The sequence below is a fragment of the Cricetulus griseus genome, chromosome 7, assembly GCF_003668045.3.
Source record: "Cricetulus griseus strain 17A/GY chromosome 7, alternate assembly CriGri-PICRH-1.0, whole genome shotgun sequence".
Taxonomy (NCBI): domain Eukaryota; kingdom Metazoa; phylum Chordata; class Mammalia; order Rodentia; family Cricetidae; genus Cricetulus; species Cricetulus griseus.
The window spans coordinates 108,100,896-108,222,703 of NC_048600.1; the positions used below are offsets into that span (position 1 = coordinate 108,100,896).

At 51.6% G+C, this 121,808-nt stretch overlaps 6 protein-coding genes across 10 annotated transcripts; 4 read left to right on the plus strand and 2 right to left on the minus strand.

Moving 5' to 3' along the window:
* The first annotated feature begins 18,781 nt into the window (after positions 1 to 18,781).
* On the plus strand, positions 18,782 to 34,153 carry Col1a1 (collagen type I alpha 1 chain). The gene is made up of 51 exons (XM_027424295.2): positions 18,782 to 18,980; positions 20,407 to 20,601; positions 20,724 to 20,755; positions 20,875 to 20,910; positions 21,000 to 21,101; positions 21,828 to 21,896; positions 22,129 to 22,173; positions 22,298 to 22,351; positions 22,512 to 22,565; positions 23,041 to 23,094; positions 23,199 to 23,252; positions 23,579 to 23,632; positions 23,716 to 23,760; positions 23,881 to 23,934; positions 24,048 to 24,092; positions 24,232 to 24,285; positions 24,500 to 24,598; positions 24,687 to 24,731; positions 24,824 to 24,922; positions 25,053 to 25,106; positions 25,271 to 25,378; positions 25,479 to 25,532; positions 25,795 to 25,893; positions 26,016 to 26,069; positions 26,160 to 26,258; positions 26,727 to 26,780; positions 26,966 to 27,019; positions 27,120 to 27,173; positions 27,269 to 27,322; positions 27,703 to 27,747; positions 27,839 to 27,937; positions 28,155 to 28,262; positions 28,632 to 28,739; positions 28,930 to 28,983; positions 29,214 to 29,267; positions 29,507 to 29,614; positions 29,703 to 29,756; positions 29,866 to 29,919; positions 30,002 to 30,163; positions 30,259 to 30,366; positions 30,532 to 30,639; positions 30,744 to 30,797; positions 30,914 to 31,021; positions 31,396 to 31,449; positions 31,566 to 31,673; positions 31,967 to 32,020; positions 32,338 to 32,445; positions 32,534 to 32,816; positions 32,973 to 33,163; positions 33,413 to 33,655; positions 33,786 to 34,153. Exons 1-51 carry the CDS (start codon positions 18,905 to 18,907, stop codon positions 33,930 to 33,932), a joined length of 4,362 nt encoding a protein of 1,453 aa, XP_027280096.1. The 5' UTR covers positions 18,782 to 18,904; the 3' UTR covers positions 33,933 to 34,153.
* Positions 34,154 to 42,795: 8,642 nt separating this feature from the next.
* Positions 42,796 to 68,781, minus strand: Sgca (sarcoglycan alpha). Of its 4 annotated transcripts, XM_035447205.1 has the most exons (13): positions 68,647 to 68,781; positions 67,875 to 67,943; positions 66,940 to 67,175; positions 66,727 to 66,755; positions 52,537 to 52,656; positions 52,301 to 52,455; positions 52,056 to 52,128; positions 51,473 to 51,671; positions 50,885 to 51,047; positions 49,824 to 50,032; positions 49,528 to 49,554; positions 43,219 to 43,411; positions 42,796 to 42,976 (listed from the first exon to the last, which is right to left on the minus strand). In XM_035447205.1, the coding sequence occupies exons 3-12, from the start codon at positions 66,969 to 66,971 to the stop codon at positions 43,231 to 43,233; spliced, it is 1,188 nt and encodes a 395-aa protein (XP_035303096.1). In that variant the 5' UTR covers positions 66,972 to 67,175; positions 67,875 to 67,943; positions 68,647 to 68,781; the 3' UTR covers positions 42,796 to 42,976; positions 43,219 to 43,230. The 4 variants fall into 4 exon arrangements, with proteins under 4 accessions (XP_035303096.1, XP_035303095.1, XP_035303094.1 ...); XM_035447204.1 differs by having other exon boundaries at positions 67,875 to 68,759; XM_035447203.1 differs by having other exon boundaries at positions 66,940 to 68,759.
* On the plus strand, positions 45,921 to 48,858 carry LOC107978355 (spermatid-specific linker histone H1-like protein). The gene is made up of 2 exons (XM_035447577.1): positions 45,921 to 46,000; positions 48,180 to 48,858. Exons 1-2 carry the CDS (start codon positions 45,921 to 45,923, stop codon positions 48,856 to 48,858), a joined length of 759 nt encoding a protein of 252 aa, XP_035303468.1.
* A 1,674-nt stretch (positions 68,782 to 70,455) lies between the features above and the next one.
* LOC100761853 (neurabin-2) lies at positions 70,456 to 88,501 on the plus strand. The gene is made up of 10 exons (XM_027424289.2): positions 70,456 to 71,944; positions 75,620 to 75,752; positions 77,122 to 77,242; positions 80,578 to 80,682; positions 81,618 to 81,753; positions 82,220 to 82,372; positions 82,454 to 82,507; positions 85,119 to 85,348; positions 85,600 to 85,696; positions 85,874 to 88,501. Exons 1-10 carry the CDS (start codon positions 70,574 to 70,576, stop codon positions 85,925 to 85,927), a joined length of 2,454 nt encoding a protein of 817 aa, XP_027280090.1. The 5' UTR covers positions 70,456 to 70,573; the 3' UTR covers positions 85,928 to 88,501.
* Positions 88,502 to 90,841: 2,340 nt separating this feature from the next.
* LOC100759232 (sterile alpha motif domain-containing protein 14) lies at positions 90,842 to 106,400 on the plus strand. The gene is made up of 10 exons (XM_035447206.1): positions 90,842 to 91,170; positions 94,451 to 94,505; positions 100,083 to 100,255; positions 100,663 to 100,951; positions 101,786 to 101,873; positions 101,969 to 102,043; positions 102,124 to 102,283; positions 103,590 to 103,709; positions 103,790 to 103,945; positions 104,813 to 106,400. Exons 2-10 carry the CDS (start codon positions 94,463 to 94,465, stop codon positions 104,966 to 104,968), a joined length of 1,260 nt encoding a protein of 419 aa, XP_035303097.1. The 5' UTR covers positions 90,842 to 91,170; positions 94,451 to 94,462; the 3' UTR covers positions 104,969 to 106,400.
* Positions 106,401 to 106,611: 211 nt separating this feature from the next.
* Positions 106,612 to 121,208, minus strand: Pdk2 (pyruvate dehydrogenase kinase 2). Of its 2 annotated transcripts, none has more exons than XM_027424291.2 (11): positions 120,947 to 121,208; positions 119,171 to 119,312; positions 111,998 to 112,069; positions 111,425 to 111,609; positions 110,646 to 110,735; positions 110,364 to 110,441; positions 109,317 to 109,393; positions 109,121 to 109,219; positions 108,916 to 109,023; positions 108,106 to 108,219; positions 106,612 to 107,715 (listed from the first exon to the last, which is right to left on the minus strand). In XM_027424291.2, the coding sequence occupies exons 1-11, from the start codon at positions 121,062 to 121,064 to the stop codon at positions 107,575 to 107,577; spliced, it is 1,224 nt and encodes a 407-aa protein (XP_027280092.1). In that variant the 5' UTR covers positions 121,065 to 121,208; the 3' UTR covers positions 106,612 to 107,574. The 2 variants fall into 2 exon arrangements, with proteins under 2 accessions (XP_027280092.1, XP_027280093.1); XM_027424292.2 differs by having other exon boundaries at positions 120,930 to 121,177.
* Positions 121,209 to 121,808: the final 600 nt, after the last annotated feature.

Here is a 121,808-nt window from a genome sequence, read left to right on the forward strand (position 1 = left end):
AATGGTGCTAAGCAATAGTGGGAGGGAACCGGACAGGGATGCCAGGCGCCCCTGCCTATAAGACCCTGAAAGCCACACTTTATAGATTACTTCCCATTGGCCACATAGTCAGATGGCCACATTCAGTTGAAACTGAGGATGGGAAATGTAGTTTTTATAATTCTAGGTCATCATCTATTCTAATTTTATGGCAAGAAGGGGAGAGGAGGTCTTGGGGGACACTGGCTTACACTAACAGATGCTGAAAAAGCAGTCAGGAAACAGATACAAACTGATTTTTATGGGTGGTCTCTTTCATCCCTGGAGGAATGACCTTCCTGAGGACAAATGTCACTGGTCCTCCCTAGGCCATGATCTCCAAAGCATTTTATCAACTCGTATCATGATGCAAAAGAATAAACAGCAAGCAAAGATTCCGTTTGTTCCAGAAGCATGGTGCTAGAACGGAAAGCTACCAAACACTCTCCTCACACACATGCCGAGTGTGTCTGGACTCTGCACTCCACTGATTGTTAGCCAACTTCAAGCGTGGTCCCACATGAGTTGTTTAAAAAAAAAAGGTGAGCCACAACTATTTGTTCATTCAGGCATGATGACGCATGCCTTTAATCCCAGCTCTTAGATAAAGGCAGGATTGTGAGTGCCTGGCCATCCTGGGCTACATAATGAAACACTTGTGTGTGTTGGGGGGGGGGGTGTTTTGTTTTGTTTTTGAGGCTGGGTCTTTCTTTGTAGCCCTGGCTAACCAGGTTTTAAGACTGCTTTTAAGACCTTAAACACTAGCCAAGACCACTAACTATGCAGACTAAGGTAGCCTTAAACTCACCGAGATCTACTTGCCTCTGCCTCCAGAGTGCTGGGTTTGTTAGAAATAAGTTAAGGCTCATGAAGGAAGAGACAGCCATTCCAATCGAAAGTATACCGACAAGCAAACTTTACTCTTGATTGAGAGGGTGTGCTGGGAGATAAACAGGAGGTGCACTTGATTTTTATGCTAACTCAGGTGGTAGCTGTGTCTTTCCCCATTGGCGGGGGTTCAACCTCACAGTTTTATTCACTTGGCTAATCTGAAAAGAATTGAGTCACAGGGTTACTACTCCAAGGAAAAAGGATCACTGCTCCGTGCCATTAAATTCCTAGAATAGAGCAGTAGGCCTTTGTGTAAACAAAGGTTTTACTGGGTGGAGAGAATTAAAACATTTACATAAAAGTCCTTCAAAGTGGGGGAGAAAAAAATTTTCTAAATATAAGTTTTATAGTATTTGATAGAAAACACTCATATTTGATATTTCTTACAGCATTAAAGACATCGCCACCACACCTGACAAGGGAGCCTGTCTAAACAACAACAAAAAGTCTTAATTAGGTTGCTAGAGACAGTTTAGGCAGGAGACAAGACATTGAATACCTGTGATAGTCCAAACTTGACAGGAACAAAGATTTACAAGTTTGTGTTAAAGCCTAAGGTCTCCACCTTTATTTTATTTATTTACCTTTTTATTTATTTAGGCTTTTTGAGACAGGGTTTCTCTGTGTAACAGCTTTGGCTGTCCTGGAACTTACTTCATAGACCAGGCTGGTCTTGAACTCACAGAGATTCATCTACCTCTGCCTCCCGAGGGCTGGGATTAAAGGTGTACGCCATCACTGCCCAGCTAATCTGAAAAGATTTTTATAATATTTTGTAGGTGTGTGTATGCTCATGCCAGGGCATGTGTGTTAAGATAAAAGCACAAATTATGGAAGTTGATTGTCTCTTTATACCATGTGTGTCCTAGGAATTGAATTTACAAGAATTTGGCCACAAGCATCTTCACCTGCTGAGCTATGTCACTGCCTCCTTAATTATTTTTTGTTTTGTTTTTATTTTGACACAAGGTCTTACCATATAGCCTGGAACCCACTATGTAGATCAGGCTGGCTTTGAAATCACAGAGATCTACCTGCCTCTGCCTCCCAAGTGTTGGGATTAAAGAAGTACGCTACCACACTTAGTATCTTTTTTTTTTTTTTTTTTTTTGAGTCAGAATCCCTTATCAATTAGCCTAGGCCAGCTGGTCAGTGAGCTCCAGGGATTCACCTGTGTGCCATCCTCCCCCACTCCTGCCCCCACAAAGCAGGGTTTATAGGTGCTTACAGCCATGCTCAGCTTTACACAGTTCTGGGGATCTGAACTCAGGTCATCCTGTCTGCACTTCAGGCACTTGACTGGCTGAGCCATCTCCTCAGCCAAAATTTACAAGTTTTAATAAGCATATGAGATAGCAAGAGTTGCTGGGTGATGGTGCCAAATGCCCAGAGGCCGGCAAATCTGAGTTCAAAACCAGCCTGGTGTGCAGAGTGAGTTCCCTGACAGCCAGGGAACTCAGAGAAACACAGACAAACCCTGTCTTAAAAAAAAAAAAAAAAAGATAGCGAGTTATACAAATTAAACTAACTTCTGATTCCTTTTCATGGTATCCAAAAGTTGGCTTCCGAGCTCTCATGTGTGTGGTGGTGGACACATCTGGGCCCAAGTTTTGAGGAGCGCATTACTTCAGTATCTGTTTGACTGAGAGGATGTCATTTTCACCCGAGCCTCTGGAGTTTGTTTTTCTTCCTGCCTCTGGGGGCGGGGGTGGTGAAAAAAATCCATTAATTTTGTCCTGGAAAGTTTATTTTGCTTTTGTTCTGGAAGAGAGAGAAAAAGAGGGAAAGAGAGATGGGTCCAATGGCTCACCAGAAAGATCGTTGTGCTGTGTTTGAAAATGATGTGAGAATCTTGGTGGCTCTCTGCCACGACTTGACGAAGTTTCATAACATACAGCACACAGGGGACTCAGATGGCAGGGATCACCCTTCCAGGGAGCCCAGCTCTCAGATGTTCAGCACCCCACTCCCTGTTTGTCTTCTGCTGCTGCCTGTGTGAAACCACCCAGCTTGTCCCAGTTCTTAGCAACTGGCTTTGTGGGGAACTGGGTTTTTTTGTTTTGTTTATTTTTTTGAGACAGGGCTTTATTGTGGAATATTAGTTTGACTATGTAAAGGTGTGCTGCATTTTGTGTGGGTGTGTGTGTGTGTTGCAGAATAATTGTTTAACTATGTAAAGATGCTACATTTGTTAAATTAAAGATGCATTGCTTTGTTGTGCTACATTTGTTTAACTACGTAAAGATGCTTTACTGTTTCACTTTGAGGGCCTAAGGCACCTGACTGGTCTAATAAAAAAAGCTGAACAGCTAATAGCTAGGCAGAGGAGGAATAGGTAGGACTGGTGGGCAGAAAGAAAAGGGGAGCAGAGTGGTGGTGGGGTGGGGATGGTGGTGGTACCCAGCCAGACATGGAGGAAGCAGGAAAGCAGAATGGGCAGTACATAGATGAGGTAAACGAGCCTTAGGGCATCACATAGATTAATAGAGATGGGTTAATTTGTTTTAAAAAAAATAAGCCTAAACTAAGGCTGAACATCATAATTAATAATAAGTCTCCATGTCATGATTTGGAGGCTGATGGTCTAAGGAAGTCTATCACAGGGTTTCTCTGTAGCTCTAACTGCCCTGGAGCTCACTCTGTGGACCAGGCTGACTTTGAACCCACAAAGATCTGCCTGCCTCTAGAGTGCTGGGATTAAAGGTGTGTGCCATCACCAGGCTGGGAACTGGATTCTTGTTCAGGGTTTACTAGTACTCCTCTCAGTCCTAGATCTTGAATAACTCCCCTGTCCCAAGTCTTAATGAACCACTTCTGAGTCACTGGCTCATTATTTAGATGGAGGAGAGTCTGCCTCCCAAAAGTGATCACTCAAACCCCGTGAGTTACAGGAAAATATACTGCCTGAGACAATCTGCCAAGATAAAGCAATTGAGGGCTGGAGAAATGACTCAGAGGTTAAGAGCACTGACCACTCTTCCAGAGGTCCTGAGTTCAATTCCCAGCAACTACATGGTGGCTCACAACCATCTGTTATGAGATCTGGTGAGCAGATATACATGGAAGCATAATGTTGAATACATAATAAATAAATAAAATCTTAAAAAAAAAAGATAGAGCAGTGGGGCATTGGTGGCCCACACCTTTAATCACAGCACTCGGGAGGCAGAGGTATGCTGATCTCTGTGAGTTCGAGGCCAGCCTGATCTCTAGAGCAAGTGCCAGGATAGGCTCCAAAGCTAGACAGAGAAAGCCTGTCTCGGGAAAAAAAAAAAAAAAAAAAGATAGAGCAATTGAATCCAAATCAGCACCTATGCACTGGGTGCACTGTTAAAGGACATTATTTAAAACTTAGTGGGATTGCTCCAAAACCTTCATGAATATTGCCTTTCAGGTTTATAAATGGTATGCTATTCATGTCTTCCTTGGAGACATCTAATACCTGTGGGCCTCTTGTAGACTTTGAGGGATGCCCTGCCCCAATGGTATATAGATGCAACTTTAGAAAAAGTCTATGTTTATTAAGTTTGCTGTCTACATCATGAGATGGGGCTGTCAAGGGGGAATTTTCCTTTTACCCTGCTCTCTGGCCACTTACAGCTAGAGGCATGTATTATTGGCTAAGTGACTCGCTAAAGGGGGGGGGAGACATTAACAGACATTAACAGACTTAGCAGAGCGAGCATCCAAGAGAGACAGACCTAGGACAACAACAGTGACCAGCTGTGTGCAGGGTCTGTCAGAACCCAGTTCATGGTATACAGCTCTGGCAACAGGGCCACCTGATGTCCCCTGGTGTTTTGACTCTGCCAGGACCTTGTAGCAAGCAAGAAACTGTCTTATATAATCTAATGGAGATAACCTTCCCTTTGGGGACGACATTGTGACTCTCCTACTTATGTATTAAAGTTGTTTTATTTTTTTCCTCACTATGTAGTTCAATCTAGCCTTGAACTCAATACCCTCCTGTATCTATTTTCTGAGTGCTGGCATTACAGGTATTTTTTTTTTTATCCACAAATACAAACCTCTCATACTGCAGGATCTGCAGGATGCATGGCCCAAGTGTCAGGGCCATTCTACCATGCCTGAAAGACTTGCAGAACACCTTTCTCCTCTGGCTGTCACTCAAATCAATTGTGTCACCTGTAAATATACAGTGTAGAACATACTTGCCCCAGAGCTAGAAAAAAACTAGGCAGAGGCATTTTCTTGTTTGTGGAGAGAAACACAATGAAATAATTTCTTCTTTTCTTTGGGTGGAATATCAGGCATACCACAGACTACTAAAGATTTCACAAACCTTATGAGCTTCTAAATATTTGTAGTTTTTTTTTCCTCCATACATTTTGGAAAGCACATGGCAAGGTTCCTGCGGCCTCTTGCTCTTCTGATCCAATTGACATGCAGATTAACCCAGGGCTGGTGGTAGAAACACACCTGAAGCAGAGGCAGGAGGCTTCCCACAAGTCTGATCACAGCAAGGTATTCATAGTGAGAGAAATGCTGCCTCTAAAAAAGTAGAGCAAATGGTTGGGGATATGGCTCAGAGGATAAATCGAAACATGAGGACCTGACTTTGGATTCCCAGCACCCACATAAAAAGCTGGTCCTGGTGGCTATGTCTCGGTGCTGGGAGACAAAGACAAGAGGATTCTGGGTGCTTGCTGGCCAGTGATCTACTCAATCAGTGAATTCCAGGTTCAGTGAGAGACCCTGCCTCCAAGACAAGATGGTAAGTAATTGAGAAAGACACCCAATATTGACCTCTAGTCTTCACACACTCATACTCGGGCAAGTGACACCTCACACAAACCCTGGACATTGTATATACAACACACACACACACAACCATGAGACAATGGGTCAGGTCGATCGTGCCTTCATAACTGTCAATCTAGAGATATGTTTCTGAAGATAACATATGACCTTCCAGGTAAAGTGAGCACCTTTTTTGAGAGTGATGTTTGTGGAGGGGTGGAGACCTAGCTGATTGGGAGTCTTAGCCCTACCGGGGGTGGTGGTGGGGGCTGGCTAGCATATAACTTCCTGTAACTGAACCTGGGGAGAAGACTCCACACACCAGGGCTTCCTCTAAAGTAGTGAAGACCCTGTCCTGGGGATGTGTTCGAGTCTTTGTCGTGATGACCTTTACAAAAAAATCAGCCTCTGAGACGAGTTTGTCCCAAACTCGTTAGGGGTTTCTAGAAATCAGGCATTCCATGGAGGTCTAATGGGGGAGGTTGAGGACCCAATGGCTTCACACCTTTCCCATCACTTCCATGCCCAGGATAATGCTGCTTTTATCTTTTGGAAGGTCTTGTTTGAGGAAAGTTTGTCAAAGTCACCATGGAGCATTCCGCAGAACATATGATCCATTTTCCTCAAAACTGTCAAAGTCACAAAGAAAACTCCAAGACTGAAACATGGTCACGAGCAAAGAGTACATAAGAATGTGACATAGGATCCTGGAACAGAAAATGGAGACCAGGAGAAACATGAGTGTAGTTGGAGTGAGGCCTGAAGTCTTGCTCACAGTAATGTCCCAGTGCTGGTACCCTCGCTTTGTACAAACCACCACTCTGAAGGAGGGTGCTAACCTCAAGTCTAAGGGATACACAGGAATGTTCTGTCCCCTCCTTACACCTTATCTGTAAATCTAAATTGTTCCATATAGGGAGACACTGTAGCCCCTCCTCCTAGTAGCCAGGACAGGTGTGCCGGGACACACCCGTGAGGGTGTGGTGAGGGGAAGTCTAAGGTGACTCGGGAACGGTTCTTAAGGGACCATACACGAGTGGAGACCCTCTTCTCCCTTCTCCCTTCTCTCTGGCCTGGCTGCCCTGCTGCCCCTGGCCCACTTTGGCTTGCGCTTGGCTGGTGTTATCTGAATAAAGAAAACCTTAGCGTTACGGACTGTGGATTAATCTCTCTCTTCAATTCCAAAATAAGAAGGGTTTTTGAAGACTACCATTAGGAAAGCATCAGATAGACAAGGGCTAAGCATCCGGAGCCAAGGAGAGAGGAGGCCTTCAAGCTTCTGGAATGAGAACCAGGATGTTGGGACACTGTCTTGGACTTCCAGTACCCTGTGCTTACTGCCATTATCCCCATTTGTCCCACTGAAGTAATACTGTATCTGGAAAAATGGGGGGGAGGGCAGGACCAAAGAGGTCTTTGGGAGGGTGGCTCACTGGAGTGAGAAGAGAATAAACTCATTGGAGTGAGCAGAGAACTCAGTCTGGGAGAAAGAAGGGCATCAGTCAGAGGACAAGGGGCTCATGGGGGAGGGGGAACAAATTAGAACAAAATATGACATATATGTATTAACCTTCAAACATTAGGACTCAGGGGCAGGGGCTCTGCTCTTGGGACCAACCTAGACCTCTCCCCACCCCCAAGGAGTGGGCTCCACTCAAACATGGATATCTATTCTGATTGTGGGTAGCCAAACTTCCAATCTGCTGTTCCACAGGGGCAAAAAGAAGCTGGTAAGTGATGAGGGTATCCAGGAAGGCAAGAGGCAGACAAGACAGAAGGACATAAGCAAAAGGACAGGTATGAAGAGACAGTCTAAGATTGGACTGTGTTCACCAGACTTCAATTACCAGAGACAGTTTTGGCTCATGGTTTCACCCCATGTCAACAGCTCCATCACTACAGGTCTGGGGTGACAGGGAACACTGTGATGGCAGAAGAGTCAGCAGAGACAGAACGTCTGCTATATTGGGCTTCCTCCTACTTTTCTCCTTTTAGTTCATCCATGCTCCCAGCCCATGGGAAGGTGTTGCCTACTTTCAGAAGAAGTATCCCACCCTACCCCCCCACACACACACTACCCACCCACCCACCCCACCCCACCCCCACCCCCGCTGTCCCCCAGATGATCTTCTTTGGAAATACCCTCCCAGACATGCCCAGAAATAAGCTATGCTACTAACCCCTGGGGAATCTCTGGATCCATCAAACTGACAATCAAGATTAACTACACAGAAGCTGGAGAGATGGCTCAGCGGTTAAGGACAGTGGCCGCTCTTGTAGAAGACATGAGTTTTGTTTCCAACCCCCATGTCAGGCAGCTCACAACCAGCTGCACTTGCAGCTCCTAAGAACTTGGTGCCCTTTTGACTTCCACAGACATCATCACAGATAGATACGGAATAGATGACAGCATAAAATCAAAATGGAGCCAGAAGCCACCAGGTGTTGGTGAATGCTTTTAATCCCAACATTTGGGAGGCAGAGGCAGGCAGATCTCTGTGAGTTCAAGACCAGGCTGGTCTACAGAGCGAGTTCCAGGACAGCCAGGTCTACACAGTGAAACCCTCTCTCAAACACCCTCCCCAATGGAGCCAGAAACAGAAATGTTCCCCTGCTCCCCTACCCCAACCCTGATCCCTAGATGCTCACCCCATTGCATTTCCTGGTCCCCAAGCTCCATGTTCAGCTACCACTTCAGCAAGTCCCCTCACTAGGTGTCAAATTTTTGGGAGCCAAGACCTATAGGTCCTAGTGTGCTCAGGAGGAAGACTCACTGGGAAAGGAGGGTAAGAGCAAGCCCATCCCATCCACTGAGAAGTGTATTAGGAATGAGCAGACAGAGAAAGAGAGGGACACCCTATGCCTCCCTCTCCTCTGCATGCCTAACCCAGGACATGGCAAAGCAGTCAGTAATTGCAGACTCTGTAAATACCCTATCAACGTCCAAGAACCAGATGTAATAACATGCTGCTTAGTGCTATGCTCTGGTCTCAGCTCTGCAGCTTCCCAGCTATGTGACCTTGAACTCATTGCTCCTCCAAGACTCCCTTCACCTGTAAAATGACTATTAAAAAATACAACTGGAACCTACACCAGAGGATTGCTATGACCATTCAATGGCCTGACGATGGTACCGGTCACACAGAAAACACTCAAGAATCTTTAGGTTGGATGCCTATGTGGGGTATGCAGCCAGGGTTTTCTAGGCTAGCTAATAGCAAAGAGAGAAGAGTGTCCACCACTTCCTGTCTGGAGAGACCCCAGCAAGGGGCTTTTGGTCATGTATAAAGCAGGTCTAAGACCATCCTGGGGCCACAGTCTTCAGTGAGAAGGAAGAATGTGCTGCTTGCACCCGGGCTACAAGCTACCAGTCTCCCCTGGGGTACATGATCTGCTGCAGGAACCTTATGGATGTGCATGGGACCATGGCCAAAAGTGGCCATGACTGTATCCTGCTGCAGTCAACCTTTAGTTCTAGAAAAGGGGGCCTTAAGCAACACCTAAGTCCTGTTAGGTTTCAGTCTCTCTATGTGTGAAACAGAGGTATTAGTGCCACATGAAGGTACATCAGGGCTTGTGAGGATCACTGAGAAGCCATGAGGATGTGTAGTTTTTACAGCGGTCCTCAGTGATGGGAGGGAGGCAGACTGTTGTGGTCTTCCAGTTGCTGTGCACCCTCCATTTCTAACCATTCTACCTTGCGATCTCCCTGGGTGATCCTGTCTGAGTACGCAGCAGTCTCTTCCAACTAGGTTCCATGGTGTCCTTTGCAATCTATACTGGGTCTGTGGGACCTGCCAGAGTAGCAGTTATGCATGAGGGTTCTGGAGCCAGGCTGGCTGAGTTCGAATTCTGACCCTCGGCTTTGTGACCTGGGGCAGCTGACTTAGCCTCTCTGTGTCTTTCTCTCCTCTGAAATTGCAGACAGCAAGCACACCCGCCCTAGGGACTTTGTGTGAGTACAAACAGGAGTATAAATGTGTGAGGTGCTTGCAGCTCAGCCTGGTACAGATGTTTGTTGTTAGTTATGCTGGCCTCCTAATTCCCACGCCTTTCTGGGCCAGCGGATATCTCATCCCCTGGAACGTCCCTTCTGAGAGCTGACTGGCTCCCTGAGGCAGAAGTTCCTAGAAGGGTGCAGCTTTAGGCAGCAGCCAAGGCAAGCTGCTCTTGTGGTCACTTAAGATGAAGTCCCAGGATGTAAAGGGGACAGGTTTTTCTACTAATGGCATACAGGGAAGAAAAGTGAGGGGCATTGCTTTGAAGGGCCCCAGTAGGTAGGAAAGAGTGGTCTTTCTCTCTCTTATCCCTGCAAACCCCAGAGGGGCCTGAAGGCTCTTGAAGCCAGGGAGTGGTCCTGGCCAGGATCTGGCACTGAGGCTCAAATCTCAAAACCTGTCTTTCCTTGCCCTTATCAGTGGTCTGCCTGTAACCCAGGGGAGGAGATCGTAAAGGGATGGGAGAAGGTGATTGAAATGGAAGGGGTTGTCAGAGGTAGAAACAGACATTTTGAGGACTGTGAACGGGGATGACAAACCAAGGTGTGTCTGACTCTTTTTTTTTTTTTTTTTTTTTTTGCAGTGTTTGTTTGTTTGTTTGTTTGAGACAGGGCCTCACCATGGAGCCCTGGCTGTCCTGGAACTCACTCTATAGACCAGGCTGGCCTAGATAGAACTCACAGAAATCTGCCTGCCTCTGCCTCCCCGAGTGCTGGGATTAAAGGTATGCACCACTATGCCTGCCTGGTGTCTGATTCTGTAATCACAGTCCTACTTGAGGGGAGGAGCTTTTCTGTTCAGCCTCTGTATTCACATTTTACAGGGAAGTGAACCCCCTTCCCCCAGTTACCAGGTCAGTCTAATGAGGGTGACAGCTAGAGAGTCAGCTGATCCAGGGCTGTGATTGGGAGTGTGGAGGGGAGGGAAGGTCCTGGGATCAGGAATTCCCCCAAGCCCAACCTCTCCTCCCTGAGCTGCTCCAACTAGATCTCTTGTAGGCTGCATGAAGAGGGCAGGACTCCCTTGCTGGGAAGACCCAAAGTTCCTGCCCTTCTGTACCTGCCCCTCTTCAGTTTCCCCACCTGGGATGTAAAAGTCATGAAGCATTGTCATTAGGAAGCGACTGTCCCCTTGAGAGGCCAAGCCCTCTAGCTCACTTTGTGACTAGTGGCAAGCAAAGCTTCCCTCCCCTGTCAAACAAGAGGGAAAAGGGTCTCTGGCTAAGGATTGGGAGCTACAGGCAGAGCAGACATTCCGGGATGACTCACAAGCCTGGAACTCGGTTGTTGTGGGCCAGTGGGGACAGCCTCCTGGCCAGTCAGGGTCAACTAGAGACCACTCTGGAACAGGGAGGCCAGGGAAAAGCAGTGGCCAGAGGTAGAGAACCCTGCCCAGGGACTCAGGATAAGATCCCTGAAGTGTGGAGGGAGAGGAGGCAGTCTCTGTGGCAGACTGACAAATTGCAGCCTAAAGCAGCAGGAGGGAGAGAGCCTAGATTTCACAAAGGATTTCAAACCTTCTGGGAACTTCCTTTCTTATGAATAGTTTGACAAAAGAAGGAAAACCCCACCCCTGCTTCTGCCTCTTCTGGAGAGCAATACTCTCTCCAGGCCTGAGAGGCTGAGGGATGGCTGGGATGACCTACAGGGACCTCCCCCTCAACCCCCACCCCTTGATTCTTGTTTGCCAGCTCTAACCTACTTCACACCTTGCTCCCTGTAACCCCAGTCATCTCCATTCACTGGATCTCATATTTGGGGAGGGGAAACTGAGGCTCAGAGTGATCACAGCTTCCCTCCTCAGTTCTGCCTGTCTGAGCAAGTTTCTGGGCTAAGGGTGCCTCCTGGGTCCTCTTCCAGCTACCCCTATGGAGAACACTGCTGAGGCTTCAGCCTACGTGGCAGGCAGTTGAGGGGGGCTGCACGGGAGGGAGCTGGAAATGAGGTCAGCGGGTTGGATGAGCCTGGCCGGCTGTAGAGGCATCTGGACTGCAGCAGTCTGGAAGGTGGGGGCCTCCAGCAGCCACTCCCAGCCCAGAGCTGTCAGTTGCCCGCCCACTGTGGCCTCTGGCCCATCTTGCCCCGCCCTCCCTGCAACCCACACTCCCAGAGCCCCACCCCAGCCAGCTGGTTCCCATCAAGCCTTTCCAGGTGGCAGTTCCTCCCTGCCCACCAAGCTCCCTCCCCCTCTGGCCACAGGGCCCAGCTGAGAGCCTGGAGCTGTGGTCTGGGACTGTCCAGGGCTCCCCAGCTTGGGCTGGAATGATATGGTGGTCTTGTATCATGCCTGCCTCTCTCGTCTCTACTGCTCCCCTAGACTGACAGTTCCCAAGTGAATGTAGAAGGGTGTGAAAAAGACAACAAGAGATGTTATTCACAAAAGGCACTGGGTCCCAGCTATGTGGCCTCAGGCAGTCACTTGCCTTCTCTGGATCTCAGAGTTCTCCCCTGTCAAGAGGGGAGAGCAAAATGAGTACAAAACTTTCTTCCAACAGAGTGTCTCTCTTTGATACTTCAGCCTCCAGACCCTAAAAATTCTGGAGCTCTGCAGAGGGTGGACAGTAACTTTGCAGGGGTCAACTCCTTCATCGTGGCCACTCTCCTGCCATCTTCCTGTGAATCCCACACCCACATTCCCACTTGGTTTCCTCACAAACTCAAGGGCGCCAGCTTTTTATTTGTGTCTTTGTGATGTCACTGAGGTCAAAGTGCTTTGGACAAGTCTTTGTCAAAAGTCATAGCCATGCCCTGCTCAGAAGTGGTCACCGACTCTTTAAGATGCTGGGACTGAGACCCCAGAGTTCCAGACCTCTGGAAATTGGCTCCAGCTGACTCCTCCAGCCTTGTTTTGTATGATTCCTCTGCCCAAGCCCTTGTCTGCTTGTCGTCATTCACACCCCCACCCCCCTCCCTTTCTGAACTTGCTGTATCTTCTTCTCCAAATTGAGCCCTGCATTCAGCACCATTGCCTGCACTCCCAGGCTGGCTCCAAAGCCCCCTCCTCACTGTCTCTCTGGAGGCTTCCATTTACTGTGCAAGACATAGGCCAGTCAGCAAAGTGGCATTATTACCCCATTTTACAGATCAGGGAGATAAAGTTCTGAGACGTGAAGCAATTTACAATCCACAGTCAGTGTGTCTTGGCCAAACTTGCTTTTGTTTGCATTTCACGCACGGACTTCCCTGATCCCTTTTTCTAAGGGTACAAGCTGTTGCTCTCTCTCCCTGCACAGGGCTGGTCCCAGAGGCCTGCAGAATTAGATAGAATCAATTAGAGTGTCTGCCACAGAGTCTTCGTTTCCAGCCTGTTCCTACCCAGCCAAGCCCAGGAGCCTGTTATTCCCACCACTCATCACCCAACCCCACATCCACTAACACCTGTAAGTTCTCCTCCACAAGGTTCACAAATCCATCAACCTCTGTTTTGTGTCCATTCTCATCAACCTGGTACATGCCTCCTCACTGGGACCATGCTGGTACCTCTCAGCCACTCCTCCATTGTCCCTACTTGGAACACTTCTGCACACAGCACCTACTCCATCCAGGGACCATGGTGACCTTTCACAGATGCAGACTTGATGGAGATCCTTCCTGCTTCATACCCTCTACAGGGGATTACATCAAAGGTGTGCTGAACGCATGTGCCTGCCCGATCTACTTGCCATGCTCAGTCACAGCACGAACCTTCTGGAGACTTCCCAAGCATATAGAACCTGCTTGCACCAAAACCTTTGCATATATTGCTGCACCTGTCACCTCAACTCCCCACCTGCATCTGCTCCTTACCTAAGCCATCTCCACTCAGCCATCTGCCTGTCCTGGGTCCCAAGACTAGGGCAGACCCCCTCCCCCATGGTACGACCTGGTCTGTTGCATGTTTGTGATTATGAGATTTCATTCATGTCTGCCTCATTACCAGATATAAGCTGCATGAGGGCAGCCACGGGGTCTCTGCAGCTCACTCTATTCCAAGATGATCAATCCTTGATGTTTAAGCACTGTGGAGTGACTACACCAGAAAGTGGGCCCAGGAAAGTTAGGGGGAGGCTGTGGGGAAGAAAGAGAGGTTATCTAATCCTTTTCTGCTACAAGCCAGGTTCTGTTCCATTGGGTTCTCTGCACAGTGCTGACTCAGGAAGTAGACTGATTTCTTCTCTTACCCCTACCATGGCTCCTCACCTGAAAAACTCCAGACTCCTAGGAAGGGAGCACTGGAGGCTGGTGCAGATGTGGAAGACTGAGATGTCTATGGCTGAAGCTTTCATGGGGAGCAGATGAGGGAAGGGAGACAGTGTCTGGATAGGAGCCCCAGACTAAGACATTATCCCCTTCCCCAGCTCTACACACTCTCTAAAACATTAAAATCAAGCTGCATTGGAATCTTCGAATGTACAGCCCTGTACTTCAAACTGGAATCTGGTGGTGATCCAAGACCCTTAGATCTCCTCCTCTCCCTGAAGGTACCAGGGCATCCTTGTGCAGCCAAGGAAGAGCACTTCCCCCAAAGATAGGATGCAGGTACTGCAGAACTAGAGACTTGGCAACAGAGAGAGATGCCTAAAGAGAAGATGAAGAAGAAAAAAACCATGTGAGTGGAGGGGTGGGCAATGGGTGGAGGCGGAGGGAAAGAAAGGGAAACCAAGAAAATGCATGAAAAGGCCAAGAAGTTGAGGGAGAGGAATGGAGGGCAGGAGAGAAGAGAGGGAAGAAAGAAGAAGCAAGCACAGAATGAGTAACCCAGGAGGAAGTGAAAACCCAGTCACATGATACCTCCTAAAGAGATCCCCCTCTGCTTTCAAACTCCCTCGGAGGCCTGAGATGCCTGAGGGCCTGGGACTCACCTTTGTCAGGAAGAAAGAGTCTGACTTCTCCTAAAGAGGAGGAAAGGTGGACAGAGGGAGTTCCCCTTCTGAACCTTGCCTCAGTCCACCTGAGGTCCCGGCATCCCCTCTCCGTGGCTGAAGTCTCCTTCTCCTGCCCCACCACCCCACCAAAGCAGCTTTCTCCCAGAATCAATCATCACCAACCACCACATGGCTGGTGGGGGGACTGGTTAACTCTGGGCCACAGGGGTAGTTCTCTTTGGAGCATCTACTTCTTCCTCCTTCCAGAACACTCCATCCCCCTTCCTTACCTTCTTTCTCATTGGGCCACTCTTGTCCTATCTCCTGTGTGGTATCTTCTACCCAATCCTTCACCCTGAAGGTGATAGAGGCCTTCAGCCCTCAGTTCACCTCCCTCCACACACACACACACACACAGAGAGAGAGAGAGAGAGAGAGAGAGAGAGAGAGAGAGAGAGAGAGAGGAGCTTCAGTCACTGTGTTCCTGGGGTCCCTGCCCCGCCTATTGTCTCTCCTATAAAATTTAGAATATAGAAGCTAAGGATTTCTTTTTTTCTTTTCTTTTTCCTTCTTTTTTTTCAGGGGTCGGGGGACAGACAGGGTTTCCCTGTGTAGTCCTGGCTGTCATGGAACTTACCCTGTACACCAGGCTGGCCTCGAACTCGGAGATCTGCCTGCCTCTGCCTCCCGAGTTCTGAGATTAAAGGGACCACCACCAAGGATTTATTTTTCCTTTCTTTTGTAATTTAGATTTTATGTGCAGTGATATTTTGGCTGTGGGTATGTTTGTGTGAGAGTGTCAGATTTTGGAGTTACAGACAGTTGTGAGCAGCCATGTGGGTGCTGGGAATTGAACTCAGGACCGCTGGAAGAACAGACAGTGCCCTTAACTGCTGAGCCATCTCTCCAGCCTCAAGGATTTCTTAAACACTTCTGACTGGAGGGCTCACAGGCATCAAACACTCAACATAAGGAGACCCAAATTCGTTGGCTTTCCCCCTAAACTGGCCAGGAAAAGAGGGATGGTGGGAGGAAGGGGATGCTCAGAAGGGATGAGCAGGGTTGGAGGTGAACTGGGAACCTAACAGAGGGCTCAGTGTAGTGCAGAAGAAAGGGAAGAAGAAAGGCACCCACTAGGCTCCACCCACGGATTTTGCTCTGGGTATGTCCAGCTGGACTATAGGGCTCTGTGATGGCAGCTGGGCCATGCTTCATGCCCATGGCCTTTACTACAGACCTAGATGCCCACCCCACACACACACAGCTGCTCTCTCCTTGCCCTTCTCCCAGGAGACCAGCTCTCCAACACTGGTCTGTAGCCAAGGCTGGGGGCAGAGGAACTTTCTGGAGTATTTGAGCAGGGGAGAGGGGGGCGCAGACAGAAGAATTTCATGTAGGGACTAGAACCCCTGGGAAGTGTGTGAGAGGAGACAGCAGCGTGTGCCCTACCAGGTGCATTTATACCAGGGTTACTGCCACTCCTGTGCCATGCCATGGAGTCCAGAGGAGTCTGTCTGCTCCCTCCCTCTTGGGGGGGGGGGAGCAAGCATTTGGGAAAATTTGGAGAGAGCCAGAACTCAGAGCTCAGCACTTTCCTCTTTCTGTTTTTCTTCTTGAGGAATTTTTTTCCCCACTGCTGATGACTTTACCATTCTTGGGGGTGGGGGGTGGAGATCCTGGCTTTTGCTCCCCCTACACTTCAAGTGCCGGACAAAGCCCTACATTCCACAAGAAGCCAGAGCTTCAGAGTTTCCTAAAGATGAGGTGGCGTGGCGTCTCCTCCCTTCCCAGCTCCGACTCCCCCTCCCCCAGTCTCCAGCCCTCAGCCTGGCCAGGGAGGCCCCGCCAGGCTGGGAGGAGACCCCAAGCACATTCTTCCCCTCACTGTCATACTGCAGAAATTAAAGACACATCTTCGAGCTGGGTACCCGCCAACCGTTTCAAGTTGAAAAGTGGTAGAGGAGGCCCTGAGCCTCAGCTCCATGCCACGTGTAAAGGAAGCTTGGAACCCATTTGCCTACAACCCCTGGGGCAAAGACCTGGAATCAGATATTGGGATAATGTCTGTCACATAACACATACACACCAAGCCCCCCCCCCACTCCAGTGGTCTCCAAGTCTTCATCAGAACCCCAGACCCTTGATGTAGTGGTCACCATTCCACACCTGTGAGGTACCATCTCTTCTTCCAGGTGAGCCTGGAGGAGGCTAGGTCAGGAGCAGGGAAAGGAGCTTCCTGATACAAAACAGTCAGTGCTTTCCTGATACAAAACTCAATAAAAGGTCAGGTAGTACCTAGACAACTTCCTCAAATGACTGTTTCCTCTTAGGTACAGGGTCCTGGCCAATGTTGGGGAGTGGGGGCACCCTTTGGAACTGACCACAGTGGAAGGCAAAATTTTAGTGGGTTTCCGGAACTAGCATCTCAGCATCTCAACCCCCAGTCTTGCCCTGCAGGCACTGGCACTAGGCGGGGGCAGATCCTGGGCCACAAGTTACTGCCACATGGTTGGGATAATTGATGAAGTCCTGTCCTTCCATTGCTGTCTCCAGCCCTGCCTCTCTGGAAACTCTATATTTTCCCTTTAATTATAGTCCCCTGCAGTCTCCCTCCGCCACCCCACCCGCACTGCTCAGCCTAGCTGCCCACGGCCAGCGACGTGGCTCCCTCCCCTTCTGTTCCCTTGGTCTTTTTTTTTTTTCCTTTGCCTTCGTTGCACAAAACTAGCTCGGGGAGGGCGTGAAGGGGGGAGCAATGGAATCTTGGATGGTTTGGAGGAGGCGGGACTCCCTGCTTCCACGTTTGCAGCTCTAAGAAGCAGATGGGGGAAGTGACAAGAAGTCTATGAGGCCCTGCATGGAGACCCCAGTGCCTTCCCTCACCACCCATATTTTGGCAAGATGATGGTCCTAAATAGATTGGGGGTCAGGCAGAGCACTTTGAGGGGTGATGGGACATAGGGGAAGAAAGGACACTGTCTTCTAGAGACATCTTCTCTAAATATAACCTGCTGTTCTGGGGGAGCGGGGCTACAAATGACCCTTTCCTGAATGTAGAGGTGGAGAGTAATGGCCAGGGTTTCCAGCAAAGAAACCTGTGGAGAGTAAACTTAAAGTCACTCAGCTACCAGGCACAAGTTCCCTCCACACACTGAATTCACCTAGGTGTCCCCAGACCAAGTACAGGTACAATAAGAAAAATGAACTCTGCTGCTTTGAGAACAGCTCTCCATGCTGAAAAGCCTTCTATGCATTCTCTCTGAATTGACACTGCTACATGATGGGCCCGGGGAGACCTCTAACCAATCCCTGGCTATAGCACTGCTGATACAAGACCCTTTTCTAAGATATCCATGGTCACAGGCCTCCCCCTAACAAACTCACTTCCCACTTCGCTCAGTTCACTCGGGGATAGATGAGTTCAGGGAATGAATTGATATAACAAACCCCAGTCCATAGCTTTAAGGCCCCCACAGATCCCCCAGCCTACCCTGCTCCCTATCACTTAATGCCTAAGCCTCCTTCTGGAAGGACAAGGGTGTCAAGCTTCTCCCCAAGCCTCAGCCTCAGAGCTGTCTCCCTCAGTCACACCTGGAGTTGGTCTGTCTTGGAGCCACAGTCATGGCAGAACAGACAACTATTCCCCCCCCTCCCTCTTTTCAAGCAGTCACATATCTGATTCTTGGTGTCTATGAAGAGATATCTAACTTGTTCACAAATATTCCTATCCTCCATACCTGGGCCACACCAAGAGATGACCCCCGCCCTGCCTGAAACAGGCACCTCTGTTTAGCTACTTGGTTCCTCTGATTTGGAAAGGTGCATGTCCAGTGTATTCCTTATTCCTTCCCAAGGATGTCAGAAAGATTAAAAAGCAAGGCCAGTTTTCCCAGTTATGCCTGACCTTGACCCTTCTATAATGTTGCCCCACTCAAATCCCCAGTTTCACATCCTTCTGATTTGAGGTCCCAGAAAGAAAGTGCAAGGGGCATCCCCTACCCACAAATCAGTGTACCAAGGGCCCAGTCATACTCCAGTATCTCTGGCCTGGGTAGGTCTGGGGGGCAGGGGCAGCAGAGTTGCAAAGTGGGGGGGGGGGGCTGGGTGGACTCCTTCCCTTTCTTTCCCTCCTCCCACCTCTTCGTTCCAAATTGGGGGCCGGGCCAGGCAGTTCTGATTGGCTGGGGGCCGGGCTGCAAGCTCCCCCTCTCCAAGAGGCAGGGTTCCTCCCAGCTCTCCTCAGGATGGTATAAAAGGGGCCCAGGCCAGTCGTCGGAGCAGACCGGAGTTTCTCCTCAGGACGGAGCAGGAGGCACGCGGAGTGAGGCCACGCATGAGCCGAAGCTAACCCCCCACCCCAGCCGCAAAGAGTCTACATGTCTAGGGTCTAGACATGTTCAGCTTTGTGGACCTCCGGCTCCTGCTCCTCTTAGGGGCCACTGCCCTCCTGACGCACGGCCAAGGAGACAGTAAGTTCCAAACTTTGGGGAGTTCACGGCTTCTTGGTATCGCGTTCTGCACTGGGTCCTGACAATTGAGACTTAAACGGATGCTTCAGTCGGAGGTGGGGAAGGTGATGGGGAGGAACTGGGAGGAGAGAGGCCACCCTGGGGTGCAGATGAGGATGAGCGGTTCTCAGAAGTGGAACGTGGGGTGAAGTGGCTCAGGAGTAAGTTCCAAGCACCCATAAGTAGCACAACAGGAAAAGTGGGAATCTGGGCACGGGTTGGGACAGAGTACGTCGAAGGTGGAATAAGGCGGCTGGAATAGAGATTCGGAGCCCAAGATGTAAAAGCTATCAAAGAGGCTGCGGGGTGATTCATAAGGAAAGATTGTTTGCCTTCTCTGCAGGCTAGACAGTGTTGCTGGGGCCGCCGGGGTGCTGGGCTCAGGGGGAGGGAACGCACGGAGTGGGAGGGTTGCTGGATGAGAAAGTTTGGCTCGGACTTGACAGGGCGCGGTCCCTGCGCCCCCTGCTGGTCAGCCTTGAGCACTACGCGTCCTGGTACTGCACTTTATAGCGCGCGGGCTAAAGAGGGAAGATCTGGGTTATTGCCGGGCTTGGACCCCCATCTCCAGACGGGGAAAATAAAACCAGGCATGGGGTAGCCCCAGTCTTTAAAAGAAATGGCTCAGGCTGGGTAAAATTGGTTCCGCTCAGTCCGTTGCTTAGTGTTGCCCGCCACCTAGTGGTTGCCTTGAACCGTTACTAGAGCGGTGGGCGTGGTTTACTAATCATCACTATTTGTAGACTTGAGTTCTTTTTAGTTAAGGAGAGACGCCAAAGCACTGGCTGGCTCGTCTCGAAAGCGAGGTTTTAAGATTCCTGGGGAGGGAAAAGATTCCTGGGAGCATGGGGGTTAAGATGTATCCAACTTTAGGACCGGACTCCACGGAGATCAGCCACTCCACATTTTAGCCCCTCCCACTCCATCCCACCTGCCCAGGGAATGGGGGTGGGACCAGGGCTGGAACTCCCCTTCTCTCCTCCCACCCCCGCCTCTTATTTGCGCTCAAACCACATCCCACGGGCCCCGTTCTACTGTATAGGATCCCTCCTACTCTCCCGCAGAAGGCTTTTTATTTCACTTGGTTCCCGCGCGCGTGGGCTGAAGTTGAGTTTGGAAGCAACCCCAGTCTAAAGCTTTGTTTAAGTTCCTGAGAGCTGGGAAGTTATAGCTGTCCTGGCCAGGCGCCCCGAGCTGTCACTGAACGCCGCTTTGGAGCAGACCAGCATTTAAGGGTTTTAGGGAAGAAAATGGGGAGTGGGGGATGCGGGAGGCGGGAAGTGGAAAACCTACGTGCGCCTCTAAGACAGAGGAAAGGGCGAATAGGGCTGGGATCCCTGGTGCCCCGAAGTGGGGACTTAGAGCCGCTCTTTCCCTATTTGCGCAGTCCCTGAAATCACCTGCATACACAATGGCGTAAAGATCCCTAATGGTGAGACGTGGAAAGCCGATACCTGCTTGATCTGTATCTGCCACAATGGCACAGCCGTGTGCGATGCCGTGGTGTGCCAGGAAAAGATGGATTGTGTCAACCCCCAAAAACGTGAAGGGGAGTGCTGTCCTGTCTGCCCAGAAGAGTTTGGTACGTTCTGGGCCTACAGTTAGGGGAGGTCAGAGTCCCGTCGTTGCCTGTGTCTTGAAAGCCTCTAACACCTCAGGTACCTTAGCAAATTTACTTCTAACTTCACATCTTTTCCCCCACAGTATCACCAGACCAAGAACTCATAGGAGTCGAGGTAATACTCTACTCCCTGTTTTCACTCACCCGTCCATGACTCCTACTGTCCCTCCTATGGACTCCAATTTTCCTCATTTCTCTAACCGGCCTCTTGTTTCTTCACCCTCAAACCCACAGGGACCCAAGGGAGACCGCGGCCCTCAAGGCCCAAGGGTAAGCATTGCATTCTAAGTGAGCTGGGAAACTGGAGGGGGCGTGGCTCTGGTTTGTGCTCATAGCAGCCCCGCCCTTTCTTGGTGCAGGGACCCGCTGGCCCCCCTGGAAAAGATGGCATCCCTGGACAGCCTGGGCTTCCTGGTCCTCCTGGTCCTCCTGGTCTCCCCGGCCCTGCTGGCCTCGGAGGAGTAAGTAGAGCTTGGAGACCTCAGCCCTGTGTGACTCCCGGTTTTTGCTTTGATTTGATTTGATTTCTGCAGATATAACTTTATATTTTTAAATAATCATAAGCTTACAGAAAAGTTGCAATAGTGCCCAGAACTTCCATTCATCCTTCATCACAACTCCTTCACCACCGAGTACACAGTTATCTCCTGTCTGTGTGTGTGTGTGTGTGTGTGTGTGTGTGTGTGTGTGTGTGTGTGTGAAATTACCAAGAACATGCCCATGCCCTATGCTCCAAAGCACGTACGTGCATTTCCTTAACAGGGGACCATAGTACCAAATTTAAAGTTCCTCTAGCACTATTGCCTAATATACAACCCACTTTCAGATTTCCTTTATAGCATCTTTTTTTTTCCTTCTTGTCCAAGACCACCATTTTCATTTTGTTATCTCATCTCTTTGAGCCCCACAAATGTTGACTGTTTCTGAGACTCTTTGTCATCCTTGGCACAGCAAGGGTTTGAAGAGTCTGGTTGATGGGCAGAGGCAGTTATTTTATAGATTGTTCTGCAGTTTGGGATTGTCTGGTTAGAAGGTTCCATTGAGGTGTCTGGCACAGGCAGCGCTGCTGTCTCTCTTAAACACATCCGCAAGCCCATGTCAGTTTGTCCCATTACTGGCAACGCCTCCTGCCCTTCACTGTACCATCCTGAGCCCAATTTCTCATGCGTTCTCTCTTGTTTTTCTAGAACTTTGCTTCCCAGATGTCCTATGGCTATGACGAGAAATCCGCTGGAGTTTCCGTGCCTGGCCCTATGGTGAGCCACCAGGGGGAGCAGTGATAACAAAGGGAATGAGGATCTGGAAGAGAAAGGCCAATGACGGTCCTGCTAGAGGGGGTGGTAGGGAGGTAAAGGCCACCTTTGGGACTTCAGACCCAGAGAACATGCAGGACAGACAACTGTGATCCCACAGGAAGCAGTAAAAACAGATGTCTCCCATACTGCTTTCACCCACAGATATTACATGCCCCCCTTTTTCCTTTTGTAGGGTCCTTCTGGTCCTCGTGGTCTCCCTGGCCCCCCTGGTGCACCTGTAAGTCCTCAGGAATCTTCATGTATCACCTTGTGCATGGGAGATGTGGAGGGAGAAAGATTCGGGGAGAGCAGGAGGCTGGTAGAACCTGCCTTTCTGAGCCTGTATTTCTTTCATTCTCCAGGGTCCTCAGGGTTTCCAAGGCCCCCCTGGTGAACCTGGCGAGCCTGGCGCTTCAGTAAGTCAGTCCTCCATGTACATACACCTTCCTCTCCATAAATTCTCTTGTGGAAGATCACCCACACTGAGTGGGGAGTGACTTGTCGCCTCCCCACCCCATTCTTCCTCTTCTTTGTCTCTCATCTTGGGGTTCTAACTGCCTCTCCTGTCTCCTCTAGGGTCCAATGGGTCCCCGTGGCCCCCCTGGCCCTCCTGGCAAGAACGGAGATGATGTAAGTAGCCCCAGGGGAAGATCCTAGCTCATCCTGTGGCCTTCTCTGTGTGGGTCCTAAAATCCTCCCAACAGGGTCTCATCAGCCTTGGGGGCAATAACCAGGGGAAGAAGACGAAAGTTCTCCCTGGTGCCCAGACAGCCTTTAGCAGTGACCTTTTCACTGAGTAGAATGTTTTAGTGAGCCCGTCCCCACCCCCATGCCCACCCCCGCGCCCATTCCTTGGAGTAATCCAGGTTTAAGATCTCTGGGTGTTCAGATGTGGGAATGAATGCACGGTGACAGAAATTCCTTTGAAGGTACTCAAATGTCACCAGAAGTTTTCTTGGAGATCTAAACTTAGCTTTAGGTTCACGATTAGATTCCGGGCCCCTAAACGAAACCCACCCTTCAATAACCCCCAATAAACATGAGCCCTTCTACCCTTTCCTAGTTGGAAGCGACACAGTCGTGATGGCCGTTTTTCTCTCTGCAGGGGGAACCTGGTAAACCTGGCCGTACTGGTGATCGTGGACCTCCTGGGCCCCAGGTGAGCAAGTGTGAGGATGGGCCTTGGATCTTCCTGCACTGGGGATGCAATGTTCACAGAGCTCTCCCGACACCTTTCCATGTCCTTATTGCCTTTCTCTCCAGGGTGCTCGGGGATTGCCTGGAACAGCTGGCCTCCCTGGAATGAAGGGACACAGAGTAAGTCTCTTGAGTTGATGAAGCTCTCCAAGTCCCAAGTCACCATCCTAGCCACCTCCCCCAAGAGATCCTGTTGTGTATCGTGTTAGATAGTAGCTGCAGCTGTTTCAAAGGTCATAGGTTAGACATCCAAAAGAGCTTCCTTTCGTGGGAAAGAAGTCCCAGTGAAACGACTGGATAGGACAATGGGTGAATTCAGGTCTAGTCTAGCTCGGGGACAGAGAGATGGCTGGAATGATCTTCCAAAACTCCCCAAATCTGTGTGACTGTCAAAAAGTGGCATACTCCCTCCACAGGGTCTCACCTCATCCTCGTTCCTCTCTTAGGGTTTCAGTGGTCTGGATGGTGCCAAAGGAGATGCTGGTCCCGCTGGTCCTAAGGTAAGAGATGTCAAAGGGCCCTGCACACAGCACCCCAACAGTCCTACAGTACATGAATCCCTCACCTTGTTCTCTGTCCCTAGGGAGAGCCTGGAAGCCCCGGTGAAAATGGAGCTCCCGGCCAGATGGTGAGTATGCTAGCTTTGAGGGGTGGGGGTGCTTCAAGAGGGAGGGGTGGAGTGAAGGGTGGATAGCGGGCTGGGAGAGCTGTCTCCATCACACTTGACCTCTCTTGATTTGGTTATCAGGGTCCCCGAGGTCTGCCTGGTGAGAGAGGTCGCCCTGGAGCCCCTGGCCCTGCTGTAAGTACTCCTAGCCCCTTGGGATGTCCCTGGACTCTAGTTGGGGTTCCTCGGGGACTCTGGGAACTGTCCAGTGCTCAGAGACATAATTGGGCCTCTCCTCTGTCTTGCAGGGTGCTCGTGGAAATGATGGTGCTACTGGTGCAGCTGGGCCCCCTGTAAGGATGGCTTTGACTTTGAGTTTGGGAGTGGGATGAGGTGTCAGGGTCAGCTCTTGGGGCTGACATCAGCTGTTGAAAGTTAGGAGCTCTTAGCCTCCATCTAGGCCTTGTAGTTAAACCTCCATTTTGTTCCCAGGGTCCCACTGGCCCCACTGGACCTCCTGGATTCCCTGGTGCTGTTGGTGCTAAGGTGAGACCCGTTCTTTCTTTGAATATGACTGTTACAGGCCAAAGGCTGGATATCACCCCAGATCAGAGAAGCCCAGAGTGGCAAGAATGGATCGCATTCCTCAACACCCTTATCCTGGGGTCCCCTCTCTAGCTCTCAAAGTCCTCACCCTTGCTCTTCTGCCCTCACCCCCCAACACACACCTGACATCCATTTGTCTTCTCCTCTAATACAGGGTGAAGCTGGTCCCCAAGGAGCCCGAGGCTCTGAAGGTCCCCAGGGTGTTCGTGGTGAACCCGGACCCCCTGGCCCTGCTGGTGCTGCCGGCCCTGCTGTAAGTGTCCCCCTGCAACTGTCCCCTGTGCTACTTGTTAGCGTCAGAGTTCTTGCCTGTCACTCACCCTCCTTTCTCTGTGTGGCAGGGAAACCCCGGTGCTGATGGACAACCTGGTGCTAAAGGTGCTAATGTAAGTCACTACCAGCCCTCCTCCCATGCCCACATGCCTCCTGTCCCCTGCCCTCCAGCCCTGGGATAAAATGTCTGTCCTGCCTCCTGCAGGGTGCTCCTGGTATTGCTGGTGCTCCTGGCTTCCCTGGTGCTCGAGGCCCCTCTGGACCCCAGGGCCCCAGTGGCGCTCCAGGTCCCAAGGGTAACAGCGTAAGTACAAAACTTTCCCTTCTGCCCAATTCATGCACTAGCTCCAGTGCGCCCCCTTCTGGGGAAAGCATACATTTGTGAACCAACAGAGTAACACCAACTCTCATTCTCTCCTGCTCCCCCAACACAGGGTGAACCTGGTGCTCCTGGCAACAAAGGAGACACTGGTGCCAAAGGAGAGCCCGTAAGTCCCATGTCACCCCTCCTTCTCCTCAGCCCCTTGGGCCTGGGAGCCTCTCCAGGGAAACCCAAGGAGGAAGGGAGCCCCCACCCCTGCTAGAGGTCAGCCTTGTAGGCTCCTGGGTCTTGTGCCCCTCACGTAGGCCACTCTCTCTCTGCCCACTCCAGGGCCCTGCTGGTGTTCAAGGTCCCCCTGGCCCTGCTGGGGAAGAAGGAAAACGAGGAGCCCGTGGTGAACCTGGACCGACTGGCCTGCCCGGACCTCCTGGCGAGCGTGTAAGTCCCCTGCTCTTCTCCCTCTTCTCTCTGCCCTCAGTGCTTGCCCAGTGTCTAGGGTGGTGATTAAGCTCACTGGCCTCTTCTTTTCTCCCTGCAGGGTGGACCTGGTAGCCGTGGTTTCCCTGGTGCTGATGGTGTTGCTGGCCCCAAGGTAACCTTTCTTCCTGGCAGTGAAACTGACCCCCCAAGCTGACAGGACTGTTCACACCTCCCTACACTCATGCTCCCAACAATGCTCCCAGCTACCCATGCCCATATTTGTGTATCCCTCCTCCTAATATTTGGCCTCACTTTGGCATCCCCACCGATGCCCCTCAAAGTCCTGAACCTTCTCCTAGCATGAAGAAGATGCTAGCCATGGTGATGAGGCCAAGGCTGTGACCCTGATGTGTCTGTGACTTCTATCCACTTAGGGTCCTGCTGGTGAACGTGGTTCTCCCGGGCCTGCTGGTCCTAAAGGTTCTCCTGGTGAAGCTGGTCGTCCTGGTGAAGCTGGTCTCCCTGGTGCCAAGGTGAGAGCCAAGACCCTCTGTCCTGTGTGAGACTGGGACAGCCTGTAATTGGTGCTCCAGACTCCACACACACACACCGTCCCCCTCCCCCTTCCTTTGTTCATGCTTCTGCCTCTCCACAGGGTCTCACTGGCAGTCCTGGCAGCCCTGGTCCTGATGGCAAAACCGGCCCCCCTGTAAGTATGCTTCCTCTCTCACTCTTCACCCCTACCCCACTGTATACATAACTTTGTCCTTACGGCAACTCTTCTGCCTCTCGTCCTCAGGGTCCCGCTGGTCAAGATGGTCGCCCTGGACCCCCAGGTCCTCCTGGAGCCCGTGGCCAGGCTGGTGTGATGGGATTCCCTGGACCTAAGGGTACTGCTGTAAGTACCCAATGAGGAACAAAGCAGAACCAGGGACAGCTGTACTAACTCCACTGACTTGCTCCATGACCTCAGGCCCCTTAATAACCCTATATGGACCCATTGGTAAAATAAGAGACTCTTGGCTCCATGATCATTGCTTTGTCCCCAACAAATAAGTATTGGGCTTTCTATCCAAGAGTCACCCCTAAGTTTGGTAGGGAAGGGAGAACGCTGAGGAAATAAAAAGCCATTGCAGGTGTGAGTCAGGGAAAAGGAGGGGGAGAGGGTGACTAGGAAGGAGCCTTGGGCAACATCTGCTTTGGGTGCAGGCAGAGAGGCCAAGCATTAGATGCCAGCAAGGCCTCCCCTAGAGGCTGCAGCCTTCTTGAACAGAAAGCCCCCTAGGAACACTCACTGTAATGAGGGGGTCCTTGACTGCAACGGTCTCCTGCCGTGACCCTCAACCCTGCCTCCCTTTCTACATAGGGAGAACCCGGAAAGGCTGGAGAGCGGGGCGTTCCTGGACCCCCTGGCCCTGTTGTAAGTATCTCTTTTGAGTCTCTGTCACCCTTCTGTCCCTGCTGTGACACATACCATCCTCAGAGTGCAGCCACTGTGAGAACATTGGAAGCCACTGGTGGGCTCTGCTTTGTCCCAGAGGTTCAGGCCTTACCTGCTGCTGTTATCTGCCTCACCACACTGAGTTTATCACCTTCTCCCTACAGGGTCCTGCTGGCAAAGATGGAGAAGCTGGAGCTCAGGGAGCCCCCGGCCCTGCTGTAAGTGTCTCTGTCTGGGAGGCCTGGGGAGCAGGGAAGGGGGCACTCTGCCTCCCTTCTCCTTGGACTATTCATGACCACAGCCTCTTCTCTGTGACAGGGTCCTGCTGGTGAGAGAGGTGAACAAGGCCCCGCTGGCTCCCCTGGATTCCAGGTAAGGTCTGGTGACAGGTTTCTAGAGAGTTCAGGATGTTCCTTTGTTAACTCTTACAGATTTTAAGCCCTTCCCCTCCATCTCCCACCTTACAGGGTCTCCCCGGCCCTGCTGGTCCTCCTGGTGAAGCAGGCAAGCCCGGTGAACAGGTAAGACATAGCAGCTGGGCAGAGGGCAGGAGCATGCAGGAAATAAAAAAGTAACAAACCACTCACTGTCCCTAGCTGGTCAGGAAGGCAGCAGCTAGAAAGAGAGGTTAGACACAGGGGAGGACTGTGGTTACACTAAAAAGAACATGGGAGCTACATATGATCTGGAAATGGTTGTGTGGGTTCTAGGCAAGGTGACTTCTTTATACAGAATAACTCTGGCTTTACCTCAAGCCTTCCTACTGTTAAAAAGAGATTCCAATTCTCAGCCGAAAATGTGTCCATCTCTAAATGTGGGCCCCAAGGACCAGCTCACAGCAAGAGGGGCAGAGGCTCAAGGGGAGTTTGGTCTCACTGTTGTTTCTCCTTCCCACCCTCAGGGTGTTCCTGGAGACCTTGGTGCCCCTGGACCCTCTGGAGCAAGAGTAAGTGGGCCCTCTCATGCCATTTCCATCACTATGTCCTGGGCTTGGCCCTGTTGGAGCAGCCATCATGTGCCCTCTCCTTCCTTTGTAGGGCGAGAGAGGTTTCCCTGGTGAGCGTGGTGTACAAGGTCCCCCAGGTCCTGCTGGTCCCCGTGGAAACAATGGTGCTCCTGGCAATGATGGTGCCAAGGTGAGGGCATCATGGAAAGGGTATGATGGCTATGAGACTCAAACCATAGAGGTGTGGAGGGTTGGGGGACAAGACCAGAGTGGGGGCCTATGGAACCTGAGGTCAGATCTGTGAGTTTGTTCTTTTAGCTGGAACCTTGACCTTGGACCCACACATAGGGGCTCTGAGACATTTCCTGGGACTCCATGTCTCACTCATCTTTTTGTTTACCAAACAGGGTGATACTGGTGCCCCCGGAGCTCCCGGTAGCCAGGGCGCTCCCGGTCTTCAGGGAATGCCTGGTGAACGTGGTGCAGCTGGTCTTCCAGGTCCTAAGGGTGACAGAGTAAGTCAACCTTCCCCTCCTATGAGCTCTTGGTGGTTCTCACCCATCTCCTTGCTTTGCTGGGTAATTTTATGCCTGTGATTCAGGCCCTTCTCCTGATGTTACCATGGTAATGAGAGCTGGGGCTTTCCCCTAATGGAGGCGCCCTTATTTATTGTCCTGTTGACCTCAGGGGCCTCTTAACCCAGGTTCCACGTAAATCCTCAAGTAGGCACCTTTACCCCTGAAAGGATCTTGTATCCTTGGCACCGTGTCTGAGAAACATCTGCAGAATGCTGTACCTGAAGAAGGACCCTGAGAAATATTTGCAGAACTCTGTAGCTCAACTCCTGGCCCCACACTGGAAGTCTGACTTTACCCTGTCTTTAGGGTGATGCTGGACCCAAAGGTGCCGATGGCTCTCCTGGCAAAGATGGCGTCCGTGGTCTGACTGGTCCCATTGGTCCTCCTGGCCCTGCTGGTGCCCCTGGTGACAAGGTGAGTGGCTGCTTTGTCACTGATTTCCTAACACATAACTGCCTCAGCAAGCCCAGGTGGGGCTCTGCAGGGAAGGCATGTCCTGCCATATAAAGCTGGTGACCCAGGAAGTTTGAGGGACCAGAAGGGTGGGGAGGTGTTATTGGTTCATCTTGCAGGAGAGTTTAGAGTTGTTGTCTCTCCCTCATAGGGTGAAACTGGTCCCAGTGGTCCTGCTGGTCCCACCGGAGCCCGTGGTGCCCCCGTAAGTACAGAAGACCCCTGCTAAGATCTGTGGTCTGCCCTTCTCTCCTATTTGCTTTCACACACGCACACACACACACACACACACACACACACACACACCACACCACCACACCACCACCACCACCACCACCACCACCACCACCACCGCCTTTATCCCTTTACATCATCTGTTTCTCTCCTTCCCCAATGTTGTGATATCTCTCCAAAGTCATCATCCTCTTCTTTTAGGGAGACCGTGGTGAGCCTGGCCCCCCTGGCCCTGCTGGTTTCGCTGGCCCCCCTGTGAGTACCAAGACTCTCTTTCTGTCACCTGCTGAAATATGAGGCATGGGACCTTAGGTGATGGAATGAGAACAGAAGTGCTACCCTGAGTCAGAGGAGAAGGATGGGGAGGGACTGGTTGTCGCTGAGTGTCTCTGCAACTCCAAGTTTCTAGCTGTGACTCCCCCTCCAGCCCAGAGACCCTCTGCTCCCGGGCTGACTAGCCCAATCCTCCACTTTCCATTTTCCCTCTTGCCCAGGGTGCTGATGGCCAACCTGGTGCTAAAGGTGAACCTGGTGAAACTGGTACTAAAGGTGACTCTGGTCCTCCTGGACCTGCCGGACCTGCTGGACCCCCTGGCCCCATTGTGAGTATCTCATCCTCTACAACCTGAGTTTTTGTTAGCCTTAGGCTTGGGGCCAGCCTGTGTCTCATATGGCCATACTCTCTTACAGGGTAACGTTGGTGCTCCTGGACCCAAAGGTGCTCGTGGTGCTGCTGGTCCCCCTGTGAGTACCATCCGCATCTCTGTGAAGTCTCCAAGGCCAGAGATTGGAGGGAATTAGGCCGGGTGAGATGACTGTTCACTTCTGACCACCCTGTGTTCTCTCCTGCCAGGGTGCTACTGGTTTCCCTGGTGCTGCTGGCCGTGTTGGTCCCCCTGGCCCCTCTGTGAGTATCTGTCGTTTGGGATTGGAGTGGGGCACACACTTTGGAAGTTTGGATTCTGACAGTCTCTCTTATGCCCATCTAGGGAAATGCTGGACCCCCTGGCCCTCCCGGTCCTGTTGGCAAAGAAGGAGGCAAAGGTCCCCGTGGTGAGACTGGTCCCGCAGGACGTCCTGGTGAAGTTGGTCCCCCAGGTCCTCCTGGCCCTGCTGGTGAGAAAGGAGCCCCTGGTGCTGATGGACCTGCTGTAAGTGCTAGCTCTGGTTTCTATAGTTCTGGAGAGTTCCAGAGTTGTGAATGTTCTCATTGTGAGCTCTTCTCACCCCTGTCTGCCTCCCACAGGGCTCTCCTGGTACTCCTGGACCTCAGGGTATTGCTGGACAGCGTGGTGTGGTTGGTCTTCCTGGTCAGAGAGGAGAAAGAGGCTTCCCTGGTCTTCCTGGCCCCTCTGTGAGTGCTCCTTCATCTTAGGGTCTCCAAGATGAATCATCCCAGGACTTGGAAAAGGCAGGGTAGCAGTGGGGGAGACAAGGAGAGCAAATATGACAGAAGTAGCCTCATGGCTTGAGCCCCTACATCTGGCCTCCAGCCTTACTCTCTCTTCTTCTTCTTCAGGGTGAACCTGGCAAACAAGGTCCTTCTGGATCAAGTGGTGAACGTGGTCCCCCTGGCCCCATGGGCCCCCCTGGATTGGCTGGGCCCCCTGGTGAATCTGGACGTGAGGTAAGCAGCCTCCACCCCCTAGCCAGTGCCTGTGCAGGGCCACTAGCCCGGTGTCTGACCTCTTCTCTGGGATGGTTTCTCACTTTCTCCCACTCTCCCTACAGGGATCTCCTGGTGCCGAAGGCTCCCCCGGAAGAGATGGTGCTCCTGGCCCCAAGGTAAAAGATCAGGCCACACACCTGGACTCTTGGTTGGACTCTGGTTTGCCCCAACCCCTCCCCAACTTCAACACTCCATCTGAGCCTGACCCATAACCTCTACCCTCTGCTCCCAGGGTGACCGTGGTGAGACTGGCCCCGCTGGCCCCCCTGGTGCCCCTGGTGCTCCTGGTGCTCCTGGCCCTGTTGGACCTGCTGGCAAGAGTGGCGATCGTGGTGAGACTGTAAGTATCTGGGCCTTTGCTTCAGGAATGCCCAAAGGCCTGGGAATGGGTGAATTACCTCATCTAGCTGCAGGAGAAGAGAGAGTCTTCGGATATGTCTGGGCTCTTGGCCTTTCTGGAAAAATTGAGCCGTAATTTGGCCTTGAGGCCCTTCTTCTAGACAGAACTCCATCTCCCCTCTCCCCCAGGCATGGAGTTTGCCCCAGCTCATCACATGAAGCTTGGCTCTGGGAAGGCTTGACTAGGAGTCAGGAGAGGTGGCCACAGCATGAGAGATGTGGGCTAGGAGTGGTCTGGCCAAGGGGAAGGCTCATCCTGTAGCCCCCAGCCTTGGCCTCCCCTAGTCAGGCTCTAACACACTATTTTCTCCCCAGGGTCCTGCTGGTCCTGCTGGTCCCATTGGCCCTGCTGGTGCCCGTGGCCCTGCTGTAAGTGTCCCATGTCAACCTCACGTCCTGTGAACACTGTGGCCCAGATGTGAACAGTGTCCCACTCAACACCAGGAGAACTTTCACCTGACAGCCTGCCTCCTCCTTTCTTTTAGGGGCCCCAAGGTCCCCGTGGTGACAAGGGTGAGACAGGTGAACAAGGTGATAGAGGCATAAAGGGTCATCGTGGCTTCTCCGGTCTCCAGGGTCCTCCTGGCTCTCCTGTGAGTACACACAGTTTCCAGGCTCTGGCTACCATCGGGCTTTTCCCACCATCCCCGGGTGCTTGCTGCTTAGTGGGAAGAGGAACACTCGCTTAGTTTCTTCTCTAGATAGACACCCTGATTCCTTCCTTGTGGGGGAGAGGGGCAGAAGATTTCTGGGCATTTCTCACAGAGAGGTACCCAGAGAGGGACTGTGGGAGTGGTCTTAGCACATGAACAACTTGGAGCTAGATATCTAGAATGGGGGGCTTGTTACCCCCACTGCCCCTGAACTGCCTTTCTCTGTCCTTCAGGGCTCTCCTGGTGAACAAGGTCCCTCTGGAGCTTCTGGCCCTGCAGGTCCCCGGGTAAGTTGCGCCTTCCTGATTCCCCTGTCTCAGGTACCTTGAGGACCCCTGGTTACCCGTCATGCATCCCTCTGTTCTCCAGAGAAAAGTTCAGAGGCCAGACAGGGGGCGGGGAGAAAAAGAACCTTGGTTTTATACAGCCTTTGGCCTTCCAATCCTGGCTCCTTCCAGACTAGCCACAGTAACTAGGTGAGGGCACCCTTTAAGGCAGAAGAGTGGACTAGACAGAGGCAGCTGTGGGGAGGGTGCGCCTCAGTCAGATTTGGGGCTGCGTTGGGTTTCTGGCCAACTTTCTCCAATCATCTCTCTACCAACAGGGTCCTCCTGGCTCTGCTGGTGCTCCTGGCAAAGATGGACTCAACGGTCTCCCTGGCCCCATTGGTCCCCCTGGTCCTCGAGGTCGCACTGGTGATAGCGGTCCTGCTGTACGTAGCGCCACACCCTCTGCCTCATGACCCTTCATCCCCAAGAAGACTTGAATACCAATAAACCTGACCTCCTCTCTTTGCACAGGGTCCCCCCGGCCCCCCTGGTCCTCCTGGCCCTCCTGGCCCTCCCAGTGGCGGTTACGACTTCAGCTTCCTGCCTCAGCCACCTCAAGAGAAGTCTCATGATGGTGGCCGCTACTACCGGGCTGATGATGCCAATGTGGTCCGTGACCGTGACCTTGAGGTGGACACCACCCTCAAGAGCCTGAGCCAGCAGATTGAGAACATCCGAAGCCCCGAAGGCACCCGCAAGAACCCGGCCCGCACTTGCCGTGACCTCAAGATGTGCCACTCTGACTGGAAGAGCGGTAAGGACTAACCCCAGCTGCCTCCCCACTCTGATCCTTGTCCTCCCACCATGCTGCTTCCCCCCCCCTCCTCGCCCCTGCTTTTATGCATCCCACTTTCACACATGGTGCTGGCTGCCTGCTTCTCCTGACTCCACGTTGTCATGCCCATTTCAGGAGAGTACTGGATTGACCCTAACCAAGGCTGCAACCTGGATGCCATCAAGGTCTTCTGCAACATGGAGACAGGTCAGACCTGTGTGTTCCCCACTCAGCCCACTGTGCCTCAGAAGAACTGGTACATCAGCCCGAACCCCAAGGAAAAGGAGCATGTCTGGTTCGGCGAGAGCATGACTGATGGATTCCAGGTACGTGAGCCACTTTGCAGGAGACAGGCTAGCCTCGTGCTCAGAAGGCAGAGGAAGTCCTGGAGTGGATTTAATACTGGCTTAGTGGAAGGGTAGAGATGGTCTAAGAGACAGGTGTTCTGGGTCCTTGGGTATCCGTGGATAAGCGATACCCCTCTTTGTAATTGGAGATAGAAATACATGGGCAGGAAGGCAGGGACTAGAAATTCCATGTGTTCACTCATCCCCTGCTCTCTCTGGCCCATGCAGTTCGAGTATGGAAGCGAAGGCTCCGACCCTGCTGATGTTGCCATCCAGCTGACCTTCCTGCGCCTGATGTCCACCGAGGCCTCCCAGAACATCACCTACCACTGCAAGAACAGCGTAGCCTACATGGATCAAGAGACTGGCAACCTCAAGAAGTCCCTGCTCCTCCAGGGCTCCAATGAGATCGAGCTCAGGGGCGAGGGCAACAGCCGCTTCACCTACAGCACCCTCATGGATGGCTGCACGGTGAGTCTCCCAGACTGGGTCCCGCCCACCTCACTGGGTTTCTGCTTTAGCCTTTTAGCAGTTCAGAGTGGCCCTCACTCCATCGTTACCCTTGGTAATGATCCTCTCCCACTGTCTTCATTCACTCCAGAGTCACACCGGAAGTTGGGGCAAGACAGTCATCGAATACAAAACCACCAAGACCTCCCGCCTGCCCATCATTGATGTGGCTCCCTTGGACATTGGTGCCCCAGACCAGGAATTCGGATTAGACATTGGCCCTGCCTGCTTCGTGTAAACTCCCTCCACCCCAATCAGGTTCCCTCCCACCCAGCCCACTGTTCCCAACCCTGGAAACAGACAAACAACCCAAACTGAATTTCCCCAAAAGCCAAAAAATGGGAGACAATTTCACATGGACTTTGAAAACATTTTTTCCTTTGCATTCATCTCTCAAACTTAGTTTTTATCTTTGACCAACTGAACTTGACCAAAAACCAAAAGTGCATCCAACCTTACCAAAAAGGAAAAAAAAAGAATAAATAAATAACTTTTTAAAAAAAGGAAGCTTGGTCCACTTGCTTGAAGACCTATGTGGGTATAAGTCCCTTTCTGCCCGCTGGGCTTATGATACCCCAAATACTGCCTTTTCTGCTCCTTTCTCCACCCCCTCTTGGGGTCTCTCCTCCATTGCTCCCCAAATTTAAGTCTCCCCCCCAAAGACACAGGAAATAATGCATTGTCTGCCCAGCAACCAAAGGCAATGCTGAAACATCCCACCGACCCCCAAACACCCAGCCTACTTCCCCACCCAGCACCTTCAAATCCTGCCAGGACATGAGGTTCTTGGACTTTCAAAGGAGCCTAACCATCTGGCATCTCCATGGCCTCTGCAACACACCCCACTTTGTTTCCGAGGGCCGGCCGTGGTGGGGGAAGCCACCTGCCCCTCCGGGGGGTTTGGAGCCAGGCAGGGTCACAGCAGACTGGAACCATCGGACACGTGTGTGCAGGCTGGGTGGGAGAGACTATTCTGTTCCTTGTGTAATTGTGTTGCTGAAAGACTACCTCGTTCTTGTCTTTGTGTGTCACCGGGGCAACTGTGTGGGGGCGGGGATGGGAGTAGGGTGGCAGCGCGCCCAGTTTGGTACCAAAGGTGCTACATCTCTGTGAAGGGGTGGGGTGGGAAGAAATCTCTGGTGCTATAGAAGTTGAGATGTTCCCTAGGCCAACAAATGTTCCTTTTGTTCAAAGTCTTTTTTTTATTCTTTTTTTTTTTTTCTAATGGATAGGGACTCGTGAATTTTTTTTTCCTGACGGTGCTATTTAACATGGGAGGAGAGAGTGCCAGCCTCAGCCTGCTCACTCTCTACCCTCTCTCCACTCTTCTAGTTCCTGGGCCTATCGCAATCTGACCTCTCTCTCTTTTGGAACCCTCCCCTCTTTCGGCTGCACCCTACCCTCAGGCTCTCCCTTCCTCTGTCCTGCATCGGGGTTTCAGAGCACCACTTTTCAAAGCACAAAGCAGTTTTACCCCCGGGGTGGGAGGAAACAAGAGACTCTGTACCTATTTTGTATGTGTATAATAATTTGAGATGTTTTTAATTATTTTGATTGCTGGAATAAAGCATGTGGAAATGACCCAACACATGTGCAGTGGCCTCTGAATTTCCTTCCTGGGACTTGGGGGGCAGGGGACCCAGGGAGAGGGCTGTGGGACGGCGGACTTGCCTTTTATCTCCTCCCGTTTCTCATCCAAATGCAGCCGGCCACCTTCCTCTTGCCTTTCCTACACCTTAGACCTTTTTCTTGCCTCTTTTACTCTTTTTTTTTTCCTCTTTCAGTCCTCTTTGCACATCTCGGGGTCCTCTTCCTCACCCCAGCTCCATACGAGGTGCACAGAATCGCATGCCTACTCCCATGCACTTGGAATCCTAGTTCACCCATACCTCCGGTGCACTGTCCATCAATGTCATAAGGTCTCCATGCTGCAGGCCTGAGGCCTGGGAGGCTCATGGGTTCTCAAAGGAAGCCAAAGGGACTGATCAATGAGGCCTAGGAGCCTCTTTACTGGATTTCTCTATGGTCAAATAAGGAGTGTTATTTGGCGTTTATCTGATTCTTGCCCAAAGAAACAAGCAATCCTGGATAGAAGGGGCCTGTTGAGCCTGGAGTATCAAGGGAAAGTGCTCCAGGTTCACTCCTCCTCTCATCAGAGGGAGGTGGCCCAGCTCTCAAGGGAATCGCCTGGGGCTCTTAGAGAGCTGTGGTTAAGGAACATGCAGTGTGTCCCAGAAAGGATAGGACCCCCCACCACAGAGGTGCAAGGGTCTCTGCAATCTTTAGCATGCCCATAATGCTTGCTGGCTTAGCTCAGAGCGGGTGCCCTGTGGACTCATTCTGTCCTACTTCTAGTCCACTTCGCCCCTTTTCCTAATCTCCACAAACTCGCTTCTTCCTCCTCCTCCTCCCTCCCTCCCCTCGCCCTTCACCTCTGCCAACCTGAGAACTGGAGGCTCCAGTGGCATGGAAACTGTTTGTCCCTTCACGTCAGGAAATGGTGACAGAGGTGTAGCGGGAGGACTGAGAATCCAGTAGGCAGAAGTCTGGAGTGAACCAGAAACTAGAGGTAAGGACACAGATGACAGCTGCCCCCTTTGGCCCAGGGAGTCAGGTTCCAATTTGAAAAGAAGGAGAAGTCCATTTCCAGCCTCCCTTTCTCGTGCTGCCAGAGAGATGGACCAGTCTATAGAGGCCGTCCACTGGGCACACTGTCACTGAGTATCAGGGACTATTAATTATGAATTTTAATAATCCATTATTCGTACATTACATGAGGACAATACATAAATAAAAGGGAATTTATCTAGAGAGGAAAAGAAGTTAGGGAATATAAATGAATGTTTATTCATACACAAATTATCTAAAATTGTGAGTGTGGTACTGATAGATCCATTAAATGTCTTCCCAGGTAACCCCTGTATCTCAGGTTCTGGGAATCTTTCTGGTTAGACCTGATCTCCTTCCGTCCCCCAGGGGCCCCATCATTCTGAACTCAGCATCTGAGCCCTACCAAGCTACTACCCAATTGTCTAAGCTTATCGTGTCCTCCATGGCCCACATCTGTCCTAGCAGCCAAAAGAGGTGTCTGCAATTTCTAAACACACACACACATATAATATATATGTATACATTATATATATATATATAATATATATATATATAATATATATATATATATATCCCACTTCTTTTTATTCCCTTCCCATTCCTGGCATAATGTCCCTTCCCTTTACCGACTTAAACCCTCATCCTCCAAGGTCAAGCTCAAATATTTCCCCTCCCCTCTTTCCTACCAACCCCAGGCTGACCTCAGCCGTCAGAGGTCCCAACATTGTCATCCTTTTACTCAGACATTATTGTCATGCCCCTGTGGTCGTGGTGCACCGAGGCAGAGGCCAGGAGATACTGCGCAGAGCTGGGCATGGTCTCCATAGGTACCAGGGACAGACAAGACCACGAGATAGAGGTTCTTCCGTAGGTGTGAGTACAGGGCTGTGGAAAGATGTGGGAACCTGTGAGAGGAAGAACAAACTAGCCAGACAGGGGAGCAAATGGCAGCTTCCTGGCCTGACAGGTAGGTGAGCACTTAAAATGGGGCTCTTGTGGTGAAGGAATTCATTTCTTCCTTTTACAACTGCAATCGCTTTAATAACTACAAATGGGCTAATGGCAGCAGAGCTCTAGACAAAGGAATAACTAATGCCTCTTACTATGCATACACCAGTCTACAGGTGAGTCTATATGCACACACATGTACATATATGGGTATACATCACCTTGTGTCAGACCTTGTGTGTGGCACACCACTATGGCTGTCGTGTGGTATGGACTGGCATGCGGTTTCAGCGTGTGTACAGAACAGCAGGGCAAGGGGACAAAGAGGCCAGCAGGGCAAGGGGACAAAGAGGCCATTGTATCACACTCCCAACCCAAGCCCTCCTTTCCGCTGACATCAGAGCTGCCTTAAATACAGACGCCAGACCCTGTTCCCAAGACCCTCACTGTCCCCTCTGCGGCAACAGGGCGCCTGGCCCAAAGCTCTGCTCTACCACGACCACCTTTGTTTCTGTGGGAAGGATGAGTCTCCTAGGGCTGATATTTTAGACAAATCCAAGTGGAAAAATCCAGAGGGAGAAAAAGGCTTCGTTTTGATTTTTCACTTTTGCTGCTGTTTTGGAATCCTGGTCTCTTTGGAGAGGGACCTGAGCCCGGCTGCCTCCTGGAAGGATTTGCTGTAACCTAAAGATGGTGGGTTTTTCCTCCTTGTTTCAGTTGTTAATTCTGTTTCTAGCTGTTTCCAAGACCTCCATAGACGGAGCTGCATGAGGACGAAGGGGAAAGACTGAGGGTTTCTATCTGGAGCTTGGAGGCCTCAGCATGAGAGGGCCTCAGGGGTGTGTGTGGGATAGGCATGAGCACCCACACGCAAGCAGGAGAATGGGGAGGCACTCATAAAACTCCAGTAGGGGCTGGGTGATGACATAAAGGAGTAAATGGGAACCTCTGAGTGGCCCTGAGTGGTGTCTCAGTGGGGCCCTGAGTGAATGAGAATTTGTCTCTTTCTGTGCCCACTTACCTGTAACCAAACATATCTATGTCGGCAGGACCTTCCCTGCTTGTTATAGAAGGTAGGAAATAGTGTCTTACGAGTTTAACAGTGAAGGGTGATTAATTAGGGGTGAGTAGGGAGACATTCTGGAAAATCAGGTAGGGCTGGGGGTGTGGAAGGAGACCAAGTCCCAAAGTCCCCATGCCACTGGAACTTTTCAGAACCTGGCAAGAGGCTATTAGTATGTCCCTCCTGAGTGTGTGCTCCAAACTGAGCTGGGCCATTTGCATGGAGGAAGAGGGACCTGGGAAGAGAAGAGTCTTTCTGGAAGGGTGATCGATCCTTGTGCACATGGGGATTTCAACTCTTTGCAGGGAATGTGCAAAGCTAGGCAGGGTGGGAAGTGAGTTGGTACCCAAGGGAGCTGGGCCATGTGTGAAAGGAGGAACTGGGAAGGAGGGCAGCTGGAAAAGGAAGGCAGAGAAGAGGAAGATGTGAGGTGTGATAGGGACCAAAGCCATTTCAGAATTTGGAGGCTTCCATTTCAAGTTGGAAGGCATCCAGTTGCTATGTGGCAAACTTCCATCTTGAGGGCAGTGGGACACCAGCAGACAGTGAGCAGCAAGATCAAGGAAGAGGCTAAGCTCTGGGTCTGAGCGGACTTGGAAAAGCCACGAAACCATCTTTACCCCATAGAAATAGGATGTGGGGCAAATAAGATGGCTCAGCAGGTAAAAGTACTTGTCGCCAAGCTTGACAACCTGAGTTGGCTCCCCGGAACCATTATGATAGAGAGAACTGACTCTCACAAGATGTCTTCCAATCTCCACACACATGCTGTGGGTCCCGCACCCCCACGTGCACCGTGTGTGTGTGTGTGTGTGCGTGTGTGTGTGTGTGTGTGTGTGCACATGTGTGTGTGTGTGTGTGTAATGGTCACAAGTAGATTGTGGGCCACTCATACATTTTTCATTTTCTAGCATCCACGTCTAAAAAGGGAGAGAGATGAGCTGGGGGTGTACCTCAGCTGGCAGAGTGATTTCTAGCATGCACAAAGCTCTGGGTTCAACCCTAGGACCACAGGAGAGGTAGAGACAGACTCAAAAGCTCAAAGTCATCTCTAGGTATCATATCTAGTTCAAAGCCTGGGCTATATAACCCATGACCCCCCAAAAAAATTAGTTCAAACTAGTTTCATATCTTATTTAACCTAATACAACCCCAAATACCATTAAAGCTGTACACATCTGAATTTGAACTAGCCACGTTTCAGGTGTCCACATGAGACCAGCAGCACCCTTGCATCAAGGAGTGGAAACTTTATCACTCACCTCCATTGAGAAGGAAAACCCAAAATGCCCTGAGGCATTGGTGGAAGCAGAGCCCAAAGGTCCAGATCTGAAGGGTCAGAGAGACCCAGGCATCTCTGACTATGGAGAGGCTGCTCTCTCTCTCTCTCTCTCTCTCTCTCTCTCTCTCTCTCTCTCTCTCTCTCTCACACACACACACACACACACACACACACACACACACACTCTCTGTTTTGTTTTGTTTTTCAAGACAGGGCTTCTCTGTGGCTTTGGAGGCTGTCCTGGAACTAGCTCTTATAGACCAGGATGGTCTCAAACTCACAGAGATCCACCTGCCTCTGCCTCCTGAGTGCTGGGATTAAAGGTGTGCACACCACTGCCCGGCTAGGCTGCTCTTGATAATGCTGTTTCTAGGAAGCACCAGCATGCCTGTCCTCATGGGTTCTCACATCAGTCCTGAAGTAGGGATGACTCCTTTTATGAACAAACTAACTGTTGATGCAGCTATGGTGTGCCAGAGCCATGTTTAAATCCTCTCTGAGGTGGTGTTGCCTTAGGGGCTGAGGCCTGGCGTAGGCGGTGCCCTGTACTCCAGGGTCTGGACAATGTGGTGAAGAAATGTCTGGGTAGTCAGGCCACGTGTGCAGTCTGTATTTAGAGTGAAGGTGGAGGCCACTCATCAGGCCACATAAGCAGGGCCGTCAACAGGACTAGAAGTAGGGTGGAGCTGAGTGTGGGGTGAGGCCACGGAAAGTGGGGGGTGGGGACAGCTGCTACTCTTTGTTAGGGATTGTAGGAATGGTCCTGAATGCAGTATAGACAGTCTTCCAAGAGAGGCTGCTGCCTAGGGACACTGAGTGTGTCTATGTCCTCCTACTATGCTGTTGGTCAGCTGGGCGTCCACATGTGCCCAGGCAGGGCTCAGTGTCTTCTGTAGTCACGCCATCCTCCAGGCTACTTGTCTGGGCCACTTCCTTTCAGGAAGGCAGCCAGGCAGGCTCCTGTGTGCTCTTTGGAATTGAGCTGAGAGGAAGAGGCTGCCAAGACCCTGAGGCAAGGCCAGGAAGGAGCGAGGGAGGGAAGGAGGGAGGAGCTAACTTCTCACTTCCCACTCTTGACCAGCTCAGGAAGGCCTTGCAAGGAGACCAGACAGAGGTGAGAGGGAGCCAGAAGCCCCCACCTTAAGGGCATAGGGACCCAAGGGAAGCCAGCCTAAGCCCTAGGGCCATTATACTGAGCTGCCATTTGAGCTGGAGCTGTGCCCCTTCACCAGCTGAAGGGCCCTCCAGGAAAGAAGAAAACAGCCAGTGAGAAGCCAGAGGCATCTGTTTGTTCTACAAAGAACCATTTGATTAGAGATCATCCCTCCAGCCTTTATTCACTGAGTACATATACTGTGCTTGCACACACACACGCACACACACAGACAGACACACATACACACACACACACACACACACACACACACACACACACACACCAGCCTCTGTCAATGCTTAACAACTCAGTTCCTTCCTTAGGCAGCTAATGGGTTTGGAGTGACCAGAACGTAGTGGAGGTACAGAAGAGAATGGTAGAACCTTCGCCTTCAGTGTAGAGGAGAAGTGCAGCCTCCTTAAGAGCTCTGAGCAGGCTGGTCTGAAGGTAGTGAGTTATCACAACTCTGCTCTATACTCCCCTCTCCCTTCCCATTGCTTCACTTACTAACTAGTTGTTAAAAAAAGAGAAGAACTCTGAGCAGGGGCTGAAGTTAAGAGCATTGGCTGTTCTTCTAGAGGACCAGAGTTTGGTTCTAGGCTCCCTCGTGGCTTCTCACAACCATCTGTAACTCCAGTCCCAGGGGATCTGATACCTCTTTTGGCCTCTGCAGGACATACATGCAGACAAAACACCCATACACATAAAAATAGATAAGATAAGATAAGATAAGATAAGATAAGATAAGATAAATAGACAGACAGACAGACAGACAGACAGACAGATAAACTCTAAGCAAACATACAGACAACAATGTCCCTCAGGTATTCCCTCCAAACAGCCTTGCCTGGTATCTTTGTGCAGGGTCTGTGCTGGGACTTAAGGGGTAGGAGTGAGGTAGGGGGTGAGCTATTAGAAAGAGAGAGTGGATGGAATTCTGAATCTTGAAGACTTGATGTTTTGGTTGTGAGCCTAGCCTTTAGTGGTTGAGCCATCTCTCCAGCCCAGACAGCCCATGAGCCCAGACAGCATCTCCTATCAAAGAGACAAGAGGACTGTGAAGGGACTCTAGAGGCCAGGGGAGCAGAGGGGACAGGGTGGGTCTCTCTGAGGATGTATTAGAGCAGAGACCAAATGAACTACTAGTGAAGGAAGTTGTGAAAATATGGGGGCAGTTCGAGGCCAGCCTGGTCTACATGGTTCCAGGACAGCTAAGGCTGTGCAGAGAGACCTTGTTGAAAGAAAGAGGTGGGGGGAGCAGAGGGGCTGGAGCTCCCAGAAATGAAGCCTTAAGGAGGGTCAGGCTCTTGTATGCATTCTCTTAGAGCTGAGATAGGCTGGGTCACCTGTCCTTGCTCCTTTGTTGTCACTCTCTATCAGGCCCCAGTTCAAGCTTAGTCCCGGTTTGTCCTCCCATGAAAGTGGTAATGTGTAAGCCCCCATTACAGTGCAGATGGCCCACTCCAGTAGCAACCTGGGAAAACAACCCCAGGCCTCTGCAGCCAGCTAAACATACCAGAGCCTGTGGGGCAGAAGTCACACTGGCAACACTCAGCTCAGGGAACATTCTAGAATGGCAGACCTCTGGGGCCTAGTATGGTCAGCCAGTAACACCTCCCAACAGCTCCATATTGAGATCAGCTTCTCTCCAAACACAGTGTGCACCCTGAAGGTCCTGCAGGGAACTGTGGCAGGTGTCCCCAAACACAGAGTCCACACTGAAGGTCCTGCAGCAGATGTCAACCAGATCTCTAGGTAAAGACCTAGATCCCCTATTTCTCAAGCTCCACCCCACAGAAGGCAGTGTAAGGGTAGACAGGGCTTGCTCTGTGACACTGGGCAAGTCACTTGCTCTCCACAGGCATTAGTCTCCTGGTCTAGAAAGTGGGGCTAATAATCCAGTCAGACCTCATGATCAGATCCAGTGAATTTGAGAACAGCAAAGCTGGGAGAGCCCAAAGAGCAAGTCAGCAGCCTCTGGGGATTCTCTGAAGAAGGGGACACAGAGACAGTGGCAACTACTGAGAAGGTGACACCAGAAGCAATAGACAAACAGAGCAGCAAGTATTTATTCTTGGGTGCTGGCCCTCAGCACCCTCACCCCTCCCTACCCCGTCCATCTGCCTGTCTGGTGCGGGAGGTCAAGTAGACTAGGAGCTGGTGGTATCAGTGGTGGATGCAGTCACAGGTCAGCAGCTCTGAGTGGTGCAGCTGGAACTGGAACTAAAAGGGCATGAGGGGGACAGAGGAGAGGGTTGAGGGTACCAAACCCCTGTCTTCCTTATCCTGACCCTCTAGTCCTGAGTGCTTGGCAGTTGTGGACACAGTGCCAGTTCTGCTGAATGCCCTGTACGTGGGGATGGGCCAGTCAGTGCCATCTCCCATATCCCACCACGTGCCCTTGTCTTGAGAGAGAGGCTCCCTTATTTCTTGGTTAGAGGATGGCACTGCTCAGCCAGACCCACCTAGCAGAGCTCTCAGTGCTGGTCCAGGATGAGGGGCACCTGTGCGCTGTCCACTCTAGGAGGCAACCGCTCTCCCGTGCGCACATTGAACATGGGCAAGGTGGAAAGAGGCCGGGGCACCTCACGGCTGGCTGCCATCTGCCGAAGCTCTTCTGTATTCCCATGGATGGTACAATGGTGAACCATCTGGATGCTGGAGACACAAACAGAAGATCATCAGCTCTTGGAACTGGCCTCTTGGGGTTGGGGAGATGGCTCAGCACTTAAGAGCATTAGCAGCTCTTCCAGAAGTCCTGAGTTTAATTCTCAGCAACCACATGGTGGCTCACGACCATCCATGATGAGATCTGGTGCCCTCTTCTGGCCTGCCTACATAGCTGCAGGTAGAACACTATACATAATAAATAAATCTACAAACAAACAAACTGGCCTCTACTAGTTTATCCTGGCACTGCCTCAGAGACACCCTGCAGTCTGCCTACCAGGTCTTGTTGCTGGGAGACGCAAACACATAATGTAAGTGCAGGGGGAAATGGGGGAATTCATGCCTGCTTGTGCCCAGTGATTGAGACAAGGTTTGGGGTACAGACAGCCTAGATTTAAAGTTCTGTTTTCTTGGCTTAACCCCTTTGTGCCTCCACTTCCTCCAACTGTAAAATGGAGATAATAATAACTATCCTTCTAGATTGTTATGCAAAGTAAGGAAAATACAATTGAGTGTTTGGAATAGTGGCCAACCATAGGTAACTCACAAGATGCCAAGGCAGGAGCAGATAACCACATGAAGTATATAATTGCAGAAACTGGTACTGGCTGGCATTTATAAGTCTAGTGTTCTGGATGGTTGGTTTGTTTAAGACTTAGGTAGCTGGGGCCTCAAATTCAATACTTACTGCGAATGACCTTGAACTCCTGTTCCTCCTGCTTCAAACTCCCAACTAGGATCACAGGGGCATGACACCATACTCAGTTCATGCGATACTGAGGATCAAACCCAGAGTTTTGCACGTCCTAGACGAGTACCCTCCCCACTGACTGCATCCCCAGCTGTATGATGTTTTTCTATTCCGAAGGTCCTCTCAGCTCCTTCTAGAACTTGGGAACTCCCTCAGTACCAATTCCAAACATCAAGACTCTCCCCATCCTCCATCCTTATGCTAGTCTGGCCATCTGACCCATTCCTTCCTCTCCCCCTCATCTCCTAGCTCTTGAGCCTTCTGGGAAATGCCTTCCCCGTAGTCCACCAAGTTCTGGGGCTCATAATCTGGGCTCCTTGAACCTGATCTCTGTTCCTTTTACCTGATGCCCCTCCCCGTGCCCCACCCCTGACCCATATTTGCCTCCCTGTCTCTGTTTCAGACCAGAGTTCCTTGAGCTGTTCCCAGCTCGACCCTCAGCAACTTAGTAACCCCAACTGCAGGGAGTGGCCACACCTATCAGAAGGCCTTTCCTGAACTCTAACTTCAGGTCCAGCTTTAATCACGTAGCAGACCTAGGTCTTTGCTTTCTGTTGTACAGGAGAAAGCTGCAGTGCATCTGAGCAGCAGGCCGGCACAGGAGCAAAGCATCAGGACTTGCCTTGGTTTTCTTTCACTGAGGCTTCTACTGCTTACTGCTTTGTGACATTCGGCAAATTGCTAAACCTCTCTGTGGTACTATTTTTTTTTTTCAGATTTATTTATTTATTATACATACATAGTTCTGCCTGCATGTATGCCTGCAGGCCAGAAGAGGGCACCAAATCTCATTACAGATGGTTGTGAGCCACCATGTAGTTACTGGGAATTGAACTCAGGGCCTCTGGAAGAGCAGCCAGTGCTCTAAACCTCTGAGCCATCTCTCCAGCCCAAGGAAGCTATAGCCATCCCAGTGGTGAATTCCAGGGGAAGTTGTTTTCAAGCCTCCTTTGCAGAAATCCACCTTGTTTGTCGGGTGGCATTTCCCCAAAGTCCTGATCATCAAGTCAGAGCAGAAATTTTCTTTGTAAACAATGAATTTTTCTGCTAGGGTTGAGGTTGAGGCAGGAGGATTTTGAGTTTGAGGCCATCTCTGGTTACACAATGATGCCATCTCAAAAAATGGTTTGAAAAAATAGAATTGGGGAGCTGGAGAGATGGCTCAGCAGTTAAGAGCACTGGCTGCTCTTCCAGAGGTACTGAGTTCAATTCCCAGTAACCACATGGTAGCTCACAACCAATGAGATCTGATGCCTTCTTCCTTAAAGGCCCATCCACATGCAGAGAGCACTTATATACATTTAAAAAAAGAAAAGAAAAGAAAAGAAAAAGAAAAGATCAGGCAGTGGTGGCACACACTTTTAATCCCAGCACTTGGGAGGCAGAGGCAGGTGGATCTCAGTGAGTTCTTAGCCAGCCTAGTCTATAGAGCTAGTTCTAGGATAGCTAGGGTTGTTACACAAAGAAACCATGGGGGGCGGGGCAGAGCCCAAGGTATTAGACCACTGAAAGACAGGCAGGCCTCCTGGAACAGCGGCAGTGGGACTGAGTACCCACTGGCCAGGAACAGAAGTGAGGTCACTGTCGAAGGCCAGACAGAGTTAGATAAGCTCCTAATTGTGGAATCTGGCAAATTGAGTTGTCAGAAATACAACTTCCCATCCCTGGGGGAGGAGAGCCTCTGGAGGGATGAGAGCAAGAAGTATATGGATGCTAAGAGGGGCCAGTAATGCAGGTGTGTCCCCCATGCCAGGAAAGGTCCTCATCAACCAGCCCTTCCCACCCCCAGCCCCACATCTGGGTCTCATCACTCTGGTAATGCACAGGTAAAAATCTCCCTAAGAAGAGCAGAAGAGCAGACACCAAACCCAGTGGAACTGTCCCAAGGGGCTTGGTGTTAGTGCTCAGGCAGATGGGAGGGCAGGCAGGCACACACGCCCACAGACACATGCACACCCATGTGGTCATAGGTCTTTCCACCACCAACAGACATTCTGCCCCCACCACACAGACCCACACCGCAGTGCCACTGGGGCCTGGAGAACTTTGTGACCAGTCAGATCTGATACAGGTGACAGCCAGGCAGCAAAATCACCACTTGTAGCCAATTTGAAAAATGGCAAACATCGACATAAGTAACTAGCCAGGCGGTGGTGGCACACGCCTTTAATCCCAGCACTCGGGAGGCAGAGGCAGGTGGATCTCTGAGTTTGAGGCCAACCTGGTCTTCAAAGAGAGTTCCAGGACAGCCTCCAAAACCTACAGAGAAACCCTGTCTCAAAAAAACAAAAAAGACATAAGTAACTGTATCTAATAGGATTAAATCAATACAAAACTCAGGCCAGCCAAGGTTGCCTGAACACAGGGCAAAATTATTGGTTACAATCAAGAGAGAAGCAGGTCTCCCTGGCATCAGAACTACAAGCTGATTCAGGAAAGCTACAAGTCGTAAAAAAATACTGATCACAAGAGAAAAGTCACAATGCCAGAGGCACAACTGATCAAATTTGGCACAGCCCACAAAAAAAAATAAAAATTAAAATTAAAAAAATCCCCCTTGTGAGATGTATGTCAAAATTGTTGATCTCTGTGGAAGAGATCTATAAAGTGGAAACAAATATAAGACATAAAAACCCAGCCAGGAATAGTTGCACATGCCTTTAAATCCCAACACCCAGGAGGCAGAGGCAGGTGCATCTCTGTATGAGTTTGAGGCCAGCCTGGTCTACATAGTGAGTTCCAGGACAGCCAGAGCTACATAATAGAGAGACCCTGTCTCAAAAAACAAAAACAAAACCCAAACCCTTTCTTTTCTCTTTTTGGTTTTGAGACAGGCTTTCATGGAACCCAGAATGGCTTCCAATGGAGGCTGGATGGAGATCCTCCTGCCTCCACCTCTACAGTGCTGGGATTACAGCATGGACCACCATACCTAGTTTAATAAAGCATTTTAACAGTTTCGTAGGGAAAGACTGATTAATTTACATAAATCAAGGAATTGCACTTTACTCTGAAAATTATATTCTTCGTTTAAAAAGTATTAGTATAATTCTTATGTTTAAAATGTATTGGAAGAGTTCTGCACCCCTGGGTTCCATCCCAGCACCACACCAGCCATAGTGGTGGCATACCTATAATTTCTAGCACTCGGAAGGTGAAGGCAGTAGAATCAGAAGTTTAAGGTTATTTTCAGCTATATTGAGGCCAGTATTCCTCCTCAAAAAAATAAATGTAGACAGGCATGATGGCACATACCTTTAATCCCAGCATATCAGAGGCAGAGGCGGGTGGATCATTGCAACTTTAAGGCTGGCTTGGTGAATTCCTTTTCATCAAGGGCTATATAGTTTAACCCTGTCTCTAGTGGTGGTGATGGCGGTGGTGGTGCACACCTTTAATTCCAGCACTTGGAAGGCAGAGGCAGATAGATCACTCTGAGTTCAAAGCCAGCCTAGTCTATAGAGTGAGTTCCAGGACAGCCAGGTCTGTTACACAGAGACTCCCTGTCTCAACACCTCCTCCCCAAAAAGAGTTGACCCCGTCTCAAAATAATAAACACAAAATGTTAGCATTTTTCCACTTAGAGACACAAAGATGCAAAGAGTGGAGGCTTAGTGTATGTGAAACCCGGATTCCACACACAGCACCACTAAATAAACAAATGTGAGGATTCTAAAAGTCCTGGAATTGGCTCAGAAATGTATATTTCATTGGTTCAGAAATGCGCCATATATGCATGGGCATTCCCTGTGTGGGCTCATCCAGCTATAGCCTTCCTCTGTCGGGCATCTGGCACATCAGATGTCCCCACTATATGATGCCTCTGACCTTCCTACGAAGAGACATTGGTACTACTATGACCCCCACAGGATTCTGCCCACCTCACAATAGCCCCCTGAGGTCATAGCAGAGATAACTTCACGGGGCCCCTGAACCCACAGCACAAGTCTACTGAGGCCGACCGACCGTGGGTGAGCATTCTCCGTCCTCCCTCTGGCCACCCAGGAGGTGTGGCCCAGACCGCTACAGAGGAGCCTCGGAGGGAAGCAGAAGCCAGAACACAGCTCACCCACTACTGAGAGTAACCCAGTGGATACTTCCAGCTGCCACCCTGGAGGTCCTAGCATCCAGTGCCCTTCAGTCACCCCCGGGGGGAGAGATGCAGAGAGACACACCGCTGGTGTCACCATCTGCAGCCCCAAATGCTGTGATGGCTGTAGACCAAGAAGCCAGCACATCAGGGGACCGGAGCAAGAGTGAGACTGGGGCCTCCATCAGCCCCCAAACCCTGCGGAAGCCCAGCATGTCCAAGGTGATTCTGAGGGCTGTGACTGACAAGGGAGTTCACAGCCGTGTGTCCCTTGCTGCCTTGAAGAAAGCTGTGGCCACCACAGGCTACAACATGGCCAACAACAGCTGGCGCTTCAAGCGTGCACTCCAGAATCTACTGAAGAAAGGCATGCTCAAGCAGGTGACCGGCAAGGGTGCCTCGGGCTCTTTCCGCCTGGGCAAGAAGCAGGCCTTCAAGCCCAAGCGCAAGGCCAAGAGACGCCAGCGGAGGGGGCGGAGGCAGGAACCCAGGCAGCGCCAGTCTGGACCACGCCAGTCACTAGTAGGCTCCAGAAAGAGCCATAAACGGCTTTTGAAGGGAGTTCGTAGGGTGGCCAAATGCCGCCGCCATTAATAAGGCTGGTTAGGCGGGGTGCGAGGCTTGCCACAAGCTCAGTGAAGTGGGAATAAAAGCCCAACTTATTTCACAACCGTCTTCTGGAATTTTTGGGGTTCAGAGGGTTGGAAAACAAAGACAGGGGCTGAGCGGCACAGTCAGAGAGGAGGCCATGGATGGGGAGAATCTGAGGCAGAACAAGATGGGTTTGGAAAGATAAGGTAGGAGTCAAAGTATCCATTGCCATCAGCTAGACCAGCCATATCCTCTAACACAGGGAGAATCAGAGGCCACCCAGGTGTCTGGTTTCTAGTAGGAAAGGAGGGAAGGAATGAGGAAAAAGGGGCGAGAGAGGAAGGGAAAGGGAAGAGAGATTGTGGAGGAAAGGGAGAGAGACAGGAAGGAGAAAGAGCAAAAGAGGAGAAAGGGGAAAGAGAATCCACACTGGGAGCCTCCTGTCACTTCTCAAGCCCTTTCCTCTGTACAGTGGCAGGTCCCCTTCCCCTATGCCACAACAGTCTCTTCTATGGCCAGAACACATGAGGACAAGGTCAGGACATGGACTTAGCCTCCAGCCAGCCCAGGGCCAAGGCTCAGGGATCATTGCTGCTCACAGAGAGTGAAGGGTCCAATTCAACAACCCAGGGGGGCGCCCCTATCCAGCCACCCCAGCTTTGCTCTACTCACTCAGAGGTGGCCATGTCTCTCTTCAGCCTGTGGGAAAATGAAGGTTGGGGAGCTCAGTACCAGTCTGGCTTTGCTCCATGGTGTCCCAAGAGCTCCCATGTAGGAATCCCATGCTTATATTCAGAATCCCTCCTAGTTGCAAGCCAAACAGGAGTGGACCCCCATCTGCTTAGAAAGGGGGCCCCACATTCCTCTTAAAGTTGAGAATCCTACCCCCTGAGAAGTATGGTTTCCTCTTTCCCAGGACGGTCCCTTAGATGTACCAGCCCGCTGCCTGCCTCGGCCAGCACACTCACCGTCCTTCACGCCGACAGCACATGATATAAGCCAGCAGCAGGGTGAGCAGTAAAGCCACCAGCAGGGGCACCAAGAGGGTGACCAAGGCATCTGCCAGGAAGTCTCGGCCTGTGGCCTCAGTGGGTGGGCAGAAGAATGGGTCATGCTCCAGGATCCCATCACCTGGAGTAGGCATCTCATCCACGGGCTCTGGCACTGACTTGTCCACCTGTGTAGAGTCAAGAGCTGAATGGACCCAGAGACACTGCCCACAGGAGACTTGGCAGCCACCAACCTATCAACCCCATGTAACCGCCTGCCTCCCCTAGCCCATACAACTACAGGATGATCACTGGATGAGAGGGACCAGGAGAAGCCAGTTCTAGGAGAGGCAGGGATGTACAATGGTCAGTGCTAGTGCTAGGTTTGGACTGCCTGAGTCTAAACTCTTGAGTCAGGCTAGTGCTTCACCGGGGTGAATTGCCTCAACGTGGTTTCCTCGGTGAATTCAGAATGGTGATGGTGTGCCTGTTCCTGTGGTGAATCATGGTGGTGGAAGATGCTGGAGATCTGGTGATTGACAGCCTTCAGTACGCTGTCAATCACCAGTGCTACCACTGGACCCTGATGATGCCCCCCTTTTGCTGGTTCCCAGCAGTCTCCAGCCTGGGAGGCAGGATCTCTAGGATCCCTTGAAACATCACCAAGAGCCTCAATGAACCTCTTATTGCAGGCAGCCTTGTTTGGTGGCACTTCCTCCGGAAGCAGACAGAGCTGTCACACAGATGTCCTCGCTGGAATTCCGGCTTGGTAGTTTCAGCTTTCAGGCTGAGCAGATCCGGGAGTCCAGATGTGGACTGTAATGTAAGCTTTGTCGCCCTCTTGTGGCAGGAAATAGAAGCAAGTGTGTGTGTGTGTGTGTGTGTGTGTGTGTGTGTGTGTGTTTGTGTGTGTGTGTGTGTGTGTGTGTGTGTGTGTCCCCATTGAGACCCAAACTGACCCTATTACAGAAAAAAATATGGACTAGAGAAATGATAGACGGAGAGGACTTGATGAGAACTGTACCAGGATCCCTGCTCACCAGAGACACATTGCACCAATCAACACGGAAGTGGGGTGCCAAGCTGTCATAGCAGGACAGTAATGGAGGCTGTCCCTGGGCACAACGGGCATAGCTGTCTGGTGATGCCACCATCTTCAGGCAGGTAGAGAAGGGTGTGGCAGAGCCCACCTTGATGTATACCCTGAGGCAGAAAGAAGCCACTGTCAACATAGTGGAAGTGGACAGAGCAGCACTCTGCCAGGGAGAGGTGGTGGTGGCCTGACAGTAGGCAAGGACCCATGGGAGACACATCAGGGCTTGGTGGGAGAGGGCCACAGCCTCTAAGACCTGAGACCAAGTTAGAGCACCCCAGTCTTTAGCACCCCAGAAATGACTTTTAACAGAAGGATTAAATATGTCCTCATGGGGTATCAGTAAGTACACAGTTCAGGGTAATGAAGGTTTGAACCCAAGAAGGAGATGGCAGAGAATGGGCAGTGTTGTAAATCAAGGAGAAAAGATGACCGTGATGAAGGTGTGCCACAGTGGTAAACAGGAAATCGGGGAGATGGCTATTTTTGCCCACTCCCCAGTTAACCAGGAAGCCCTCCTGGATTGCCCCCTTACCCTTCCTTCCGGCCCTCAATGGGAAGAGGGACACGACCTCCACGGTCCAAGGCAGAAGTGATGTTGAGCAACTGGAGTTCCCCTGGCTCCCAGAGTCCCCCCAAGGCAGTGAGGAAGCGGTTGGCAGGTGTGGAGGGCAGCACCTCCTCTACATCATGGCTGCGCACCAGGAATTCGGCTTGGTATGGCAACCGGGGACCTGGGGAGGCCAAGTCTGCTCTCAACTGCACCCGACTCTGTGCTCAGTTCCCCAGGTGCTTCCTAGGCCTCCGCCAAGCGTGCCAATATTCCCTACACCACCTCTGCCCCGACAGCCTACACACAACATAGGCCTTAAGCTTCCTTCTCCAACACTTCAGTCAACGGCTTTCTAGTGCCCTGCAGCCTGTGGGCAGCTCAGTTAGTAACACAGCCAAGGACAGACCTCAGTCCAGAGCTCCTTCCCTAAAGCTACCAAGACACATCTGCCCTGGTGCCCCCTCTCCAGAGTGCCTTGCTCCCCGCTGCTTCCCTACACTCTCTTTCCCAGGTGAGACTCTTCAAGATTGGCACCAGCAGAAGAGTGGAATGGGAACGGAGGTACCTTCGGGGTCCTCAATCAACAGTAGCAGCCTCTGTCTAGTAGTGTCAAAGCTGTCTCGATTGTAGGCTGTGACCTGGGGAGTGGAAAGAGGGCTGAGGAGCGGGCTAAGGTGAAGCAGGCACTAATGGAGTGTATGCAAATTACATGTAAATAAACAAGCACCAACACCCAATCCCACTGGCAGGGCCAGTCCTAGAGGCCCCAGTGGCCACCCCCAGGGGGTCTGGGTGTCTCTGTGCTGGCACCTCAATGACCTGGCGCCCACGATCTTCTGGAGTGGGAGTACCATAGAGGAAGGCAGGGCTATAGGGACTGCGCTGTGTGTAGCGCAGCCACCGGGGCAGGTCTGGATGTCCCTGGAGGTGGGCCTGGTAGGTGAGTCGGACAGTAGGTGGCGCCGCTGATGGGAGAAACAAGAGAGTATTGAAAATTAGAGACAGGGCAGAAGATCTCACTCCAACCCATCTGGTCCCTCTCTTACCAATGTGTTCTGGGAGGCGCAGGAAGGAGGCATGTTCCAAGGGATGTACAAAAACACGACCCACAAGTGGGTATAAGGTTGTCTGCTGGGCCTTGGTGTCCCTCGGCCCTGCCAGAAGACCTGTGGGAACCCCATAAGCCCCAAATACAGAGCTTCAGTCACGGGCAGGGCATGAGCTCTCTTCTCCACAGTGCTCCTGCTGTGCTGAGAGCTGAGGGCTCCTGGCTGGCTCCATGGTGGACTGCAGACCCTGTTCTGCTGCATCGCGTAGGGAGTGACAAGCCCCAGACTTCTATTGGCTTTGGATTCATGGGAGCGACCCCCAGCCATCTTTTTACGCAATGTTTTAGGCCCACGGTGGGAGGGGACTGATGTCTGGCTGAGAAAGGGGTATGCTGTGTGTTTCCAGGTTATTTGGGAAAGAACCCCATGCTGAATATCAGAGAGACTAGGGGTAGAGAGGACCCTCAGAAAGGGGGTAGCCATTCTGAGGCTCCCAACTCCCAGAGAAGAACACAGAACAGGGTCTGCAATGTAGGCCAATAGGAGCCCAGCAAAGTGGACTTGCTCAGGCTGCCTTTGCCTTCCCTCTTAATGCCAAATTTAGCCTGGTCTGCCAGAGGTAGTATCCCAGCCAGCTCATTAAAGGGCCCACGGCCTGCTTCCCTTGTCCTGTCATGCCCACCCAGGGTTCTAGGACACCCCTGCCCTCAAAATCGCCGGTACCCATCCTCCAGAGCCCAGTTCCCAGCCCCTGGATCCTTGATTGCCTATCATTACCACCCCCCAAAACCCTCTAGTCCCTACTTCATCCACACCAAACCCCTCTTTTTAGGACCCCCCTATTCTTCTACCTCACAACCCCTAAATTCCACCCCTTATCCTGTCCCTCCCCCTGAAGAAGATCCCCAACTTGCCCACAAAGAGAGGAATCCAAGTTAGTGCTGCTGCCATAGCTGCCCCAGCCTAGCCAGCCCTGTGAGTGACAGAGACAGGGGCTGGAGCAGAGGAGGGAGGGACAGGAAGGGGGGGAGGAGGTGTGTCAGAGCAGCTGGGAACAGCCTTGCCCAGAGTGCCACCTCCTTCCATTCCCAGAGTGAGCACTGAGTCTGGGGTAGACACTGTCCTCACACGCAGTGTTCCCCTAGTTGTTTCCTGGTGACCACAGTGTGTGTGTGTATGTGTATGTGTGTTGTAATGTTTTCGAAACAGGGTTTCTCTGTGTAGCTTAGAGCCTGTCCTGAAACTCACTCTGTAGACCAGGCTGGCCTGGGTGTGCTTCTTTTTTTCAATGTTGCATATTTGATGTAGTGTTCTGCACTTTACTTGTTCCTTTTTATTATTTTGTGTTTGTGTGTTTTTCCTGCACGTACGTCTGTGCATCACCTGAATGCAGTGCCTCCCAGAGGTCAGAAGAGGGAACTGGACATCTGATCCCCTGGAACTGGAATTACAGATGGTGGTGAGCCATGTGGGTGCGAGAAGTTGAACTCTTCTGGAAGAGTAGCCAGTGCTCTTACCCACTGAGCTACCCCTGTTTTTGTTTTATGAGGCAGTCTCATGTAGCCCAGGCCGGCCTCAAACTTGCTATGTAGTGAAGATGACCTTGAACTACTTATACTTAACCTCCTGCCTCCATCTCGTGAGTGCTGAGATGACAGGTATATGCCACCATGCTTGGCTTTGCGCAATGCTGGGAACTGAACCCAGGACTTTGTATATGTTAGTCAAGTACTCCATCAACTGGGCAACAATCACAGGTGGTGGGGGATGTCCTTCTGCATATATGTTTCTCTTATTGGTGGATGAATAAAACACTGATTGGCCTGTAGCCAGGCAGGAAGCATAGGTGAAGGCTGGGGAGAGGATGCAGAGAGAGGCTGCCAAGAGAGACGCCCTGTAGTCGCTAAAGGAATAATAACATGCTGGAGCCTTCTTCGATAAGATAAGGCCATGTAAAAATACATAGATCAGTAATTATGGGTTAATAATTAAGAGAGCGCTAGCCAGAAAGAAGCCTGAGCCATCAGCCAACAGTTTAATAATTAATATGTCTCTGTGTACTTATTTGGGGCTAATTGGCTGAGGGACCAGGCAGAATAGAAACTTTATCTACACACAGGCTTGCTGTACTTGTTTTGTTTTTTGAGACAGGGTTTCTCTATGTTGTCCTGGAACTCGATTTGTAGACCTGGCTGGCCTCAAACTCACAGAGATCTGCCCGTCCTCTGCCTCCCAAGTGCTGGGATTAAAGGCATGTGCCACCACTCTGGATGTTCCTTTTTTTTGAGGCAGGGTCTCACTAGGTAGTCGATGTGTATACAGAAGTTATCACCCCAGCCAGCTCGTTAAAGGGCCCAAGACCCTCTTGGCTTGGCTCATCATGCCCACCCAGGACCCTGGGACACATCTGCCCTCAGAGCTCCCAGTACGACCAGCCTCCACTCCACTAAGAATGTTTTCTTTTTCTTTTTGGTTTTTCTGAGTAGCTCTGGCTGATCTGGAACTCTCTCTGTAGAACTGCCTGTCTCTGCCTCCCAAGTACTGGGATTAAACTGGTGTGCCACCATACCAACCCAAAATGTATTTGTTTATACATATGGGTGTTTTGCCTGCACGAAATAGAAAAGCATTGGAATCCACAAGTCTACAGTTGTAATCTATTTGAGCTGTCATGTGAGTGGGAGCTGAACTCAGGACTTAAGGAAAAACTGACAGTGCTTTTAATTACTGAGCCACCAATCTGGCTATTTGGGCCCTTAAATTTTGAAGATTTGTTTTTTGTTGTTGTTTTTGTTTTTTTGTTTTGGTTTTGGTTTTTGGTTTTTGGTTTTTCGAGACAGGGTTTCTCTGTATTGCTTTGTAGCCTGTCCTGGTACTTGCTCTGTAGACCAGGCTGGCCTCAAACTCACAGAGATGCACCTGTCTCTGCCTCCTGAGTGCTGGGATTAAAGGCGTGCACCACCAATGCCCAGCTGAAGATTTGTTTTTATTTTGTATGTGTGAGTGATTGCCTGCATGTGTGTTTATAGATGACATGCATGTCTGCTGCCAGTGGAGATCAGAAGAGGGAGCCAGATGCCCTGGAACTGGAGTCATGACAGCCAGCAGATGGGTACTGGGAACTGAACCCAGGTCCTTTACAAGGACAACCAGTGCTCTTAACCTCTGAGTCATCTCTCCAGAGCCACGCCCCTTTTAAAATCTCAGTGATCCCCATTGCCCTTGAGTTCCCAGCTCTTCTCCAGGTGATGACTTTCTGGCCCTTCCTCTAGCTGGCCATTTTGTCTAGAACCCCACCCACCCCAGGTTCTGACCTTCCCTCTGCTCTTGCCTAGCTTACTATGTCTTCTTAATCTCCTGGCATCCATCCAAGCAGTTCCCTCTGCCTGGCAGTCCCTTCCTGCCTTATCCCTTGAGCAGACTTTGGCCAGACTGTACGCACATGTCCCCTCCTCTCTGAAGCCTTTCCCTGTCCCTCCTCTTTCTAGGCTGGCTGCTTATGGATGAGCACACACACACACACACACACACACACACACACACACACACACACACACACACGCCCCTCTGTGTCAACTCAGCCTCACAGCATCATGGTGTGGAACAGTGTTCTGCTCTCCTCATCTTACCTCCTTCCTGTCCCTGCACCTGGCATGGGATTTAGCAACTAGTAAGTGTAGGGGGCTGGTTGACAACTTCCTTAACTGTTTCCCCCAGTCTGAGGCCCAGACCAAGCATCTCCCAAGTGAAGGCCTGCATGGAAAGCATCCAGATGGTACCAGCCAGGTGGGGACAGGTGAGCAGAGAAGAGGCTCTCTGGCTCATGTAGCTGGAGCTAACCGCACAGGCTTCCAGTCCCAGTTTGACAGTTAGTTCCTGCAGATATGGTCTTAAGTCACTCGCCCTCTCTAGGCCTGTTTTCATGGCTATAAACGGCATGATTAGTGTTCACCTCTGGGCACCACTGTGGAAAATCAAAAAAAAAAAAAAGAAAAAAAAGAAAAAGAAAAAAGAAAAAAGAAAAAGAAAAACAATGGCAGCATGCGTTCAGCCACCTATATCATGCGGAGATGAGAAAATCCTGCCTGGCTGGGGCTGGTGTGATGGTGGGAAGGTCAGATGGCCTGTTAGCTTCTGTGCCAAAAGGTTCCCATGCACACACTGACCCATTCATACTCATAAATGCCATTAGGCAGATGTTACTGTAGTCCCATTTTACAGTTGATAACACTGAGTCATGGCAGTTTCTAACTTCCTCCAAAGCCATGCTGCTGCTGATCGAATGCTCAGAAAGTACATAGCCCTGTGTCCAGCTCCCTTCTTGATGTACCTTGATGGTGGACACCACCAAGGAAGAAATAGTGGCCCACTACTGCCAGCATTCCACAGTCTTTGGAAGGCATGGCTTTAAGTTTCATGTGTTTCTTACCTCACCTCACCCTGAATGTCCAAGCAAGGCTGTCTGGGACCTGTCTTGGGTCAGGCTTGAATTCAGGTGACTAGCGGGCAGGATTTGTCTTGTCCTATGTTTCTTCCCACATGACCACCCTGCTTGCCCCTGGAGAGTCACAAAATTTCCAGAGTCAGCATCCACTCAGGCTCCACAGGCAGGTGTTTGTCCCCAGGTCACCTTGCCATCTCCTGCCCTCTCTGAGATGGAGGAAAGAGGAAAGGGCTTTGGGGCAGAGCAAGAGTGGAAGGCATAGGAGAGTGGGCGGGAGCAGAGCTGGCAGATGGCTCCGCCCTGCCCCTGCCTCCCGTGTGACACCCTCCCCAGATGCCTTACTGCTATTTTTGGTGCCACTTGCTCACACCCTTAGCTGTGTTAAGGCAGAGTGTGCCCTAGTGTTACCAACTCACAAAGACACAAGGCCCACAGAGGCCAGCCTCCCTCAATGGGAAAGCTACAGCCATTTTTCTCTTCTGGTCTTCCCCAAGAACACCCCCATTCAGGAGAGCTAGGACTGTCCCCAGAATCCACTGGAGGCCCCCAGAACTCCCATGTCAGGGCTGCATCGTTACAACACCTTCCATCTGTTGGGATTTAGGGACTGGAGAGGTGTCGCAGAGCCCTTAGACTTTTTGCTTATTTTATTTCTTTTCTTTTTAGGAAACTGAAGCTGAGAGTAGTGGCTCACTCCTTTAGTTCCAGCATGGAGGAGACAAAGGCAAGCAGATCTCTGTCAGTTCAAGGACAGTCAGGGCTACATAGTGAGACCCCTCTCTCAAAGAAAAAAAGGAGGGCCATCGCTCCAGCCTAGAAAAAAATTTTGGATGTGCACAGAATAATAAAATGGGCCCTTATATATCTATTCTCCAGCTTCAACAATTATCAACTCCTGGCCAATCTCTTCCTGTCTCCCAGGTTCCCTCTTCCATTTAATTTCATCTGTCAGTATCTCAACATATCTATTAAAGATAAAGACATTCTCTCTAAACACAATGACAGAGGATTACCAGTTATTAAACTTCCACGGTTTGAATTTCCATTTTCTTGTAAATTTAATCTTTATTTATTCTGTAAAACACTGACCTCAAACTCGTGGGCTTAAGGGAGTCCCCCTTCTCAGCTTCCCAAATACCTAGGACTACAGCCTCAGGTCTTGGTACTTGCCCTCATTTCAGGTTTTGTTTTGCTTTTCTTAGAGACAGGGTCTCACTTTGTAGCCCTGGCTGATCTGGAACTGGTGACTATCATATCTCAATTTCCAACATGCTGGAATTAAAGGTGGTGTATCACAACACTCCACACATATTTCCTTTTTGTTGTTTTGTTTTGTTTTTAAGCAAAGTATTTGTGTTAGGATCCAAATAGGTGGATACACTTTAATTTGGTAGACTTAAATATTTCTGCATTTTTATATGCTTTCCATCATCTCTTCCTCTTTTCATCCCTTGCATCCCTCCATTCTCTCCTCTCTCCCTCCTTCCCTTCTCTTGCCCTCTCAACTATGAAGAAGCCAGATCAGTTCTGCAATTGCTCACACTCTAGATTTGCTGATAGCATCTCCCTGGTGTTCTACCATACCCCCCACCACCACCACCACCTCTGAACCATCCGTAAATGGAATTCTCTGGACATTGTAATCTTCTGTAGAGTTGGATCTAGAGACTGGGTCATATTGAGGATCTTTCTTCTACAAGCCCACTTTATAGATGGGGACAGGCTTTTCATCTGGAGTATGTGCTGCTGGCATTACAGCTTTTGTTGTTCTGCAAAATGGCGATACTCAAATCTCGTCACTCTCTTTCATCAGTTGGAATATAGCAAGATAAGGAAATTGCCCTCATGATTTGCTTTCCAGGAGGCACAGTTCCTATAGGAAAGGGTATAAGTGTTAGACTCTTTTCATATCTAAATTTACTGGTTTCAAAATAATGGGTTGACTCCCCAGCATCCTCCAAACTGTGGCCAATTACCATCTTTGTTTCCGCTAGTAGTATAATCATTTACTTTACGGTTTAAAAATATTTGATTGCTTCAATCCATCACAAACAGCATCCCTCCTGGTGTTCAGGGTGTTCCATTTTTAATTTATTTATTTGGTCCTCATCAGATAGAGCATGTGGTCCGGGATGGGTCAGGTCTCTGCCTCTCTCAGCTTCATCACTGTGAGCTCAGTTGGAGCGTCCCCCTGCTCCCCTCCCCCCTGCCACCGAGCCCTGCTCTTTGCTAGCAGGGCCTCTTTCCTCCCCCACCCCCACATTAGCGACCACTTCCCAGCTTCCTATGCCATCTGTCCAACCTAGAGAATGTTGAATGAATGAATGAATGAATGAATGAATGAATGAAACGAATGAGTGGAAGCATCATCTCCCCAACAGTCTCATTCTATTCTAGTCTCCCTTTTGATCTCGAAGGAGCATATTTCTTTATTTGCATCCGAAACACATATTATGCGCCTTTGTGAGGGACAAAGGAAAGGCATCCTCATCATTGTAATCTTATTCTCGCTTCTGCCTCCCAGACTCCACCCACATCTTTCTCCCTCCTCTTCCCCGCCCCCAGAGCAACAACAAAGAATGCGACGGGGTCAGTCCACCACGAGAGGGCGCGTTCGCAGGCTCCAGCCCTCCCTGCGCTTGCGCAACGTAAGGACGGATCTGGGAGTGGATTGCTGGGAGGAGCGAGGCCTGCGCAGCAACAGCTTCCAGGATGGGAAAATACCACCTTTAAGGGGCATGCGTGCTGGACCCGGCAGTTATCAGAGCGACCCAGGAGGACGCCCAAGACCACGAGCCTATCGCGTGTGTCGCCCATTTCCCTGTCCAGAAAATGTACTTACTTACAGGGAGAAGGACTCATGTAGGGGTAGGTGGTTGGAAATAATACTCACCTCCCCACCCTTCCTCACCCACCGGTCATCTGTCAACACTCTGGTTTCCAAGGGCATTTTCTATTCCCCCACCAACCTCACAGACTTTCTGGGGACACCAGCCTGAAGACCTCGTGCGTCTTCCTGACCCCCTCGTTTAATGTTTGTTCTGTCTTATTCTTGAAAAGGGGTTTCGCTGAGCCGAGGCTGGCTATGTAGCTAAGGATGACCTTGAATTCCCCCATCCTCTCGCCTGTGGTGGTGCTGCAGAGTGCTCAGGGCTTTGTGCATGCTAGGCAAGCTCACTCTCCCAGCTGAGTTGCATCCCCTTTCCATAAGTGGACTTCAGGTCCCCCAAGGGGTGACCATCCAAGAGCGTTAAAACCGGAGTGCCAGACTGTTCTTGGACAAATTTCTTCTATTAAAAGAGAAGCAGAGAAGGGGGGTAGGGGCTGTTCCGGATGCCTCGGACATTGCTACTGAGCTACTCCCTCTCTAAAGCAGAGGTAAAAAAAGACCGGTGAGAAAATAGAGGGCAAAGTGCTTTGTAAACTGTAAAGCTCAGGAGAGCGCTTTTTATAACCGACAGCGCAAAGCAATAGCTGGCCAGGGCAGCCCATCAGCAGGATTTGAGAACTGCAAGCTTTAACTTTTTGTTTGGTTGTTTGTTTTTGTTTTTCGAGGCAGGGTTTCTCTATGTAGCCCTGGCTGTCCTGGAACTCACTCTGTAGATCAGGCTGGCCTCAAACTCACAGAGTTCTGCCTGCCTCTGCCTCTTAAGTGCTAGGACTAAAGGTGTGGGCCACTACGCCCAGCTTACAAGATATTTATGAACCAAGCACTATACTATAGTCTAAAAGGGGAGATGTAGTGAAGGGATCAGTTTAAGCTTGAGAATTCTCACTGTCAGTCTCCAAGACAGTTCTCTGCGAATTTATCAGCTGATTCCATGCATGCCCATGAAGCCTCTCCACAGAAGCCTCAAACTCTCCTAAACCTCATACAGAGCAGCAGAGGGCCAAGAAAGTGGCAGACCATGCGGAAGAAGAAAGTGGACCTGCCCCAAAGAGACACCAATACTTTCTTTGAAAGTGATAGTAATTAAAACAATGTGGTATTGGTGCCGGCTGGACAAAGAGATCAATAGAACAGAGTGCCCAGAAATGGAGCCAAGTATATGCGGGGATTTGATTTATGGTTGGGGTGGCACAGCAACTCAGTGAGACAGAACAGTCCATTCAATAAAAAGTGTTGGGACAATTGGCTTTTCATATGAAACCTCTTTACACTGTCCATAAATATTAATTCCAGATGGACTAAAGATCTAAAAGTGAAAAACAAAACTTTAAAATAATTAGGAGGAAATGTAGGCAAACTGAGAGTAGCAAAACAGTTCTTACGTAAGAGACATAATTTAGAAAAGACTGATTTTTATTATATTACTGCCCCCCAGCCTCTATTACAAAAATGACATTATGAACAAATTAAAAAAGATGGAACAGCCTGGGTGGCACTGTTGGGGACACATAAAACAGATAAAGGATTAGTATTTAGAATATAGAAAGACCTCCCAGAACTCAGATGCTCTAGATGCTGAAGCAGAAAGATTGGGAATTCTAAACCAGCCTTGTCTAAGTGGTAATGCCCAGTCTCAAAACATAGGTAGGTAGCTCAGTGGTAGAATGCTTGCCTAGCATGTGCCAAGTCAATTCCTGACACTAAAAATAAGTTTTTTCTTTTGATTTTTTTTGTGCAGAACTTCTTTGTGCAGCCTTGGATGTCCTGGAACTCCCTCTGTAGCCTGGTGAACTCAAGAGATCTGCCTGCCTCTGCCTCGAAAGTGCTGGGATTAAAGGTGTGTGCTGAAACCACCACCATCACCACCAATGCCCAGCTTAAAAGTATTTTTTTTAAACTGACCAAGGCTAGGCATGGTGGTATACACCTTTAATCTCAGTATTGGGAGGCAGAGATAGCCAATCTCTTGAATTTGAGGCCAGTATACTCTACATAGTGAGTCTGAGGCCAGCCAGAGATGATACACACACAGCAGAGCCCTATCTTTATTTTTTTTAAAAAAGGCATCTTGTGCTTTTAAATGGCATCATGTCTCCTTTTCCATCATAGAACACTGAACTGCATCAGGCTGTCAGGCTTTGGGGACAGGTGGCCCTTCTCTAGCCTCATCCATGAACTACAATTGGTCAAAATACAGTAATGATTTTGTTCCTTTGGCCAACAATTGGTTTTGGTGTGGACGTGTAGAGACATCACCAAGCAGGAAAGGGAGGTTGTTTGATGTGAGGAAAGCAGTGGCTCTGAGAGAGACTCTAAAATGAAATGCATCTCCCAGTCTTCAGTCTCCGGGATCTCGACATTGTTGCTTATAGGAAACACCTGGAGTTGAAGCAGCAGTCTTAGAACCTTTGGGGGGTGGGGGGCAGTTTATGAGACAAGCTAACATCTTAAGTGTTAGCACATGAGTGGCATTTACTCTCCTGAAAGGAACGTGGAAAAGAAAGATGAAAGAATCTGTATCCTGATATCTCAGTTGAGTCCCTGAATTAACCAACTCCAGGAATCCCCCCCCCCATGCCCCGAGCATGCACAGAATTATTTCATGTGGATAAATGTTTTCCTCACATGTATGTCCATGCATCACATGTGTGCCTCGTGCACACAGAGGTCAGAAGAGAGGTCTTTGAAACTGGAGTTATGGATGACTGTATGCCACTCACTATGTGGATGCTGGGAACTGAACCCAGGACCTCTGGAAGAATAAGAAGTGATGTTAACCAATGAGCCATCTCTCCAGCCATCATCCATCTCATTTTTTTGAGACAGAGTCTCTCTCTTACTGATATTTGGGATTTACTGATTAGGCTAGGCTAGCGGGTGAGCTCCTGGGGTAGGGGTGGGAGGTGTCTGCCTATCTCCACCTCTGCAGCACTAGGGATAACAGTGTGTGCCGCCACTCCAGCTTTGACAGGGGTGTCCTTACATGGAGGCTTTTTATAGCCTTCATCAAAAGCAAATTATAGTTGAAGTGATTTGTTCAGAGGAAACCCAGATGGACAATGAGCCGAGTAAACATGCTTTACCTCAGTCAGGACATGCACATTAAGGTGAGCTATGTCATATCCAGCAGACTAGCAAAAATAAGAAGTCTCCGGTGGCTGGGCGGTGGTGGTGCACGTCTTTAATCCCAGCACTCAGGAGGCGGAGGCAGGCAGATCTCTGTGAGTTCGAGACCAGCCTGGTGTACAAGAGCCAGTTCTAGGACAGCCTCCAAAGCCACAGAGAAACCCTGTCTCGAAAAAACATTAAAAAAAAAAAAAAGTCAAAGTCTCAGGTGGGAATGTAGCCCTCTGGTAAAGCACGGGACCCTGGTTTTGATGCCCTACACTGAAAAAAAAAAAAAGCCAAAAACAAAATAAAAACCCAGGTAAAAAGCCCAACAAGAGAATCTGGTTCAGTCAATAAAGTACTTCCCTTGCAAGCCTGAGGACCTGAGTTCAATCCCCAGAACTTAACATTTTTCAAAGAGTGGGGGAAGGGCATGGTGGCACATGCTAGCAATCTAAACTGGGGGTGGAGACAGGAGGATCCTGGGGTACACTGACCAGTTAAGTTAGTATAGCCTAACCGGTGAGCTACAGACCAATGAGAGACCCTATCTCAAAAGAAGTAGACATCCTTGGCGGGGATGACACTGAGCTTGTCCTCTAACCACCATACGAGAGCTCACACCCATCATGTACGTGCACATATACACAAAAGAAAGTGTAGAAGCTGGACATAGTAATACACCTTTTTAATCCCAGCCTAGGAGGCAAGTGCAGGCAGAATTTGGGGGGCAACCTAGTCTAGATAGTGAGTTCTGAGTAAGCCAGGGCTATATAGTAAGACCTTGCCTCAAAAGGGGGCGGGGGAAGCAAACGTTGGCAAGATGTGGTCTTTTATAGTTGGTGGTAGATGGGGATTCATCAGCTCCAAAGAACATCTTGGCAGTGACAGCCGAGTTCAAAGTTCAAACTCAGGTCCTCAGGCTTGCAAGGGAAGTACTTTATTGACTGAACCAGACTCTCTTGTTGGGCTTTTTACCTGTGTTTTTATTTTGTTTTTGGCTTTTTTTTTTTTTTCAGTGTAGGGCATCAAAACCAGGGTCCTGTGCTTTACCACAGGGCTACATTCCCACCCAAGCAAAAGACCTGACTTTCTGCTTCTAGGTAACATCCTGAATGGGTTCAGATAAAATCCCAGGATGTTTCACTGCAACCCTTCTTAGAAAACAGACACCACCCAAACACTGTCAGCAGGTGAATCAGCCACAGCTACATTGTGGCTTATTCACATGATAAAATGAGGAGCAGAAATTAGACTGTGCAAACCACAGATAGAAGTACACATCAGGACCCACTGTCAGAAATCTTGGGTGGCGAAGGTACAAATGGCGAATACAGTACTTGCTATTGTTACACAGGTTGTGGAGACTCAGAAAGCACTGCTGTTCCCATGAATATGGAAATGCATGGGAAGAGGTGAGATTATGGGCTGGCACTTGCTACAATTTATGTAAACCAGGCAAAATCAAGCCAGGCACAAAAGGACAGATTCTGTGTGATGTTTACATAAGGTACCCAGAGGAGTCAAGTTCACACAGATACAAGTGGTTGCCAGGGACAGCAGAGGGAGGGAGTAGGGAGTTACTGTGCTTGGAGACAGAGTTTCCATTAGAGAAGATGGAAAACAGTTTTGCAGGTTTTTGGGGGGTGGGGAGGGGACAGGGTCTCTCACTAGCCCCAAGTAAGCTAGGCTAGCTAGCCTCTGAGCCCCAAGGGTTCTCTCTCTGCCTCCCCAGTTCTGGGATCACAACCATGTGCCACCACACCTGGCTTGAATTTCACGTGGGTTCTTGGGATGGCCTTCAAGCCCTCATGCTTGCACAACAGGTGTACCAGCAACCAAGTCACCTCCCCAGCCTCCCAAATTAATATCATTTATACGGACAAACCTGAAGCAAACATGACCCAATACAGACATTTGTAAATTCTGCTGTGATGCTGTTTTCTGAACTTTCCTTATTTTCAAAGAAAATTTGCAAACTAAAAGAAAAAGAAAAATTATTAGAAAATAAGAGTTCTATGAGGTAGAATTGCCCCAAACTAATAAGATTGCTCGTTTCCACTCTCTGCCCCACCCCCACCCCCAGGCTACTTGAAGAGCAAGGGGCTAAGGTAGAGGAGCAAAAACTGGCATTCTGGGGACTGAACTGTGCCAGGTTGCATGGGAGCCCAGCAGAGCCTGGTGGAGCCAGTCAGACGGGAGATGGTGGGCAGAGGCCTAACAGAGAAGGTTAGGCCTGAAAGTTGTCTCTTCCTTGCACATGGTCCAGAAAGCAGATGAAAAATAGTAGCCATCAAAAACACAGAAATGTGAGTTCTTAGCAGTTGGAGCAGGCAATAGAAACTCCATGGATTTGCTAGTAACAAACTATATTGCCTAATCTTTGCTTTTCTTTCTTCCTTTCTTTCTTTTTCCTTGACCTCTCTGCATGTCTCTAGAGCTCCATGGCTACAACTACGACATTGCAAAATACATATTTACAGGCTCCTCTAAGCCCAGCTAAATATAGGCTTTCCTTTAAAAAGACTGAGGATTTGGAGAAATCTTTGCTGTGTCTCATCCCTTCCCCCACCCCCCACACACACACACACACACACACACACACACACACACACACACACACACACACTTATGCCTCCCTGGTCTCCAAGAAGCATGTTAACTTTACAAGGGATGCTAGAGTACAGTGTGAGACTGATGGGAAGAAAGCCAGGAGCCCAAAAAATAAGTAAATAAAAGGCAGTAGCAATCTCCCAGCTGTGGGAAGAAGGAAGGACCCCACAGGTCCTCTTCTCAGATGCAATGAGAGACTTGAGGCACACCAAGAGGCAGGAATAAAAGATCCCTTGAAAAGTTTAGAAGGGAGGTCACCTTCAAAAAGCCGATCTCAGGGCAGAGGATGAAGTTAAGTGACAGGACACTTGCCTGGCATGCTTGAGGCCCTGAGTTCACTCTCCACCACAGCAAGAAGAAACTATTCACAAAGATTTGGAAGAGCCATGGGCAGAAACGCTTACATACCAGAATTTCACATAACGGACCATGAAAAGAAAGCAGAGGCCCAGTGTCTCATGAAAATAGACTTGAGCTGCAAGCGCCAGTGCTCACTCGCAGCCACACACCTGCCCACACTCTTCATGTGCAGCCCCCATACATGCTCCAATCCACGTGCAGTCGCAGTCGGGGACAGCCCACACTCTGAGCACCTCTGTGCTTTCTGAATTCAGGATCTATTTAGTGCCCTCAGCGGCTCCTTGAGTTTGGTGTATTATCTCCAGCTTACAGAAAAAGAAATGTGGCAAAGTCCTTGATTTTGGAAGTGACAGCTTTCGGGTTCTAACAAAAATGGTCTGACTTCAAAGCCCTGCTTTATTCTGTGCTACACAGGAAATAGGAGACACCCAGGGTCATCCATGGTCAGAAGATTTCAGACATTCAAGTTGAGCATGTTAGCAAGTATGGGATCCAAAATGACTAGCCCAAGGCCATCTAGCAAATGGGAGGAGCCAGGACTCAGACCAGCAAAACCTAGCGGGGGTCTCTAAAACAGTGAACACCTGCTCATGCCTGCCTTCCTGTCCCCTGTGCCTTCCTGTCCCGTGACTAGGTTATCCAAGGGCCTCGCTATGCTAGAGTTGAGCTCTCCTGTTTGGAAGTGTGGGAACACAAGCATATCCTCCTTGGATCCCAGAACTAGCTCAAGGCCAACAACATAGAGGCATTGGGGTGAATGTTATGGACTTACCATAGACCAGGCAAAGGGCAGCTTCTTCTCTGATGACAGTGGCCAGGAAAAAAAAAAAAACAAAAACAAAAACTACTGTCAGAAGTTGTCTCAAAGGCCCAATGCTGGGAAGAGCAGCCAGCCTTGGCTCCCAGCCCAGGGTGCTGAAGGCTGGGAACTTATCGTACATCAGGTTCTCCCCACCAGTCTTCATCACCATCTTTGCTGTTATACCTGGTATTTAAAGCCAACAAGCCTCCAGGCATGACGTCCCAGAGCACCTTCCCAGAGGGGCCTCATCAGATGGGGTGTGAGAAAACAAGGAAGGGCTTATCCAGGAGAGAGGGAGGATTATCGCCTAGTGCAACAGTTCCCACCATTTGGCCATTGCTGGGAAGGCATCTCCTTCCCCCTACCCCTGGCCATAAACATCGAAGCTGCTGGCAATTCTCCCAGTCCTCAGTTTATCCCTCAGAGCACAAAAGAGATACATGACAAGGTCACAGACTGTAAGTGGTACAACCAGGACCTGAATCCTGGCTCAACTTTGGGAACCACTCCACCCCTACCCCCACACAGGGCAAAGGCACGGAATTTCCTTCCCAAGACCACCAAGTACAGCGGCCATGACATCAAAGTTCCTTCCACATAGGTCCTGGGGAGATCAAAAGTTTTAAATTATCCAGGGATACCAAATAGGTGGGAATAGGTGAACATTATGGCCTGAGGAATGAAAGTTTACCTCAGCTGGGCAGGGACTGGATGGAGGAGGTGACATTGCGTGCCCCACCCATAGGGGCAGGGGCAAACAATCATAAGCAGATTGTTTTGGTGCCTTACTCTAAGGAAAGAGTGATGGTAAAATTCCAGCTTGGTTGTTGCTCTGCCATACAGAAGCCCAGGAAATAATAATCTCTCCTTATTAGCCTCAGTCACCCAAGCTCCGAGCTCACTCTACTTTCTCACATCCCAAAGCCCTTAAAGAGGTCTCACTCTGAGAAACTACCGACAAGGGAAACCTGAGGGTACCTATTAAGTCCAGTTCATCTTAAATTTCTGCCAAGGATGCTGGGGGAAGGGGCCAACAGCTGGTTCTCAACTCCTCCTCCCACCTGGCCTCTGAGTGTGGGCACAGACCCCTTGGGCTGGGACCAGTAAAGATGACTCACCACAAAGGGTGTGGGAGGTTCTGGGCATAACACCCAGGGGCCTGCGCCCTCCCCCAATCCACACAGGAGCTGTAAAGACACAAGGCTCAAATTCCCAGCAAGCAATAGGGTGAACAGCAGGGCATCGCCCAACTATCACAGTGGGAGCTGGAGATAGCTCAGTTGCTAGAGTGCACGCCTAGCATGCAAGGAAGCCCGGGAAGATCCTCAAGCCTGTAATTCCAGCACTCAAGAGGTGGAGGCAGTCAGATCAGAAGTTCAAGGTCATCCTTGGTTACAATGGCTAGTTCAAAGCCAGCAAGAGATACTCCAGATTCTGTCTCAAAAGCAAAACAAAACACACACAAACAAAACCACCAACCAACTGCCATAGTCGGGAGTAGGGTGGAGGGTTCAAATTCTAGACTTAAACTTGGAAACAAGTCCTAAAGCTTGCTCAGGAAAGAGGGTTTCTATGAAGGGTCAAAAGGTGAGGAGGCACCTGGATGGCTTCTTTACCCTGCACAGATCCCCCAAGTGCGGAACTGGGGAGGGATAAGTCTCCTGCCTGCTGTGCAAAAATAGGGGCATCTGAAAGCCTGAAGTCCAGCTCCAGATGAGAGCCAAAATCTTCCCTCTCCTGGCACACCACTCGAGGGAGCCAGTCCAGTGGTTCTTGGCTCCTCCCCATCCCAATCTTCAGGGTTCCCAAGCGGTTTCCCCACGTCCCATCCCCCACGCACTGAGCTCTTTTGCACGTGCTATGGGTTAGTGTCCCACAAAACCCACACACCGAGAATGGAAAGGTAGGAGGGCTCTCTCCACCAGCTCGGCCAGGCCAACGGGAGAGAGTGGGAGAATGGGAAAAGGAGGAAGAGGATGGAGGGGAAGAGGGCGGGGGGAGGAGGCCGAGGCCGCAGGAAGGCCTGAGATGCAGGAAGCAGCTGGAGGGGAGGGGGGGGCGGAGAGGCTTTGTGCCTGAGTTGTTCTCTGGGTCCTAGTGTCCACTCTGTTCCTCAGTTCCTGGGATCTACAGACCCAAGCAACACACACAATTCGACCTGAATATTGGATGGATCCTCACTGCCAGGTTCCAGGCAACTGGGGAGGGATAATGGGCAACACCAGGTCCCTTGTGTATGTGAGGAATGAAGGAACTCTAAAGAAGCTGAGTTTTCAAGAAGGGATTTGTTAGGACACACACTTGGTTGTTGTTGCTTTTTCGAGACACGGTTTCTCTGTCCTGGCACTCTAGATCTGCCTGCCTCTGCCTCGCAAATGCTGAGATTAACGTACCCCCCCCCCTCAATAGGGAAACTTTGGTCCCAGGCCTCTAGAATCATTCCTTCCTACACCCCCCAATCCCGTCCCAACTCTTCCTGTTTTGAGAGATGGTTTTCTGGCAGGTTATGAAGGCCAGGATTCGCCACTCCTCTCGAAGCCTGAAAAAAGAGTGGGCAGGTGAAGAGCACCATCTTAAGACTTTCAACGGCAAAGGGAGCTTTGGAAATCTCCTGTCACTTGGGTGATGTAAACCCCCCTTTTCTTCATTTCTCCTCAGCACCGCGAGTAATCCTGGGCCAAAGTTTTACATCCTGGAAGATGCAAAAAGTGCCCTATAGGGAGTTGTTAAAATGCAGACTCCCAGGTCCTGCCTCTGAGATCCCCTGCCCTAAGTTTGGAAGGAGCTAGAAATATGTGCTTTGACCTAGCACCCAGCAGTTTTGACGCTGATAACCCTGAACACTCTAAGGACCTTTGAGTGAGTGATTCAGGGCTCCTCCTCACAGAACCCCTTCATATTGGGGGAGGATCAGGCCAGGCAGGATCCAGACGGCTGTGTCTGGATGGTTCCCCGCCCCCCAGGGTTAAATGAGGGGACGCCTATGTGGGTTGTGAAAAGCCGCCGAGTTTGGGATGGGAGGGTTGAAGAAGAATAGCCAAGGTCCGAGGAGCTGCGGAAGGCTGTCCGCCAACTATGAGTAGGAGAGATGAGGCGACAGGGGGGAGGGGAAGGGGAGGGCTCACAGGCTCCGGCCCCGGAAATCCGATCCCTTTAGGACCCAGTGGTGCCAGTCCCCCAGCGGCGGCGGCGAGAAGGGCAGCCGCTCGGTCTCCGGCAGCCGCGGTTCGGGCTGAGCTAGAGAAAGACCGAGGCTCGGGGCGCGGGGGAGGGAGGGGGGAGGGAGGCGCGGCGGAGCGGCCCGGGTCAGCGGAGCAGCCACGGGCGCGGGGATGCCGGGCTCCCCGAGAGTCAAGGCTCCCGGCCGGAGTAGGGGCGCCCGCGCCGCCAGCCCCGCTGACACCGCCTCGGAGGATGTGAGCCGGCGCCGCGGCGGCCGCTGCTTCGCGGACTGGGCGCGCGGTCCCAGCGGCTCCAGCCAGCCTCCGCTTCTCCAATTTGGGTGGGGGCGACCGCACCAGGCCGGCCGCTCGAGCTTTCGAAGGGGGCTGGCTGTCTTTGGCAGCTTGGTTGGGGAGGCGACCCACACAGGGCGCTCCGAGATTTTTTTTTTTTTTTTTTTTTTTTTTTTTTTTTTTTTTTTTTTTTTAGAGCAGGGTTAACTGTTTTTTGGCAGCTTGGTTTCTGGGGGGGCTCTATAGAAGGCCTTTCGGGATTTCTTTATTTTGGGGAGGGGGGCGGTGGTCCCGACTTGGCCAGCCGCCTGCTGGAGGGGGGCAGCGGGGAGCGGGGGGATGCGAACCCGGCTCCCCCCACCATGATGAAGACGGAGCCTCGGGGGCCCGGGGGTCCCCTCCGGAGCGCCTCCCCGCACCGCAGCGCCTACGAAGCGGGCATCCAGGCACTGAAGCCTCCCGATGCGCCCGGGCCCGATGAGACACCCAAGGCGGCCCACCATAAGAAATATGGCTCCAACGTCCACCGCATCAAAAGTATGTTCCTGCAGATGGGCACCACCGCGGGGCCGCCTGGGGAGGCGGGAGGCGGCGCAGGCATGGCCGAGGCCCCGCGGGCGTCCGAGCGCGGCGTGCGCCTGTCCCTGCCGCGGGCCAGCAGCCTGAACGAGAACGTGGACCACAGCGCCCTGCTCAAATTGGGCACCAGCGTGTCTGAGCGCGTGAGCCGCTTCGACTCCAAGCCCGCGCCCTCGGCGCAGTCGGCTCCGCCGCCGCACCCGCCGTCCCGGCTGCAGGAGACGCGGAAGCTGTTCGAACGGAGCGTCCCCGCGGCCTCGGGTGGCGGCGACAAGGAGGCCGCGGCTCGGCGGCTGCTGAGGCAGGAGCGCGCCGGCCTGCAGGACCGGAAGCTGGACGTCGTGGTGCGCTTCAACGGCAGCACCGAGGCGCTGGACAAGCTGGATGCTGACGCCGTGTCGCCGACGGTCAGCCAGCTCAGTGCCGTCTTCGAGAAAGCCGACTCGAGGACCGGCCTTCACCGTGCGCCCGGCCCCCCCCGGGCCGCGGGGGCGCCCCAGGTCAACTCGAAGCTGGTCAGTAAGCGGTCCCGGGTGTTTCAGCCACCGCCGCCCCCTCCTGCCCCGTCGGGGGATGCCGCGACCGAGAAGGAGCGAGGCACGGGAGGGCAGCAGCCCCCACAGCACCGAGTGGCCCCTGCCCGACCGCCGCCTAAGCCGCGGGAGGTGCGCAAGATCAAGCCGGTGGAGGTTGAGGAAAGTGGGGAGTCTGAGGCCGAGTCGGCCCCCGGGGAAGTGATCCAGGCCGAGGTGACCGTCCATGCTGCCTTGGAGAATGGCAGCACCTCGGCCACCACAGCCAGCCCCGCTCCCGAGGAGCCCAAGGCCGAGGCCGTCCCCGAGGAGGAGGCAGCGTCGGTGGCGACGCCGGAAAGGGGGGTGGACAATGGCGGGGCCCCGGACGTGGCCCCTGAGGAGGTGGATGAGTCCAAGAAGGAGGACTTCTCAGAAGCGGACTTGGTGGATGTGAGCGCCTACAGTGGACTCGGGGAGGACTCTGGGGGCAGTGCCCTGGAAGAGGACGATGAAGAAGATGAGGAGGACGGTGAGCCCCCCTACGAGCCGGAGTCAGGGTGTGTGGAGATTCCCGGCCTCTCAGAGGAAGAGGATCCGGCCCCGAGTCGGAAGATCCATTTCAGCACCGCACCGATCCAAGTGAGTGATCCCCCTCGGGGCCCCCACGCTGCCCCTGCCACGTGCGAGTGGTCGCCCCCGCCACTCGCACAGACATCCGTGTTTGGCAGGTTGAGTCAGCCCCTGCCACCCAGCTGGGTTCCCAGAAGTTCCCACAATGAGGGGGGCGTGGGGGACTTCCAGCTGTTTGTCAGAGTGGGAAGGTTTTCAGGTCTGTGTTTGTGAAGGTGGCCTGCTGCGACCTGCCCTCAGGTTCCTAGCCTGCTGCCCCGCCCAGCATCCTGCCCTGTCCCACGCCTACTCTGGGACACCTGCTCTCTCTTCCTCCCCCAGACATTCTTTCTTCCTGAGGCTGCCAGAGGCTGCCAGAGGCTGGGACTTGGCTGGCCTGAAGGGGTGTGGGATGCGTCCTCAGGATACTGTTCCTGTCCTCAGGATACTGTTCTTGCGTATGCCCTACTGTCAGGGGAGAAGGATGGGGAGCTTAGGGACACTTCCTGCTTCCTGATGTGTAAGGCTGGCTCTGCCTGGGTTGAGAGAGGGGAGCTAGGAACTTCCCAAAACAAAGATATGGGGGACTGCAGTCCTGCCCTGTCAGTACCCCCACCCCAACTTTGCAGAAGTGAAAGAAGGAAGCAGACTGTGAGGGTGAGCTGGTCCATTGCCTTGTGACTGGGCTGGGGGAAAGACCCTATACCTCATGGTCTGTGCTGGGCCAGCTTCCCATGTCCAGGGTTGCACCGGAAAGGGGCATCTTATATGGCCCTTGAAGGAGTAGGCCTTCTGCAGGCTCCACAGAAGGGGGGTGGTGGGCCTGAGAGTTGCCCTAAGGTGTTGGCAGACATACATGCCTATAGCCTTAGGAATCTACCCCTTCTCATATTCCCAGGCTACTTTAAAAGAGGAGGGGGACTCACTTGGATGGGAGGGTCCAGCCCCCTATCTCTAACACCACTATTGGTGATTGGTTTGCGAGCAGAGCCACTCAGTGCTTTGAGATCTTCTGAGTAGTGGTGGTAGAGAAAAGATGTCCCCTGGGGAGAATTAAGAACAGGAGACCACTCCCATTTCCCACTACCCTGTGAGCTCAGCTGGCACTTCTGCTGTGATGGCCTTTTCTTCCCAACCTATGCTTGATTGTGCCTAGCACCTGACCTGCTAAGGTGGGCTGGGTGGCTGTATACAGCACTGAGGACTTTCCTTGGCCTGGACCCTGCCCCTCCTTGCCCTCCCCAGCCAAACCCCATGTGTTTGCTTGCAGTTTCCATAGCTACTCCTGGACACCAAAGCTGCCCAAGTTTCTCTCACCCTCTACTGTCTCCCCTCCTAGGCCAGCAGAAGTCTAAAAGGTTAAGGGTGGACAGCTCCCTCCCCAAATTCCCTGCCTGGGAATTTGGAAGACTTCTCCATGCCCTGTTCCCTCTGAAGGCAGGGAGATCCAGGAAGGAGCAGAGACTGTGGTGCTCTTGGGAGGGTGTCAGGCCATTGCCTCATCCCCATGGGTTCTTTGAGTAGCCCCATGCCCTCATAGAGAGGAGTGTGGTCTGGGCCTCGTCTATATCTGACGCCTTACCCTGATTTTTTGGTAAAAAATAGCACATGATTTGGAGCAGTGCTCTGGACTCCCTGGTGACTCTGGAACAAGCTGGCCACTAGTGTGAGAGCCAAGGCAGTGCAGAGGCTGTGTCTGACTTTTGGCCTTTCTGGGGCGTTCCTCCTCCCCCACCCTAGCCCAGGGCCCCAGGCTTTTCACTGCCACTGCGACACTGATTCTGAAGCCAGGGTTCTCTGCCCCTCCCTGACCCAATTGTCACGGTTATGGAAGTGGAGGTATCTGTTGAGAGCAGAGAACACTATTCCAGACTGTCAACTGAGATAGCTGAGCCAAGGGCCTTCTGAGAGCCGGAGTGACTGGTGGTCTGAGGCCTCTGAGCCAGAGGCCTGCCTGGGATTCCTGCAAGGGGCAGGCTGACAAAGGTAAACAGGTTGTAGACAGAAGATGAGGCCCAGGCCAGTTTTTTGGAAGTCAAAGTGGGGTGTGTGTGATGGGAAGTGGAGAGGGGTTGGCTGACTTGGAGAGGGCTGGGGGATGCTGTCTCCTGGGCATAGGGTAAAGGCCTCAGATGAAAAAGTGGGCCAAGGCCAATTTGCTGATCCAGGCTTATGCCATTCTTTGTACTAAAGCTTGGAACACCTTTGCATTAGGGACAAAGGCACTAGTGACCCACCTATTCCAGCCCATCTTGAATTTGGTGCCATCCTGCCCTGCTACTGGCTAACCAACCCCTTGTGACCTTGGGTAATGGATTATTTGTGGAATAGGGAGCCTGTTGCTTCAAGGGGCTGGGACTGCTGACCAGCTGGCCAGATGTTGAGAATAGTCCAATGGCCACTGCACAGTGGCTAGATGATCACGAAGGGCCTGATCCTGAATGTCTGATACTGTGTAGTTATGGCATTGAGCTAGATGAACACACAAACCCCAGCTGTGCTTCGGGCTGGTCCTATAAGCATCCTCTCTACCTACCATCAAGACCGTGCACCTCTGTGGTGGGGCTGGAAGTTTGGGATGACATTCAGCATGCCCCAACAAAAGCTGGAGCATGGGATAACCCTGTCTACCAGGATGCCCATGAGCACGTTCTTAGGGCAGAGGAGGTCCTGGCGTGGAGCTTCCTGGAGACAGGATCTCCCCCTACTTCCTTTTGGCCCATCCAGTTGACATCAAGCGATGCTAACCTGTCACAGCTAGCAGGAAAATCAAACAAGCTATGGTTCCTCAAGTGATGTCCATTAAATGCTATGCAGATACTCTCCTGGGTTCAGCATCAGGTACCCACAAAGCCCCGCCTACTCCTCACTGGTCCTATGAAGAGGTCAGAGTTAGACACATAGGAGACAGACAGCAAAGGGGCACAGGGATACTGTGCAAGGGCAAAGAGACTACCACTGCCTCATGATCCTTGGTCCCTTTCGGGCACCACTCTTGGAGCCTATGCCTGTTTTTTTCTGGTGCCTGTGGACAGGGATATCATTCTTCAGGGACACAGTTCTGGCACATGGGAGGGCCATAGGGGCTTGGCTTTCTCCCCTATTCCTGCTACCTGAGGCCTACCTGGGAGTTAATGGCCTTCTCTTCTCCATGAGGGCAGAAGAACCCTCTCTCCTTCCTTTCTACCACCAATGGCCATCTACTTCAGCTGCTGGGCAGCAAAGGGTCCTAGTGCTTCTGCCTCTTTCCCCCTTCCTTTTTTCTCCCCTCCCTCTCCCCATCTGGCATCCTCCAGTGTCTTCTCCATCCTTCCTCCCCTCCTCCTCTTCCTGTCTGCTCTGCCTGTTCCTCCTCTATGTACGGCTGTGCCTTTGTGTCCACCCTCAGCTGTCTAGCTCTTAGGTCTTGTGTCTTCTCTCTCTCCCCTGGTATCAGAGGTTTGCAGACCTTGCAGTCTCCCCAGGTGTGTCCACTATGCAGACTGTACCATATGGAATGGATCTTTTGCTCTCTTGCCCCTGGGCTCTAGAACTAGGAAGCCCTTTTGCTGAGAGCTGGATTCCTTGTGAGACTGGTATAAGCAAAAGGCCTCTGGTGGGAGAGACATGGGACCTCAGGCAGCTCAGCCAGCTGGCCCATGGTCCTCCTCCTGCCAGCTGTGCTCTTGTCCTCCCATGCACCTCTTGACAGCTGCTCCTCCCCAGGTGTTCAGCACCTACTCCAATGAGGACTATGACCGACGCAATGAAGATGTGGATCCCATGGCAGCCTCTGCGGAATATGAGCTAGAGAAGCGTGTGGAGAGGCTGGAGCTGTTTCCTGTGGAGCTGGAGAAGGGTGAGAGGCCAGGCCAATCTGGGGTCTTCTGTGGTGCTAGCCTCTGTCCTGCTACCCCTGTGGGTACCCACATGCTGGACTTCTGACTCCAGCCCCTACTGACCTTTCTTGGCATTCCTTGTCAGCATCCACAGCCGCTAGTATCTCCAGGGTATTGCCAAGGAATGATACTTGGTGAACGTGTCTCCTAAGCACTATGTATGTGGGGTCCTGGGCTCTGTTGGAGGCATGGAGGCAGGTAGAAGCAGGCTCCAAGAGAGATGGCTCCTCTAACTTCAGCCTTAGGCGCTGTCATATGTGCTGGGAAGAACGAAAGGTCACTGTCAGTGCATTTGACAGAGCCTCACCACGCTAACAGAGTCTCAGGTCACTGATGCCTGAGCTCTGAAGAGGAACTGATTGGAAAGTGTGGGGTAGAACAGAAAAGTACATCCGGCATGAGTGTGTGGCCAGGGTGGCATGGACCGTGACGAGAGCATCATCATTTCTGAGAGGGGTTGGGAGCTATCGTAGGGACTCGGGGAAGCTATTCTAGAAAGATCACAGTGGCCGGGCAATGTAGCACATATCTTTGAGAGGCAGATGCAGGTAGTTGAGGCCAGACTAGTCCACAGAGAGAGTTCCAGGACAGCTACAAAGAGAAACCTGTCTCAAAAATAAGCAAATAAACAATTTAAAAAAAACAAAAAAAAACGGAAGAAAAGAGAAAGAAAGTAAAGGTCTTAGTGGCATGTGTACAGGGAGAGGGCATATGGATGACGGACTTGGTAGTAGGATCAGCAGCGGCGTAGGGAAAGTGTATGCACTGGGCAGTAGCAATCAGTACTGCCTCTTGGTTACTTGACTTAATGGAGCCTGGAACTGGGAGAGAGGAATCTGGACACTTCCAGGCCTGGCATCTGGTGGCTAGGGTGCCAGTCCTCAGGGAGTGTTTGTGGGGAAGGTCTTATGTTTGGGTGGGACAGACACGGGGCAGGTGTAATTAGGCAGTGGGTCTCCATGTGTGGTCATTGAAGCTCTGAGCATAGAAGAGACTAATTGAAGAGAGACCAAAAGGCTTAGAACTCAATCCTGGATCAGCCCCCATTGCAGCCACACACCCTTATCTGTATACACAGTAGTCTGCCACACCCCAGCTACCCTCACACACCCAGCTAGCTGCCTGTCAGCTCGTTGGATAGGGCAAAGGGCAGGAAGTAGCCCCACTGAGTTGGCCTGGCAAAAAGGAGGCGGGTAGAGCCCTAGTTTTTTTCCCCATCGTGGGATGACTCCAAGTTTGGGGATCACTTGTGAAAGGAAGCTGGACCTTGGAGTGAGTATGGGATGGCGGATCCCTGCCAGCCACGGCTTCTCCCCTTCTGCCTCACAGACTCTGAGGGCCTGGGCATCAGCATCATTGGCATGGGGGCCGGAGCCGACATGGGCCTGGAGAAGCTGGGCATCTTTGTCAAGACCGTGACCGAGGGTGGCGCAGCCCACCGGGATGGCAGGTACCACCCTCCTCCTCCCTTCCCCAGGTCTCTTTTAGCAGTAATCACCTAGAGGCAGCCTCTAGGAGTCCTGTGTGTGTTATGTGTGTCTTTAGATGTTCAAGGAGCACCACTGTGCAGGTGCTGTGCTACGCTTCGGGGTGACAGCCATGAACAGATGGCAGTCCTCCCCGGGGCCTGCGCATTCTGGGGGGGAGGGGTGTGAAGCTAGGCTGTACCTAGTACGGTGTGTACTGGCCTAGGGTTAGTGTGTTGGCTCTAGCAGGAAGAACACAGGCTGTGTGTCTGGAATAAAGCTTCACATTTCTTTCCCTTAACAAATACTAAGGGCCTGACTCTTGCTGGGTTGGTGCCAGGCCCTGGCAGTCAGTGTAGAGGGCATTGCCCTCAGAACACAGGCAGTGTAATAAAGTAGACAGATACCAGACAGAACAAACAACCTGACTGAATGGAGAAGAATATATGAAGGCACAAAGTAGGAGGGCCTAGCCGCTATGATGGAGCCAGCTTCTTAGAGGAACTGATATTGAAAATGAGAGCCTAAGGCCAAGCAGGAACTGCTAAGGCCAAATGAGTATATAAAAGGTTCCTTGTAGCCAAATATAGTGGTGCATACACGCCTTTAATCTCAGCACTTGGAAGACAGAGGCAGGTGGATCTCTGTGAGTTCGAGGTCAGCCTGTTCTACATAATGAGTTCCAGGACAGCCAGGGCCACATAGTGAGATCATGTCTTGAAAAAACAAAAACAAATATAAAAGGTTCCTTATGAACCCAGGGCCTCATGCATGCAAGGTCAGCACTCAACCAATGGAGCTACACCCCAGCCTGAGTGGAAGGGGTTCTAATGGCAGGAATGTGGATATCAGGGATCCGGGTGTGGATAGGATTAGGCTGCTTATCTGGAACTGAAGTTGCTCATTGTGTTTGCTTCAATGTGTGCCTGTGTGGAACATTTGTGGCCAGAGGACTGGGGTTCTGTGGCTCAGAAAGATCATGAAGGGCACAAGAGCTCTGGCATCCATGCCCCTCTCTGCCAGATTTTCTGTTGTGTGTGGCAGAGCGGAGGAAGTGGGAAATAAGCCGTGAGGGATTGACACCCACACTCCCTCCAAGTGACAGAGATGAGTGCTGAGGGCTGGGTTACTGTAGGGTCATGTTGTTAGAGGCATGGGTACCCAATTCAAAGGGCACTTGCCTGCTGTGTCCTAGGTGGCACAGGCTGCAGAAAGGATGGCATCCTTTCTGGTATTTACTTCTCCCCTCCCTTTCCAGAGGTTGGCCACAGTCGCCTGTTTGTCAGTAAAGCAGGAGCGTGAGCATCATGGGCTGGTGCCTACATGAGAATGTGGGCTGTAAGGGAGAAAACTGTTTACATCAGGCATTCTCTCCATTTCTACTTGAAGCCCCGAGACGCCCAAGACCTCCCAAGAGGTGGAAGTGGAGGAAGGAGGTGCCCAAGTCTTTTCCCATCTTCTGCATCCCCTCACAGTCTAGGCTAATACCCCAACTTCCCCTTCCTGTGGGGAGCCAGGACACCCCCACAGCTGGATTGTGTTGGAGGTGTGCAACTTTGAGGATGTGGATTGGTGTGTGAGCACGGGGGTGGGGGCATGCTTGGGTCTCAGGCGTTTGGGAGGACATGGGGGTGGTGACACACATGCATGTGTAGAGATGAGTTCTGAGTGTGTCACTGAAGAGGCAAGAGTGTGATTGTTACAGGACGTGTGCCTGCCACCTATCCTGGTCCTGGATAACTGCATCTGTGTTGCCTGGCTGCCAGTGTGAGGACCAGGCTTCAGCAGCTTAGGGATTGAGGGGAGCCATGAAGTCAGGGACTAATCATTCAATTGACTTTTCTATCTAAGGGAGTAAAACTTAATTTTCTGGGGCTGCCAAAAAAAAGGAAAACACACACACACACACACACACACACACACACACACACACAGACACACACACGCACACACACACACAGACACACACACACACACACACACGCGCACGCACACACGCACACACACAGACACACACATGCACACGAGCACGCACACACCCACCCATCCACCCACCCACCCTCTATAGGGTCTTTGTATTATATCTCTTTCTTTTTTTACCTCTATCTAGTCTAGATGTATCCCTCTGTCTCTCTCTCTTGATGTCTTCCTTTTAACTAACTTTATTTTTTCCCTTACAGCTTATATACCCAAGTAAACTTTTTTATGCAGTATAAACATTACACTGTGGTTACATTCTATCTTTTAAGTGAATGATTACAATGAAGACAAGTAAAAAGCATGTTTCCCATTTCCCTTATGTGATTATACATTTTACATACTACAGGTAAAAATCCAATTCTTTTCAGGAACCCACGTACATTCATGTCTAAGCAACTTGTTGTAGATTAACAGATTGTAAGCAAGCAAGGTATTTTTCTCAGCCAGTTTTTTTTTACTGGCAGGCTGCATATTAATGGTTACAAAGAAAGGATCAAACATTTTATTCTTTCTCTTAAAAGGTAATCTTATAAAAAACATCTTAAAAGAATCACAAATCTAGACTTTTATGTATGAAAACAATCAGTCAGCTCCACTTTGAATCCTCAGGGTGCATACCCATTTATCAACTGTCTTTTATATCAGGAAACTGAGGGATTAATCGTCAGTCACCTTTGGTCACCAACCCATCCTAGCAAGAAAGTCACATCAGCTAGTAATAATCAGGCTGTTTTCTTGTTTCTTGACCCCAACAAGTCCATCACTCAGTTATATGCCTTTCTAAACTTGAAATTGTTCCCTCAAGATTTTCTACCTCAAAGCTATTAACAAAAACACCTTAACCTAACCTTATTAACAATTCTGCATGTCTGACTTCTTTCTGAGGGTGGTGGTTGAATCATTAATCTGCTCCAGCAGCAATGCTTGAAAAAGTCAGTCACTATTAGTATATCAGTGACACTGCCCAGTGAGGGGCTAGAAACCCCCTGAAAGTTTTCATACAACTCATAAATTATGAGGGACATGGTGACCATTAAGGCAACACCCAGAGCTCTATGCTCAATAATAGCATGAGGTCCTCAGGACATGTAGTCCTTGGGGCTTTGCCTCTCCAAGGCTTTCTCAGGCGTGGCTTTGCCAGCCACCCAGCCGTGTTCCATGCCTGCACTGCTGCCTGTTGGTCCCCTCTCATGGCCCCTGACACCTGGCTCTCTCTGTCCTCACATATTTTATGATAGAACCTTGTGGGGACTGAGCCTTGAGTTTCTGATGGGAAGAGTCCACCTTTAACCCGCCTTCTGTTCCTCTGTGACACCCTAACAAATATCCTTTTTCTTAGGATTCAAGTAAACGACCTACTCGTGGAGGTGGATGGAACAAGCCTGGTGGGAGTGACGCAGAGCTTCGCCGCCTCTGTCCTCAGGAATACCAAGGGCCGAGTGCGGTGAGAACCAAGAAAGGGAACAGGCAGGAAGCTTGTCCCCTTGGGGCACCAGTTCTCTGCCAGAGGAACTTACACTCGCAGCCCCTGCCCCAGGCCTGCCTTCCCATCGCTGGGTCCCTGGCTACTGTTGAGCCCTGGGACTCAGGCTTCCAGGCTCATGTTCCTTCATGCTCCCCTCTTGGTTTATTCTTCCCTTCTGCTGTCTCTGGCTCACCTATTAAAAAGCCAAGATGACTGCCAACCCAACCAGGTTCCCCCACCTACAGCTTCATCTTTCCCCGAGGGTCCACCCCGTGTCCTGTTGGTTAGGCTGCTCCATTGGGTTGAGTAGAAGTTTGTGTGCACCTCTGGCAGGATACCCGGAGATCACTCCCTATCCTTCTAGAGTGGTGCTGCCCCCCAGGAAAGGGTGCTGGAGAGTAACAGGATGTGGGTGGCTGGGGGAGGAGGAGCTGGTGCCTGGAAGTTCCACTGTTTCCTCTCCATGCTAATCTGCAGTTGCCATCATCCTGCCCTTTCCTGACCAGGGGCTTGGAGCACACCCAAGACACACCTCTGTGGTCTATTCCCTATCCCCTAGGATGGCTCATTTTGGCCACTCCCCTGCTTTGTTTCGTTTTTTTTTTTTTTTTTTTTTTCTCTTCAGTGGAAAAAGCGCCTATGCTGAGAGCTCCTGAGCCCAAAGTTTGGCGGACATCCGCTTCCCAAAGCTGGCCAGGAAGGCTAGCAGGTCTCCTGGTAGACAGCCCTGGGATCACCCCAGCTCCCCCATTCATTATTAATTCCACAGCTTCTGCACTCAGGCTCTCACTTCACCTCCCCTGGGAGGGCCTAGGTTTGGAGGGAGGGAACAACACAAGGAGGGCAGTGGCATACCCAGCTGTAGATTGGCTGGGACGTCGCCAGGATGACAGATGACTCTGGTATCCCTGCAGGTTTATGATTGGCCGGGAGCGGCCTGGAGAACAGAGTGAAGTGGCCCAGCTCATTCAGCAGACTTTGGAGCAGGAGAGATGGCAGCGGGAGATGATGGAGCAGAGATACGCCCAGTATGGAGAGGATGATGAGGAGGTAGGGATTCTGCATGATTGCCCTCTGGTGGCTAGATGAAGCAATGCATTTGCCTCAACTACTTCTTCCAGGCCTGTTGAAACTCAAACCCCAAGGGTATGAAAGAGAAGCAGACCCTCCCCTCAGAGGACCCCTGGTAAAATGGAGGAGTCCCACACTCTCTGTCTTCAGAAGGTCTCCCTGTAACTAGAAGGAGAACATAGTCCCCTCTGAGTCCTTTTTCTGGGAGCAAGGTGAAACCCCTGTTCTAGGGGGCCTGATGTGGAAGAGGGATGGGTCCTCAAGGAAGCTATGTTATAGGAGAAACAGTACAGGAAGTTTCTTCAGAGTCTTGCAGTTTGTCTATCCCAGTCCCCTAGCTGGCCCCAGTCCGACATGAGCATGCTGCTGCTGGTCTCAGGCCCAGCAGCAGGGTTGCTGAGGGAGGTGGAGTCGGTGGGTCCACATCACCTGCATCTCTCCACAGACAGGAGAGTATGCCACTGATGAGGATGAAGAACTGAGCCCCACATTCCCAGGGGGCGAGATGGCCATCGAGGTGTTTGAACTAGCAGAGAATGAAGACGCACTTTCCCCTGTGGAGATGGAACCAGAGAAGCTGGTGCACAAATTCAAGGAGGTTTGAGGAGGGGTCCCGGGTGGCGGGTGAAGGCAGGTGGGTAGCCGGCCCTAGGAGCTGAGTGCCACCCTATGTTTGCAGCTCCAGATCAAGCATGCTGTCACTGAAGCGGAAATCCAGCAGCTGAAACGGAAGGTGAGGGTGTGCGTGCATTTGCGCATGTGAGTGCATGCTGGGCCGAGGGCAGAGAGGCAGCCCTGCCCTCACACAGGCACCCGCCCCCCACACCCACCATTCCACCGTGGACTACTGTGGGGCCAGGGATGTCAGGATTAAGATCCCAAGCTCTGGCCCATCTGTTCCCCTATTCATTCCTTGGGTCTCCATCCCCTCATATGTAAGGTGAGGAATACAGGCACTGCCAACATCAGAGAGCTGTACAAGTGAGAAACCAGTGAGCTGCTACATGCCTATCTGCAGATACAGGAAGTCTGCAGCCTGGTACAGGGTCAGTGCTCGGTCAGAAGTCAGAGTGTGAATGATTCCCTAGAGATAAACCGACTCTCATTCTTGGTGATAATGTTTGCTGCTCAACACACATCTACTCTCTGCACAGGCCTAGGGATGAGAGAGGGTTTTTTTGTTTTTGTTTTTGTTTTTTGTTTTTTGTTTTTTTTTTTTTTGCTTACCTGTCAACTCTGTGTATAAAGTACACAGAGGTGCACATAGTGAGTGACACATGCCTACTTGAATCCACAGACCCATTCGCCCAGATACCTACACACTCCTTTCTACACAGACATTATTTTCAGATATCTGTGATTGATTCTGCCAGAGGCATTGGCTTGAATAGGTAGATCCGCTCTGCCCTTGAGGTCACAGAAACACATGAACATGATTACCATTCAGGCTGCCTGGCCTACGAAGAGTAGCAGAGGACATGCACATTGTCACCTGGGCCAGCAGCACACATGCTGGTGCTGACAGCACCAGCTGGTGACACACATGGCTACTGTACGTGCACACCAGATGCTTACAAGCACATTGGGTACCTACACACTCCCAGGCGTTGTAGACACACAGACTCTATATTGAAGGAGTCCCAACTCCCACAAGGTTTCCGGGGTAGTGGGAGAAGATTCCCAGGGGCCGTGAAGATGAGCGCAACAGGGATGTGTGTGTTCTTTCCCACTTGGATAGAGGAGGGTAGGGGACAGGTGTGTGGGGCAGCACAGGTGTCTAGGAGAGAGATTTCAGCTGACTTTGGGAGGAGGCAGGCGGGGATATGGTAGCTGTTCCTGTGGGAGAAGTCAGAGGCAGCTACATGGTGGGAAATCCAGAAATGACATGGTACACACCTCTCCCCTCCAAGAACTGTAGCCTTGGTTCTACAGGCATGGAACTGTGTCCCCTAGAATGCTCTCACCACCTAGGAAATGGGGATGGGGGCAGGGCTCAAGGGTAAGAAGGACTTGGATATGGAACTGGTTAGAGGCCTAGGCAGAGCCTAGGGTGAGTCAGAGTACAGGCCAAGGGTGGGAAGGGAGGGCAAGTAAGACTGCATTTTTGAGGGTGTTTTCAGGGCATGAAGCAGAGGGTGGGTCACAGGTGGCTTCCTGCTCAGAAAGCAAAGAGGCATTCAATTGACAGACAGCTAGGGTAACTTGTGGACAGCTAATGCCACTTTAGGCACTGTTAGGAGCAAAAGCAGAGTTGGTCCTTGTCCCTGTGTGTCTTAGAGTCTGCACACCATTGGCTGTTGTTACTCCCTGATAGGCTCTGTAAGAGAAGGGAGTGGGCCCTTACTGAACCCCTAGATCAGGAAGAACTCATGTGTGTGTGTGTATTGGGGGGGGGGCGGCATGCTACCCCACTGAATTCCCAGCAGGCTTTTCTGGGAAAATGATGCATGGCAAATGTAATGACGAAGGGTAGATGGAACAGTACCCGCAAAGGCTCTGTGGCAAGTCTGAGGGTTTGCAGGAAGGCTTGAGTTATCTAAGCTTAGAAAGCATGAGGTGTTTGCAGCAGGTAAGATAGGAGGACAACCTAGAACTGGAAACTGGGTACCAGGGACTGCTGTGAGGCAGTGGGACCTTCTAACAGGCAAGCAAGCCAGGAAAGCTGGTTTTGAATGGGGAGGGTTCCATTTAGGGCATGGTAGGGCTGGAAGTTAGGTGCAAGATGTGGCAGGCACTAGGGATTTGGGGCCCTGTGCATAGCAGTGGTGTGGGAGGTGGGGCCTTGCCTGAGCAAGGGTAAGGAGAGAAGAATGCAGCCTGAGCTGTTGGGAAAACAGCTCACTTGAGAGCTGGAAAGGGGCTAGATATTTAGACTCAATTTTTTTTTTTTTTTTTTTTTCCTCGAGACAGGGTTTCTCTGTACTGCTTTGGAGGCTGTCCTGGAACTAGCTCTGTGGACCAGGCTGGTCTCGAACTCACAGAGATCGCCTGCCTCTGCCTCCCAAGTGTTGGGATTAAAGGCGTGCGCCACCAACGCCCAGCGGGGCTAGATACTTAAAATTCTCCAGGGATAAAGGCTGCTTTGCAAACCAGGGCTGCAGAGGGTGCAAGCGGGTGGTGACTGTTTCGTATCTACCATCTCACTAGCCCTGAGGCATGTCACTCCCATCTTCTGGATAAGGCAGAAGTTGCTAATCAGTGAGTGACTCGTGGGTACCTGCTACCCGCTGGGAGAATTAGTAGTTGGGGGCCAGCAGGCTCCACTGGTGCAAGAATTCCTAAAGACTGTTGGCTGCATGACTCACTCTGGTCCTCTCTAACCCAGGGCTGCCCTTTCCTTGTAGTTGCAGAGTCTGGAGCAGGAAAAAGGGCGCTGGCGGGCCGAGAAGGCCCAGCTGGAGCAGAGTGTAGAGGAGAATAAGGAGAGAATGGAGAAGCTGGAGGGCTACTGGGGTGAGGCCCAGAGCCTGTGCCAGGCTGTGGATGAACACCTGCGGGAGACTCAGGCCCAGTATCAGGCCCTGGAACGCAAGTACAGCAAGGCCAAACGACTCATCAAGGACTACCAGCAAAAGTATGTGTGAGGAGTTTTGCATCTGGGCCCAAGCAGGATGGAGAGGCCTTCAGTGTGGTAGTCCCCACCCCAGCCTTCCTCCAGCTGAGTAGGGAGACAAGGAATACAGAAGTTAGAGGGCACTGTGGTGGGTACCTGAGCTGGAATGACTGAATACCAGACCCCCGGCCCTAGAGACATTGGGAAAACCTGCATCTCACTGGACTAAACATACACCATAAACCCTAACCCTGTTCCTTGCCTGTCTCCAGGGAGATCGAGTTCCTGAAAAAAGAGACTGCCCAGCGTCGGGTACTGGAAGAGTCGGAGCTAGCTAGGAAGGAGGAAATGGACAAGCTTCTGGATAAGGTAGAGCCTGGAGCCCTGGGCAGCCTCCAGAGGGAGCAACATAGAAGCCAGAATCAAAGAACACCGCTCTGTTGATGTTTGGGGAGGATTGTATTGCTGGCCAGGAGCTTAGGGTCAGAGCTGGGGGCACGATCCTTGCTCAGTGGCCAAGCCTGATGTCCCCTCTCTGTTTTCTAGATCTCAGAACTGGAAGGAAACCTGCAGACCCTGAGGAATTCCAATTCTACTTAACAGGATCGCTCCTTGACTGGACAATAATAATCCCCTCCCATTATCTTCACCCCTGTCCTCAATCCCCGCCCCGCTCCTACCAGCCTGGGGACAGGTGCCCCGACTTCCCCCCTCCTCCACCCCACCTCCCCCAGCTTCAGGGACCAGAGGGCCCATATTACAGGCCGCTTTAGGGTGGCCCCCGGGGCAGACAATGGTAGCTGGAAGAGTGGCCTCCTTGTTCTATGGGGCTGAGGTACAAGAGAAACTGAAAGCGGACCTGGGTGGTGGATGGACACAAGGACCTGCAGACCAAACTGCCAGACTTTACAACCTCCAGCCTGTGTCTCTGGACCGGAGTGGAGCTGGGGCTCTCCCAGCATCTCACCACGTGGAGGCTGCTCCCTGCCCACAGGGTCCTTGTGGCCCCTGGGCCTCTTGACTTGAGATTCTTTCCTCCTCCCTATCATTGTTCTGTCTGTTGCATTCTGGCCTCCTGCTTGGAGGGGTTGCCTCAACATCTCCCACCCCTGCTTCCCATCCCAGGAGGGATAGAGCCCACCCTTGAGCCTCAGGCTGGGCTTGGTCCTGCACTGATTTCTCATGTATCCTTGGGGCAGGCGGGGCTGGGGGTGGGGAGTGAGCCGGAATAGGGAAAAGGATGAGTCCAGAACATCTGGAATCCAGCCCCCCCCCCCCTTTCCTAGGAAGGGCAATGGCCCTCAACTTCTCCTTGTGCCTCCCCTCTCCCAGGTGCCAAATAGCCATAGCCTCCTCCTGGAACTGTCCTGAGGCCACTCTGGGGTTCAGGTTTCCTTGGTCTAGCCTAGGCTTGCCAGGAGGGAGGAAGGTCAGCTTAGATGGTGTGCCTGCAGAGCTCTCCCTGGGGAGCTAGGCCCTGCCCAGGGCCACACCTGGAAGCCTTGTATTACCATCAAACAGATTCAGCCTCCCCCCACCCCCCACTGTTTTCCAATGTTTTCACTGGAGGGAAAAATTTTACTAAGCTTTTTGGAGACCAGGGCTGCTTGATGTCAGCCTGCTTTCTAAGTGAAATTGACTCAGTTTCCCCACTTTAACCCCAAATTGGGGCTTGGACCAAGGGAGGTGAGACCCCCTCAGGTACCCTCCCCTTTAAAAATCCATCTCATTTTGCCACCTCCACAATCCCTTTCCCAAGCCTAGGTTTCTGTTCGGTTTTTTTGTTTTGTTTTTTTAAACAACCCTGTTCTATCCTTTTTGGCTTCTCCTAGACCCCTGTAAATAGACCATACCATCAATCAGTATTTCTTGCCCCTCTCTTCCGCCCCCAGCGTTTCCCACTCCCCAGAAAGAGCTGGCTGTCACAGTGCCCGGCTCCTGCACTTCACCTAGGCAGATGGAGGGGGCGGAGCCGGGTGGGTGGGTCTTCGATGTACTTCCGGTTCTGACCGGCAGTGCTCTTGCCCCGCCCTTGGAGGACCCCGTCTCTGTATATAATATATATATGTATGTATTGTTCCTGGTTTTGTACGGACCATACCCTCTGTCAGGTCGTCCCCATAAAAGCAGCCCCCAGAGCCTTGCTGCCTGGTTTCTTGATGCGCTGACGGGGAAAGAGAAGGTACCAGAAGGTCCCTTTTCCTAGTTTTGCCCAGGATGTAGAGAAGATCTCAATGCCAGTTCTCTAAACCTAGCCTCGGCAAACTCACTTGCCACCATTACCTAGTTTTCGTGGGATCTCTGGACAGTTTTTCGGGTCTCCTTTTCACAAGATTAGAGCAAGCCAGAGGACGATCTGAAAAGCAACTTCCCTCCTCTGAGGATTGAGCATTCTGCAAGACCTCAGAAGTCTCCTATAAAGTGCAGGAGGACCAAAGATTTCTTGGGGTGACCTAGGAGAACTTTCAGAACATTGTTGTCTCCAAGGTCACAGAGGCCTTGGGCTCTTGGGCTGACTTGAGAAGCCTCATATAGTACTAGCTGCCCCATTAGCTAGCTCCCAGTTCCAGGGGCAAGTTTTGGTGAGTCCCAGAAGGGAATGCAACGAGACCTATAGTATACAGCATGGCCTTTTCCTGTACAGGCGCTAGGAGGAGAGTCTTGTACTTTAATAGCTGGGACCCCAGGGAATTCTCATCTTCCCTTCTTCCAGTAAGAGAGAAAAGGCCCAAGCTCCAGGTTCATAGGTCATTTTGGCTAGCCCCTGACAACAACAGAGATGAGTGGGTCTCTACAAGAACTCTGTTAACATCCCCGGAAGCAGCCATTCCCTAGCGGGTAATTCTGTCACAGTCCTGTTAACTACCTTCAAACATGTGGTTCTGCAACTCAGGGCCATATAAGTCCTATCCAGCTCTGACAGCTACCTTATAGTCATCAGGAAACTAGCAATGGTGGTGGCCTCTCGGGGCATTCCTCTCATCAGGTCGTCATCCTTGGAACACTGGGAGCCCTGAGGATGCTGCAGGTAGATCCAGGTGGGGCTGAATTCCATACCAGATTCCCCAAAGAGAAGTTTCAGGCCTTCGTACCTAGGTTAGAAATCCCTGAACCACAAACCTACCAAGCCCCTTCTCAGGAAACCTTACCAGGAAATAAAGCCGCTGGAGCTTCCTGGGTTTGTGGTAAGTGCTTCAAGTTTGACAAGCCAAGTGTCTAAAGTGGATGACCTGTGACCCATACCTACCCTGGGTACTACCTGAGGAGGGGACGTTCAAAGGAATGGTTAAGTGGCACTTCATATTTATAAGTGTGTTGTATGACTGGGGACCTTGTGTATGTGTGGGCTTTTCTGGGAGTTTCTCGGACCTGAGCTGTAATGTACCCATGCAATATGTCCATTTTCGGGGGCTGTCAAGTGGTGTGGGCAGACTGTGACGTTTGTCATCTTAACTGCCCCAACTCATCTATTACCATCATCTACTGAGTAGTGAGAGCTTGAGCAGATCTGCCGCAACCCCAACATTTGCTGCAGAGGACGGGTATCAAGTGGATTTTCCCCCTGATCCCAGCAGCTTAGGTCCGAATAGGAAAAGGTGCATTCCAGCACTGAAACATACACACACCTATAAAGAATGTGTACACTAGAGCAGCCATTGTCAATCTGTGGGTTCAGACCCCTTTGGGGATTCAAACAACCCTTTCATAGGTGTCAACTGAGACCATCAGAAAACATATTTATATTACAATTCATAACCGTAGCAAAATTACAACTATGAAGTAGTAATGAAAACAATTTTATGGCTGGGGGTCACCGCAACATGAGAGACTGCATGAAAGGGTTGAAGCATTAGGAAGGTTAAGAATCCCTGTTAAGAATCCACCTGTCTGCACAGGAACCTACAGACTTTCAGCAGATTTTGAAGATACCCAGAGGCCCTCTACTTCTGAGATGCTCTGAGCCCCATTGATGCCATCCCCACTCAGTTCTAGGGAACTCTTGGCTCAACATGCTGCTGCTGCCCACAGGCCCTTCCTTGGCAGTCTAGTATTCCCATGAGCCACTGTCAGGAGTTCTGCAACTCTCCAGACCCTACAATTCTCACTAAGTGCTTTCTCCAAGGTCCTGAACAAACCATTTTGTTTTTGAGTCTCTGGCCTGTGTGTCTTAGAGGACAAGAGAAACCCCCTGCCTTGCAGGTTTATTGGGAAGGTGATGTTAAAGAATATGAAAAGTACCCGGTATGCCCTAAGTCTTGCTGCATGGTTAGCTAGCTGGCCATCACACCCACCACTACTGACCTGCCACCATCTCTGGCTCACCATGTCCAAGTCTGAGCTCATCCGCCCCACACCCCACCCCCTAGCTCCAGAACTGCCAGGCCCCTAGCCAAGACCCACAGTCATCCTAGATTCCTCCTTCTCTCAATTCTTTGCCCAGCCGGCTCCAAATCCTGTCTGTGTCTTCAATGCTATAGCCAGAATTGCTCTCAGCTCGATCTTTAAACTTCATGCCCACTACTGTCATCTTTCAGCAATCCCTTGAGACCGGCGCCAGACTTCCGGCTGCCCCCTACAGTCCATTCTCCACTGGGGTGCCCAACGAATTTTCCTAAAATGCATGTTGAAGCTCCTCCCTCCCTCGGTCAACCTTGGGGGGGGGGCAGGGGGCGTGGCAAAATAAATCAACCCTCCAGCCTCAGCTCCTATTTCCTGCTGACCCATCCACACGGCAATGCCCAGGAGTAAGTCTCCCGTGGCCTGGCTGGCCTGCAGAAGCCACACACCTCTAGGAATCCTCCCTGCGCCCTACTCCAGTGCCTCGGGTGCACGCCCCCTCCAGAACTTGAAGTGTCTTTTTCGTTGCGGGACCCACAGCTCTCAGTCTTGGGAAATCCTTAGCCGAACCCTGACAGTGCTGGGTTCTGTTCTGTTCAACAGTGGTCTCCTCCAGCTTCAGCGCCCAGGCTGGCTGCTCGGCGGATGCTTGTTGAATAAAAGAACGAGAGAATTGAGAGCCCTTCCAGACCCTGCAGAGGGAGCGGAAAGCCCCGTGCGTCCCCACGCGGGACCGCCCCCCTGGTCGGTTCCCTGTCACTCGCCGGCTCCTAGCGCGCAGGCTCCCTAGCGCCGCGTCTCCCGCGGTCCGAGAAGTAGCGGCGCAATTGGGATCCCCGGCCCCTCCGCGGGCACCCGCCGCCTCCTCCCCTCGGTCCTTGCGGCCTCCGCCCCGCCCGCCCGCCTCCTCCTTCCCTCCCGCTCTTTGTCTCCTGGGCGACCCGCATCCCCACAAGCGCCCCCCGCATTGCCCTAATCCCGGGCGACCCCACGGACCTAGTCACCGCGACGCTGCACAAATCGGCCTGTGGCGCGAGGGTCCAAGATCAGCGGGGGCGGGGCGGGAGGTCTCTCTCTCTCTCTCTCTCTCTCTCTCTCTTCTCTCTCTCTCTCTCTCTCTCTCTCTCTCTCTCTCTCTCTCTCTCTCTCTCTCTCTCTCTCTCTCTCTCTCACACACACACACACACACACACACACACACGTACACGCACGCACACACGGAACATCCTCCCGTCAGGTTTCCCGGTCCAGCCCCGCCCGCGTCTCCAGCTTCCCGCAGACCGTCTCCCTGCATCCTTACACACCTCGCCTCTCCATTCTTTCCGGCTCCGGGACCCTCCCCTCCAATCCCCCAACAACACTCTGGGATGGAGCGACTGGAGCCAGCCCGGAGCCCCCCGCGGCCGGGGTGAAAGTCCTCCGCCCCTCTCTCGCCCGGCACTCGGAGCAACATGGGCCTGAGGGGTTCTCGGGGCGCTGGACGCTGGAAATGACGGATGCTGGAGGTAAGGGGCCGGGACCTCTAGGGTGGAAGGGGAAGCAGGGGCAGAAACTATTGGGCTCAAGGAGAGACACCCACCCCCCCAAGTGGGGCTAAGCCACAAGGGCCTTTCTTCCTCCATCCCTAGGGAGACCTCACTGGACCGGGGAGCTGGGCTGTGGAGAGGGAACAGAAATAGGATTTGTGTCCCTAATCCCCTTCCTCCTGCCTGGGGAAATTAATTTTTAAAAAGAAAAGAAAGGAAGAAGAGAAAAGGAAAGAAAAACTGGCGTGGGGGCAGGGGGAGAGACCTTAACTCCTTCCTATCCGGGCAGTTGGGCCGGTGGGTTGGAGAATCTGCTCTACCCTCTGTGACTAGGGAGAGGGGACTCTATGATAGGAGTAGGTGCCCTGTCCACCAACCCCATCTTCTGTGGCGCTTTGATGGGCTGTCAAACTCCAGTGGACCGCTCCAAGCCTGGGGCTGGCTGAAGACTGGTAGCATGGGAGGGGCATGGCCTCCTTGGCTCTACAACTGCCTCCCCCATGCCAGCCATCGGTCAACCACTTCTGCGACTTGTCAGCTGCCTCTCTCCCTCTGTCTCCCTTTCTCTCTCCCCCCTCTCTTCTACTTGTGTCCCCTTCTCCCCTCTGGCTTGCGAGGCAGGTGTTCTGTTCTCTAACCCCATGGTGGGGTCTCAAGGCTGCCCAGCTGCTTTTCCGGAGCCTCCTGGGTCTGTTCTTTCTTGATCTTTCTTCTCGGCTCCCTGTGGACACTGTCAGTCTCTACCTCTGGGTCTGCTAGTTGCTCCTTCTGTTCCATTCCCAGCTTGTATACCTTTTGTTTTGCTTTCTCCTTCCCTGGGGCTCTGGGTAGCTTGGAAATCACCTGCCTTTCCTTTTCCCAGAGAAAGGTCAGAGGTCACTAATGGTCCTCTGGGAATTGATAGTTGTTGGGGAAGGGAGTGATCTGCTAACAAGGGAACCCAAAGGTTGTCCAAGGGAACAGGTTCATTTCCACCCTGGTGGAGTTGAACACCTGTGAGTGAGAGAGGGTGTGTAAGAGTGGGAGGGTGGGTGAGGCTGGGCATCTAATTTTCCAAGGCTGAGTCCTGGGAGAAGATAGCTGGGTGGCAGGAGCAGGTGACCTCCTGGATGTTACACTTCCATGGAGTTTCGAATGGGATAGTGCAGAGAGGCTCCCCCACAGTTATGGGAGCTGGCTGCTAAGACAGAGGTAAAGAAAACAGTTCGTGCTGAATCAGGATGGGCTGAGGGTCTGAGCTGGAGGCCCCAGTCCACCCAAAGGGGCTAAAACAGACCTTGATGCACACCAGGACCTCCCCCCTTGGACTGGGGCCTTCAATAAAGAACGTGGGCTGGCCTTCCCTGTGTTTAAGAGAGATGTCACTACTGTCTGCAGACAGCAGCCATTCTGGTGGGAGAAGTAGCTACTACCCCGAGTCTCCAGTCTGAAGGGAGAGCACATGGCTCATCCGACAAGGAGAGATAAGACCCAAGTAGGAAGCCAGTAAAGTCTGAAAAGGAATTGGAGAAGTGGCTTTCAAAACAGTATAGACAAATGGGGGGGGGGTGCAACCCAGGACAGCAATTTGGAGAAGGGACAGCTGGATCCTAGTCAGAGAAGGCTACATTGAGGGCCAGCCTATCTTCCCATCTGGTCTCTCAGGCCAGGAAGGAATATTCTAGATCTTGGCTCCTAGTCTCCAGAGTTCAACAACGGCAAAGGGAGCCTGGCTGAGCAATCGCTGACCTCTCCCATATGGCATGTTTTGGCTTAGCTCCAGGCATCCCTGAAGCCTAGTGGAGGTGGTTTTAGTGCTTGCCTTAATCCCAGCCAGGGCAGACCAGCTCCCCTCCCTCTACCCAGCCCTCCCCTGAGCATCACCAAAACTGCATATCATGTCTCTAGGGTAGGGCTGAGAAGCTGGAGACTGGATCGACGTCTGCTTAGCTATTGCATATTAAAGTGGAGATACCAAGACAGCAAGCCAAGCCCAGTAGCTCACAGAGACGTGATGTCTGTGAAATGACAGGAGAGCTAGAGGGAATGTGGTCCAGTCCAGTGTCCTGCCTTTCTTCCAGAGACCAGAGCATTAGAAGTAACTGGAGACCATGTCTCAGCCATTCAGTGTCTCCCTTGCCCTGAGCCATCAGTGATCCCTGAGCTCCCTCCCTCCCCTTCTCTTTTGAGATTTATTTATGTTGTATATGAGTCTTTTGTATGTGAGTCTTTACATGTATGTCTTTATGCCAGAAGAGGGCATCAGACCCCACTCTAGATGGTTGTGAGCCACCATGCAGTTGCTGGGAATTGAACTCAGGGCCTCTGGAAGAGCAACCAGTGCTCTTTAACTGTTGAGCAGTATCTCCAGCCCCTTTCCTCTCTTCTTAGCTGAGTCCTCTATTACCTGTTAGGAAGTCTGACCAAGGTGTTCCTTCCTCACTTGCTCTTTTTGCTTCCCACAACAAAACAAACATTGAAACCAAAAACAACAGTACAACTCCGTCCATCCACACTCCTTCCCAGAACATTCTGAATGCTTCAGAGATGTTCTGCTGGGAAAACTTAATGCCCTGCTGCATCTGTGAGTCTGTCAGGAACCGTGAGGACTGGGATTCTGTCTGAAATAGTGAGTGGTCCTGCTGGTGAAGCCAGCTTCCTGCTGCTCAGTTCAGAAAAGCAGGTGGCGAGGGACCCGGTGATGGAGGAGGGAGAGCTGGATGGGATGATGGATGGGAGATGGAGAGCTGGTGGATGCAAAGATGGGTATAATAGATGTTGGATGGATGGAGTACACATGGAAGGGAGGGGGAGGAGGGCAAGCAGATAGGTTTAAAGCTAGGTAGGCAAATGGATGGAAGAACCTAGGTTTTAAATCTGTACTTGCCATTAATTGTGCGAGCTCTTGGCCAGATGCTTCCTCTTCTGTTTCTGTGTAAAAAGAGAGATCTGGATTTAATATTCTCCATGGCTTCTATGGGGGGGGGATCAGAGGGCCTAAGGCAATGCAGGGACCTATGTGAAGTCAACAACCAGTAGTCAGGCCTAGCTCAGAGAAGCTGCCTAGTTTGTGCCCTGGATTGGCTTTGCTGTGGATTTCCTGCTTATGACTCCTGCCTCAGCACCCACAGGCTTCTCTTCCAAGGACCAAAGGAAGAGTTCTAAGGAAAGGAAAGCAGCGTGGGCTGGAAGCAAGAAGCTATTGGCTTCTTTACTGCCACAACCAACTTGAACCTCTTATCCAGGGTTTTTCTCTCTCTCTCCTTGTTGTCTTTCCCAGCTCTCTTGAGTCATGGCTTCCTCAAAGCTCCGAGAACCTGTGGATGAAGTTTTTGGTAAGTTCTGTGTGACTTTATGTCTAGCAATGGAGTCCTTCCTTCACAGCTATTAGGCATGGCATGGGGTAAGGGCAGATAGGGCACCTCAGGACATGGTGTGCACCTGATCTCACATGCAGTATGTCATTTGATTCTCAAAATAATGTTAGTTGTGGGCTGGGCGTTAGTGGCGCACACCTTTAATCCCAGCACTTGGGAGGCAGAGGCAGGCGGATCTCTGTGAGTTCGAGGCCAGCCTGGTCTCCAGAGTGAGTGCCAGGATAGGCTCCAAAACTATACAGAGAAACCCTGTCTCGAAAAACCAATAATAATAATAATAATGTTAGTTGTATAGACAAGGGTGTAGGATGCAGAATGCCAATATGACTTGCCTTAAAGATCACATGGAGGCTAGTGAGATGGCTCAGCAGATAAAGGCACTAGCTGCACAACTTGAGTTTGATTCCCATAAACCACATAAAGGATGAAGGAGAAAATCAGCTCTACAAAAGTTATCCTCTGACTTCCATGTGTGCACTATGACATGAACACCCACATTCACACATCATGCACACACACTCTCTCTCTCTCATACACACACACACACACACACACACACACACACACACTATAATAATAATTTTTTAAAATAGCCTGAAAGTGTGTGTGAAGACTTGAGTTCAGTCCCAACCACCCACATAAAAACTGGGCACAAAAGCTGGGCGTTGGTGGCACACTCCTTTAATCCCAGCACTCAGGAGGCAGAGGCAGGCGGATCTCTGTGAGTTCGAGGCCAGCCTGGTCTACATAGAGAGTTCAAGGACAGCCAGGCCTACATTAAAGAGATCCTATCTCAAAACAAACAGATAAACAAAAAGCCCAACAACAAAACTGGCACAGCAGTGCACACTTGTAATCCTAGTGCTGGGGATAGGAAAACAGGATTCCTTGGGGTTTGCTGACCAGCCAGTCTAGCCAAATGAGTTAGCTCTAGGTTCGGTGAGAGACCCTGTCTCAAAAACTCAGGTGGAGAGGAATTGAGGCCATCAACCTCTGGCTTCTATGCACTCATACACATATGCACACAGAGAATGAATGAATGAATGAATGAATGAATGAATACATCATGTTGCAATTTAGAGTGCCTGACTCCCTGCCCTTAGGAGGGCACTGGGCTAAACCTCTGTCTACTCCAGCTCAGACACCATACATTTTCTCCAAGTCATATATATAAGTGCTAGAGATCTTGTCCTACACACACACACACACACACACACACACACACACACACACACACACAGCTTCCATGCCTCTGTCTGCCCCTGCCTTCAGCATCCGCTTGTGTCCCTGTACACACTACCATTTCTAGAGGCAGAGCTGTCAGCAGGCTCTGTGGCCGTGTTGTAAGAAAGCTGTCTCCTAGCTGCATTTGAGGGGATGACTCCTGTGTGAAACTCTAAGGGGCTCCTAGACATGGAATGTCACAGGACTCCAGCTTCTCCTGCTCCTCCCATCTCTGCCTTTCCCTCTTCTCACCATCGCCACTGGCCCCGGTCATGCCAGTGTCGTTGCCTCAATGCTTCTGGGAGCACTGCTCCCCCCATCCCCCACTCCCCCCTCCCCCCAGCACTTCCCTATCTCTGAGGATGGCTCTACACAAGTCCATCCTAACCCTGGCAGGTCCATAAAGGTGAGCTTCCTTCATGGGCAGAGGGCTTTTCTGTCTTCTTTCTCCTCACCTCCTACCCCATACTTCTCGCCAATCCTTTCGTATTTTCCTGCTGTCTGCTGAGGTAGCTGGGCACTGCCTGGAATGCTTCTTCACAGGAAAACAATTAAATATTCATCATACCCACTGCCCAGAGCCCAGAGAGGGAGGCAGGGAAGGGAGCAGATGAAAGGAGGGTTTGAAGGAACCTGGTGAGACTGGCGCCACCCTGCTTTGTACCCCCAAGCCCTCAGGAGACCCTTTGCTCTCCAGACCGTGGGTGATACCCATGCTGCCTTCTGGAGCAAGGACCCATCACCCGGATGCAGATGACTGGGTACCAGCTGGGTGCCAGCAGTGGAGAGGAGGTTAGAGAATTGGCCCAGGGACCACGAGACCTGGATTCCACTGTTACTCCCTCCATGCAACTGATGAAACCTCTCTTGTCAGAGTTCAGTTTCTCCACTCATAAAATGAAGGCTTAGACACAGTGTTGCCTCCTTTTCTGTTCAGAAAGGGCAAGGCTGATGTGTCGGGTACTCCCAAACAAGTCAGCCTGCATGTCTTTGACCTCACTAGTCCCTGCCAGCTCTATGCTCTTGGGCAAATTAAAGCTGCCCTGGGGATCCTGAGTCCCTTCCTCCAAGATTGCCAAAGGTTTCAGTGACCGGTAATTGTGAAGCACTTAGAGCAGTGTGAGCTATTACTGGCCCTGGCTAGTTCCAGAATGTTCTTCATCAGGACTGAAGTGAGTCACATCTGGATCCCAAAGAGCAGTCCTGACGGTGGCTGTCCCCTCTCAGCCCCTCACCACACCCCTGGACAAATGCCCTGGCCTTTGACTCTATTTCCATCTTCAGTCAAGCCCAGGACTGTACCATTCCCTCTCCTTAGAAAATCTTCTAGCCAGGCAGTAGAGATGCACGCCTTTAATCCCAGCACTCATGAGACAGAGGCAAGTGAATCTCTGAGTTCCAGACTAGCCTGGACTACAGAGCAAGTTCTATAACAGCCAGGACTACACAGAGAAACCTTGTCTTGAAAAGCCAAAAATCTCTTTATGTCCATCCAGGCCCCAGCCTGGCAACCAATTCTGAGGCAGAAACCCTGGTCACTGTTATTCCCTTGTCCATTCAGGATAGTTCCTTGTGTGCCCCTTTTCTTTCTGTAAAAGAGCATTCATAGGCACCAGGTGCTGTCCGGTGTCCGTGGTACAGTCATAGTTTGAAAACTCCGTCCTTTTGGAGCTGGCAGTCTAATAGGTGGAAAGAGGAAATAAGCTTAAATAGGAAAGGTATTTGGGATGCCACAGAGTGACATGTGATATAGGGAAAGACAGGAATGGTACTTTGGAGTATATAGGGGAGGGTGTCCCACATGCAAGGCTTTGGGGTGAAGGCTGGGTCTTCTGCAAGAGGAAGGGTGGGAGGAGGAGACGGGGATGGAGGCAGAAGCTCAGAGAGGTAAGTGGAGCACAGACTGAATGTAGAGGGCCTCTGGGAGAACCCTGGCTCTGACACTGCATGAGATGGTTCTGAGCGGGGGGGGGGGGGGGGGACAGGGCTGACACATCACATTAGGATCACTCTGGCTGCTGTGCTGGAAAACACTAAGTGGGAAAAGGGAGCAGGAGGCCATTTGTAATAACAGAGATGTGAGATGATGGTGCTCCTCTCTCCGCCCCTCTGTCTCCTTCTCCCCCCCTCCCCTCCCCTCTTTCCCATTACTCTCTGCATGTGCACGTGTAAACTAAACCATAAACAGTATTTTGCTAACAAAACTTCAGATCTTGGCTGTAGAGTGGGCAGTTTATAGTGCAAGTACCGCTCTTGTAGAGGAACCGAGTTCAGTTCCTGGCACCCCTGGTCAGGCAGCTCACAACAGCCTGTAACTCCAGTTCCAGGGAATACAACACCCTCTTCTGAACTCAGAGGGTATCCACATTTAAGTGCATCAAATGCATATACCCCCCATACACACACACACACACACACACACACACACACACACACACACACTCACACACATAGCTAAATAATAGTAAAAAAAAAATTAAAACCTCAGACATCCTCAGAAGTAGAGACAAGAACACAATGCACCCTGTCATATGCTCAAGTTCTGGTCACTCCATCTCCACCATGGTCACCGCCTGGCCAGACTTTTTTCACCCTGGATCATTTTGAATCTCATCGAAAACAGCCTCAGGCTTCATCTCTGTATTTCAACAGGACTAACAACTTTGAGGGCAGGGCTATCAGGAATACAGCTAAACTAATTTGTAGGAAAGGGGGCAAGCTGGGAGCAGGCAAGTGGAGTCAAAAAAGCCCCAGGGTTTAGCTTGTGTAGCAAGAAGGATGGAGCCACTGTTTACCAAGATAGGGAGACCAACCAGGAGGAGAGCCATGGGGGCAGGGGGAGACTATGAACTGAAACACTGCTGAGTATCCAGCTCGGGAAACAAGGAGACAGCATACATGTGGGAACAGGGTCTAGGAGGACTGAGGAGAGAAGGATAGCCCAGAGCTGTCCAACTTGGGTGACTTGAGTAGATCACTGATTGGTCTAGGAGGCAACAAGTCTGATTAAGGCAAGCCGAGAGAGAGAGAGAGAGAGAGAGAGAGAGAGAGAGAGAGAGAGAGAGAGAGAGAGACAGAGAGAGAGAGAGAGAGAGAGAGAGAGAGAGAGAGAGAGAGAGAGAGATTCTCTGTGTAGCCTTGGCTGTCCTGGAACTCCTCTGTAGACCAGGCTGGACTTGAACTCAGAGATCCATCTACCTCTGCCTCATGAGCGCTGGGATTAGAGGCAAAGGGACTCTGATGGGTGTGCTTTTGTGGGTTGTGTTTGGCTGAGGCACTAGGGGGTCCTTGGCAGGTACTTCTGTGCTTAGGCTTAGTGTTTAGTGGGGAGTCAGGGCTGGGAACAAAGTGGCCATTAAGTAGGAGATGCCTACAGACGAGAGAGAAGCAGGTTTGAGGATGGAACAGGGAGCCCAGAGATACTAAGAGAGGAGTGCTCAGGGATGTGCTGACCCATCCTGAGGCCAAGACCTCAGGAAGACCAAGGCCATGCCAGGGCCAGAACCAGAGTAATGCTTCTTAAGGCAGCTGAACAGAAAGTGAAATTGTGGCCATGGAGTGCTTTCCACACTCCCAGCAGGTATGTCTACTCGTCCTCCAGCTTCTGGCAGGGTGTAGCACCGGGTTGTAGAGCTCAGGACCCAAGAGACAAGCTTCAAGGGCCTGTGGGAGCTTTGCTCCTGAGACTGGTGTCTGGATGTCCTGCTTCCTCGTTTCAACTGAGGGCTTTTCCCATGCATAACACTGCTTTCCTTAAAGAGTGTGGCACAGCAAGATAGTATCCCCGGGAGGGATCATTTCTGGAGCCACACCCCAGACTGTTACTAGCCAGTGGCTCCAGTCCTGACTTACTTTCTTTGGTCCTAGTTGGCTCGGCCCTAAATGTGTCGCAGATGCTGTAACCTCCTCTCCCCAGGTAGCTCCAAGGAGGCTAGTGATGTGTGCATCACACTGGGTGCACAGCAGATTCATTCCCCTGATCTCCACAGCTTTTCTTCCAGTTCTTGTCTCCAAAGAGCTACTTCTTGCCACCCAGAGGCGCCCTCTCTACTCCTTACTTCCCTCCCGTTTCAATGCTTGCCAACTCTCACCCAGTCTTTAGGATCCAGGTGGTGTGCCTCCTCTCATCCCTGCTTGTGTGAGTGTCTGCACATAGGCCAACCATGCCCTCAGGAGTGGGTTGGGAGACCAGCCTTTGGGAGGCTGGAACTTTACCTTGAGTCATAGCAGGCTGCACTCCCAAGCACCAGCTCAGTGTCTGCGGTATGAGTCAGGATGGCCACCTGAGGGGGCTCTGGTCTCTGTTTGCAGACCTGGACTTGGCTGTACCAGAGACCACCAGACTGGACAGCAGCTTACACAAAGCCCGGGCCCAGCTGCTGGCCAAGGGCCGGAGACACCGACCTTCCCGTTCCAGGCTACGTGACAGTGCCAGCTCTGCTGAGGACGGTGAAGGCTCTGATGGGCCCGGAGGCAAGGTTGGGGTAACACACACACACACACACACACACACACACACACTCACATCTTGCCCCTGGATCACCCCTCCCCCTGCCCCTTCCAGGGAAGTGTGCCCCCAAAGATCTGACAGTTATCCACCCAAATGGATGTCAACTAGCTGTTCACTTCTGGTTCCTGTACCTCTGTAGAAAAGGTGTTAGCCCATTTTATAGATGAAGAAGCGGAGAGCAGAGGGTTCTGGAAGTCCCACAGCTAGCAAATGAAGCAGGATGTCCTCACTTCATGTGAGCACCCATTTCTCCCTAGGCCCTCCCCATCCCTAGACCTGAGGAACCCACCCTCTAGGCCCCAGGAAGCGGAGCTCCCCTGGTGCTGGCTTACTCCAGGGAGTGAGGAGGGGCGGCTGGATGAGCGGCTGCCCTTCTTCCAGGTGACCGACGGCTGCGGTAGCCCGCTGCACCGGCTGCGCTCGCCTCTGCACTCGGGCCCAGGTTCCCCCGCCGGAGGCTCTTTCTGCCTGGAGCCCCCCGGCTTGCGGCGCAGCCTGGATGAGGACGAGCCGCCGCCTTCGCCCCTCGCCCGCTACCGGCCCCTGCACAATGCAGCCTCGCATGAGGGCCTGGCCGCCACTTCCGGCTCGCCTACGCGCTCCGCACCCTCCTCGGACAGCTCCCCCAGCTTCGTGCGCCGCTATCCCAGAGCAGAGCCGCACAGCGAAGGTGAGCACGGCAGGAGCGACGCCCCTGCCGGCGATCACGGGAACCGCAGCTTGGCCAGGCGGTATGGTGACTACAGGGGAGGTGGAAGGATGGCCAACAGGTTCCATTCTTTATTTACAGAAGCTTCCTATATGATAGACATCGCTGGGACCAAACAGAGTAGTGATACAGTCCTTGGCCTCTGGGAAAGTGTAACTTAGGAAGGAAACAACCAAATAACCTCGTAATTAACGTATAGTTACAAACTGTAACAGAAGGAAACATGCATAGTTGAAGAGTGTTGTCTGACCTGAAAGGCTACCCCGAGGAGGTGACATTTGAACCAAGATTAAAAGGCTGGCTCGAAGATGGCCAAATAAAGTCAGTAGTATGCCTAGCATGCAGAAAGTCTTGTTCACGGCATATCAGACACTGTGATGCACCCTGGTAATTCCAGTACTCAGGAGGCAAACACAGGAGAATCAGGAGACCAAGATCATAAAAGGAGTTCCAGGCCAGCCTGGGTTTCATTGAGACCTGTCTCAAAAACAAATGAACCAACAAACTAACAAACATTAATAGTCCTGCCTTCTCAGTTGTAAAGTGCTTTTTCAGTTTGCAAAAGGCAAATGCCTTGACTCCCATTAGATACTGTAAAATGGACATGTCTCTATGTTTGAAATGAAGGAGAACTCAAAAACAAGAGAGTGTCATCTCCTGAGTCACACAGCTAATGAAGAACCCTGGAGCCAGATGGTCTAATTCTAAGTCAAGAAATGTCTACCACCCCACATGGGCAGCAGCAGGAGGCACACAAATCACCGCTTTAGCTGTTTTCCTCCCTCTCTTCTAAAGATGACAGCCGGGATGCCAGCCCTCCTGAGCCTGCCAGCCCCACCATCGGCTTGGATAAGAAGACCCGCAGAAAATTCCTGGACCTGGGGTGAGTGGGGACAGGTCTTGCATGGGTCCTTGGAGCTGTTGGGGTCAGAGCATCACAGTGGGCAGGTATGCTCCATTCACCCTGCGTCCTTACAGGGTCACTCTCCGCCGAGCATCCACAGGCAAGAGCCGGAAGGAGAAGGGTAGCAACCGCTTGTCCATGGGGAGCAGGTGAGAGGTACCCATGGCATCCACCCACGGCTCCCATCCTCTCCTGGACACCCACACCATGCTGGATGTTTTCTCCACAGGGAGTCTGTAGAGGGTTCTGGAAGGACAGGAAGCTCCCCATTCCTGCCCTTTTCCTGGTTCACAGACAGCGGCAAAGGCTCTGCTTCCTCAGGGAGCACCACCTCCCCGACCTGTTCCCCCAAACACGAGGGCTTCAGCCCCAAGAAGTCAGCTTCCCAGGTAAGCCTGGGTCTTTATTCCTTCTTCCCCTCCCCTCTTACCGTCCAGCCTTCCTTTTCGTCTTTCTTTTGGCCCCCTGAGGCAGTTTTACTCTGTACCCCTGGCTGGCCTGGGACTGCAAGAGTGTACCATCCTGCCAGTGTAACCTCAAGACCTTCTTGCCCCACACTGGTTTCCAGGCTCATGACAAGGGCATGCTTCATCTGGGCTTGGAGAGGGACCCAGCCTTTTCTGGGACCTATCGTGTCTCTCCACAGAGCCATCTAGTGACCCGTGACTTCCATCCACTCTCTGTTTTTTCATTCATTCCCTGGTCCATGCATTCATACCAGTTCACTTTGTTTCCGTGCATTTATATTGCTTCCTCCACTCAGCATCATGTGGGGACACTGAGCCCCCACTGCTCACTCCGTCCGTCTGAGGCCCCCTTGTTTCTTACTGTTCTGAGTCAGGTCTGGACCTCACCATCAAGAGCTAGCCACCTGCATGGTAGGAAGTTTTAGAGAGAGAGAGAGAGAGAGAGAGAGAGAGAGAGAGAGAGAGATGATCGGGACTCCTACCTGGTGCTCTGGAAGCTTCAGACCCTAGGAAACGAGAACCAGCAACACAACCAACACTAAAGTCTCCTTACAGACCACTATATCTTCCAAAGCTCAGGATTCATGTGTTGCTTTAACTGTGATGTAGGCAGGGCAGGCATTATCTGCACTGCACAGATGAGCAAATGAGGTCCAGAGAAAAGGGACTTGCTCACAGATGTACACAAATGTGTATGGTGCCAGGGCTTAGGAGATTCAGAAATCCGGGGGTTCGGGGAAGAGACCCTTCTGATGTGCAGCTTTGGTCTTTAACCACCCTACATCCTTCCTCAGTTGCTCCCATCTTTCCTTTGCACTGGTCCTAGGGGACACCCATGCTGAGTGAGACTACAGCCCAAGTCCTCACAAAGATCCAAGGCCAATGAGGGTATCCTCCAGCCACTATGCAAGAGGCCAAGGAGAGGGACTCCATGAAACAGGGACAAATGACCCAGCCTTGGGGGAATCCTGGAGGGCTACCTGAAGGCAGCAGCACCTAGTCCCTCCACTCCTGTTAATTCCTCTGCTCACCTAGTGCTAGCCTCTGGGTAGCCAGCTCCCTCCTAGAGATCTCAGGTTCTGATGTGTCACTTAAGTTCTGGGTTCATGACCAGGAGCATGGAACAACTAATGGTGTCTAGTCCAGCATTTAGCTCCATCTGGTCAAGGTGATGGGCTCGGGTTTGGGGGGATGAACTTGCTCCTCAGCACACATCCTTTCTGTCTAGGAATCCACCCTGAGTGATGACTCCACACCTCCCAGCAGCAGCCCCAAGATCCCCGGTGGTCCTCGACAGGAGACCAAGTGCTCCTATCCCTACCACACGTTGTCCCAGTCTTCAGATGAGGTGAGCCAGGCTAGTCTTTGTGCCTGCTGGGGACCTGGCCACAGGTTGGGCTTCCTTTACTCTCCCCATCTCTACCACAGTTCCTGGACGAGTCCCTCCCTACCATACAACACTGGACCAGCCAGCAGGTGGGCCAGTGGCTGTGCAGCCTCAACCTGGAACAGTATGCTGCTGAGTTTGCTGCCCGACAGGTGGATGGGCCACAGCTCCTGCAGCTGGATGGAAGCAAACTGAAGGTAGAGTGCAAGGCTGGCCAGACTGGGGTAGCTTGCAAGGATAAGGACCCCCTTTGTCCTGACTCATGGCTCTGACTTGTCTCCTGGACTGATCTGGGGTTTCCTCTCCCTGTCTAGCCACTGACCTGGCTTCTGACCTCTATGCAAGGGTCTGCTCTAATCTTTGCAATGTAGTTTGACTCCCTAATCTGACTTGAAATTTAAGCCCATGAGCCAGGCATTGGTGGCGCACGCCTTTAATCCCAGCACTCGGTAGACAGAGGCAGGCGGATCTCTGTGAGTTCGAGGCCAGCCTGGTCTCCAGAGCGAGTGCCAGGATAGGCTCCAAAGCTACACAGAGAAACCCTGTCTCGAAAAAAAAAAAAAAAAGAAAGAAAGAAAGAAAAAGAAAAAAAAAAAGAAATTTAAGCCCATTATCTGTCTCCATTTGACCTTCTAGCACCAGCCTGGGTGTTCAGGTTGACCTTGCCCTTTGGGTAGCCAGGCCTCTTTTCTGGCCAGCTCCATGCCATATTTAGTCTCAGAGCCTGATGGTAGGTTCCTGGGTTTGAAGGACCATAGGAAATCTTCAAGTGGGAGAGACCTTGCCACCTAGCAGTGTGACCTTGAACAAATCACTCTCCATCTGAAGGACCTCAGGAGGTTGGGCACAGTCATGGCACCGAGGCTGAGGATCTGGAGCCAAGGATGGGGCACAAATGGCTTAGTGCCAATTGTCCTCTCTATGACCACTTGCAAACCATTCCTCTTCCCTTGAGGTCCAATCCCTAGGCAAAGGCCATACTTCAGAGCAGACTCCAGGGGTCTGCAGGGAGTCCATGGGAGGAGTGTTCTGGGCTTCTTTCCTTCACCCTGGGTTTATTCCAGAGCCTGGGGCTTAGCAACTCGCATGACCGGGCACTGGTGAAGCGGAAGTTGAAGGAGCTGGCAGCGGCTGCTGAGAAGGAACGGAAGGCGCAGGAGAAGACTGCACGGCAGCGCGAGAAGCTGCGACGCCGAGAGCATGAGGCTAAGAAGAGCTAGGGATGGCTGGCCGGGGGGGCTGGCACCCCAGAGCACTTGCAGCCACCTGCAGGGGCCTCACCAGGGAAGTAGGGTCTAGGTACCAGGTTCTTTGGGGCATATGACCCCTCTCACCCTGTTTGGACCGAATCCTCTGGAGGATCCCACGGAGAGGGCCCAGTAATAAACCCAACTTCGAGGACTTGTTTGGCACAGATTTCCGGGGGGGAAGCAGGTGGCAGATGAAGAGGCCAGGAATGCAGCAAATCTGGAACCCAGAGGAGCCCGGTCCAGGCTGAACCTCTTCCCTCTGGCTAGAGTGGTACTGAAGAGGAAGTGAGCTAGCAAGAGAGGCCCTACCATGACCAGAATCCTTAGGCTTAGAGAGCAGCCTGGGCATCCCAACAGGAGACAGAGCTGTGTCTCCTCAGCTCTTGAAGGTGGCTGTGTGGTAGGAGAGCAGCTCTCCCCAGAGAGGCCAGTGGGCACTGTAGTAGCAACACTCAGGGTAGATTCCCAGACACCTCCTCAAAGGAGAGAAGAGCGAGCGGTGGAGGGTAAGCTAGCCTCTGTAAGGACTGCAGAGCGGGGAGAAGGGGACTCTTTCTCTCTCCTCTTCACTAGCCTGCAGGTCCCAGCAGGCAGGATGACACTGCTCCTCTCCCACTGAGTCAGGAGTGGGTGGGTCTTTGACCTTTTGCAGAGCTAGAATCGACTTCTTCAGAGAGTGCTTGAGGCTTCTTTGGGGTCAGGATAAATGGGAGCTGATGGGGACATAGGACACACACACACACACACACACACACACACACACACACACACACACACTAGTGCCTCGGTGGCACTGAACTGGTGACTCTCATCACACTAGCCGGGCAGAGGCACAATCTGAGGGTGGCCTGGAAGCTGCTGGATCAGAAGGGTTCATCAGCTCCCTAGGCCCCTTGGGTGTGTCAAGGCCTCAGTGAGCCTAGAGCTGACAAACATTGCTGGCTCAGGTTTGCTAGGCTACAGGGAGGACTGGGTCAGCCCTGGGTAGGTCTGGCATATGTCCTTTGTAGGGTACTTTCAGAGACAGAGGGTCCAGATGCCATGCTGACCCAGCTTCTCAGGTGCTGGTCAGTGACTACTGGGCCCAGGAGGTTTCTGAGAAGAAACCCCCCACCCCTCCCAGCTTCCCAGAGGGGTGGATAGGACCTGCATGCTAACTCCCTCTCTCCTGCCTGATGAAGTGGCTGATGGCCAGGACCCTGTGCTTGGGCTCAGCCATTGCACTGGGAGAGGGGCTTCAGAGGGAAACTAAGGTATAGGGGCATTGGCACTATCTAGACTGGGTGGGGAGGGTGGAGGCCCTACTGTCCCGAAAGCTGTCAGGAGCCGAGTGTGCCCCACCTGCATGTGAAGGGGGAATATGGTTCTCAACTTCTTTCAATAAATATTTACCATACACCAATGATCTTTCTGTTTGGGATGAGGGACTAAGCTATGGCTTGCATACCACTGGCCAGTGGGCTGCCAGGTGTTCTCAGTGGATGGCCCTGCCTTGTGGTATGCTCTGGTTGCTAGCTAGGCCAGTTCCTGAGTACAGTTAGTCCTAGAGGACCAGTCTTCACAAGTGTTCATGTGTGGACTCACCCTCCCCCAGCAAGGCAGCCAGTCACCAGTCTCATTTCATCTATTTACTGTGGATGTCACTGTCACCATCCCAGCCACTGGGAGGGGCACACGGCTTTAACCCCTGTGTGCTGAGGGGAAGGGTGAGGCATTGAAATTACAAAACTGGCTATGTACATAGAATGTTCTAGGGATGAGTCACCTGTGCACACGTTGTGAGCACGGGGGTGGGGTGGGGTGGGGTCTAAAGCTCAGGCAGGATGGGGGGGGTGTACACTCGGCAGGGGAGTGCACATGTGAGGACATGCTGGACCAGGGTTTAGGAAGTGGCACAAACATTGCCAAGATTGATCGATCGTCTTGGAGTCCTGGTGGGGCAGGTTACTTCTCAGCCTTCCCAGGTGCCGCTACTTTAGAAGTGGGCCTTGGGTAAGAATGACTTCCCACTCTCATCTCAAGTTCCCAGTTGCAACCTTAATGTCCAGGGTATTGACAGAGAAAGGCTGCAGGACCAGGGTCAAGGGTGCACCCTCTCTCTCCATCTTTTCTCCAGACCTGAGGGCACTCCACCCTTCTTAACATCAACAAAGGACACAGCCCAGTATACCTGTACAGGGTGTGGGAATAAGGCAAGCAGGGCAGCCACTCGGAAGGCCAGGACTATGCAGGCAGTGACGGGGACCCAGGGTCTCTGGTAGAAAATTGACAGCTCTGGTCTTGTGAGAACTGCCGTGGAGAAGTGTCTCTGGGGTACCCCATCAGATACAGCCATCCCCAACCCTCAAGCATCACCATGGAGACCAGGCTCCACAGAAACTCCCTAGGTTTCTCTGTAGAGACAGATTGGCACTTAGAGACCACCACAGATGGGTCACTGAGATTTCTACAAAGACAGACCTGGCCATTAGGGAGACCCAGCTTCACCCTCTGTACCCCAGGGGATAGGGAAGGTCCCTGTGGTGGCTGGATTCAGAGGTGGCAGCATCCTCCCAGGTGCCAGGGAGAGAAGGCCCCTAGCTGACCCGATACGTGGATGTGTTCTTGGGCTCCGTGCTGGGCACACACCAGTCACCGGCCTCCTGGATGGTCTGGTAGTGGCGCCAGGCAGACTTGTTGTAGACAGGCAGACGCTCCACTGAGTCCGTGGACAGGGCCTAGGGAGCACTGCCATCAGTTTCCTTCTTTCCCAATCCTCAGCACACTACCCCTTCCCACTGGGCCCTGATGCTCTCCACCCCTAGTATCCTAACCCATGTCCAAGTCAGCCCCATAACCAGACCCACAAAAACCCCTAAAAGGGTCTGAACCTTCTGTATCTTTCTCTGGTCCATTCCAGAAAGCTGTTCCCTCAAAAGTCAGGGAGGTAAAAAGAAGAGAGGGGGAAGGTTGGGCTGGGTGGCCTCTATTAATCACCAAGGCATTCCCTCTCAATGAAAGGCCAAGTTACAGCACTTGAGGAACCAAGGCTCAGCTCTGAGTCTGGAGCCAGGATGAGGGATTGGTAGAAACCTGCTAGCAGCAAACTTGCCCCCAGTGGGCCTCACCTTGAGATATATGACAGCATCTGTCCCAAAGCCCTCCATAGAGAAGAGCTGCAAGTCTCCTTGGAAGTACTTGGCGTAGAGGCGGGAAATGGGGAGTCCATACCCAAAGCCAGCCTGCAGACAAGCCACAGGTCATAAAGTGAGCCAGGGATGCCTGACTAGGGACAGGCAGGAGTGCTGGAGCAGGGGTGGAGAAGGGAATTCCTGGAGCAGATGAGAGTAGGTGGTAGGCAAGGGAATTGCAGAGAAAGCGGGGAGGAAAGCTGGACAGGGGAGCTCTACCCATGAGCTCCTTAGAGCCCCATGAGCTCCTTAGAGCCCATTCCGATATTTTTTCTTCTTTCTTTCTTTCTTTCTTTTTCTTTTTCTTTTTTTTTTTTTGTGTGTGTGTGTGTGTGTTTGTGTTTTGAGACAGGGTTTCTCTGTGGCTTTGGAGACTGTCCTGGAACTAGCTCTTGTAGACCAGGCTGGTCTCAAACTCACAGAGATCCCCCTGCCTCTGCCTCCCGAGTGCTGGGATTAAAGGTGTGCGCCACCACCGCCCAGCTAGAGCCCATTCTGTAAGCACAGGACTGCCTAGTCCATGGGAGGTGGGACAAAGGTGCCAGCAAATGAGCAATGCAGCAGAGAAAGAGGGAAGAGAGAGCAATGCGGACAAGCGACAGCTAAGCCATGGGCAGATGATCAGCAGGAAGGAGCTATTAGCAGCAGGAGGCTGTCACCACACAACCACTGCGGGGGTGGGGGATGTGGAGTATGCTTGGGAGTTAAGAAAGCAGGAGACAGGGAGACTGGAAGAAGTCATCTTACCAGTGGGGTACCCCCAGTGCCAGGCTGGGGTGTGGGGGCTGTGGAGTACATGTAGCTGAAGAGCCTCTCAATCTTCCTCAAGGGGACACCCCCACCTCGGTCACTCATCTGGGAGACAAGGGACATGTGAGATGCCTTCCAGGGTTATCTTCACTCCTCACCCTAATCCCCATGACCTCCCATGGTCAGGTCAAGGGTCACATACTTTGATGGACAGATCTTCTTCACCCAAGGCTACCATAATCTTGATAGGAGGGAGGGTGAGGCTGGACTCGTGGCTCTCCACCGTGGCCCGCATGGCATTCTGGGGAAAGTATGAAGGACACAGTAAGGGAAGCGCTGCTAAGGTTGAGGGCCGAGGGCTGACCCTCCCAGCCTCCTGAGAAGGGCAGCCTTCTTACCTTGAAGAGCTCAAAGAGCATGTGGTAGAGGTGGGAGGGGACGTAGACCATGTGAATGGGCTGGTTGGCATTGGTGGCTGTGGAAGTCAAGAGCACAGCAAGGTAACCTTCCACAATCCTATCTACGGTGCGGGTGTGACCCTGCAGCCCTTGTTCCTTCAGAGCAGCCAGCCCTCCCTCTCTCCCTCCCTCCTTCCCTCTCTCCCTCCCTCCCTCCCTTCCTCTTCCCCTAGCGTGAGGCTGTGTGCCTTCCAAGCTGCCATAGCTAGTAATACTTGGACAGTACAAGTTCACTCTGATATTCTCAGCTCCCTGGGGAGCGAGTACTGGCTCTGACCACTCCACCTGGGGCTGGCCACCCAAAAGCATCTCTCTCTCTCTCTCTCTCTCTCTCTCTCTCTCTCTCTCTCTCTCTCTCTCTCTTTCCGAGACAGGGTTTCTCTGTGTAGCTTTGGAGTCTATCCTGGCATTCGCTCTGAAGACCAGGCTGGCCTCGAACTCACAGAGCTCTTCCTGCCTCTGCCTCCCGAGTGCTGGGATTAAAGGCGTGCGCCACCAATGCCCGGTCCAAAGGCATCTCTTAATTAAGCCACTGCATTCTGGGGAGGTGTCCCTGTTCACATCACTCTCCCTGGCCTTTGTCCTCTGGCCCCACCCACATCATGTCCTTTACTTACTCACTATGTTCACTTATAAGGACAATGACATCAGCCTGTCACCTACGAGGCTCTGAAATTACATGTTCAGTGGTTAACTGTTACAGTTCCCAACCGCCCCAGCACCAAGAATGTCAGCTCTGTGAGGGCAAGAGCTTGCCTATCTTTTTTACATGATGCAAGTGCTAAATAATAAGCAGTTTTCCAATAAATTAATAATTTACAATGGCTCCCCTCTAGGGGAGCCTGGCCCTCCAGCTCCCCTACTCTGGTCTGTCCCCATTGCTCTGAAACACATGCACACTAAGTATATGCGAGCACACACACACACACACACACACACACACACACACACACACACACACACACACACACACCCTCATTTGCTTACCATTAACTTCCTGGATCTCTAGATCAGGTGAAGCCATGTAGTATTTGTCACACAGGAGCTTGGCCATGTCATAGGCATCTGAGAGGAGAGGGAACCACTCAGGTTATGGGTGGCTGACCCGGCATGCACTGACATTGGGCATCACCAACATGAAACCCATGGGGACATGCCCGTCCCCCACCACCACCATCCACTGGGAATGGGTCATCCTCTGGCCAGGTTATCTGGGAGGGAGGGGTCTCTGGAGCTCCTTTTTGGGCCAGGCCTATGGTGGGGGCTCACCTTTTACCACATCAGACACGCTGCAGTTAGGGTCAATGCTGCCAATGTGTTTGGGGTGAGCTGGGTTGGTACTTCCATCAAAGATGAGGGCTGTGGGCAGAGAGAAGGGCACTGTTGATTAGTTCACAGGACCTAGCCCTCTGTCTTTCTAAACGTCCTGCCCTTCACTTATCTGTAAGCCTCTGTACACTCCATGCTAATCATGCCCCCAAGTCCTGTCTTCCCCCTAGTTCAGGCCTCCCCAGGACTCCGCATCCCGCAACACTCCTCCATAGGCGTCTCCCACACCACGCCCTGCTACATGTACTTATTTATTTATTTATCTATTTTTTATTTTGTTTTTTCGAGACAGGGTTTCTCTGTGTAGCTTTGGAGCCTATCCTGGCAATCGCTCTGTAGACCAGGCTGGCCTCGAACTCACAGAGGTCCGCCTGTCTCTGCCTCCCGAGTGCTGGGATTAAAGGCATGGGCCATCACTGTCTGGCTTATATTTATTTACTTATTTTAATTTTTTTTAACAAAGTCTCACCATGTAGGTAAGCTTGGCGTCAAACATATAATCCTCCTGTCTCAGCATCCCAGGTGCTGGGATTGAAGGCATGTGCTTCCCACACCTGACTTAAGCCAGTAACTCTTCAGTTCCTGAATGGTACTTGGGCCTCTGGGCACAGTGGCTGAAGTGGGGAGCCCTGCTTCCTTCCCTGTCAGGGGTGGTGCCCCTTCCTGGCATGCCCTACCAGGACCCCTTGCCCTCCCTCTCCGAGGCAGCCAGAGCTCACTGTGCTGGTTGATGAGCATGCGGATGGAGATCCGGCTGAGGTAGAAGCGGTCCAAGAAGTACTGAATGTTCTGGTTGGACACCGGGTCATCGCCATAGGTGTCCTTGTACTCCAGCACTCCCTGTGCCATGGTGGGCACTACGTCATTGTGCCGGTTCCGGATGGTGACCAGGGCATCGGTGAACCTTCCGAGAATGCAGTCATCTGTCCCTACCCAGTCTCAGGCTTGGGGGTACCCCTGATTCTCTTTATTCCAACTTCCTTTCAGTTCCCCAATTTTCTCTATCCTCCCCAGCCCCACGGAGACACGGTGCTCACTCACCGTAAGCCCACCCTTATTCTCCAGCTGCCCATCCATCTTCCTGCTTACCGCTAAAGCTCCCAGTCCCTCTGAAAGTCTGTTTCTGAGGGCAGGGTACTGATAATTGGACTCTGCATCTCTCCCCTCTGACCAGGATTTCCCAGAAATAGCCTGTCTCCCCCTTTATCCCCTGCACCCAGCTGGCATTCCATCCTTGGGGCCCTGACTGAGATACCCTTGCCTTCTTGTCCCTGAAGAGGGTGCTCACTCACTGGCTTAGTGTCCGGTGATCCTCTGGATCCTTGTCCAGGAATTCCATGATGTCCAGCAGACTCTGGACATACCTGTGTGAGAGAAGGGGCCAGCTGAGACTACACGATGCTCCCTCCCACACCCTCAGATGCAGAGAGCTGAACCCGCTGACAATCAACACCCCATTTTATTGGCTCTAGGTCTCCCTGACAACGTAGTAAGTTGTACAAGGAAACCCCAAATCTGCTAGTGCTCTCACAGCAGATTCTTTGCTTCAGAATCCTATAGCAGCAACCTTAGGAGGGACCAGAAATTACCCCCTCTTAGAGGATAGAACAGTGGACTGAGGCCCAACTGTACCAAAGACCACAGTAACAGAGGACTCAGACATCTACCTGCCTTGTTGAGCAATGTTATAGACACCTCCCACAAGGGGCTAAAGCTCCCATAAGTGGACTATGAAGGCAGCTGGCAGGCTAGCTTCTCCCAGGGCCTCTCCCACAGTGATCTGGAACCTGCCTAGGGAACCCCAGTTTATAAAGGTCAGTATGTGTGGCTAGCACATAGGTAGGGCCAGGGAGGCTCACTCTGCCCTGCAATGAGCAGGGTGGTTGTGAGTGGGCCCTGCTGTCTGTTCCACCTATAGGCTTGGCCAGAGGGGCAGGATCTCCTCTCCAACTAGGAAAGGTTAGAAAACAAAGCAGAGCCAGTGTATTGAGCTTTTACATGTAATGTTGGTCTGCCTGTGGCAATAGATGGTGCCAGTGTGGTACCACTGACCCCTTGTCCCACCGAGCATATGCCCAGCCTGTGTCTTGTTCTGGAAAGGTCCAAGTACCAGCCTCCCTCTGTTCCCTATGGCAAAAACACTTCTGGCCTGAAGACGTGCAGGGCTACTTGGAGTCCTGTCAGGACTGCTCCTGAGGTCTAGCAGTGTCTCTAGAAGAGATGCTATGTTGGGACCTATTCCAAAGCACTCAGAACTCTAACAAGAGAGGCAGGAACGAGCCCTGGCACACTGTCCTGGGTCCCCAGAACTCCTGCTATTTACAGGGTTCCCACCACTCAGGTTCTCACCTTAGCCTCTATTCATGTTCTCTTCTGTGTAGAAAACCCTTCTCTCTGCATCACACAACTGACAGCAAGGAAGAGCTGGTTCTGCTGGGTTCTAGTGTGGCCCCGTGAAAGCTATGGCACTTCTCTGGGGTTGTTTCTTCACCAAAAAGGTGGAAGTTCTTTTTGTTTGTTTGTTTTTGCTTTTGTTTTTTGCGACAGGGTTTCTCTGTGTAGCTTTGGAGACTATCCTGGAACTCGCTCTGTAGACCAGGCTGGCCTAGAACTCACAGAGAGCTGTCTGCCTCTGCCTCTGCCTCCCAAGTGCTGGGATTAAAGGTGTGTGCTACCATCTCCCATCTTGGAAGTTCTTATCCTTACTTCCCACTGCACACTCTGAATGCTGGTGGTTTCAAACCCATCACCAGCTGAGCATAGCCACTCAGTTTCACTACTGGTTACGCTTTAGGCTATGAGTCATGCAGTGTTTTAGGCTACCCTGCACTGGGAGTAGGAACAGGCTCAGTCTGGCACTCCTCTCTGTCCTTCCTAACCAGAACCTAGCACGAGGCCTGTGGGAGTTCTCTTCTTGCTCATTAGTAAGAATAGGATGGATGAAGAGACCAGCTTTCTGCCAGATTGCTTTCACCCCCCACCTACAGCAGACTTCTACATTGGAAGGACCTTAGTCTCCTTAGAGAGGCATGACAGCTGACATTCACTGAGCTCCTGCTATGGCCTGGCCACTTCTGCCTACCTGGGCTCAGAGGCCACACACTCAGGGCCTCTAATCACTAGTAGAAAAAGGCACTTTGGAGGGAGAGGGGACTTGGGAGAGAAGCTACAAGTCTGAGTGTATGGGAGAGGGAAGGAACAGTTAGAAGGTAGGGCTACATGACCGCTGCTCAAGATCCAAAGTGGGTGGGGACAGAAGGGTCAGAGGCAGGAGGCTGAGCATGCCCTGAGGTAGAAATGGGCAGGGTCCCAGTTTCAAGAATAGGCAGGGCTGTGCAGTGAGCTTCCAAGGGAAGAGGTGGAATCGGTTACACGTCCATGGCCATGGAACAAAGGACACCTGGACATATTGACAAAGGTAGTAGTACTGTTGGGGTTGCTGTGGGGACACTGTGGAGACTCACATCCCTGTTTGCCCCTAAAGAGCCATTCCTACAGGGAAGTGATGCTAGGTATGGTCCTATGACTCAGGGGAGAACATGGGAAGCTTTTGCTCAGGGCCCTTGGTCTAGCCCTGAGGTACCATGGGCCCAGTCTTCCACATTACCTGGGATAGAGCTGGATCCTCCAGAGAGAGAGACACCAGAATGGTGCTATGTTGACTCTTGGGTAGCCCCTCTCCAGAGCCAGGGAAAGGCAGAGGCAGACTAAAGGCAAAGTGTGCATCCCAGTCTGGAGGGGAAGGCCCATGTCCTCCTTGGTAAAATCTAGTGATTCCACCCCCCCCCACAAGATAACACAGAGACACACTCCCCAGCCCCTAGACAATACCCTCCAGGGAGTGGAATGCAAGCATGAGGGGAGAGGCAGGCAATAGAGGGAGGAGGGCATGCAGCACCTGCAAGTAGTGTGTGGGAGTGGAGGGATGGCTGAGCCAAGAGAGTAAGTGTGAAGAATATGTATCCGTGGGTATGGACCAGCATCCATAGCTGCTGGGGAGAAGGGTGTGTGTGAATCAGGCCATGCCACATGAGGAGGATGGCTATTGGCATGAAGGGAGAGAGTAGACGTCTGGAGTCACTCTGTGAATGGGCAGCAGGCTTGGATTTGGACATGGGCTGTTCCCGAAGGCCACTGGGATGCACCAGCCCAAATGCAGAATGGGGTTCACAGCAGGAGGCTCGGGGTGGGGTAGGACTTAGCTTTAAAAAAATATGCCTTGGGGGGGGGGCTGGAGAGATGGCTCAGCAGTTAAGAGTTCTTCCAGAGGATCCGGGTTCAACTCCCAGCACCCACATGGCAGCTCACAACTGTCTGTAATTCCAATTCCAGGGGATCTGAACCTTCACACCAATGCATTTAAAATAAAGTTAAATAAATTAAAAAAAAATAAAAAATGCCTTGGAGATCACTACCTGTGGGACTGACTACTCATCAGCTACTAGGCATGGGCCAGGAGGGACAGTCTGGCTTCCTGCAGGCTCCACCTCTTGTTGGTGGGCCTTCTGCCCCTTATACTGATCAGGACCAGCTGGCTTTTGGAAGTGGGGATCTTCATAGGCAAGGCCTGGGGTCCACACACTTTGTGGACAACCCAGGAAGTGGGTGAGAGGGTGCTGTCCATCCACACACATCCATCCCTGCCTACTGAATCAGCCCCTCCACACACTTCTTCCAACTCCACAAATCTCAGTGACAGGGGTTGACTCTCTGGCTGTGTTTCCTCAAGGCACCTCCTCACCTATCCAAGCCTCTTCGGGTGGTCTTTCTCCTGAGAGGAACCAATGGAAACCCCTCTGGACCCTGGTAGCACCAGGAGACCTATCATTCCTGTAGGTGAGCCCTACTTCCCCACAGACTTGCATGGGAATGTGGAAATCTATGGCATAACCCACATAAAGCCTTTTACCTGTCCCTTCCCAAACGCAGCTTCCAAAACCCGTGACCTGGGTTCGAATCCCAGGTCCACCACTACTCCCTAACTGACCTTAGCCAAGGCTCCCCACTTCCTGAGCCTCCATCTCTCATCTGGGGATGGTGAGGAGACTCACTTGCTAGTCACTGTATCTGAGCCAGCATACAGAACAGCCCCTGATGCTCCAGAGCCCTCAGGTACGTTGTCCATTTGGCATACCCCTTGTCCTCATTGCTGCATCACCTCTGGAACCTCTGACATAATTATATCACCTTTGACCTACAGGTGTGGCTGCCCAGAAGCATGGGGCCATGGCTGGTACTGTCCAAATTCAAGATGTGTGTGCTGGCTAGTTTTATGTCAACTGGACACAAACTAGGGTCACTGGAGAGGAGGGTGCATCAACTGAGAAAATGCCTCCATAACATTGGACTGTAGGGATTTTTTTAAATTAATGGTTGATGATGCTCATTGTGAGCACCCTGGGCTGGTGGCCCTGGGTTCTATAAGAAAGCAGGCTTAGTAAGCCATGGAGGTGCAAGCTAGTCCTGACTCCCTTCAGTGGTAGACTGTGATGTGGAAATGTATACCAAATAAACCCCTTCCTTTCTTTCTTTTTTCTTTTGGGGCGGGGGGTTCCAGACAGGGTTTCTCTGTGGCTTTGGAGGCTGTCCTGGAACTAGCTCTTGTAGACCAGGCTGGTCTCTCGAACTCACAGAGATCTGCTTGCCTCTGCCTCCCGAGTGCTGGAATTAATGGTGTAATGGTGTGTGCCGCCACCGCCTGGCCAATAAACCCTTTCTTTCCCAAGTTGCTTTTGGTAGTGGTGTTTCATCACAGCAGTGGTAACCCTAACAAAGACAACATGTTTCACTCTCAGTAATACGGGACCCTGAGACTTCACTATACAGGCCAGGAAGCTGAGCCCAAGAAAGGCCACATTGTTGTGTATCTGTGAAGACTCTAAAGTCACAAGTGTCATTCATGCTGTTGCCAAGCCTAGGGGGGTATCCCCACCTTCTAGTAACCACCAAAATATGGCCTCATTACTCCAAGTCTGAGCAGCTAAAAGAGTTGATGAGGTTTGTTTTGAACCGGGAATTCACCATTTCAAGCTCCAGCCGAGGTCTTCTGTGCTCGATTAACTACGGCCATGTATTATAGTTATGCTGCCAACAGCCTCCTCCCTTGTGTCCCCGTGGGAGGTTCTGCTCTATACTCGTCAGACTCAGACTAGTGGCCCTCTTTCCAGGCTACCTGTGAAGTCAAGTTGCCTTCTTGTGAAGGCCCTGCCCACCCCACCATCCCACTACCCCAGCCACCTAGAGTTTATCCTAGAGGCAGAGGACTACACTGTTTTAGAGAAAAACACCCCAGCTCTATGAACAAGTCCTTCCTGCTCTCCCATTTAAGCTCCTCTTGCTGCAGCTGAGGCCCACTGGCTCTGTAAGCCCGTTCAGCATCTCTCTTTAGTATATCAAGAAGACTGACCACCCACCCCCTTGGCATACTCCTGGATGCTGAACCATGCACTGGGGAAGTGTTTTCTCTGACTTGGCCTCTCCCTGCTGTGTCTTGGCATTCCTTCCAAGTTTTGAGAGACGAATAAGTCAGACTAAGCCCCATGATGTCTCACAGACTCCCAGGAAGGGGAGTCACAGGCAGTCCTGCAACCCCCTGCCCTCCTCTTGCTCTCCACATGTCACCCTCCCTGACTGCCTCAGAACAGTGTCTTGGGAGGGGTCTGAGAAGGCCTGTCATGAAGTCAGGGACCAGCTGGTGAGTCAGCCAAGCCAGTCAGCCGGACAGGCTGGAGGAGGGCTGGGAGAACAGATGGTACCTTCTGTTTCCTCCCCACAGCTCTGCCACCCTGTAGTAAGACATGCAGATTGGCTCAGAGGTCCTGGACCTCCTGGTGCAGGGCTCAGTGATGGGTGACCTAGTTGGGTTACCTGAAAAATCAAACGCTGCCCTCAACCCACCCACTCACCTTCTCAGTTACGCTCACAGCCCCACCTTTCTTTCTAGCTTTGGAGTATCCAAATCCTTCTGTGTATCCATTTCAATTTTTCCATTTGTTTTGTTTTTGAAAACATGTCTCACTATGTTTCCTAGGCTGGTCTTGAACTCCTGAACTCATTATCTTACTGCTTCAACCTCCCAACCACTGGGAAAACAGGTATTGCCTCCACCCTGCTCGTTTTCTCCATGACTTCAGTCGCATGCACTGTGCACCTGGCCTTGTGTATACAATCCTGCCTGTTCCTGGAGAGTGCTTCTCTAGAATAAGCCAGGGAGATGCATATCCACACACAGTCTCAACGCTGGAAGGGCACCAAAGAACTGCAGGACACCCTAGTGGGGACTGGTGGGAAAGAGGGGAATGGTGGACGTGAGCTATCTATATGTTTGTGTTTTACAAGTGTCAGAATGGACATGTTACACTTCTGCAGCGGGGGAGGTCATAATCAACGTCATTTCGTAAACAAACCAACAAACAAACAAGCTCTAACTTGCTCATGGCTACTCCACATGTTTGCACCGCACTTTGTTTGCCCTGGCTTGGCAGAATTTCATTTCCCAGGAACACCATGGGCTCCTCGTGGGAAACGGCTGCTGTGTCTTTGTGTTTGTGTGTGTATGTGACACCGAGACTGAACAACTGCTTTACCACTGACCTTTGTTTATTTTGTCCCAGCCCTTTGTTTATTTTGAGATGGGGTCTCACTAAATTCCTCAGGCTGACCTCAAAACCATTATTGCCCTACTTTAGCCCTTGAGCTGGGATTACAGGCCTGCACCATGAGTGCTGCCTAAGGCTGTGGCATGCTGGGCAAAGTCATGTTTTATCGCTGAGCTACATAGTCAGCTGCTGCCATTTGCATAGACACAGGACAGTGTTGGGTCCATAGGTATGACACAAGCTCCCAAGCCCCACGTTGTAAATCTTGAAGACTAGGTTTTTGTCCAGTTGCTACAAAAGTCTATTGATGACCAGCCAGGGACATGCCCAGGAACAGACACACCTTTGTTTATGTTTCCTGTGTGGCTACTGGCCTCCAGTTACCCAGCTCTAGACAGAGTTCTGTGCCTACGGCTACCTGGAGTAAACTTTTGATCCTTGCCCTTAGAACTCTTTGGGAAGGAACTGTATTGTCTGTGTTTAATACAGTGCTTCCCCAATATTCAAGACAGTTAGATAACTGTCTTGCCACTTGGATAGCTGCATCGTCATCTTGTTTCCTGTTTTCCCAAGTTACCTGGACAAACAGGAGCTTGGGCTCCAGGAGCAGGCCAAGGGTTACTGCTGACACTAGCATGACTTTTGTTCTTGACTGTGAAAACTGCACTTTCTTAGATGGACCCTAGTTACCCAGAGACAGCAGGATGATGAGACACAGACTGAACTTGACCTTTGTCCCTGTCCAAGCTGAGGATTCCCACATGATCCTGGGCAACTCCCCAGTCGCTTGGAGCCCCTGTGCTTTGCCTCTGTCTTAGCCTTGGACCCAAGAACTGAGGAACAGGGAGATAAGGAAGGGGGTCTTACCAGCTCTGCACCAGCTGCACTGAGGGGGTGCCCAGCACTCTGTCGGGAAGCAAGTTAATCTCTTTCATGATGTTGGCCAGGCGCACAGGCAGCTCCTGCCTAAGGAAGGTGAAGGAAGTTTTCTCGCAGGCATTGCTGGATCCTGAGGGTAAAAGAGGGGTCAGTCAATAGCTGCAAACCACCAGAACTGGCACACACGTGGAGACTGGGAATGACCAAGTGACCTATCCATGGCACACAGTAAGGCAGCCCTCGTAACACTGCAGTGCTTGAGCCTTCCCAGGGACCCCGCCACCTAGCTTGGCACTTCAGGAGCAGTATCACCTGTGACTGACCCTCAGCTAAAACCCCACTTGTCTTTAACCAGGGAGACAAGATGTTTCTAGGGCTCATTCTGAACTGTTCTGGCCTAAGTCACCTCAATTTTCTTCTCATCCCTCTAGGTAGGCACTGATTCCAGGGTACTGGGGGCAGGGGAAGAGGTCCCTAAGAAATCCTTCCCTCCCTGGGGTGCTGTGACTAGATTCCCAGGACTGCAGGAACTCAGTTAATAACCCTAAGGCAGCCCATCTCATCCAGGCTGATGAGACAGATGGATGCCAATGTAGAATTGGCCATGTTTAATGACCATCTGTGAAGCAAATGGGGACCTTGGTCCAGGGTCAAGAGGAACAGGCAGTGGAGGAATGAGTAGTGTTAGTCTAGAGACAGGAGACCTAGGACCGAGACTATGCCTTGCTTCTGTCACCAAGGGTAGGTCACCATCCTTTTGAGGGATGTTTTCTCCATATAGGTAGACTGGACTACTGCAAGCCTTTCCAGCTGTGACACTTTGCTGGGGCTTTAGAGTGGGCCCTGAAGGATTTCCCACACACGAAAAGCTCAAGACTCCAACAGAACAAGGAGAAACAAAGGCACAGCCTGGAAAACAAGTGCCCAAATCTTGTCTGCCACCTCCCTATCTTCCTGTCTGTGACGCAGCTGTAACCTAAGCCAACTCTTGAAAGACCTGGACCCACTCCTGATCACCAGCTGGCACATGGGAATGCCATGTAGACAGACAGGGACACACTTGGCACAGCTTTCTCCTGCCCCAAAGCTACCTCGACACCCAGAACACTGGTAGTGGGTGATCTTCAGAAACCCAGGGACAGCCATAGGAGAGTATAAGCCACCTGACTACCTCATGGTAACTTGGGCTGTGCCCAGCTAGGAACTGGCTGCCGAGCCAGAATGGATTTGATCTTCAAGTGTCCTTGCCCAGTGGGCAGCTGCAGTGGGTGGAGGCTCCCCAATCAGGGGAGCTCCTGTCAGCACCTCCTACTTAGAGGGCCCCCTTCCCAGCTGCCCTGGGATTTCTCTCTCACTCAGCTCAAAAGTACCCCACTCTCATGCACAGCACCGGTCTTCTAGATGATTGGATCTCCCTGGCACTCCCAGTAGCAGGTCCCATTTACTCCTGTCAGTAGCCACGATCTCCCATTAGCTCTATCATGTCTGGATGAGGCCCTATAACCTCGCTGCCTCTTACTCTCCATGACCCCTCCCAACGCTTCCCCCGAGCCCCCATTCTTAGTAACTGTGTGAAGGGGGCACCCTTTAACTCTTTCTGGGCAGCCAGGCTTGCCTCGCCATTTACCCGTTCCTGTCCATACTCTTCCAAGTCAACCCTCCTGCCGCCACCCAGAACCTCTTCCTCGAACGTTAACCTGTCATTGCCAGGGTCTCCTCCTCCGCGCCTACCGCCCCCGGTGCCCACCTACGATGACTCCGTACCGAAGTCTAGAAACTGCTTCATGGACAGCGGGGACGGGGAGAACTTGCTGAAGTGCTCGATGTACTTGGGCGCCCCTGCTAGGGACGCATTCTTCAACAGTGCCCGGATCCAGCGCATCGCGACGGCGCCCGCGGCTTCGGCTCGGCTGCCACTGCTGTCCCGGGGCTGGAGGTGCTGGCACCGGCCCTCCGCTTGGCCCAGCTCGGCCGGGAGACGCGCTTCGGCCACCTCCTCCCTATCCCTGCCCTGGCTGAACCTCCAACGTCCAGCCAATCGGTTTGTCCCTGCGCCCTGACGTCGCCAATGGCCGCGCACAAACAACTCCGGGATAACCAATAGCCTTGCGCTTCGACACGTGGCTCTTCTCGGGGCCCACCCCCTTAACCGTGTAGGTGCTGGAGGTGGCCTGTTGTTTTCCGCCGCTGAGCTCAAGTCCCGCCTCCAGTTGCTAACTCCCCTAGACTTCTAAGGGGCGAGACCTGCGTTAACCCTTTCTTTCCCAGAGTCCCGCTAACCCTTCGGTTGGCCTTCTACTCTTTTGCGTTTCCTTGGATTCTTCCCCCGGCCTCCTTCACGCTCCCTCTCCTTTAACTCTTTCTTCCCCGCCTTGCCCCTTTCCTAAAGGCACCTGTTCCACCTGTCTTGATGTTCACCTGTTCTGCCATAGGAGCTCTTGGTAGTTTTCCATTCCTACGATGGACCCAGAATGAACACTTGCGAAATTTGGAACCAGGATGCAAGCTTATACTATATCCTACATGCCTGGAACCCTCTAGCTTCTATAAATATCCAAGTGGCCCAAGAAAAGGCGGCGTTTTCTTTTTCACGTGAAAAACACCCAAAATTGGGGTGGGAGTGTAG

What these genes read in the sequence shown, in the direction of transcription:
- LOC100761853 (XM_027424289.2), top strand. Translation starts at nt 70,574, where the DNA reads ATGATGAAGACGGAGCCTCGGGGGCCCGGGGGTCCCCTCCGGAGCGCC. An exon ending in TCAGCACCGCACCGATCCAA is followed by an intron (nt 71,945 to 75,619) that starts GTGAGTGATCCC and finishes GCTCCTCCCCAG; the next exon opens with GTGTTCAGCACCTACTCCAA. An exon ending in TGGTGCACAAATTCAAGGAG is followed by an intron (nt 82,373 to 82,453) that starts GTTTGAGGAGGG and finishes CTATGTTTGCAG; the next exon opens with CTCCAGATCAAGCATGCTGT.
- Sgca (XM_035447205.1), bottom strand. Translation starts at nt 66,971, where the DNA reads ATGCCTGGAGGCTTGTTGGCTTTAAATACCAG. An exon ending in GCGCCTCCCAGAACACATTG is followed by an intron (nt 52,456 to 52,536) that starts GTAAGAGAGGGA and finishes TTCTCCCATCAG; the next exon opens with CGGCGCCACCTACTGTCCGA. An exon ending in ATTGGTGCAATGTGTCTCTG is followed by an intron (nt 50,033 to 50,884) that starts GTGAGCAGGGAT and finishes GACTCTACACAG; the next exon opens with GTGGACAAGTCAGTGCCAGA.
- Pdk2 (XM_027424291.2), bottom strand. Translation starts at nt 121,064, where the DNA reads ATGCGCTGGATCCGGGCACTGTTGAAGAATGCGTCCCTAGCAGGGGCG. An exon ending in GAAGCAGTTTCTAGACTTCG is followed by an intron (nt 119,313 to 120,946) that starts GTACGGAGTCAT and finishes TTTTACCCTCAG; the next exon opens with GATCCAGCAATGCCTGCGAG. An exon ending in GATCACCGGACACTAAGCCA is followed by an intron (nt 111,610 to 111,997) that starts GTGAGTGAGCAC and finishes CATTCTCGGAAG; the next exon opens with GTTCACCGATGCCCTGGTCA.
- LOC107978355 (XM_035447577.1), top strand. Translation starts at nt 45,921, where the DNA reads ATGCCAGGAAAGGTCCTCATCAACCAGCCCTTCCCACCCCCAGCCCCA. An exon ending in ATCACTCTGGTAATGCACAG is followed by an intron (nt 46,001 to 48,179) that starts GTAAAAATCTCC and finishes CTGGCCACCCAG; the next exon opens with GAGGTGTGGCCCAGACCGCT.
- LOC100759232 (XM_035447206.1), top strand. Translation starts at nt 94,463, where the DNA reads ATGGCTTCCTCAAAGCTCCGAGAACCTGTGGATGAAGTTTTTG. An exon ending in ACCTGTGGATGAAGTTTTTG is followed by an intron (nt 94,506 to 100,082) that starts GTAAGTTCTGTG and finishes CTCTGTTTGCAG; the next exon opens with ACCTGGACTTGGCTGTACCA. An exon ending in CGCTTGTCCATGGGGAGCAG is followed by an intron (nt 102,044 to 102,123) that starts GTGAGAGGTACC and finishes TTTTCTCCACAG; the next exon opens with GGAGTCTGTAGAGGGTTCTG.
- Col1a1 (XM_027424295.2), top strand. Translation starts at nt 18,905, where the DNA reads ATGTTCAGCTTTGTGGACCTCCGGCTCCTGCTCCTCTTAGGGGCCACT. An exon ending in CTGGAGCCCCTGGCCCTGCT is followed by an intron (nt 23,935 to 24,047) that starts GTAAGTACTCCT and finishes TCTGTCTTGCAG; the next exon opens with GGTGCTCGTGGAAATGATGG. An exon ending in CTGGCCCTGCAGGTCCCCGG is followed by an intron (nt 32,021 to 32,337) that starts GTAAGTTGCGCC and finishes CTCTACCAACAG; the next exon opens with GGTCCTCCTGGCTCTGCTGG.